The sequence below is a fragment of the Oncorhynchus masou genome, chromosome 9 (genome assembly GCF_036934945.1).
Source record: "Oncorhynchus masou masou isolate Uvic2021 chromosome 9, UVic_Omas_1.1, whole genome shotgun sequence".
NCBI classification, from domain to species: domain Eukaryota; kingdom Metazoa; phylum Chordata; class Actinopteri; order Salmoniformes; family Salmonidae; genus Oncorhynchus; species Oncorhynchus masou.
In genome coordinates, this window is record NC_088220.1 from 63,103,693 (window position 1) to 63,221,970 (window position 118,278).

The 118,278-nt window shown below is 42.5% G+C and overlaps 8 protein-coding genes, 1 long non-coding RNA gene and 1 pseudogene across 13 annotated transcripts in view; 4 read left to right on the forward strand and 6 right to left on the reverse strand.

Annotated features, from left to right (window-relative positions):
- Nucleotides 1–4,832, reverse strand: part of LOC135546436 (14-3-3 protein gamma-2-like) — a 9,730-nt gene extending 4,898 nt beyond the window's left edge. Inside the window, exon 1 of the mRNA XM_064974857.1 lies at nt 4,596–4,832. Within this exon, the coding sequence (XP_064830929.1) occupies nt 4,596–4,682 (87 nt within the window). The 5' untranslated portion in view covers nt 4,683–4,832. The remainder of the gene's footprint in view (nt 1–4,595) is intronic.
- Nucleotides 4,833–7,096: 2,264 nt separating this feature from the next.
- LOC135545286 (uncharacterized) lies at nt 7,097–8,897 on the forward strand. 3 transcript variants are annotated; one of them, XR_010456445.1, is made up of 4 exons: nt 7,097–7,184; nt 7,690–7,855; nt 8,097–8,413; nt 8,515–8,897. It is a non-coding gene; the product is annotated as an uncharacterized LOC135545286 (long non-coding RNA). The 3 variants fall into 3 exon arrangements; XR_010456446.1 differs by having other exon boundaries at nt 7,690–7,820; XR_010456444.1 differs by having other exon boundaries at nt 7,690–8,413.
- A 275-nt stretch (nt 8,898–9,172) lies between these two features.
- LOC135546437 (uncharacterized) lies at nt 9,173–12,246 on the reverse strand. Of its 2 annotated transcripts, none has more exons than XM_064974859.1 (2): nt 12,215–12,246; nt 9,173–11,106 (listed from the first exon to the last, which is right to left on the reverse strand). In XM_064974859.1, the coding sequence occupies exon 2, from the start codon at nt 10,989–10,991 to the stop codon at nt 9,636–9,638; it is 1,356 nt and encodes a 451-aa protein (XP_064830931.1). In that variant the 5' UTR covers nt 10,992–11,106; nt 12,215–12,246; the 3' UTR covers nt 9,173–9,635. The 2 variants fall into 2 exon arrangements, with proteins under 2 accessions (XP_064830931.1, XP_064830930.1); XM_064974858.1 differs by having other exon boundaries at nt 9,173–11,986; nt 12,215–12,238.
- A 2,738-nt stretch (nt 12,247–14,984) lies between these two features.
- On the reverse strand, nt 14,985–25,929 carry LOC135545059 (carbonic anhydrase 4-like). The gene is made up of 8 exons (XM_064972709.1): nt 25,875–25,929; nt 19,833–19,877; nt 19,574–19,738; nt 16,765–16,910; nt 16,067–16,159; nt 15,886–15,952; nt 15,369–15,532; nt 14,985–15,164 (listed from the first exon to the last, which is right to left on the reverse strand). Exons 1-8 carry the CDS (start codon nt 25,927–25,929, stop codon nt 14,985–14,987), a joined length of 915 nt encoding a protein of 304 aa, XP_064828781.1.
- A 49-nt stretch (nt 25,930–25,978) lies between these two features.
- On the forward strand, nt 25,979–36,115 carry LOC135545061 (dehydrogenase/reductase SDR family member 11-like; annotated as a pseudogene).
- Nucleotides 36,116–36,627: 512 nt separating this feature from the next.
- On the forward strand, nt 36,628–67,094 carry LOC135546438 (transcription elongation factor SPT6-like). Its single transcript, XM_064974860.1, has 37 exons — nt 36,628–36,789; nt 37,309–37,375; nt 37,528–37,707; nt 37,934–38,004; nt 38,184–38,373; nt 38,487–38,571; nt 38,838–39,090; nt 39,901–40,002; nt 41,446–41,559; nt 41,655–41,744; nt 41,842–41,984; nt 42,191–42,336; nt 42,425–42,544; nt 42,789–42,918; nt 43,102–43,252; nt 44,122–44,276; nt 44,591–44,786; nt 45,108–45,253; nt 56,247–56,364; nt 56,622–56,698; nt 56,875–57,010; nt 57,258–57,395; nt 58,533–58,700; nt 59,402–59,529; nt 59,731–59,938; nt 60,122–60,269; nt 60,442–60,584; nt 60,758–60,898; nt 60,983–61,178; nt 61,458–61,696; nt 61,891–62,004; nt 62,207–62,331; nt 64,237–64,349; nt 64,471–64,548; nt 65,035–65,213; nt 65,322–65,545; nt 65,791–67,094. Exons 2-37 carry the CDS (start codon nt 37,318–37,320, stop codon nt 65,975–65,977), a joined length of 5,190 nt encoding a protein of 1,729 aa, XP_064830932.1. The 5' UTR covers nt 36,628–36,789; nt 37,309–37,317; the 3' UTR covers nt 65,978–67,094.
- A 461-nt stretch (nt 67,095–67,555) lies between these two features.
- Nucleotides 67,556–72,451, reverse strand: LOC135546439 (uncharacterized). The gene is made up of 4 exons (XM_064974861.1): nt 71,819–72,451; nt 71,554–71,686; nt 71,231–71,365; nt 67,556–70,392 (listed from the first exon to the last, which is right to left on the reverse strand). The coding sequence occupies exons 1-4, from the start codon at nt 72,387–72,389 to the stop codon at nt 68,727–68,729; spliced, it is 2,505 nt and encodes an 834-aa protein (XP_064830933.1). The 5' UTR covers nt 72,390–72,451; the 3' UTR covers nt 67,556–68,726.
- An 8,454-nt stretch (nt 72,452–80,905) lies between these two features.
- zgc:174895 lies at nt 80,906–87,679 on the forward strand. Its single transcript, XM_064972712.1, has 6 exons — nt 80,906–81,034; nt 83,544–83,553; nt 83,760–83,821; nt 86,518–86,692; nt 87,315–87,410; nt 87,585–87,679. Exons 1-6 carry the CDS (start codon nt 80,906–80,908, stop codon nt 87,677–87,679), a joined length of 567 nt encoding a protein of 188 aa, XP_064828784.1.
- Nucleotides 87,680–96,238: 8,559 nt separating this feature from the next.
- LOC135546440 (ras-related protein Rab-34-like) lies at nt 96,239–104,674 on the reverse strand. Of its 2 annotated transcripts, none has more exons than XM_064974863.1 (11): nt 102,311–104,674; nt 101,749–101,852; nt 100,704–100,795; nt 100,494–100,559; nt 100,193–100,294; nt 100,038–100,102; nt 99,852–99,903; nt 99,670–99,751; nt 99,177–99,267; nt 98,908–99,015; nt 96,239–97,098 (listed from the first exon to the last, which is right to left on the reverse strand). In XM_064974863.1, exons 2-11 carry the CDS (start codon nt 101,821–101,823, stop codon nt 97,034–97,036), a joined length of 798 nt encoding a protein of 265 aa, XP_064830935.1. In that variant the 5' UTR covers nt 101,824–101,852; nt 102,311–104,674; the 3' UTR covers nt 96,239–97,033. The 2 variants fall into 2 exon arrangements, with proteins under 2 accessions (XP_064830935.1, XP_064830934.1); XM_064974862.1 differs by having other exon boundaries at nt 100,494–100,562.
- A 1,650-nt stretch (nt 104,675–106,324) lies between these two features.
- On the reverse strand, nt 106,325–111,472 carry LOC135546442 (TLC domain-containing protein 1-like). The gene is made up of 4 exons (XM_064974864.1): nt 110,890–111,472; nt 109,193–109,275; nt 107,852–107,934; nt 106,325–107,130 (listed from the first exon to the last, which is right to left on the reverse strand). Exons 1-4 carry the CDS (start codon nt 111,093–111,095, stop codon nt 106,726–106,728), a joined length of 777 nt encoding a protein of 258 aa, XP_064830936.1. The 5' UTR covers nt 111,096–111,472; the 3' UTR covers nt 106,325–106,725.
- Nucleotides 111,473–118,278: the final 6,806 nt, after the last annotated feature.

Below are 118,278 nucleotides of genomic sequence, written 5' to 3' on the forward strand. Positions count from 1 at the left end.
TAATGAACCCACACACACACAAATGTCACATATACAGTATCTTACCTGGGTCATTCTAACAATTCGGTGCCTTTTGAGATGTGTAACTTGGTGGAAAAAAAAGGTTTGATTTCACCTACTTTTAACATTGTCAAAGATCACATGTTTAACATAATAAAATAAACATGTTTTAAAATCTCAAGAGGCTAAATAAAAAAGTCAAATAAAGTAACAGGGTTGACCGTAACACAGCTGACATCTTAAATCAGCCATAAATTCCCTTTTGACAGGGGGAATGGATGTTTGTGTGCAACAGGAAGGGTCAATTGAATGTAAGGTTAAAAAAGTCAATTAAATTGTTAAACCATTCCTAGTCTGTCTATGGGTAACACTGTTGACGTGTTATGCTCAACCCACTCAGTTTTCCACCACAAAACACCTGAAAAATGGCCAAAAAGAGTAGAACCAGCTCACCTGCTTTTACACTATGATTTGACTATTAGATGTTCAATGTTTATTTTTTACAATCTATTTTACTCTGCATTATTGGAAAAGGACCCTTAACTAGTCTACATATGTTGTCTACGAAGAATGTGACAAACAATATTTTATTTGTTTATTTTGATCACATTTTTTTAAAAGGAATATGGTAGACCTTAAAATGAAGGTCAGGATGTTGTTTTTACCTTAAAAGGAATCAATAATCACATGAAATAAAGAATAATATTCAGAAATTATCTTTTCAAAACAACAAAATAACTAGGGCTTTACAATAACGATGAAATTCTGGGGTTAAGTAGGTTAAAGTCTTCCTGGAAATCACAGACAGTGCACAGAGGGACATGTCACAAGGCTGAATCTTTATTCATGTTAAAAATCTGATTCATTGAATTATTCATGTGGTCTATATTAAAGGGCATTTCATTTAATATAACTTGCTTTTAAAATGCAATATTTGCACAACATTTCTAATTAAAATATCAAAGGGATGCAAAAGACACACGTTATGGAACAACCCCCATATGTGTTGAATCACATTAAGAGCAACTGAAAAGACCGGAGACGATCAATATCACTTCCAATCCACTTCCAGATAACCTTACATTGATAAAACACACGTATTTATAGCCACCTAAATCAATATCTGCTAAAAGAATTAGATTATCTAGATTAGAACTATAGAGAGGGAAGATGCCCGACAGCAAAAGGCTACAGAAGAAATATAGCTTAATGGGTGGCCCATTCTAGCAAAGTGCTCTCTCTCATTGAGAAGCCAACGTTGCTCCGTTCTGGTGAGCTGATGTGACATTCCCCTCCCAGCCTGATAGAGGAGCATAAAGAATGTGGCTGATAGGTGATGTCACAGCCATCGTCTGCATGGATGACAGAATATTTCTAGACAGGCCTATTTCCTTCCCAGCTCGAAATGCAAGAACATACAATTCACAGCTCAAATGCCATGGCATTACTAAGCAAATGTTAAATGACTAATTGTTAGTCCATCTGATTGTAATGGAACCGTAAGAAACCTAATGGACAGAGGGTGCAAAGGACCACAAGTGATGTTGGAAAAGCCCATCATATGCATTTCTTGTCGGTGAATCATTGTACCAAAATGCTGATATCAGTGAATATAACTGAAGAGAGGCAGCCTACCATACTGATCTGAATACCTAATTGCCAAGCTGAACAATTATTGATGGGCTGGGTAAAAATCTGTCACGACTATCCTGAACACATTATGCTACTGTAAATACATGACATAATAAAAATAAAGAAATGTCTTCAATGACATTCAACGCATTCACTGACAAAGCAGCACTGCATATAGTTGCCTCTTACTGCATTGATGCATTAAGGAACCAATGCAAACATGTATGCAGGATAATATTGTACTGTACAAGGTGAGATCTGAACATAAAAGTATACTTCTCATTGCTTTTTCCTGCCATCAAGAGAACCCTGGCTGCAGTGGCAAGGGATTTCCCATTGGAGAGGAGAGCGAGTACACACCACTACACTGCAAAAGGCCCAGTTCTGACTGCATGCACTGACACAGCAGATTGCTTAAAGGGAAAGGAATCCTACAGGCATACATCACTAAAATGCTATCGCTTGCAACAAGAAATCTGCAGGGGAAAGATATCTAAATTATGCAGGCGATGAGACAAAGTATTACTAGAAAGTAATAAATGGTTAAGATTTCATTTCATTACAATGAGAAAAAGTTGTTGAGTACCGTTTTAATACTAAAGCACTAGGCTAGGCTACATAATGATTGGAGGAGACTGGGCATATAGGTTTAGGGCCTAATGACAATGCATTTTCACAGTGTGAGACCTGTATCAATAAACCAAACAATAACCTAAATTTCATTCAAATTGCTTTAAAGAACACACAGCTCAACCATATCCAGACATACAGTATGTCTAGAGGCGACTGCACACGTTGGCATTGACACACAATGTGACATACAGGTGCATTGCAGAATGATAATGTAGCTCAACAACTGAACGCAAAAGGATCAATATCCAATCTGATCATTGACTCACTGCAATATGACAAAATACAGAACATTCTAGAGAGAATTATGCTGCCTCCCACATTTGTTTTGTGTAAAGAGCTGGAAACTGAATACCATGTATGCAGGAATAGATCCTCATCCAGAGAACATCTGTAGCCTATATGAACAGATATACAGTACCAGTCAAGAGTTTGGACACACCTACTTATTCAAGGGGTTTTCTGTATTTTTACTACTTATTGGCTGCTTTTCCTTCACTCCGCAGTCCAACTCATCCCAAGCCATCTCAATTGGGTTGAGGTCAGGTGATTATGGAGGCAAGGTTATCTGATGCAGTACTCCATATCTCTCCTTTCACAGCCTGGAGGTGTGTTTTGGGTCATTGTTCTGTTGAAAAGCAAATGATAGTGGGACTAAGTGCAAACCAGATGGGATGGCGTATCGCTGCAGAATGCAGTGGTAGCCATGCTGGTTAAGTGTGCCTTGAATTCTTAATAAATCACCAGCAAAGCACCCCCACACCTCCATGCTTCACGGTTGGAACCACGCACCCGGAGATCATCCGTTCACCTACTCTGCGTCTCACAAAGACACGACGGTTGGAACCAAAAATCTCAAATTTGGACTCATCAGACCAAAGGACAGATTTCCACTGGTCTAATGTCCACTGCTCATGTTTATTGGCTCAAGCAAGTCTCTTCTTCTTAGTGATCTCCTTTAGTAGTGGTTTCTTTGCAGCAATTGGACCATGAAGGCCTGATTCACACAGTCTCCTCTGAACAGTTGATGTTGAGATGTGTGTTACGTGAACTCTGTGAAGCATTTATTTGGACTGCAATTTCAGAGGCTGGTAACTCTAAGGAACGTATCCTCTGCAGCAGAGGTAACTCTGGGTCTTCCATTCCTGTGGCGGTCCTCATGAGAGCCAGTTTCATCATACCGCTTGATGGTTTTTGCCATAATATGGACTTGGTCTTTTAGCAAATCTTCTGTATGCCACCCCTACCTTGTCACAGCACACAAGATTGGTTCAAACACATTGAGAAGGAAAGAAATTCCACAAATGACCTTTTAACAAGGCACACCTGTTTATTGAAATGTATTCCAAGTGACTACCTCATGAAGCTGGTTGAGAGAATGCCAAGAGTGTGCAAAGCTGTCATCGAGGCAAAGGGTGGATACTTTGAATAATCTCAAATATATGCATTTGTTTAACACTTTTCTGGTTACTACATGATTCCATGTAGAAAATAGTAAAAATAAAGAAAAACCCTGGAATGAGTAGGTGTGTCCAAAATGTTGACTGGTACTGTATGTATGTATTTGAATCAATAGAGGACACATTTAATTTACCAAAATGTATTTAAAATATGACTATTATTACTAGGCTATTATTTAATTAAATCTAGATATTACAGGAAGAATCAATCAATATTTGAGCAACCTCACGTGGCAATATCCTAAAGACCAAATTCTAAACGATCTGAATGTAATAAATTACATAGGGATTTTAAATCCCACTGGGCATACACTGGTTGAATCAAAGTTGTTTCTACGTAATTTCTATGAAATTATGTTAAAACCAACGTGGAATAGATGTTGAATCGACGTCTGTGCCCAGTGGCATAGAACATTTATCAAATGTTGTAATGTGAGGGACACGTTTGACAGAGAAATCAATGTTCTTTGGTGCCTCCGAATACATTTCGTGGTGTTACTCCACTGTATTTATTTTAAAGGCACGAGACAGGCACCGCCCAAGCACTGCCCAAGGAGCATTCGATAGCAAATATTGATTGCCTTTCTTGAATGTTTGAGCTCCAAATTTTGGCTATTTTATTCGTTATAAATAAACAGAGATTGAGCCCTATGAAACAGACGTGATATTCTGAATGGTATTGGCTAGTATTGGTGCATCTCTATACACATTACATCCATGAAAAATCTCCAGGAATGCAATCAAATATCTAAATAGAGAATTCATATTTATTAGAATTACATTGAGAGAATTCAATGTTTCATTGAACACCATATCACATACCTTATTCATACAGTAGTCAATTCACATGCAATGATTTGAGGAGAGACTTACCGATTTCATGGCAGCTGCCATATCATCATACCTTTCAGCCTGTTCAGCCAGCCTGGCTTTCTGCACCAGCTGCTCGCGATCAACCATTTTAATATTTGGTTAGTGTGAACGTTATTCTATAGGTTTTGGGATGAAATTATATGTGTACTACTCGCAATGCTGTGAACCTAGGCTGCAGCTGTTCGGTGCAGTCTGTGCTAGTGCCGACGGGACACCCTTTCTCGTTCCTCACACTTTCCCCGGACTGCGTCATCACTCAGAAAGGTGGGTGTCTTGCTACTGATGAAACAGTCCTTATATGGGAATCCAGAGGTCCTGCATATGTGGGATGAGCGAATCAGATTTCCTGTTTCATTCCCACTAGGCAAGCAATGGCTATGTGGGAAAATGAGTCCAATATGTATCCTTAGTGACTCTAAACCTAACCCTTACCCTAACCCATAACCCTAAGCCTAACCTTAACTTCATGTCCACACCCCAGCTGAACCTTACCTCTACCTGACACCTGTCACTGAACTAACCAATCACAGTTACCAACGCAAAGGGTGACCTCTCCTGGCAAGATAAGAATAATACAACTATTTATCATATGCTAGTTCCACAACTTGATTGTGCTGCCTGTTTCCTCTGATAAAATCAGATTCTATCCTTGCAACCCAACTGGAAGTCTTGCCAAACATTTTTGAAAGGTCAGATATCCTTATTCATATTCAATGGGTATTGGAAGTCCCAAACGGGACCTATTTTCCTATATAGTGGTCAGTTTTGGAAACCAAGTAGTGCACTATATCACACACAATGCCAGTGCATTAAAATCACGTTTATGCAGGGAGATGGAGAAGGGACCTCCTGTTTCCTGTACATTTAGTCCAGTAGCACCAATCCAATGAGTCATTCAGAACCCCCTCTGCTGATACAGCATGGTATTACATCATGACTCAGTGCAAAGGATGGATGAATCATCACAGCCTGTGCAAACTCATTGCATTTGAGAATCCCTAAGGGGTGAATCCTAACTTCCCATTGACATTAATGCATGACTAAGTTGAAATTCAACCTAAGTGGAAGTTTAGTATTCACCCACAAACATGACGTATTTTGACTTTTTTTGACATAGTTTCAGAGCACTGTAGGTGCAGGTAGTATGTGTTTGTCAGTCACACAAGTCTCAATATTAGCTGGAAAGCAGTCCTGCTTTCTTCTTAGTGATAGGAGCATGAAAAAGGTATGAGCATGGATCAGAAAACCAGTCAGTATCTGGTGTGACCACCATATGCCTCCTGCCTCTCCTTCGCATAGATGTAGATCAGGCAGTTGATTGTGGCCTGTGGAATGTTGTCCCACTCCTCTTCAATGGCTGTGAAAAGTTTCTGGGGAGAATGGCGAACATGGATTCTGCAGAATTAGCATAATGAAATAATCCCCGTAAAACATGTCTGTTTAAGATAGACATATCTGTTTATTTGCATGGGCTGTGTATATGACCCCTCTAAAGTATCCCTTTTCCCTTTTCTTTCCCTTCTATGGGCTAATAGCAGTAAAGCTAAATTCAATGTTTCATCAAATCATTTTTGTCTCTATATTTTTTTATACTTAAAGGGATCCTAAAACTCTAAATCAAATACACACAACAAAAACATAAATGCAACATGAAACAATTTAAATGATTTCAGTGAGTTACAGTTCATATAAGGAAATGAGTCAATTGAATGGAATTCATTAGACCCTAATCCATGGATTTCACATGACTGAGAATACAGATATGCATCTGTTGGTTACAGATACCAACTTCTTCAGGAGTTTGTTCCTGTACAGGAACCAAATCAGCGGAAATTCCAGAGCGCCAACTAATTGTACTCGTTAAAACTCAAACTTTCATTAAAGTTCACATGCAGGGTACTCAATTCAAGCCACACTCGTTGTGAATATAGCCAACATGTCAGATTTGTAAAATGCTTTTTGGCGAAAGCATGAGAAGCTATTATCCGATAGCATGCAGCCCCCAGAAACACACAAAGGGGACATAAACAAAGAAATTAGCTAATCTAGCTAAATAGGCTAAGGCTTAAAACACTAACACTTTTTACAGCTTCTAAGACAATAACTAAAGTCTGTAGTGGTGGGGCGTGAGGCAGAGTTGTGTGAAGCAGCTTCAATGGTAAACTTGACTCTGACCTTATACAGTGGGGAGAACAAGTAGAGCTGAGAGGGGGTTGCTCTCACTGAAGTGAAGCGGGAATTCAGCAACTCTTGGAAGAGAGTGGAAGTTAATAAAAATGCTTCTTTAATGTTAAAACTAACACATTCTGGCCCTTAACCTTCATCAGGGTTGCGCTGACTCACATAAGGGCTAATGGAGGGATGCTAGGAGTGGATGTGTTTCTGTACACTGATGGACTGAGAATTGCTACACCAGAGGATATTAGGCAATGGGAGCTGGTGACCACCAACCAGGTGTCAAGTCAAGTGTCTCAGGAACCCCCCGTATGGCTCTTTCTGGATATTTTCCCATACAACCCTGCTGCGATGTCGCCAAACCCTGAGACCACCGCCGAGGAGCTCCCTTTTGTGCCAGGACAGATCCTTAAGGTAATGTACTGAGAATACTGTAGTGTAGAATATCAACCGTTGTGTTATAGCTGTTTATACCAGGTGTCTAAACTGTCTGTAAAACAATTATTGACAGTTTATAGACAACTTATAAACTCCTTTTGTATACCTTATACCTTGTATACCTTATAGAGTTACTGTACTTCCTATTTTAAAGGGGTAGATATGATCAAACCAAGTTTGAACACGGCTGGGTTAATATGAGGTAGGCAGATTATAAGCAGTTATATAGTATATTGGATTTTCTTTTTTATCAGTCCTAGATGCTGGTGTTTCCTGTTTGTTCTCTGTTAATGCGCAGGCCTACTTGATGTGCAAAAGCTGTGGTTTCCTCATTTCCTGTCAACTTTTGCAACTGGTTGATGTTGAACTGATAACTTTCCACTCATGTTCCTTTCTTTTACACATGCACAGTAGAGCTGTATCATTACCAAACAAATCTCAGGAAAACAAAATGGCTGACCCCTGTCTCTGTCACTGCCAGGTGTTTGGAGATGAAGATGATGATGATGGTTTCTACCACTGGGAGTCTGGTGGTCTGTCTGGTGCCATGCCTAGTAACATGGTATCTGTGATCCCAGTGGATGATGACTACCTTAAACATCAGCTCATACAGTAGGGTTTCCTGCCTATCGACCACACCTGTACAGGTCTCTTTCTCTCACTAGCTCTTTCACTCTCTTTCGCACTCTCTAAAAGAATTTACATGAGAAACAATCTGAGATTTCTTAATGATGACAAATGACATTGGTGTGCATCCCAAATGCACCCTTTATACACCAGGGCCCTGGTGATAAGTAGTAGACTATATAGGGAATAGGGTGCCATTTGGGATGCAGTCCTAGACTATGATCTAATCATTCAGCTCTTGACCTCTGTGTTTCCCATCAGATCCAAGTGAAGAGTCAAGCGTGCTAATGACCTGGTCGTCCGCAAGATGGTGGCCATCTTTGAGTATGACCCTTGTGAATGTTCCCCCAACATGGACAGCGACATGAGTGTGGAACCTCCACATGGATGTCTAAATCCACTATAACTTTCTTATTTTGATTTTAGTGAACTCTAATTATCAGGTAATCACAGTTATCAGGTAATCACCTGTGCATATTACAGCTACACCAAATGAACAGTAACTTTTCCCCAAAAACATTTTCTTGTAGGCTGAGTTGTGTGTGTTTGGTGATATGGATGAAGATGGATTATATTATGTGAGTGCTGATTAAGTAGTCTTTGGAGAAATTTAACCTTGTTTGCCTTTGGTTGTATATTTAAATGATGACTGCTTTGCCAATGTCTAATCTCCATCCAGGGGGACCTTCATGGGCTGAGAGGTCTGGTGCCATCCAACTACCTGGAACCACTGCCATGGAAATAGGATTAACAAGGAACATCGATACGTGAAATTATGCCAAGAATTGGAATTAGATACAATGAAAATTAACATTTTGAAAGGATATCTGAAGGGATATTATGTTTTGTGTCAAATATACAGATTGTCATTTTTTTCTTCTGCATAAATACTTGTGACCATATAAATCTCCTCCATAATTTGTAATGATCATGGGATCGTTTTTTTGTTGTTGCCGTTTGCAGGTAATCATGCACAGTAACGTAGTAGAGAGATTTTGCTCTGTCCAAAGAAATCCTATGAACTACAAACCTTTTGTTGGACATTTTAAGGTGCAGTAAGATTGGCCAAAATAATGAAATCATGGTTATCGAATGAAGATATCTACAATATGCAGAATTTAGCAGTACTATTAAACTGTTCATTTTCTGAAAATCTGTTTAATTCCCTTGTTCCTATGTACCTCATGTTAGCGGGTTTAAAATTATACCGGGCAGGAGTTTCATCATAACCGGATGCTGAACACTGAAACAAGTGTAACTGTACAACTACTTTTACTATCAACTGCACTGAGATTGTGTCACGTTCGTCAAAGTGAGGAGACCAAGGCGCAGCATGATATGAATACATCTTTTTTAATAAGATGAAGAACACTTAAACAAACTATACAAAATAACACAAACGTGACGCTATGATGCAAAAGTGCAAACACAGGCAACTAAACAATAACCCACGAAATACCCAAAGAAGATGGCCGCCTAAATCTGGTTCCCAATCAGAGACAACGATAAACAGCTGCCTCTAATTGAGAACCAATCTAGACAACCATAGACTTACAAACACATAGATAGTAAACACCCCCATAAACCTACAAAACCCCTAGACAGTACAAAAAACCCACATACATCACCCATGTCACACCCTGACCTAACCAAAACAATAAAGAAAACAAAGAATACTAAGGTCAGGGTGTGACAGTACCCCCCCCCCCCCCCCCCCAAAGATGTGGACTCCCGGGCTCGCACACCTAAACCTATATGGAAGGGTCTGGGTGGGCATGACTCTGAGGTGGCGGTTCTGGCTCAGGGCATGGACACGCTCCATTTCTGACTCGTCACACTTAATGTCTCTGGAGCGGGAACCCTCACCGCCGACCACGGATTAGAGGACAGCACTGGACTGATGGTCGAGTCTGGAGTGAGTGGCGCCTCTGGACTGGAGGGAGACTCTGGCGGAGCCGGACTGGAGGGAGACTCTGGCGGAGCCGGACTGGAGGGAGACTCTGGCGGAGCCGGACTGGAGGGAGACTCTGGCGGAGCCGGACTGCGGCCCGTCGTGGTAGGTTCCGGACTGCGGCCCGTCGTGGGAGGTTCCGGTCTGTAGACTGTTGCCGGACGCTCTGGACTGGGTGCTGTTGCCGGACGCTCTTGACTGGGTGCTGTTGCCGGACGCTCTGGACTGGGTGCTGTTGCCGGACGCTCTGGACTGGGTGCTGTTGCCGGACGCTCTGGACTGGGTGCTGTTGCCGGACGCTCTGGACTGGCGAGGCGCACTGCAGGCCTGGTGCATGGTGCCGGTACTGGTGGTACTGGGCCGAGGACACGCACCTCAGGGCGATTGCGGGCTGGACTGCCGAGGCGCACTATAGGCCTGGTGCGTGGTGCCGGCACTGGTTGTACCGGGCTGGGGACACGCACCTCAGGGCGAGTGCGAGGAGCAGGAACAGGCAGTACTGGACCCTGGAGGTGCACTGGTGGCCTGGTGCATGGTGCCGGCACTGGTGGTACCGGGCTGGTGACACGCACCACAGGGCGAGTGCGGGGAGGAGGAACAGGATGTACTGGGCTGTGGAGGCGTACTGGAGGTCTGGTGCGTGGTGTTGGCACTGGTGGTACTGGATAGACCGGACCGTGAAGACGCACTGGAGGTCTCAAGCTAATGGCCTGCACAAAACGTCCTAGTTGGATAGTGACTCTAGCCCGGCACATGCGGGGCGCAGGCACAGAACGCACTGGGCTGTGCAGACATACGGGAGACACAGTGCGCAACGCCGGCGCAGGATATCCTGGCCCGAGGAGACACACTGGCTGTCTGGAGAGCAGGGCTGGCACCATCCGCCCTGGCTGGATCCTCAACCTAGCCTGGCAGATGCGGGGAGCTGGGATGTAGCGCACCGGGCTAAGCACGAGTACTGGGGACACCGTGTGCTCCACCGCATAACACAGTGCCTGACCAGTACGACGCCTGCCACGGTAAGCACGAGGAGTTGGCTCAGATCTCCTACCTGACTTAGCAAAACTCCTCGTGTGCCTGCCCCCCAAAAAAATGTATTGGGGCTGCCTCTCGGGCTTCCGTGCTAGCCTTGTACCCAGATATCGTCGCCGTTCCTCCTGTGCTCTCTCCACCTGCTTCCATGGCAGGGTCTTGTCCCCTGCCATTACCTCCTCCCAGGTCCAGGATGTTTTACAGTCCAGTATTTCGTCCCAAATCCTAGACTCCACAAAGCGCTGTTCCTCCTTATCGCGCTGCTTGATCCTTTTATGGTGGGTTATTCTGTCACGTTTGTCGTAAAGAGGAGACCAAAGCGCAGCGTGATATGAATACAACTTCTTTAATAAGACGAAGAACACTTAAACAAACAAACAAACAATACAAAACGAACATGAGGCTATACTATAAATGTGCATACACATGCAACTAGACGTAGACAATAACCCACAAAATACCCAAAGAAGATGGCTGCCTTAATATGGTTCCCAATCAGAGACAACGATAAACAGCTGCCTCTATTTGAGAACCAATCTAGGCAACCATAGACATATTTAAACACCTAGATAGTATACACCCCAATAAACATACAAAACCCCTAGACAGTACAAAAACACATACATCACCCATGTCACACCCTGACCAAACCAAAATAATACAGAAAACAAAGAATACTAAGGTCAGGGCGTGACAGATTGTTATACAAAAATCTACAATTGTTGAATGACCATAAACCATGGAAAGCAAACCATTGAAGAAACACTATTTATTTATTTTCATAAGTACAATATTGCAATCAAATCTACTTTTACTTGAGAAACATGATTGAATACTTAACGGGAAGATTTATTCAGAGGACTGCATTTCTAGTGCATAAATTAAATACAACTTAAACATAGACCAAGGTCTCCAAGCTTTTCAGAATCTTTCATTGATCACTGGAGTCCCTGTAGTCCCTGTAGTGTTTTTCTCCGTAGCCAACAGTACACTCATCCATAAAGTAGGAAACACTACACTGTGCAGAGGAGTTTAGTAGTACTCTCTACTTTATGGATGACTGCACTGTACATCAGTATCTTCTTGTTGCTGTGGCAGTTTCATGTTTGGTGCTGCTCAGAACCCCTCCTCAGTCCAATCAGCAGAGCAAATTCAAGGTAAGAATTAACTAAATCGTCACAAAAACAGTCATGTTTTTTGTAATACATTGCGGATGTGTAACAAAATGATCTAATAATTTATAAAAGTGTACTAAAATCATCTCAACCATTAGAACCAGTAAAATGTAACAATATTTTTGTAATACATTGTCTTTACTGCCACCATACTGTTTTATACACAATTATATTCAATGAATCTATTAAGCTACATCAATCAGTATATCACACGGGCTTACCATCTTTCTCTCCTCTATCCCAGCAGAAACAAGAGTGTCAACTAACAGTGGTGTTCTTATTAAGCCTCGTAGTCACGTGGCGTAAACCACAGGAAGAGGTTCTACAGTCTCTCTACAGCGATACCTCCTTCTGTCTCTGAGATACACCAACCAATCTACGCCCATACGGCCCACATAGACAGACATCTTCACTACTGACAGAGAATGTGTCCCAAATGTCACCCTTTTCCCTTTATATTGCAATACATTTGAACAGATACCATCGTGCTCTGGCCAAAAGTAGTAGACTATATAGGGAATAGGGTACCATTTGGGATACAGGCAGTGGCAGAGGTCCCCCCCTTTCAAGGACATGCAAACAGACGATAACATCAACTATTAAAAATGAGCTACTTAGATATTGTGAAATTGATACATATTTTATTGATCCCTTTTCAAATGGATTTAACGTGCTTACGTGATGTCCGTGTTGACTATAGTCTAGAGGAGAGATCAACAGCTTAGGATGTTTTCGGCTTATAATAGAATATATCCACTATTAAAGGGGTGAAGTATAGGTAAAAGAACAGTCTTATGAGGGTTTCTCAGACATGCTATAACTAATTGATTCATAACCTGTTTTGTGCAGATATCAGCTTCATTGCATTAAAAGATTTGATAGGATAGGTTACACTGTTGCTTGTTCTCTTGTCTTCTAATGCACTTTGCTAACAGACAGGAACCCATACCTCTACCCAGTTTACAGCAACAGAAGAAGTGCCATATGCAATAGGCACAACTGAAACACGTGAGATGACGTTTAAATGAGATATGCCCATTGTGGTCAAGACAACCTAAACCTCAGTGAGAGAGGAGTGAGAGAGGAGGAAGTGGGTGATGGGTGGAAACTGTGTGTGCAACTGTGTGTGCAACTGTGTGTGCAACTGTGCAAGATATTTTTGTGAAACGTTGACAACACACCGCTATACGTTCCAAACCTACACTCTACCTTTTCTTTGTTTAGTTGAAGACAGTTGAAGACCTACCAGTTCTCTCACATTGAATGATTTCAATGGGCATCTTACTAGTATTTCAACCTCCCTACACTGTAATTACACTTTACTTGCCTGTGTAACTACCATGTAATAACATAGATATTACAGACACATGGTAAAGTTATGATCCTTGAGTGGCTCTGGTTCAGGGCGTTGTGTGCGACTTTAGCCTCCTTGAAGGAGTCCTATAGCAATAGCCAAACATGACTTTGCAGCTAGGAGATTATTCCCGTGGCTCAACGCACTGTAGTGCTATTTCTGTGTAACATGGGACTACTTACGGTGAAATGGATAGTGTAGCCTACCTGTACCTAAATGAAATCAGTGGGTATTATCCACAGGTTGTTGACAAAGGATTGATTGAGTTAGGATTAGACAAGTATGAAATTGTTAAGTGTGGGGTATCCTGAGTAACCTGACCTGGATATGGGAAGGATCAAGTCCACAGAGAGGAAATTATATTTTCAGTCAAAACACATGGTTATATGACCACTACCTGCTTTGTGCAGTGTGAAGTTGGTCAAAAGGGACGAAGAAAGGAACGGAGTGTGTGCTGTTCCCCATTACTGACACCTGCTGGATTGTAGAAGAAATGACATAGAAGATTAAATCACATATAGCCTTTGTGCTGCCCTCTGCTTAGTTAGAGTGAATAAAGTGAAGTAAAAATGATATGTTTACAGCTTTAACTGATTGACCTAATATAAAAAGGACATGGATGTGCTTTGTTTCCTGACAAAATAGATCAGAATTCCAGTGCTTTGATACTGATTCTCAACAGTTGTGTTGTTGGTTCTGTGGAAAAGCACAGGTCAAATAATGACACAGACTGTTCAATAACAGGAATTTGATGTGAATTAAATATTTTTTTAAATGATTAGGAGGTCTAATAAGAGTGTAATAACAATGCTTGGCGTAATGCCCTCAACAATTATTTTAATACATACAAAATAAGATAAAAGGAAATCTCTATGAGCATCATTAATGCTGTCTCCTTAATTGTTGAATAAACTGTAACAACTATAATTTGGCAAGTAAAGTGAACTTTATTGAAAACAACTGCATTGCCGTCATACACAAACATATTCTGGGTTGTTTGGGTTGTTGATGCTGGGTTATTTGTTCTGGGTAATTGAGACTGAAGGCATAGTTTAGTAAGAGAGTGGCTTTCAGATAGTTCATTTTAGACACCCGTGAGAGTAAATATTATTCCTATTATCTGCTCTGTTGTATAGTTATCACATGTTAAGGTTGAACACTGACTTAATTGAGGCTTGCATAAGTGTATGAGTTCCTTAAAAGCCTCTGCAAATCCCATTGTTGGGATGGATACCACCTTATTATAATATCTAATAAATAATGAATTCATATTCTAGAAGAATGTGTAACATACAAAAAATTAAGATGAAATGTGCAGTATGTAAACTTAACATGATGAACATGAATGACATTTACTCTCACGGGTGTCCAATAAGATCTATCTGAAAGCCATTCCCTAATAAGCCACGTCTCCTGAAAATAACCTAAGGATTACATTCAAAAAGACCCAGCTGATAGGTCGAACCAGCAAAATAAATCAGCTTGTGTTCTGTCCCATATTTACCCAGTGCTGGGTAACGAAATAACCCGATTTGGATTGTTTTTAACCCAGCATTTTTTAGAGTGTTGCATTTGAGATTATGATAATATTGGGCTCTCTCTAATTCACTGATACACATATCCAAAGATGCTAGTATTTATTTGGGCAGTGGGAGTCCAATGGCTGATATCACAGAGGTGATGAGTAGCAAAGTGCTGACTAAGATAACTTGACTTCCAGAGCGATACACCAGGCGATCATTCAACGGCTGGACTGGGCGATAGGTTCCCACCATAGGCTTTCCATCAGCAAATTGAAGCCGAGAAAATGCATCAAGCTGTAGGACACAAAGATTGTTTTTAAACATGTTAGAAATACAGTAAAAAAAAAAAATACAACTCAATAAAGACATACAAATAACAACTTTATGGGCTTTATTTTGCAATACATGTACATACATTCACTGACAAAAGGTATAGGTATAATGTCAGGTATAAAAGTGACCTAGGAAAGGTGAGGTGTAATGTCAAGCATTATACACCTGTTGCCTGCTGAGAGGAATGGTATTTTTGAACACGGTCCAAACTACAGCTTCTTCACAGGGAGGTGTGGTGAGAGAGCCCTGGTAGCGGAAGTAGCTGGTCATATTACTCTGAGAGGGGATGAACATGTCCAGGGACACATCACTCAGGGTAGTGTTGGAGCCTAGAGGTGGACACAATAAAGACAATGGAACAAATACAGGGTAATACTATCTTAAGTGGCCCCTATGGAACTACACAGTAATAAGTTAAGGTGAAGTGTTGCCCAATACAGTTTATGTTGAGACCTGTAAATGGTCTACAAAATAGACTACTGTTCATATTACTAGTGATTGCTAATAGCTTTATCGAAGACACTGTGGTTAAAAAACAAGGGTTTTATTACTTTGTATCTAAACTATCAGCACACTATCACATAGGCCTATCCCTGTATGATCTGGAACATGCATCATTTAGTACCTGGATCCATGCTATAAAAGATACATAACAATGATTGTTGTCTATAAGCTGACTTACTGGGCATATTGATTGAGTTCAGAGCATTTATGATGGATTCATATTTTTTGTTGGAGCTTCCTGATTGCTGAAAATGTAAGAGATATTATCAGGATTATCAGAGAGTATAATTTATCAAAGGTCATATAAATCCCATTTTGTCATGTTGTAGAACATTTTATAAGATTAAACTGAAAAATACCTCGTAAAAGAATCCTAGAACTCCAACCCCTGCAAGGTCTTTCAGAGCTTCATCCAAAGAGTTGTACTCCTCTTTTATATTTACTATATGCAGCTGTTGACATCAAGAGATATCATTGACAAATATGTCAAAGATTGCAATAAATGTGAATTTGCAAAAGTGTACATTAATGTGATTTATGTATAATTACTGTACACATAATGTAGTTCACAAAAGTTAAATTAGAATGGCTGATCTGAATGCTCAATTAAATTCATCAAGTAAGTAGTACAACATTCACTTGGTTTCCTATTCTACAGGCATAATGCGAATGAACACAAACTTATCATCATCATCAGCATAGCATCTTGCTTCTTCTTTTCTTTCCTATTAGCCATGTGTGGGATAATAATAACCTTAAGGCCCATCATTATAACTCCTTTCCCCCAGCATGGGGGGTTCGATGCCAGCTGCCTAGCATAGGGATATCTGTCATCAGCATATGGCTCTGAGGAACATTCCTCTGAGACAAGGCCTACCCCAAACTATTCAAAATTCCATATTGCATTCTGTCTCTGTTTTCCATTCAGTTAAGCCTGTACTCGATTGAACTGTATCTAAAAGACCTAACAAAATATGTGATAATCATAAATAAATATCAGGAGTTTTAAAATACATGGTGTATTATGGGAATGTTTCCTTTATTTTGGTCATCAAACCTCCATGGGATATCGTTCTCCATCGATGGTGTGTTCGGATCCAGGGCCTCCATCCTTGCCCAAGTGCAGGTGGAGCTGTATTGCTTTGTATGGCACAGCCAGATCTCCACCCTGTACTTTTGCTGTGGCAGGCAGGTCCACTTGAACTGCAGAGAGATGAAAGCTTTAGTCCATGTAAAATGAGATATATAGAGTCCAAGGACCTTTGCATGTACTGTACTATTGTAATGTTAAGCCAATGTTATGGAGCTTTGAGCTTAAATCAGATCTGTGAAATATCAAGGCATTGAGTGAATAAGCCTTGCTATTTGTGTTCAATTTTTTATTTATTTTTTTATTTTTTATTTTACTAGGCAAGTCAGTTAAGAACATATTCTTATTTTCAATGACGGCCTAGGAACAGTTGGTTAACTGCCTGTTCAGGGGCAGAACGACAGATTTGTACCTTGTCGGCTCGGGGATTCGAACTCGCAACCTTTCGGTTACTAGTCCAACACTCTAACCACTAGGTCAACTACAATACACCATGCTGATAATAGTGTATCATTTGCAGGGTGGTTCTGTACTGTAAATGTAAATGTAGCATCTATATCAGGGGCCCATGACCCCATTTTGAAATCTGAAAATTCTCCCCACCCTAACCATGTGAAAATAATTATGTAAATAACAGTCAAGGTTTACTTTTAATTTGGGGCTATGGCAGTCAATTGAAAAACATTGTAACAATATTTCTGATTGTCTTCTCAACTTACCATCACATACTTTTAACGTGAGGCTATGACAGTCAATTGCAAATTAGTCTGACATAATGTTGCTTATCTCACCACCACTAATGAGATGGGTGTGGCTTGATGCATGTCATGGTGGAGCTCCTCAAAGTCAGGAGGCATGGTTGACAGTACGCACCGCATCTCTGCTGTCACATCCAACCTGCATCGATGTTTGGTTTTAATGCAGACGAGAGCAATGAATCTAGCTTCACAAATATGAGCTGGCGAAGGGTACCATGAGTTTTAATGCTCAGAGGGAGGCAACAGGGTATTCCTTTGTAGTGACCCGTGAATGCGTTGTCTGCAGCATTCGGTCACATGACATCTCGATCAGCTGTTCAATTTCAGTTACCGACATGTCAACAGAGACAGGATCACACAGTCAAATGAATTGGGAAGCAGGTCACAAGGTGCTCTTCCAAGCGTTGGAGGTGAGCAGTCATCACTCGTGTGGGTCACCTACTGATGCTGTTGTCTGTTAGAAACCTGCACAGTTGAGGGAAGGGGGCATGGTTTGCTTTTGACTCTGCAATAATAATAATTTCCTCTGAATCCACTGATTCGGTCACTCACTCATCTGTAGAATGTTTTTGTATTTCCCCTGCATGCTTGAATCGTTCAGTTTCCCAAATATGTCTGTTACACAGGCAAGGAGACACATTTTCTTTTCATTAAACAGAAAGTCAACCAAGTCTGTTTTTTTTACATCCATTGTGAATGACAACAGTTCCTATCTCAAAGCAAAAAAATCTTTCCAACACTCCCCATTGGTAACCACTAAGCCTCGTGTGAAATAAAGCATCGTCCTGCTCTGATCCTACATGTCCACATTGTGTTGTGAACAGGCATGTGTGCAATGGATGTGGTTTGATGTAGTTTACAATCGAAGTTACCTGCTGCAGTATATCTCAGAGTTCTGTGCCCAACTTTTTTGCCGCCAGTTGCTCTCGGTGTATCATACAATGTGTCCATATGACAGAGGGAGACACAGAGCACACTGAACATCCCCTGTGCCGTTCCATGCTCGGGAGATATGTCCTTGTGAATAGCATCCCGGGATATGTTTTCCCGAACAAAAGTCAATGCATGGGCATCTCGGCCCTGACAGCTAACATCCATTTGGAGAGCATAAGCCAGGAAGTTTGAGTTGTTCAGTCAGAGTTTCCTGATGATTGCTAGCAATAGCATAAATTCTTTGTTAAACAGCATAATCCGACAAAGGTATTGATGTGAGTTCATGTGCTTCTGCCTCTTCACACAATTGTTTTCACCATATCAATTGCGGCCGGTAATACCGAAGTCTCTGCAGTAGTGTGTGGTTTCATATCATAGCGGGCCTAGCCATTCACTGTGGGAATGATTCAAGCGCGACGGTCAAGTGCGGCCTTTTCCCCTGATCTAAGGGAGCTCTCTGGTTGAATTTTGTCTTTAACATTTGAATGATTCTCATTTAGATATTTAAGGTTAACCACATTACAATGCTTTTGAGATACAAAGATATTATAAAATTGGTTTTTCTTCAGGACTTGGTCAATTCTCCTGCGACCGCATGTTCATATTAGGCTACCCCTTGTTTGGGAACCACTGATTTATATAGAAACTATTATTACAATTGTTTGTTTGTTTACCCCTTTTTCTCTCCAATTGGTAGTTACAGTCTTGTCCCATCGCTGCAACTCCCATACAGACTTGGGAGATGCGAAAGTCGAGAGGCATGCATCCTCCAAAACACAACCAAGCCGAAAGGCTTCTTGACACACTGCTCGATTAATCCGGAAGCTAGGCACACCAACATGTCAGTGGAAACACCATCCAACTGGCAACCATGTTAGCATGCATGCTCCCAGCCCACCACAGGAGTCGCTAGAGCGCAATGGGACAAGGACATCCCGGCTGGCCAAAGCCGGGCCAATTGTGCGTCGCCTCGGTTGCGGCACCCTGCGACTCAGCCCAGGATCGAACCCAGATCTGTAGTGATACCTCAAGCACTGCCCTAGACCGCTGCGCCACTCGGGAGGCCGAATTACATAGAAACTCACCAGTGCGACCATTGTTTGTGATGAGACTGTGGAAGGCCTCTTGGTACCCAGCGAATGTGAATGGTGTAAGGCGTCCATCTGGTAGAGTTCTTCTTGTCACAATGTTAATGGGGGACTGGGCTTTTCCGCCACATGCCCCAGCAACCGTTGTCCAACCATCAGGTCCTTCACATGAGCAACGAGACAGAACATTGGTTATGTTTAAGAACTTTGATCCCAATGGGTATTTTAGCATATGTACTGAATGTATAGGGTTTACCTTTGCAGTTGCCACCACATGTAACCTGGGACTGGTAGCACCAATCTGGAGAAGGGATTTTTTGGACATTAACCATTTTTTCCCATTGAATGCAATGTATTGACAATGTCATATATTGTGAAGATTTCCTTTTTGAAAAAACGTGACAGGATGACGTTTTCCTATGATATCATGTTGGGACATCATGAATCAACCAAAGGCATAAATAAATGTTGCTTGAGTATTTCACTTCCTAAATAAAAAATAAATGACATAAGATGTGTTGTAAAGTCCAATGTTATGGTCACCTTTGTCAATCAGATAGGCAGCTGGAAAGGAACACAATATTAGTGGCTTTTGACAGAGACCATTACTCCAAGGCAAACAACCACAGAGGCAGGCCAAAGTAAAATCAAAAGTTATTGATTATAAATCCAGCTTTTACAACAATGACAATACACAGTATCACTATGGTCCGATTAGAAACGTATAAGGGGCTAGGATTTAGGGCTAACTATGAGAACCGGCGCAAACTAACACAACAGTTGATTCACTCATGGAGCAGTGGCCAATGTTTGTTCGTCCGGTTCTTTCCAAGCAGGGTTCATTCGTTCAACTCTACCCGAACAGGGTTCATTAGTCGATGGCTGGTTTGGTCATGAATGGCAGATTTGGTTGTCGTTGCTGCTTGCTGGACTGTGTCTTGCTGGACTGTGTCTTGCTCTACGACAGGCCTGCTGGGTTGTAGCGTCAGGCGTGTCAGCATGTTCTGGCCAATAATTGGAGTCACGCTTACACGCTGGAAATAAGCTCTTTACTTTAGTAGTGCTATTGATATCGTTGTGATTTGTGTCTTTTCCCTAGAGCAGGTGGATATCGGAGAGGAGCAGCAGCAACGAGGTGGACGTCCGTCAGTCGAGATTCCATATGTGTTATTTCATGGCTTTGATGTATTCACTATTTTTCTATGTAGAAAAGAGTAAAAATAAAGAAAACCCCTTGAATGAGAAGGTGTGTCCAAACTTCTGACTGGTACTGTATATTTTACTCTGTTTGAGAAGATTGCCACATCCCTAACATAGCCGCACGATATCTGGCCACTGCTCCTCCAAAGTGTTCTTGTGAGAAAATCTCAGAATCTGTATGCCGCTTTATCTCTTGATCAGAGTTCAGATTATGACACTGTTAAAGCTGCTATCCTTAGGACTTATGAGTTGGTTCCAGAGGCATATAGACAATAGTTCTGTAAATTGTGAAAGACACAATTACAAAGTCATGTTGAATTCGCAAGGGAACAAACATGTATTTTTGATCGGTGATGTGGTTCACAAGAGGTCAAAGATCTTGAAGATTTAAAGACACATACTCCTCGAACAGTTCAAGAAATGCCTTCACGAAAGGGTTGCTACCTGCATTTATGACCACAAGGATCTCCCTCTTGAGAAAGCTGCAGTCCTTGCATATGAGTTTGGGTTGACACATAAAACTACCTTCACAAACAAAGCACCCAGTAGTTATCCCTACCCAAAAAGCAATCTAGAGGATTCACCTCCTACTGCGAGGTTTCCGTTTTTTCCCCAGTACCAAAGATAAGGATCGTCAGAAAACGGATTCTTTGTATCCTCCAGTGTGTCATTACTGCCGTGAGAAAGGACACATTGCCTCTCAGTGTCCTAAGTTGAAACAGAAAAATGAGAGAAAAAAGCAGTTTCTTCTTGTGGGAGCACTCCAGACCATTAAGGCTCTGGTTGGGACTGGTGAATCTCCTAAACAAGGTTTTGGATCAGATGTGTATGAACCCTTTGTTTCAGACGGGTTAGTGTCTCTGATGAGTGGTGATGCTGTTAAGCAGCCTGTGAAAATACTGCGAGACAGTGGGGCAGCCCAGTCCTTTATTTTTTAGGGTGTTTTGCCTTTGTCTGACACTTCTGCAACTTGTTTCTGTTTTTTGTTGTTGTTGTAGGAGTAAGGCCTAGCCTTCTGGTGAAAAGGGTCTCGTTAATTTTGGGCAACAATTTAGCTGGCAGGAACGTTGTGTCAAATCCTGTCATTTGTAGGGAACCCAGAGTGGAGGAACCTGACGGGTTATCGGAAAAGTACCCTAGAGTGTTCCCAGCATATGCCGTTACATGTGTTATGTCTAAGAAGAAAGCCAAAAGCCAATCTAGTATTGAGGAGGATGAATGTAATTCCACTATGTTCGATCTGTCTAAGACGTTTATGTGTGGTCCTAATTTTGGTAAACCTCCTGAGTTGGCCTCTTCTTTGAAAACCCCAAAGGTGAGCAAATTTGTATCACCTCTGACAGAAGAGAGGGACCCTACAATTGACACCCATGTCTAATAAGCAGCTCATTGCTGAACAGAGTAAAGATGTCTCCCTCGCCTCTCTTTTTATTAAGTTGATATGTCCAGAGGAGGAGTTTGATGAAGTTTGTGTGGGTTACTTTGACAGAGATGTTCTGATGAAGAAATGGCGTTCTTGCACCACTTCTGGGTAAGACGATTGGCCCAGTGTCTCAAAATTGTCAATCCAGTTACACTTTGACAAGAGATACTGAGGTTGGCTGATGATGGTAGTATGGCTGGTCAATAAGACCATATCTTGGGTAACCATGACCATGACCATATCTTGGGTAACTTTTTTTGGCCTGGTCTGAAACAGGATGTTCTGGCTTACTGTTTAATCCTGTAACGTTTGCCAGCGGACAGTTAAAACGTACCAAGCTGTACCGGTTGCACCTTTGCAGCCTATTCCTGATTTGACTAACCTTTCAGCAGTGGACTATGTTGGTCCTTTTCCCAAAGCAAAGAGTGGTAACCAGTTTCTCTTCACTATCATGTATGCTGCCACTTGTTTCCCTGAGACCATTCCAGTGAGGAAAATCACGACTCCCAGTATGGTTAAGACTCTTGTGAAGTAATTTACTGTTTGGACTTTCGTAGGTAGTGCAATCAGACCAAGGTTCAAATTTCATGTCAAAGGTCTTCCAGCAAGTGCTACAGCAGTTGGGTGTTACCCAATGCCCCTCTAGTGCCTACCACCCAGAGTCTCAAGGTGCTCTTGAGAGATTTCATCAGACTTTGAAGTCTGTGTGGAGAGTTTACTGCTGTGAGTTTGAGAAATACTGGGATGAAGGGGACGCTCATGTGTTATTTGCAGCTCAAGAGGTTGTTCAGGAATCTCCCGGTTTCAGTCCGAATGAGCTCGTGTTTATACATCATGTCAGAGGTCGTTTGAGCTTGCTAAGAGAGAGGTTGTTGCAGGACAAACACACAAGAAACTTTCTATACAGATTGCATCGCACCTGTCAGTTTTCCAGTGAGAATTTTGTTCCACAAACCAAAAGGAAAGTTTGGTATGATCAAAAGACCCAAAACCACACTTTCGGTGTGGGTGACCAAGTCCTGGTTTTGTTGCCCGTTCTGGGGTCACCATTACAAGTTCGCTTTTCAGGACATTACATCATCAAGGAAAACCTTGATATATTGTTGCACTTATTTTTAGAATATCAGGGTTTAATTTCAGATGTGCCAACTCAGATAAATGTACTAGAGCATTACATTGACGTTGGGGACTCTGCCAATCAAACAACATGTCTATCGAGTGATTCCTGAAAAGATCTGCAGTGAAGTGGAGTTCATGCTTGAGCACGGCATTGCACAACATGGCAACAGTCCATGGAGTTCACCCTATAAATTAGTAACTAAGGCAGATGGGCCTCTGTAGTTTTGTTCAGATTTTTTGCAAACTCAATGCAATTACTAAGTCAGACTCGTACCCTTTGCCCCGGGCCGACGATTGTGTGGGCCGTGTTGGCACTGCCAAGTACGTTAGTTAGTTCGACCTATTGAAGGGATATTGGCAGGTCCCTCTAACTGAGCGTACCAAAGAGCTGTCTGCTTTTGTCACTCCTGATGGTTAATTTTCCTACCTTCATCTTCCATTTGGTTTGAGAAATGCCGGAGCCATGTTTCAAAGGCTCATGCACATAGTACTACGTGGTCTGGAAAATGCAGAGGCATATTTTGACGATGTGGTTGTATTTAATGTCACCTGGCCAGAACACCTTCAGAACATTGAGTCTGTTCGAATCAATTTTTCCCTGCCAACTTGACAGTGAACCTGTCAGAGTGAAATCGCCTAAGCATCAGAGAAGTATCTTGTAAAGGTGGTCGGGCAAGGGACGGTCCAATCGGTCTTGCAAAAGTGGAGGCCCTTAATAATAACTTTCCAGTGCGCAGATTCTTGGGAATGGCTGGCTACTACCGGGCATTTTGCAAGAACTTGCCCAGCATGTTGCTCCAATTACTGTTTTGACGAATCCGAACGTCGTTTTCCATTGGAGCCCAGACTGTCGGGAGACTTTTAAGAAGACAAAGACTCTTTTGGTCTCTGTACCAGTGCTAGCTGCTCTGGATTTCTATTGTCTATTTGCTTTGAACGCCAAATGCCAGCGATGTAGGAGCAGGTGTGGTGCTTCCACAGAAAGAGTACAACAATATCGAGCACCCTGTGGGGTAATTTTTCAAAGAATTGGGCCTCATATCAGAAACGCTACTTGACTATCAAGAAGGAGACACTCGCTTTGGCACTGGCTCTTCAGCACATTGAGGTTTATGTATTGGTCTCTACCCCTCTTGTGGTCTATACCAATCATAACCCTCTTATTTTCCTGTGAGACACACTCTACGAATCCCCGACTCCTTTTCAAGAGTCTCATATTTCAGGAGTTTCCCCTTGAAATCAGTCATGTCCGTGATAAGGACAACTTGGTTGCTGATTGTATTTCAAGGGTGGGCAGTCAATAAGTTAAGTGTTTTGTGTTTAGCCAGTGTGTAGCTCTGGCACACATTTTGTTTTGGCTGCACGTTTTGGCGTACTGGAGACGTGTTTTGTTTCAGTTGGGCTCATCACAAGGGAATGAGAGTTACAGAAAGTTACAAACATCAAAATGTACCTGTTTTTCAAAATGTCAGATTTTTAGGCAGCTATATAAAAATAAATAAGTGAAAAAAGTTATAGAAAAATGTATAAAAAAGAAGAGATCTGTTTTGTCATGTATGAGAGACCGCCAGTTATCACCATGTTTTTATTGGAGAAAGTGATACATTTAAGTTATTTTATAAAATGGATGTTGTTTTCTGTTGGTAAAAATATGGGATATATTTGCTGTCTTACCTGGAAAGGTGTTATAGGCTTTGGGTCTTGCACAATGTAGTTTTTGATTTCAAGGTTGGTTCTGTTTAGGTGTGGGCTTGCTCTGATTGGTCGTTGGTCAGGATGTGTTGCACCTGTCACCTCGTTAGTCAGTCGTTAGTTTCACTTGTGCTGGTTTGATCCACTTGGGCGGCAGGGTAACCTAGTGGTTAGAGTGTTGGACTAGTAACCGGAAGGTTGCAAGTTCAAACCCCCGTGCTGACAAGGTACAAATCTGTTGTTCTGCTCCTGAACAGGCAGTTAACCCACTTTTCCTAGGCTGTCATTGAAAATAAGAATTTGTTCTTAACTGACTTGCCTAGTTTAATAAAGGTGAAATTTAAACATTTATTTTTTTAGCTCAATACTATATATTGGTGTGTTGTTTTTTTGGGGGCGGGGGGGGATTTAGTGGGCACTTATGGTGGGTTTCTTTTAGGACCCAGACTATTGTTGCTAGTCAATTTTTAGTGGACACCCCCATGAGTGTCTTTGAGAACTCCTCCTAAAACCCCATCTGTTTTATTCTGGTTGCCGTGGCTCATTTGTTAGTTCCATATTTCTGTTGAGCTAAGATATTTTATGTTTTTCGTATTTATTCATGCATTTCCATGGTATTTATTGTGAAGATGCAAAGTACCAAGCGTTTGGTTTGTAGGATATTTAACTAGTTATTTTCCACTCAAGCATAGCTTTGCTGTAGTTTAATTTATTTTAGTAAGGAATAACTTAAGGTTTAACTAACTACATTTTCCCTGAAGCTTCCCAAACATTGTATACCCAATGCCAATTACACAAATACATCAAGTTTCAACCCCTTTTAGGTACTAAGATTGAATAAATCAAACAATAAAAAAAACTCACCTGCCCCTTGAATCTTCACAATGATGGCGAAGAAAAAGGAAATAAGTAAATGCATTGTGATTTATGTTTGCTTCTGTCAAATTCAATCAGTTATTTTCTAAATGATGCCACACGCAGAGCATCTGGTAAATAACTGTTAGGTGGCAAGGTTCTCTAGAAAAGGCAACCCCTCCCACTAGGTTGAAAACCACACCTGTTAATATTAAATATTAGTGAGATCTCCTTGTAGGCTATTTCCTCAGCACTACTCTTAACAGAGAGTTGGCATATCATATGATGATTTGAGATTTGGTGTACTCTCACATGATGAGTAAATAGTAACTATTTCAACTGTGATGAATACAACAAGCTATGATATTTCACCGATTTACTAAAGGATTGATTCATCACCAGACCAAGCTACTCTTTAGAAGTAACATGTCATATGTAGCCTATGGGCCAAAAAAAATAATTATTGACTTTCACCTGCATTCTGTCACAAGGTTTGCATCACAGGATGTTTTACTGCCCTTAGGCCTATTATAACTAACTACAGTCTAATGACTGTAGTTAATGAAACCCATTCTATGCCATTTTTGAAGTTTTCTTTGCAAACTGCTTAATTACTTTTATGATGTGCTCCACATTCCTCACAATAGAATATGATCTTGTAGAAAACATTCTGTCAAATGAAGCACATTTGTCAATTACTCTCAAATGGCTTCACCATGGTGTTTTAACCTATGGAACATTGTGCATGAAGTCCTCTTGCCTCTTGATTTTAGAAACTGGCAGCAGCGTCAGAGCTTCTGGGCACAGGGATGGATGTGTGCATGAACAAAGCTGGCCTGGCCCATCCTCAGTCACTGCAGAATGGCAAAACCGATGGCTGGAGGATGATGATTGATGTAGGTGTTACTGTCCATGTTTATATATGGAAGCCCATTCCCGCCACCCAATACATTTTTCAAATGTTGATACTTTCACATCCCAGATTTTCACATCTCAATTCTTCTTTCATAGCCCAGTAAGGTCCTCACCGTAAAGGTAACTAAAGTGCGAGTATCAAAATCCTAAGACATTTGTAAATCTGTTTTCTTAGGGGGTTGCAATCGCAGATTGAACCTTATGCATCTGAAATGTCAATCTATTTAAATAAGGTTCTATCTGCCACAAAATGTTAATTATTTCAATTTCAATAGAAAAGTGCAGCCATTTAAATATTAAATATAGAGAATACTCTTCCTTCTTTCTAATCACATCATCAAATATATGAATTCATATTCATTACACATTTGTTAAAGTGATAGTTCTCTAAAATGACACTACTGCTATCCTATGGATAACTAGCAACATTGCTAAAGCTTAACTCTGGATGAGTAAACTAATGTTTTTCTGTTCTCTGACACTCAAAGTCAGTAAACTACTTGCTACTTATGAATGAAATGTGGTAAGTTTGTATTTTTAGTGAAATACCCCTTCCATTTAAGTTTTTGTGTGGATATAGAACAAGACAAAAACAGCAATGCCTCTGCTAAGGGCCTTAAACATAATCTAAGGCACTTGTTTTTGTTTCTCTTTACCATAAAAAAGTTTGCTACTTACCATAAAAAAGCTTGCTACTTATCAATGAAATGTGGTAAGTTTGTATTTTTAGTGAAATACCCCTTCCATTGAAGTTTTTGTGTGGATATAGAACAAAACAAAAACAGCAATGCCTCTGCTAAGGGCCTTAAACATAATCTAAGGCACTTGTTTTTATTTCTTTTTACCATAAAAAAAGTTTACGTTATGGCCATTCTTCTGAAAAAGTGTTGAAAAAAATCTAAGTAATTTAAAAAGAGTACCAGAACCTATGATATGAATAGTCAAGGACTTGGGACTAGATGGTTCTATCTGCCAAAGTATAGTTTTGAGAATTTTTCAAGCCCCAGATCTCAGAACTATTTTGTGACGTCTTCAATCATACAATCAATAAAATATTTATAACGCCCTTTTTACTAAGTGCTATACAGAAACCCAGCCTAAAACCCCAAACAGCAAGCAATGCAGATGTTGAAGCATGGTGGCTAGGAAAAACTCCCTAGAAAGGCAGGAACCTTAAGAAAAAACCTAGAGAGGAACCAGGCTCTGAAGGGTTGGCAGTCCTCTTCTGGCTGTGCCGGGTTGAGATTATAACAGTACATGGCCAAGATGTTCAAACGTTCCTAGATGACCAGCAGGGTCAAATAATAATAATAATCACAGTGGTTGTAGAAGGTGCAACAGGTCAGCACCTCAGGAGTAACTGTCAGTTAACTTTTCATAGCCAAGCATGAAGAGACAACAGGTGTGGTAGAGCGAGAAAGAGTCAAAAACAGCAGGTCCAAGACAAGGTAGCACATCCAGTGAACAGGTCAGGGTTCCATAGCCACAGGCAGAACGGTTGAAACTGGAGCAGCAGCACGACCAGGTGGACTGGGGACAGCAAGGAGTTATCAGGCCAGGTAGTCCTGAGACAAGGTCCTAGGGCTCAGGTCCACTGGGAGGGGAGGGAGAGGGAGAATTAGAGGAAGCATTCTTAAATTCACACAGGACACCAGATAAGACATATGAGAAATACTCCAGATATAACAGACTGATCCTAGTCCCCCGACACATAACCTATTGCAGCATAAATACTGGAGGCTGAGACAGGAGGGGTCGGGAGACACTGTGACCCCTGTCCGACGATACCCCCGGACAGGGCCAACCAGGCAGGCTATAACCCCACCCACTTTACAGCCCCCACACCACTAGAGGGATATCTTCAAACCACCAACTTACTACCCTGAGACAAGGATGAGTATACTGTAGCCCACGAAGATCTCACCCACGGCACATGTCCGAGGGGGGCGCCAACCCGGACAGGAAGATCACGTCAGTGACTCAACCCACTCAAGTGACGCACCCCTCCTAGGGACGGCATGGAAGAGCACCAGTAAGCCAGTGACTCAGCCCCCGTAATATGGTTAGAGGCGGAGAGAAGGGAACCAACCAGGCAGAAACAGCAAGGGCAGTTTGTTGCTCCAGTGCCTTTCCGTTCACCTTCACACCCCTGGGCCAGACAACACTCAATCATAGGACCTACTGAAGAGATGAGCCTTCAATAAAGACTTAAAGGTCAAGACCGAGTCTGCGTCTCTGACATGGGTAGGCAGACCATTCCATAAAAATGGAGCTCTATAGGCTAAAGCCCTGCCTCCAGCTGTTTGCTTAGAAATTCTAGGGACAATAAGGAGGCCTTTATCTTGTGACCGTAGCATACATGTAGGTATGTACGGCAGGACCAAATCGGAGACATATGTATGAGCAAGCCCATGTAATGCTTTGTAGGTTAGCAGTAAAACCTTGAAATCATCCCCAGATTTAACAGGAAGCCAGTATAGAGAGGCTTGCACTGGAGTAATATGATCAAATTTGGGGGTTCTAGTCAAGATTCTAGCAGCCATGTTTAGCACTAACTGAAGTTTATTTAGTGATTTAACCGAGTAGCCTGAAAGTAGAGCATTGCAGTAGTCTAATCTAGAAGTGACAAAAGCATGGATTAACTTTTCTGCATAATTTTTGGACAGAACGTTTCAGATTATTTGCAACGCTATGTAGATGGCTGTCCTTGAAATAGTCTTGATATGTTTGTCAAAAGAGAGATCAGGGTCCAGAGTAACACCAATGTCCTTCACAGTTTTATTTGAGACAACTGTACAACCATCAAGATTAATTGTCAGATCCAACAGAAGATCTCTTTGTTTCTTGGGACCTAGAACTAGAACTAGCATCTCTGTTTTGTTCGAGTTTAAAGGTGAAACATTTGCTTCCTTATGTCTGAAACACAGGCTTCCAGGAGGGCAATATTGAGTATTCACCGTGTTTCATCGAAATGTACAGCTGTGTATCATCCGCATAGCAGTGAAAGTTAACATTATGTTTTCTGAACGACATCACAAAGAGGTAAAATGTATAGTGAAAACAATAGTGGTCCTAAAACAGGAAACACCGAAATTTACAGTTGATTTGGACAAACCATCAACATTTACCATCTTCACGATTGCAGTCTCAGTGCTATGATGGGTTCTGAAATCAGACTGAAGCGTGTCGTATACATTGTTTGTCTTTAGGAAGGCAGTGAGATGCAACAGCTTTTTCAAAAATGTTTGAGTGGAATGGGTCAACGTTTTTCTTTTTCAAGAGAGGCTTTATTACTGCCACTTTTAGTGAGTTGGGTACACATCTGGTGGATAGGGAGCCATTTATTATGTTCTACATAGGAGGGCCAAGCACAGGAAGCAACCCTTTCAGTAGTTTAGTTGGAATAGGGTCCAGTATGCAGCTTGAAGGTTTAGAGGCCATGACTATTTTCATGAATGTGTCAAGAGATATAGGATTAAGTGCCTCCCTTGATCCTAGGTCCTGGCAGTGTTGTGCAGACTCAGGACAACTGCATTTTGGAGAAACACGCAGATTTAAAGAGAATTTGCTTTCTAATGATCATGATCTTTTCGTCAAAGAAGTTCATGAATTTATCATTGCTGAAGTGAAAGCCATCCTCTCTTGAGGAATGCTTCTTTTTAGTTAGCTATGTGACAGTATACATTTTTTTTTGGGGGGGGGGTTGTTCTTATTCTCCTCAATTAAGTTGGAAAAATAGGAGGATGAAGCAGCAGTGATGGAGTGCCTTTTTCATGAATCAATAAGTACAGTAAATCACCTTACATTCAATAATTTTTTATTGACAACCCAGGATTGTGTGATTGGATTGCAGATAGAACCTGATACCACCAAGTTAATTGGTGTTTACGCAGAGAGAACATTCTGAGTTTTACTTTCCTTAAAAACAATGACACATCTCACATGTAAATGACCAACTAAAGAAAAACTGGGCTATCTAGCTGTCTCGCTGGACGGACCTAGCTGGCTGGACAGACCTAGCTATCTTGCCGGCCGACCGGACCTAACTATCCTGCCGGCCGGACCTAGCTATCTGGCTGGTCGGTCAGCCGGACCTAGCTATCTGGCTGGGCAGTCGGCCGGACCTAGCTATCTGGCTGGGCGGTCGGCCGGACCTAGCTATCTGGCTGGTCGGTCGGCCGGACCTAGCTATCTGGCTGGTCGGTCGGCCGGACCTAGCTATCTTGCCAGCTGGACCTAGCTATCTGGCTGGTCGGTCGGCCGGACCTAGCTATCTGGCTGGTCGGTCGGCCGGACCTAGCTATCTGGCTGGGCGGTCGGCCGGACCTAGCTATCTGGCTGGTCGGTCGGCTGGACCTAGCTATCTGGCTGGTCGGTCGGCCGGACCTAGCTATCTGGCCAGCTGGACCTAGCTATCTGGCTGGTCGGTCGGCCGGACCTAGCTATCTTGCCAGCTGGACCTAGCTACCTGGTTGGCCTTTCCTATGTACGCCTTTCCTACGCACTTCTCCTTAGTTGGCATTCAGACACCTTTTGCAGGTCCATAACGGACTTTGCAGGTGTGGTTCACTCACGTGCCCTGAATTGATTTAATTAAACTGCTGAAAACCCTCCCACTTGCTGGCCAATATTTTCGTGTGAAGTTTTCATTCAATAGGGTTTTCAGTACATTTATCAAAAGCCATCCCTTTAAATGTGGTGTACCTTTAATTTAAATTTTCTCAACAGACCCACTATAATATATTGAGAGAACGGTTCAGAATATTAAGGATCAAATAAAAAAAGCCATGTAAATAAATACACACATATTAGTCTCCTTTTCAGCACCAATAGATTTGTATGTTATTTAGGGTTAGGAAAGTATTCATGAATAATAATACAAAAATAGGTTTTGAGAGCCTTTACACACAAAATATATTGGTGAAACAAAAATACAGTGGTTTTATTCATCCTGAAAGTTGTCATATTCAATTGTTCAATTAGAAAGTTAGAAAAGTCAATAGGGGTTGAACAGTAGTCCTATAAATCTACCCTAACAATCCTCACTCATTTGGTCTGCGTTCCATAATGATTCAAATAGGCTACATATTCCAAATTATTGCACAAGTTGTAATACTATGATCCACTAATGCTACTGTAGTGATCCTCAGGAATAACCAGATCAACGTGACAAAGGAAAGAAAGGTAAACTGACAATGTAATGAGGCAAAATACAACTAAAGGGACAGTTATAAATGTGTGTGGGTATAACTGACAGTGGCTACCGATACTGGCTAATATGTAACATCAATACCATTTTTTTTAAATACAGTGAAAAGTCTGGGAATTTAATTAAAACATTATAGAAAACATAAGTGCACTCGGTTTGTAGGTTTGGACACTATACTGTCATTTGTGCATGGCTACAGAAGCCTATAGCTTTTGTCTCCAAATTTCATTCCTGCAAGTTTTAAGGCCAGCATTTCATAAACTTTACAGAGGTATGCTTAATGTTGATAGGCTTCAGTTTGTTGCTATATGACTGGTTTCACAGTTGTCTCCAATGATCATAAAGTACAATTTATTGAAAACAATTGTAATTTAGATTTACAATCCGTTTATCCAAATGGCTTACTCTTTTACCTAGATCTTATCAATAGCTCCTATCAAGTTGTAAATTACAGTGCACTGAGAATGGTGTTATTTCTATACCGACAGGTTGCTCGACTTTATTCATTGTTTCATGGCGCGGTAATGTCTTGGATTTATGAGGGAATTAAGTCAAGGTCAGAATACAACATATCTGTAGACACACATCATCCACACAAAAGTGCATTAAAGGGAATTAAGTTCCATTTATGCGCGTATAACTTTGGTCTGAATCGGCCCCTATGTGAATGACTTATTTTTGAGGAAAAAGTCAGATAGAAACGTATAGTCCCAAGGTCAAGAGGTGTCAATGTCATTAGACTGTAGTAAGCTATAATATGCCTAAGAGCAGTAAAACGCTGTGTGATGCAAACCTTGTGACAGAATTCAGGTGACCTTGTAAATTATTAATTTTGGGGCCCATAGGCTACATACAGTGCCTTGCGAAAGTATTCGGCCCCTTGAACTTTGCGAACTTTTGCCACATTTCAGGCTTCAAACATAAAGATATAAAACTGTATTTTTTTGTGAAGAATCAACAACAAGTGGGACACAATCATGAAGTGGAACGACATTTATTGGATATTTCAAACTTTTTTAACAAATCAAAAACTGAAAAATTGGGCGTGCAAAATTATTCAGCCCCCTTAAGTTAATACTTTGTAGCGCCACCTTTTGCTGCGATTACAGCTGTAAGTCGCTTGGGGTATGTCTCTATCAGTTTTGCACATCGAGAGACTGAAATATTTCCCCATTCCTCCTTGCAAAACAGCTGAGCTCAGTGAGGTTGGATGGAGAGCATTTGTGAACAGCAGTTTTCAGTTCTTTCCACAGATTCTCGATTGAATTCAGGTCTGGACTTTGACTTGGCCATTCTAACACCTGGATATGTTTATTTTTGAACCATTCCATTGTAGATTTTGCTTTATGTTTTGGATCATTGTCTTGTTGGAAAACAAATCTCCATCCCAGTCTCAGGTCTTTTGCAGACTCCATCAGGTTTTCTTCCAGAATGGTCCTGTATTTGGCTCCATCCATCTTCCCATCAATTTTAACCATCTTCCCTGTCCCTGCTGAAGAAAAGCAGGCCCAAACCATGATGCTGCCACCACCATGTTTGACAGTGGGTATGGTGTGTTCAGGGTGATGAGCTGTGTTGCTTTTACGCCAAACATAACGCCATCCTCCAAAAGTCTTCGCCTCACTGTGCGTGCAGATGTACTCACACCTGCCTGCTGCCATTCCTGAGCAAGCTCTGTACTGGTGGTGCCCCAATCCCGCAGCTGAATCAACTTTAGGAGACGGTCCTGTCGCTTGCTGGACTTTCTTGGGCGCCCTGAAGCCTTCTTCACAACAATTGAACCACTCTCCTTGAAGTTCTTGATGATTTGATAAATGGTTGATTTAGGTCCAATCTAACTGGCGGCAATATCCTTGCCTGTGAAGCCCTTTTTGTGCAAAGCAATGATGACGGCACATGTTTCCTTGCAGGTACCATGGTTGACAGAGGAAGAACAATGATTCCAAGCACCACCCTCCTTTTGAAGCTTTCACTCTGTTATTCGAACTCAATCAGCTTGAAAGAGTGATCTCAGGCCTTGTCCTCGTCAACACTTACACCTGTGTTAACGAGAGAATCACTGACATGATGTCAGCTGGTCCTTTTGTGTGCAGGGCTGAAATGCATTGGAAATGTTTTGGGGGGATTCCGTTCATTTGCATGGCAAAGAGGGACTTTGCAATTCATCTGATCACACTTCATAACATTCTGGAGTATATGCAAATTGCCATCATACAAACTGAGGCCGCAGACTTTGTGAAAATACATTTTTGTGTCATTCTCAAAACTTTTGGCCACGACTGTACATACCTACGGTCACAAGACACAGGCCTCCTTACTGTCCCTAGAATTTCTAAGCAAACAGCTGGAGGCAGGGCTTTCTCCAATAGAGCTCAATTTTTATGGAATGGTCTGCCTATCTGTGTGAGAGACGCAGACTCGGTCTCAACCTTTAAGTCTTAATTGAAGACTCATCTCTTCAGCAGGTCCTATGAGTGAGTGTAGTCTGGCCCAGGAATGTGAAAAATAACAGAAAGGCCCTGGAGCAACGAACCGCCCTTGCTGTCTCTGCCTGGCCGGTTCCCCTCTCTCCACTGGGGTTCTCTGGCTCAAAACCTATTTCAGGGGCTGAGTCCCTGACTTACTGATGCTCTGCCATGCCGTCCCTGGGAGGGGTGCGCCACTTGAGTGGGTTGAGTCATTGACATTATCTTCCTGTCCGTGATGGCTCCCCCCCTTGGATTCGTGCCATGGAGGAGATCTTTGTGGGTTATACTCAGCCTTGTCTCAGAATAGTAAGTTGGTGGTTGAAGATATCCCTCTTGTGGTGTGGGGGCTGTGCTTTGGCAAAGTAGGTGGGTTATATCCTGCCTGTTTGGCCCTGTCCGGGGGTATCATCGGTCGGGGCCACAGTGTCTTCCGACCTCTCCTGTCTCAGCCCCCAGTACTTATGCTGTAATAGTTTATGTGTCGGGGGGCTAGGGTCAGTCTGTTACATCTGTAGTATTTCTCCTGTCTTATCTGGTGTCCTGTATGAATTTAAGTATGCTCTCTCTAATTTTCTCTTTTTTCTCTCTCTCTCTCTTGGCCATGTTCTTCCTAGGTTACGGCCTTTCTAGGGAGTTTTTCCTAGCCACCGTGCTTCTACACCTGCATTGCTTGCTGTTTGGGGGTTTAGGCTGGGTTTCTGTACAGCACTTTGTGACATCGGCTGATGTAAGAAGGGCTATATAAATACATTTGATTTATTTATTTGATTGATTACATTGTCTATCTGCACACGAGAGGCATACCAGTCTATGAGGGAGAGGAAGGTGGATGATGGACACATCATCAACATAAACAGCTGTGACTGCCCTGACAGAGGGGCAGAGGCAAGAGCTGCGAGGGGCTAAAACCCACATTCAAGCCACGGTAAGTTATTGATTCCTAGTGTTCTTATTAGAAATATATAATTCTATTGTAAATGAGATGATCAATCGTTCATAACCACCCAGCACTGAATTGTGCTGATTTATCATACTGTGAGTACAATGCACCAACGGTACTCTACTGAATACAATGGTGTTCTATTATTGGCAACATTCCACAATAGCAGGTCGTTGTGTCCTCATGACAGACCACATTGATGTTTAAAATCAACATATTTATCTAGCTATGTCACAATGTAATCGTTAGAGCCATCGAACACTAACCCAGTGTTTCTGTTTTCCTTTGGACAGTGTATATCTCCTGGAATGGTGGAAACAGAATATGTTTTCCGGCTTCACAGCCTCCATTCAGAGAAGGCTGCTGTTACCTACGACAGTATGAAGGTGAATAATAACAATAATAATGATATCTGTGCATATGATTGTTTTTGAATGTGTACGTTATAATTCTACTGCCTTCCTACAGTTTTTGGAAGCAGTGGACATTGCCAGTGCTGTAACTGATGTCTTAGGCACATCCCGCCACATGTTCACGTAAGTAGGACACTTGTCTAACTTATGTCTGTCTCAGTATTCTCTGCACATCACTTCCATCAATGTTTGAATGAAAGTGAGAAAAGTTTACCATAATTTAACAAATGATAACTACTGTTCTCCCGTCTTTGTATATCTTGATTGTAGATGTTCAAATGCGACCTGTGGAGCAAGTGTCATAAAGCAGTCCTGCAGGAGGAATCTGATGCACCTTGATCATCTCAAAGAGGATTGAAAGTTGTCTTAAAGCTGTAGCATTGTGGAGGTTTTGAATTGTGATTTGGGGTCTGATCTGAAAATAAATATTTGCCATGAAAATTATTGTAGGCTACACTGCAGCCCCTTTACAATCTGATACTTGAGATTATGAGTTTAAATAAAGTACATTTTCTGTGACATTGTGGAACAACACTATTACAATTTTCCATCAGTAAGTAGATATTTTTTTTAATGAATGTGTTAAAAAAAAGAAAGAAGGTTATATTTGAAGTGAATTTTGGATTCGGAAGTTAATTATATAATACAGTAAACACAAGGTCCAATTAAACTGAATAACATGTTCTAGGAAAGTAATGAAAAACAAAATGTCTTATGTTGCATACCATAACACTAGAAAAAGAATACACGAAGTATAATGCAAGGATTGCACTTTTACAATCCAAGGAGAGCTATGTAAATCTGTGACGTACCTCGCTTTCGTAGAGTTTTGAGGGATTTTTCTGTTCCAGTCTTGTAAATGTACTTGCGCCTTGCTAGCTAACACATTCTGGTCGTTGTGAAATGAATCTATTTTCCATATCCCGCTTTGCTAATCCGTCAACATAAAAAGGAGCCAGTCCTGACTCCCATCACATAGGTATGTACCGTTATGGGCAATGGGAGTCAGCCAGCTGCTTCTGACAATACAGCTGTATGATAGCAACAATAGATGTGGCTAGCTCGGTAGCCATCTCCTTCCATTGTTGTTATTCTAGCTAGCTATCTTGTTCTAGCTAAGAAGATTGATACCTGCATCTCCAGCCTGATATCCGTTGGATAGCTAAGGCTATCTTTCATTATTTTCAAAGTCATATGCATTTTTATCTTCGCTAGCTAGCTAAACCTTTGATGTCGAGCAATGTCGTCGCCCCCTGGCTATAGTAATGTTCTGCATCTTTCCCAGTCAGCCATAGCAGACAGAAGCGTTTTATCATCATAGTTTATTGTAGACTAATATTTAATTGTTTACAATAAGATTTTCTTATGACATAGCCATACCTTAAACATGTACAATTCTGGAATAATTTTGTCCTATGTCATGTCCCATAACATTATTTCCAAAGACTGTTCTTTGACACAAAACCAGCTAATGAAAATCCTGTTATCGCTTCAACAGCCCCTAAACATGGATTTCATCGAGAGCGAAGCAGAGGAGTCTGAGGAGGAATTTGGGAGTACAGCATGTGAATAATTTAGATTTTTATTTCAAAGATTTCCCTTGACAGAGTTTATCCTCACAACTACTCAAAATAAGAATCATGGTAACAATGTGCAGGCTGCACACAATGTCATGTGTAATCTTACTTGATGTACAACTTCTTGATTTGTGACTTAGATGAGGAGGAGGAACAGGAGAATACCGAGGACCAAGATGAGGATGGAAACCTCAGTGGTCTGATTGATGATGGTGTGGATGAAGGGGAAGGAGAGGAAGAGGAGGAGAAGGAAGGGAAGAAAGATAAGGAAGGAGATAGTGACTCTGGGGAGGACATTGGACACCATAAGAGGAAGAGAAGCAAGTGGTCATTCATAAATTGTTTCAAAATTTATTCCTGTCTGGGCTGCACTGTGATTGCTTCCTAGCCACGTTGTAGGCTGTTTCTTCGGTCTTTGAATAAACTATAATGGTGTAAACTCTTTGATTCTATGTTGATTTGTGACACCTAACAGTGTGCAGCAGAACCATGCATACAACAATAATCACCTTTGGTGTTTGAGTATCTTGTGTTTTCTGTCTGCAGGCTTTGACGACCGCTTGGATGATGATGATATTGATCTCATTGAGGAGAATTTGGGAGTGAAAGTGAAAAGGGTAAGTATTTTGATGCCATTATGACAAGCAAAATGCATTGGCATCATGGACATTGTATAGCACGCAGCTGAGGTCTCATGTCATGTCCCATAGTCCCACTCTCTAAAAATAGTATGTAAAAGGAGATAGACTAAAATGTTTTCCTGATACCTCTGCTCCTTCCTTATCCCCATAAACAGCAAAAGTTCCGTCGTTTGCGAGACATGTCGGACGATGAGGATGAGGAGGGAGATGATGACGTCAGGGAGGCCCATGAGAAGGACATGATAGCAGATGAGATCTTCATGGGGACGGGAGCGGATGAGGGCGAGGCATTGGATGTGCCTTTGCATCCCGGGGAGGATGAGCAGGAGGACGATGAAGAGTCTGGTATGAAACATTTGAGTTGCTTCATCTATAAACAGTGGAATTGGTTTGAGTTAGCAGATTTTTAAAAGCCATTTCAAAATTTTTGAGTCATAGGTATTTTATTTTTTTCTCAGATATCGATGACTTTATTGTGGATGATGACGGACAGCCCTTGAAGAAACCCAAGTGGAGGAAGAAGCTGCCAGGATATACAGATGCGTAAGTGATTCTGACATTTAATTGAATCACTTAGATCTCAATTTGCAGTAGCCTCTTCACCTGGAAGCTCAACCGATAGTATGAAGTCCTATCTGTGCAATAGAATTTGATATGTTAATTGTGTCCCAAATGGCATCCTATTCCCCTATTGGCCCTGGTCAAAAGTAGTGCACTATAAAGGGAATAGGATGCCATTTGGGATGCAGTAATGTTTACCTTTACTCACCTGCATTATTTAGTATTGAGCACCACTCCTTTTTTTACAGAGCACTTCAGGAGGCCCAGGAGATATTCGGAGGGGACTTTGACTTTGCCGAGTTTGACACTGAAGCCTATGAAGATGCAGAGGAGGAGGAGGATGCAGATGAAGAGTCATGGGACCGGCCCAAGAAGCAGACCAAGAAGAGGGTGGGCCGACGCAGTATCTTTGAGATCTATGAGCCCAGTGAGCTGGAGAGCAGTCACATGACGGACCAGGACAATGAGATCCGTTCCACTGACATGCCAGAGAGGTTCCAGGTGTGTATACTTCTATAGGATGCGTCCCAAATGGCATCTAGACCCATAGAGCTCTGGTCAAATGTAGGGCACTATATAGGGAATAGGGTGCCCTTTGGAACACTAGCCATAGTCATAGGGACATGTGAGCACCTGAAATTCACCTATAATTGTTATGGGCTTGACTCTGTAGCCCATTGGTATTCAAATTATTTCTTCAGTCAGTATTTCTGGGGACCACATTCTTTTCACAATAATTTTGTGACCCCACACCACCCCAAATATAATGACACAACCTTAAAATCGGCACACTTTGATGTTCACATCAACAAATAACCTTAAATTCATTTTAAAAAAATCTATTATCAAAATAAATGTAAAAAATATATATATATATATATATATATAAGTACCAGTAAAAAGTTTGGACACTTACTCATTCAAGGGTTTATTTAAATGTTTACTAAGAGTGTGCAAAGCTGTAATCAAGGCAAAGGGTGGCTACTTTGAAGAATCAACTATACAGGATATTTTGATTTGTTTAACACTTTTATGTTTACTACATGATTCCATTTGCGTTATGTCAGAGTTTAGATGTCTTCACTGTTATTCTACAATGTAGAAAATAGTAAAAATAAAGAAAAACCCTTGACTAAGTAGGTGTGTCCAAACTTTTGACTGGTGCTGTACTTATTTCATTTTTTGGGTCGACCTCACTCGAGTTCCCCCATGACCCCGACTTTGAATATCACTAACTTTGAATAACATTGACTTTGAATACCACTGCTGTAGCCCATACCCTTTTCTATGTGTGTGGTCTTGTTGTTTTAGTTGCGCTCCACTTGTGTGAAGCCTGCAGAGGATGATGAGTTGGAACAGGAGGCTGAGTGGATCTATAGGAATGCCTTCTCTACTCTCACCATCTCCATGCAGGTACTGGAGTGAGGATATTTTAGCTGGGTCTCATAAGACAATTAGTTCAAGCTGATGCTACAGTCTACAGTGCATTCGGAAAGTATTCAGACCCCTTAACTTTTTTCACATTTTTGTTACTTTTACAGGCCTTTTTCTAAAATTGATTAAATTTGTTTAAATTGGTACTCAGTACTTTGTTGAGTCACCTTTGGCATTGATTGCAGGCTCGACTCTTCTTGGGTATGACGCCACAAGCTTGGCACACCTGTATTTGGGGAGTTTCTCCCATTCTTCTCTGCAGATCCTCTCAATCTCTGTCAGGCTGGATGTGGAGCGTTGCTGCACAGCTATTTTCAGGTCTCTCCAGAGATGTTAGATCAGGTTCAAGTCCGGGCTCTGGCTGGACCACTCAAGGACATTCAGAGACTTGTCCTGAAGCCACTACTGCATTGTCCTGTTGGAAAGTGCATCTTAACCCCAGTCTGAGGTCCTGAGCACTCTGGAGCAGGTTTTCATCAAGGATGTCCCTGTACTTTGCTCCATTCATCTTACTCTCGATCCTGACTAGTCTCCCAGTCCCCTGCCACTGAAAAACATCCCCATAGCATGATGATGCCACCACCATGCTTCACTGTGAGGATGGTATTGGACAGGTGTGAGCAATGCCTGGTTTCCTCCAGATTGGACGCTTTGAATGAAGGCCAAAGAGTTCAATCTTGGTTTCATCAGACCAGAGAATCTTGTTTTTCATGGTCTGAGTCCTTTAGATGCCTTTTGGCAAACTCCAAACGGGCTGTCATGTGCCTTTTACTAAGGAGTGGCTTCCGTCTGGACATTCTACGATAAAGGCCTGATTAGTGGAGTGCTGCAGAGATGGTTAACCTTCTGTCAGGTTCTCCCATCTCCACAGAGGAACTAGAGCTCTGTCAGAGCTCGGGGCTCTTTTCCCCCGATTGCTGAGTTTGGCCGGGCAACCAGCTTTAGGAAAAGTCTTGGATGTTTCAAACGTCTTCCATTTAAGAATGATGGAGGCCACTGTTTTCTTGATGACCTTCAATGCTGCAGGAATGCTCTGGTACCCCTCCCCAGATCTGTGCCTAGGCACAATCCTGTCTCAGAGCTCTATGGATAATTCCTAAGACCTCTTGTCTTGGTTTTGCTCTAACATGCACTGTCAACTGTGGGACCATATACAGACAGGTGTGTGCCTATCCAAATCATGTCCAATCTATTGAATTGTAGAAACATTTCAAGGATGATCATTGGAAACAGGATGTACCTGAGCCAAATGTAAATAAGATATTTCAGATTTTTCTAAAAACCTGTTTTTGCTTTGTCATTATGGGGCATTGTGTGTAAATAGATGAGGAAAAACATGTATTTATTCAATTTTAGAATAAGGCTGTAGGTCTGTTTTTAAAATGCTTGTGTTTTTTAAATAAAATATTCTGTTTTTTTCAGGAGAACGCAGACTATTTGGACAGAGGTCCAGCCACTACATTCAGCAGAAAAGGCCCCAGCACCATCCAGAAGATTAAAGAGGCTTTGAATTTCATGAGAAACCAACACTTTGAGGTATTACACAGTTCCTCTATCACAGTAGGTAATGTTGAGTTCTTCCATATAATTTTAGTTAGTTAATACAACTGTATTTGTTGTTTCACCTCAAGGTTCCGTTCATAGCGTTCTACAGGAAAGAGTATGTGGAACCTGAACTCAATATCAATGATCTGTGGAAAGTTTGGCAGTGGGATGAGAAGGTAATATACTGTAGCATTGGATTTTTGTTAACTTCCTCCCTTAATTTATTATCTCTGTTTAATTACTGTTTAATCTGGGACTGTCTTTCCTCCTCAGTGGACCCAGCTGAAAACCCGCAAACAGAACCTGAGACGCCTGTTCCAGAAGATGCAGGGATACCAGTTTGAACAGATCTCAGCAGACCCCGATAAGCCACTGGCTGATGGCATTCGACCATTAGACACTTCAGATTTAGAGCGGTAAGGCTTGTCATGTCCAACATGTTTGTAAATACGCCTTGTCTGAGCCAGAATGGCCCATAGGGCAGGAGCCTATCTCCTGTTTCTGTAGTGTGAGGCACCTTGATGTACAAGTACACCCCCTGGACAGGACCCTAGTCATGTTATGACACCTTTATTATCTTTGTTGTATCAGAGTGCTGACCTGATTATGTTTGTCTGACAAGGTTGAAGGATGTCCAGTCTAGTGATGAACTGGGCGACGTCTACAACCATTTCCTGCTGTACTATGGCCGGGATATCCCAAAGATGCAGAATGCAGCCAGGTCCAGCAAGAAAAAGCTGAAGAAGATCAAAGAAGTAGATGAAGATGGTACGATTTAGATTATATATTGTAAGATTGTGAAAGCACAGTGGATCTTTGCCCTCATCAGAATAATTATCATGTATTCTGTTTGCAGGTAATGAGCAGGAAGTAGTAGAGGAGGAGGAAGAGGAAGAAGAGGAGCACCCGAAGGGGCCGGACCTGAAGCTTGCATCTCGCAGGGATATGTACAGCATCTGCCAGGGTGCAGGACTGGGTGAGTTCTTTATCATGTGTGTCCAGTAGGTGTCACTATCAGCACCTTTTACAAACAGATGTGTGTGCCATACATCTTCAGGTCTGTACAGTAAGCTCGTGATAATACAAAACTTGCTAAGTAATGTGACTAGTGACTAGTGTACTTAAACAGAGTTTTCCAATCGAAGTGCTCTTGCTGTATCATGAGCCGACTATATTTGCAACAGTTTTTGAGTCCACCATTTAAAGGGTTCTCTCATCAGATGGCCTAGCCAAGAAGTTTGGTCTGACTCCAGAGCAGTTTGGAGAGAACCTACGTGACAGTTACCAGCGTCACGAGACGGAGCAGTTTCCTGCTGAGCCAATGGAGCTGGCTAAGGACTACATCTGCAGGTTAACCAGCAACACATTATTGCACTGTATACAGAATACATTTTCATATAAAGATAACCCAACCATTTTAGCAGTAACAGGGGTGGTGTTGAGAGGTGAATATGCAAACTTATGGCACCATTTGAGATGCAAACCTATACCTTCCACAATACTACTAATAGTATGTTCTCTCTGCCTGTGCAGCCAGTTCAGCACAGCGGAGGCAGTACTGGAGGGGACTCGCTACATGGTCGCCATGCAGATCGCTCGGGAGCCTCTAGTCAGACATGTGCTCCGACAGACATTCCAGGAGAGAGCCAAGATCAACATCAAACCCACCAAGAAGGGAAAGAAGGTATACACCATCTATTTGCAATAGGGTTAAAAAAATCACGGTAACTTTCTAAGAATTCCCAGGTTTTCCAGAAATCTTGGTTGGAAGAGTCCTGCAATCAGGAGTGAATAAGCAAGAAGTCCTTTATCTTTCTACCAGCAATTCCTGGAAAACCTGGGAATTTGGGAAAAACTACTGCAATTCTGCAACCCTATTCAGCAATTACCGCCACTTCTTTGTTGGTTGTATTAGTGGTTTATTTAGGTCTTTCATGGGATATACAGTACTTTCAGAGGCGACAGGTAGCTTAGCGGTTCAAACTTTGGACTGTAACTGCAAGGTTGTTTGTTCGAATTCCTGATCTGGCAAGGTGGAAAAATCTGCCGGTCTGCCCTTGAGCAAGGCCGTTAACCCCAACACAACTGCTCCTCTGATTCAGAGGGGTTGGGTTAAATGTGGAAGACACATTTTGGTTGAATGTATTCAGTTGTGCAACTGACTAGGTATCCCTTTTCCCCATTCATACCCCTTGACTTATTCCACATTTAGTTGTTACATTCTGAATTCAAAATTGACAACACAACGCTCGAATGGCTTCAGAACAGGAATGTGAAAGTCCTTGAGTGGCTCAGCCAAAGCCCAGTCTAGAAACAAAATCAATTGAATCAATTTTGAATTCAGGCTGTAACACATCCAAATGTGGAATAAGTCAAGGGGTATGAATACTTTCTGAAGAGATTAGTTTATATTGTATAGAAAAAACACATTTAACAAGTTATGTCTTTTCATTGACTCATATTTTTACATTTGAGTTATTTAGGAGATTAGAGTGTCATTATCTAGATTAGAATACTCTACCATACATGTATGTGGTGTAATCTCTCCTGTAGGATGTGGATGAGGCCCATTATGGCTTCTCCTTTAAATACCTGAAAAACAAGCCTGTAAAGGAGCTGAATGGAGACCAGTTCCTCAAGATGTTGCAGGCAGAGGAAGAGGGCCTGCTCACCATTAACGTCTGTATTGACCTGATTGGAGTGAAGGGGTGAGGTCTTGTTATTATAACATTGTGTAATAACATATTAATATCATTAAAGTCTGCATCCCAAATGGCAGCATATTCACTAAATAGTGCACTACGCTCTGGTCGAATGTAGTCCATTATGTAGGGTATATGGTGCCATTTGTGACGATGCCGTTGAGTTTTGTGTAATAACATATTAATGATGTGTAATAACATTAATAACATGTAATAACATATTAATAACACGTAATAACATGTTCCAAAATGTGCTCTGTTTACATGTATACTGTCCTGAGTCAGTCAAGTACCATGCTATCACTATGTTTGTTGAGCAGGTACGGAGGTGACCAGGCATACTATGAAGAGATAAAGCAGTTTTACTACAGAGATGAGTTCAGCCACCAGGTTCAGGAGTGGAACAGACAGCGCACTCTGGCCATTGAACGATCCCTCAAACAGTTCCTTTACCCGCAGATGGCGAAAGAGCTGAAGAACAAACTTATTGCAGAAGCAAAGGAGAACATCATCAAGGTATCCCACCCCCCCTCCACACACACACACACACACACACACACACACACACACACACACACACACACACACACACACACACACACACACACACACACACACACACCCAAAGAGGAGGATAAATCTTCTGCAGCAACTCCCATTATTATCTCAACATTTCATTAGATCTTCTTTTCATTACGTTGATGTGACGTCGTTGCTACTGTGGTATTGATTACTTATTTTCTTATTCCGGTATTGACTTTCCAAAGCAGGTGGCACAGAGCACTGATGTATGTTGAGCCTGCTACAGTGTTGTGATAGTGGTTGCCTGCCCCTCAGGCCTGCAGCAGGAAGCTGTATAACTGGCTGAAGGTGGCGCCCTATCGGCCCGACCAACAAGTGGAGGAGGAGGAGGACGAGGAGCTCATGTCTGAGGCCCAGGGCAAAGGGATCCGCGTGCTGGGAGTGGCCTTCTCATCCAGCAGGTAGACTACTGCACACTGTCTCTGACTTCACTTTGAGTGTGTCCCAAATGGCACCCTATTCCCTATGTAGTGCACTACTTTTGACTAGACTCTTTGGGCTCTTGGCAAAAATAGTTCACCATATTGGGAATAAAGGGTTTAACTTCAGTAAATTGTCTTTACCACTTTCACAGTCAGCTAAATTTAATGACCTATTTATTTAATGTGTTTGTGACCATAGAATTGGATCTAATTATGGTGGGATAAAGGTCAGCCATTTCTGGTTAGGGAGTTGTTCAACCATGGTTTGCCAGTGCTGTGATAAAATATGTATGTTTGTTAGCAAGCTCGCCAGCAAGTTTTAGAGGAATGATTCCATACATTTTTCAAATGAACTGCCAATATACCAACATTGCATTCAATCAATAGATGTGGTAAAGAGGTCAATGGAACACAGACCGTGGTGGATCGAAGGACAACGGATTGGCACACATTCAACAAATCTGATCAAACAAAGGACATATTTGTAAAATCCAGCCCACAATTCCTCCTCCGCCAAACTTTAGTTGGCACTATGCATTTGGGCAGGTAGCGTTCTCCTAGCATTCGCCAAACCCAGATTAGTCCATTGGACTGCCAGATGGTGAAGCGTGATTCATCACTCCAGGGAACGCGTTTCCACTGCTCCAGAGTCTAATGGCGGCGAGCTTTACACCACTCCAGCCAACGCTTGGCATTGCTCATGGTGATCGTAGGCTTATGTGCAGTTGCTTGGCCATGAAAACCCATTTCATGACTCTCCCGACGAACAGTTATTGTGCTAACGTTGCTTCCAGAGGCAGTTTGGAACTCGGTAGTGAGTGTTGCAACCGAGGACAGACGATTTTTACTCACTTCAGCACTCGGCGGTCCCGTTCTGTGAGCTACCACTTTGTGGCTGAGCTATTGTTGCTATTGTTGCCACTTCACAATAACAGTGCCCTCAAAGCTCATCACTAAGCTAAAGATCCTGGGACTAAACACCTCCCTCTGCAACTGGATCCTGGACTTCCTGACGAGCCGCCCCCAGGTGGTAAGGGTAGGTAACAACACATCCGCCACGCTGATCCTCAACACAGGGGCCCCTCGGGTGCGTGCTCAGTCCCCTCCTGTACTCCCTGTTCACTCATGACTGCATGGCCAGGCATGACTCCAACACCATCATTAAGTTTGCCGATGACACAACAGTGGTAGGCCTGAACACCAACAACGACGAGACAGTCTATAGAGAGTAGGTCAGAGACCTGACCGTGTGGTGCCAGGGCAACAACCTCTCCCTCAACGTGATCAAGACAAAGGAGATGATTGTGGACAAAACCTATTTCCCCTCAGGAGACTGAAAATATTTGGCATGGGTCCTCAGATCCTCAAAAGGTTCTATTGCTGCCCATTGAGAGCATCCTTACTGGTTGCATCACTGCCTGGTATGACAACTGCTCGACCTCCGACCACAAGGCACTACAAAGGGTAGTGCGTACGGACCAGTACATCACTGGGGCCAAGCTTCCTGCCATCCAGGACCTCTATCTATGTCAAAGACACCAGCGGTTGTCAAAGGTGGTTTTCAAAGACTTTTGCCACCTTAGTTACCCTAAACATAGACTGTTCTCTCTGCTACCGCATGGCAAGCTGTACCAGAAAGCCAAGTCCAGGTCCAAGAGGCTTCTAAACAGCTTCTACTCCCAAGCCATAAGACTCCTGAACATCTAATCAAATGGCCACCCAGACTATTTGCATTGCCTGCACGCCCCCCCCCCTTTAATTCTGCTACTACTCTCTGTTTATTATCTATACATAGTCACTTTAATAACTCTACCTACATGTACATATTATCTCAATTACCCCGACTAACCGGTGCCCTCGCACATTGACTCTGTACCGGTACCCCCTGTTTATAACCTCGCAATTGCTATTTTACTGCTGCACTTTAATTATTTGTTACTTTTATTTCTTATTTTTTAAAGTATTTTTCTTAAAACTGCATTGTTGGTTAAGGGCATGTTAGTAAGCATTTCATGATAAGGTTTGTTATATTTGGAGCATGCGACAAATAACAACTGATTTGATTTGACTTACAGTTGACCCGGGCAGCTCTAGCAGGGCTGAAATTTTACAAACTGACTTGTTGGAAGGGTGGCATCCTATGATGGTGCCACATTGAAAGTCACAGAGCTGTTCAATATAGGGAAATCTACTTCCAATGTTTGTCTATGGAGGTTGCATGGCTGTGTGCTCGATTTTATACACCTGTCATCAAAGAGTGTGGCTGAAATAGCCAAATCTACTAAAGGGATGTCCACATGCTTTTGTATACAGTATATAGTGCATTAACATTTAGAAGCGGTTCCTTCTCAGGTTTATAAGAGTTGAGTGACTGCTATGCTAACTCCCGTTACCCCCAAAGCATTTTTCACCCTACGTGTTTCCATGGCATTTTCATTATTTTGGTAGTTACAATAACCTCTTTACCACATGTATGCAGTCAATCCACAGCCATACACTGGCTGAAATCATTTGATGATAGGACTTTTAAATGCAGCAAGTATCATATAATATCACTCAAACTTTTCCAAAGTCAATACTTTGTAGAGACACTTTTTGCAGCAATTACAGCTGCAAGTCTCTTGGGTTATGTTTTTATAAGCTTGGCACATCTAGCCAATGGGATTTTTGCCCATTCTTCAAGGCAAAACTGCTCCAGCTCCTTCAAGTTGGATGGGTTCTGCTGGAGTACAGCAATCTTTATCTTTATTTTTATATACCACAGATTCTCAATTGGATTGAGGTCTGGGCTTTGACTAGGCCATTCCAATACATTTAAATGTTTCCATTTAACCACTCGAGTGCTGCTTTAGAAGTATACTTAGGGTAATTTTCCTGCAGGAAGGTGAACCTCCGTCCCAGTCTCACATCTCTGGAAGACTGAAACAGGTTTCCCCTCAAGAATTTCCCTGTATTTAGCACCATCCATCATTCCTTCATCATTCCTTCCATTTTCCCCGTCCCTGCCGATTAAAAACATCCCCACAGCATGATGCTGCTACCACCATGCTTCACTGTGATGATGGTGTTCTCTGGGTGATGAGAGGTGCGTTTTCCTTGATGGCCAAAAAGCTCAATTTTAGTCTCATCTGACCAGAGTACCTTCTTCCATATGTGGGGGGCGTCTCCCACATGCCTATTAGCTAACGCCAAACTTGTTTTCTTATTTTTTTCTTTAAGCAATAGCTTTTTTTCTGGCCACTCTTCCCTAAAACCCAGCTCTGTGAGGTGTACGGCTTAAAGTAGTCATTGTGGACAGATGCTCCAATCTCCGCTGTGGAGCTTTGCAACTCCTTCAGGATTATCTTTGGTCTCTTTGTTGCCTCTCTGATTAATTCCCTCCTTGCCTGGTCCGTGAGTTTTGGCATGTTTGTTGTGGTGCCATATTCTTTCCATTTTTAATAGTGGATTTAATGGTGCTCTGTGGGATGTTCAAAGTTTCTGATATTTTCTTATAACTCAACCCTGATCTGTACTTCTCCACAACTTTGTCCCTCCTTGGTCTTCATGGTGCTGCTTACTTGGTGGTGCCCCTTGCTTAGTGGTGTTGCAGACTCTGGGGCCTTTCAGAACAGGTGTATATATACTGCGATCATGTGACAGAGCATGTGACACTTAGATTGCACACGGGTGACTTCTGAAGGTAATTGGTTGCACCAGATCTTATTTAGGTGCTGAGGGGGTGAATACATATGCACGCACCACATTTACGTTTTCAATTTTGGGGAATTTTTAGAAAAAAGTTATTTTTTCCATTTCACTTCACCAATTTGGACTATTTTGTGTATGTCCATTGCATGAAATCCAAATAGAAATCCATTTCAATTGCAGTTTTTTTTAGTTTAGTTTAGTTTATTAATTTGACCATTTAAAAAAAACAAGCACACATAAAACTTAAAAGCCATACATGCACATAATAAAATCATCGATGATAACACACAATAAAGTCTGGGACTTATTTCCATTGTGGTCCTCTTGAGACAAGATAGCTATACAAGATCGAACACAGTGTAGCAGTGAAATAATAAAACAAAAACATAAAAGAAGAACATCTATCTCATCATTCCAGTTACATCATAGGGGTTATTCATTTACATTTACATTTACATTTAAGTCATTTAGCAGACGCTCTTATCCAGAGCGACTTACAAATTGGTGAATTCACCTTCTGACATCCAGTGGAACAGCCACTTTACAATAGTGCATCTAAATCAGTAAGGGGGGGGGGGATGGGCACAGAAGACATCAAACATAATTTTACTTTATTTTTACAGCTGTTCAGAGAGGACGTTGTTTTTATAGGCAGAGGCAACTCTGCAGTACACAAGACAGTACCTTTCCCAGCATTACTCCTGAACCTGTATAAGCACACATCAGCAACACCTGATCTGGTGCTGTGATTGTGTGCATCCCTAACACGAGGAAAGTAATCACTTATCTGCGCGCAGGACCATAAATACTCCTGTAAACCAAACCTAGTCTAATCTGGGACACCCTAGCCTCAACATGCAGCCAGTTTGGTTCCTGAAAGCAGCTCCTGCCTATGTGAGTACGTGGACTCACCTTCAATACTACCCTGATCAACTTATTCTGGGCTATCTGGAGTAGAGGTCGACCGATTATGATTTTTCAACACCGATACCGATTATTGGAGGACCCCCCAAAAAAAGCCGATACGATTAATCGGACGATTTTTTTCATTTATTTATTTGTAATAATGACAATTACAACAATACTGAATGAACACTTATTTTAACTTAATATAATATATCAATAAAAATCAATTTAGCCTCAAATAAATAATGAAACATGTTCAATTTGGTTTAAATAATACAAAAACAAAGTGTTGGAGAAGTAAAAGTGCATTATGTGCCATGTAAAAGAGCTAACTTTTGAGTTCCTTGCCCAGAACATGAGAACATACAGTGCCTTGCGAAAGTATTCGGCCCCCTTGAACTTTGCGACCTTTTGCCACATTTCAGGCTTCAAACATAAAGATATAAAACTGTATTTTTTTGTGAAGAATCAACAACAAATGGGACACAATCATGAAGTGGAACGACATTTATTGGATATTTCAAACTTTTTTAACAAATCAAAAACTGAAAAATTGGGCGTGCAAAATTATTCAGCCCCTTTAATTTCAGTGCAGCAAACTCTCTCCAGAAGTTCAGTGAGGATCTCTGAATGATCCAATGTTAACCTAAATGACTAATGATGATAAATACAATCCACCTGTGTGTAATCAAGTCTCCGTATAAATGCACCTGCACTGTGATAGTCTCAGAGGTCCGTTAAAAGCGCAGAGAGCATCATGAAGAACAAGGAACACACCAGGCAGGTCCGAGATACTGTTGTGAAGAAGTTTAAAGTTCAAGGGGGCCGAATACTTTCGCAAAGCACTGTATGAAAGTTGGTGGTTCCTTTTAACATGAGACTTCAATGTTCTAAGGTAGGAGGTTTTAGGTTGTAGTTAATATAGTATTTATAGGATTATTTCTCTCTATACCATTTGTATTTCACTATTGGATGTTCTTATAGGCACTATAGTATTGCCAGTGTAACAGTATAGCTTCTGTCCCTCTCCTCGCCCCTGCCTGGGCTCGAACCAGGAACACATCGACAACAGCTACACTCGAAGCAACGATACCCATCGCTCCACAAAAGCCGCGGCCCTTGCAGAGCAAGGGGAACAACTACTCCTAGTCTCATAGCGAGTGACGTTTGAAACGCTATTAGCGCACACCCAGCTAACTAGCTAGCCATTTCACATCGACTACACCAGCCATTAGGCTGATAGGCTTGAAGTCATAAACAGCGCTGTGCTGAGAAGAGCTGCTGGCAAAACACACTAAAGTACTGTTTGAATGAATGCTTACGAGCCTGCTGCTGCCTATCACCGCTCAGTCAGACTGCTCTATCAAATCATAGACTTAATTTTAACATAACACACAGAAATACGAGCCTTTGGTAATTAATATGGTCGAATCCGGAAACTATCATTTCGAAAACAAATGTTTATTATTTCAGTGAAATACGGAACCATTCTGTATTTTATCTAACGGGTGGCATCCCTAAGTCTAAATATTCTTGTTACATTGCACAACCTTCAATGTTATGTCATAATTATGTAAAATTCTGGCAAATTAGTTCGCAATGAGCCAGGCTGCCCAAACTGCTGCATATACCCTGACTCTGCTTGGAATGAACGCAAGACAAGTGACACAATTTCACCTGGTCAATATTGCCTGCTAACCTGGATTTCTTTTAGTTAAATATGCAGGTTTAAAAATATATACTTCTGTGTATTGGTTTTAAGAAAGGCATTGGTGTTTATGGTTCGGTACAGTCGTCCAACGATTGTGCATTTTTCGCAAATGCGCTTTTGTTAAATCATCCCCCAGCATTGCATCGATTATATGCAACACAGGACACACTAGATAAACTAGTAATATCATCAGCCATGTGTAGTTATAACTAGTGATTATGATTGATTGATGGTTTTTTATAAGATAAGTTTAATGCTAGCTAGCAACTTACCTTGGCTTCTACTGCTTTGCGTAACAGGCAGGCTCCTTGTGGAGTGCAATGAGAGGCAGGTGGTTAGAGCGACTTGTTAACTATAAGGTTGCAAGATTGGATCCCCCGAGCTGACAAGGTGAAAACCTGTCGTTCTGCCCCTGAACAAGGCAGTTAACCCACCGTTCCTAGGCCATCATTGAAAATAAGAATGTGTTCTTAACTGACTTGCCTAGTTAAATAAAGGTAAAAAAATATAAAAAATATTTTTCAAAATCGGTACCCAAAAATACCGATTTTCGATTGTTATGAAAACTTGAAATCGGCCCTAATTAATCGTCCATTCCGATTAATCTGTCAACCTCTAATCTGGAGCTTCCCCTTCATAAATTTAGATAAGCCACCAAACCAGGAAGTACTAGCATAGTCAAAATGGCATTGAATGAGGGCAGTAGCTAGCACTTTCATGGAGTCCTTATCAAGCAGCTTGGACTTTCTAGCCAAAAACTTAGTCCTGGTATTAACCTTCCCTAGCACGTTATTGGCCATGCTCACACCTCCAAAGCTTCCATCAAGGATACATCCCAAGTAGCTAACATAGGTTTTAGTATTCAGCACCTCACCCCCTAACTCCACTCTGATTTCAGACAACCTACACAATTTAGGTCTGGATCCAAAAATAATTGCTTCAGTTTTCCCTAAGTGCAGAGATAGCTTATTATCTCCAAGCCATTTGCTAATGTTAGTAAGCTCTGTGCTAAGTATGCTCTCCAACATAGTTTTACTTTTATGAGACACCAGAAGTGCAGAGTCATCCGCATAAAGAAAAAGACCGCAAGAACAAGCATCTTTCATATCATTAATATACAATAAGGCCCAAGCACGCTCCCCTGCGGAATGCCACAACTCATTGGTTTTGCCTGAGACAGTGAACCATTAACCTCTACTACTTCCTGATAAATAGGACTTTACCCAGCCTAGAGGGATACTGCTTAACCCAGTGCCTCCAGTTTGGAGATTAGGAGACAGTGGTTAACTGTATCAAAGGCCTTCTGTTGGTCAAGCAGTACCATTCCACACAGATTTCCCTCATCAATCTCTTTCCTGATGAAGTCAGTCAAGTAAAGTAGACATGAATCAGTGGAGTATGCTTTTCTAAAACTCGACTGAAAATCATACATTAGACCCTGTTTGTTAACATATTCATACGTTTGCTCATGACAATTCTGTCCAGGATCTTTGATGTTACACAGGATAGATACAGGCCTATAATTACCAGGGTCAGACTTTATCCCCTTCTTATACAGAGGTATAACTTTAGGTGCCTTGTTCAAGAGAGAGATTAACAATATGCGTAATACAAGGGCCATTTTGCTCAGCAGAATCGATTAGAAACCTTGCAGGAATATTATCCAGGCCTGTGGCTTTGGAGCATTTAAGCTCTGCCAGCATACTGACCTTTTTGGCTGTTGCTACCTTTGCAAAAGAAAAAGAGTTTGGCTGAACCCCTAACTCTACATAATACTTCTTGACTTGGTTGCTTCCATACAAACCAGAACTGGTGGGCAGCTTGCTAACCAGCTTGCTGGCAACAGAAGTAAAAAAAATAGTTGAATTCATTGGCAACCCCTGCTTTTCATATACCATCTCCCCTTTGATGTTCAGTCCAATACTGTTTAGTTTGTTTTTGGTAGTACTACTACAGCCGAGTTCCTTAAATTATTTCCAAAGCTTTTTAGGGTCATTTTTGTTTTCAATTGTTTTATCAGCAAAGTAACCCCTCTTAGCTTCATCCATCCTGCTCTGTGCTTCATCCATCCTTCTCTGTGCTTAATTTCTGTGACGTTTATATAGGACAAAATCATGCTGCTCTTGAGAGTTCTTACATTTCTTAAATGCCTTAGTCCTGGCTTGGATAGATTCTAGAATCTCATGATTAAACCAAGGGCTAGATCTCTGCTTTACCCTGACCCGTCTAATGGGAGCCATCACATTCACCACATCAAGGAATCTACATTTAAAGGCTTCCCAGGCACTGTCTACCGCTACACTATCTAGCACAGGTGACCAGTCAATTTTACCCACTTCCTCCCTAAACTTTTCTACACAGTATTTTTTGAGTCCTCTGATTCTAACGGTTTTGTGACACTTAAATATATCTTTAAAAATCCTCCTTTTCAAAAAATGTATTAAAATGATCACTGATTCCATAGACTATTACTTCACTCTGCGATATTTTTGATTTATCAGACACCAATATTAAGTAAATTGTACTTTGCACTGTTTCACTGGTTGTAATGCAACAAAATAGAAAAACGCCAAGGGGGATGAATACTTTTGCAAGACACTGTACATATATTTTAGAGGCTATTTAGACAGACAATTGGTATTAAACTGTATTAATAATTACAGTGGGGCAAAAAAGTATTTAGTCAGCCACCAATTGTGCAAGTTCTCCCACTTAAAAAGATGAGAGAGGCCTGTCATTTTCATCATAGGTACACTTCAACTATGATAGACAAAGTGAGGGAAAAAATCCAGAAAATCACATTGTAGGATTTTTTTATGAATTTATTTGCAAATGATGGTGGAAAATAAGTATTTGGTCATTAACAAAAGTTTATCTCAATACTTTGTTATATACCCTTTGTTGGCAATGACAGAGGTCAAACGTTTTCTGTAAGTCTTCACAAGGTTTTCACACACTGTTGCTGGTATTTTGGCCCATTCCTCCATGCAGATCTCCTCTAGAGCAGTGATGTTTTGGGGCTGTTGCTGGGCAACACGGACTTTCAACTCCCTCCAAAGATTTTCTATGGGGTTGAGATCTGGAGACTGGCTAGGCCACTCTAGGACCTTGAAATGCTTCTTACGAAGCCACTCCTTCGTTGCCCGGGCGGTGTGTTTGAGATCATTGTCATGCTGAAAGACCCAGCCATGTTTCATCGTCAATGCCCTTGCTGATGGAAGGAGGTTTTCACTCAAAATCTCATGATACATGGTTCCATTCATTCTTTCCTTTACACGGATCCGTCGTCTTGGTCCCTTTGTAGAAAAATAGCCCCAAAGCATGATGTTTGAATGCAACTCAGCATTCTTTGTCCTCCAAACACGACGAGTTGAGTTTTTACCAAAAAGTTATATTTTGGTTTCATCTGAACATATGACATTCTCCCAATCTTCTTCTGGATCATCCAAATGCTCTCGAGCAAACTTCAGACGGGCCTGGACATGTACTGGTGTAACGGATGTGAAACGGTTAGCTTAGTTAGCGGTGCGCGCTAAATAGCGTTTCAATCGGTGACATCACTTGCTCTGAGACCTTGAAGTAGTAGTTCCCCTTGCTCTGCAAGGGCTGCGGCTTTTGTGGAGCGATGGGTAATGATGCTTTGTGGGTGTCAGTTGTTGATGTGTGCAGAGGGTCCCTGGTTTGCGCCCGGGTATGGGCGAGGGGACGGTCTAAAGTTATAATGTTGCATTGATGCTGTTGACCCGGATCACTGGTTGCTGTGGAAAAGGAGGAGGTCAAAAGGGGGGTGAGTGTAACGGATGTGAAACGACTAGCTTAGTTAGCGGTGCACGCTAAATAGCGTTTCAATCGGTGACGTCACTTGCTCTGAGACCTTGAAGTAGTAGTTCAATTTGCTCTGCAAGGGCCGCGGCTTTTGTGGAGCGATGGGTAACGATGCTTCGTGGGTGTCATTTGTTGATGTGTGCAGAGGGTCCCTGGTTCGCGCCTGGGTATGGGCAGTGGTTAAGGGCGTTGCACTGCAGCGGTAGCTGTGCCACCAGAGACTCTGGGTTCGCGCCCAGGCTCTGTCGTAACCGGCCGCGACCGGGAGGTCCGTGGGGCGATGCACAATTGGCATAGCGTTGCCCGGGTTAGGGAGGGCTTGGCCGGTAAGGGATATCCTTGCCTCATCGCGCACCAGCGACACCTGTGGCAGGTCTGGCGCAGTGCACGCTAACCAAAGTTGCCTTGTGCACAGTGTTTCCTTCAACACATTGGTGCGGCTGGCTTCCGGGTTGGATGCGTGCTGTGTTAAGAAGCAGTGCGGCTTGGTTGGGTTGTGTATCAGAGGACGCATGACTTTCAACCTTCGTCTCTCCCGAGCCCATACGGGAGTAGTAGCGATGAGACAAGATAGTAGCTACTAACAAGTGGATACCATGAAATTGGGAAGGACATTTTTTTACATTTAATTTTTTAATAAAAAAAAAAGTATACTCATGATTATGCCTCTACTGCCATTCATTTGAATTAGACTGGTTTGTATTTCTCCCTGGCCAATATGTCTGTAATTAGCACCCCATTCTGGAACTGAAGGTTTATGACATGGCCCCTCTAGTAATTTAATACGATTTCTGTGTTTATGACTTAGTTATTATTCACTGCAAACCTCTTTGTCCACAGAGACACCCCAGTGTTCTGCGCCCTGGTGAATGGTGACGGAGAAGTGGGGGATTTCCTCAGGCTTCCTTACTTCCTGAAGAGGAGGAACGCATGGAGGGAGGATGAAAGGGAGAAAAAGGTATTTATGAAACCAAACCAAGGGCACGTCCTAAATGGCACCCTGTTTACATTTACATTTTAGTAATTTAGCAAACGCTCTTATCCAGAGCGACTTCCAGTAGTGAGTGCATACTGGTAAAATGTTGTGCGTTATGTAGGGAATAGTGTACATTTGGGACACAGGGCAAGAGTTTTGACGAAGCTCAGATAACCATACCATCCAATGTTGACTAATATTTGTCCATGTTTTAATATTTGTCCTACCATACCTTTTAGATCCACGATATTGAAACCCTGAAGAAGTTTCTGAACAGCAAGAAGCCTCACATCATCGCTATAGCTGGGGAGAACAGGTTTGCAACACTCTCCTGCTTGCTTTCACTTGTGGCCTTCTTAGACTGCTGTTTGAAGAAGGTTACTAACATGACTGAGGATGTATTCCAAACTGCATCCTATTCCCTATATAGTGTACTACTTTTAAGACCTATCCTGAATATTTGTAACGTTCCTTCCTCCACTCCTTGTGCAGGGATGCCCAGATGGTGATTGAGGACATAAAACGCACTGCCAGTGAGCTGGAGCAGGAGTCCTCTTTCCCCACCATTGGGGTGGAGCTGGTTGACAATGAGCTGGCCATGCTCTACATGAACAGCAAGAAGTCAGAGGTCAAGACCTGCCCTCTTTTCCCTAAACATGTATTTTTTATTCTCACAAGACAAACATTTCCTCATCTCAATTTGTTCTATATTGGATGTGTTCTACATACTGTATCTCCCATAACTCTCTGAGTGGTCCACAATGCGGTTAAAATCTGTAATATGTAATGCCAATGACTGTAATATTGTGGAGTGAGTGACACTTAAATTGATTTTCTCTTAACTCTATTTTTTTTTCTATTTCTCCAATCCACAGGCAGATTTCCGGGACTACCCCCCTCTCCTGAGACAGGCTGTGTCCGTGGCCAGGAAGATCCAGGACCCCCTGGTGGAGTATGCTCAGGTGTGCAGCAGTGACGATGACATCCTCTGCCTCAAGTTGCACCCTTTGCAGGTACTAATGACATCATCCAGAATCAGTTCCTAATAGGACTCTGATCAAAAGTAGCGCACTATATAGTGACTAGGGTGCCATTCAGGACGCAACCCTGTCTCCATTTGGCCAGGCATGGTTGGGAGATCATCATCACCGAGCAGCGGCTCTGATGAAAACACACAGGTGGTTTACAGAGATCCTTTAGAAACCCCTTTCTTGAACTGCATTGTTGGTTGAGGGCTTGTAAGTAAGCATTTCACGGTAAGGTCTACTACACCTGTTGTATTCGGCACATGGGACAAATACAATTTGATTTGATTTGTAACAAACAATTTTTTATCAAATCATGAAAGTGGCCATTTTAGGCCCTTTTTAAACCTACTGTATCCGTGAACCATACATGATACAGACAACATCTTGGTGTCGTTATACTCATAACATTGTGCTCTAAAATATGGAGTATTGCTACATTCTGAAATACAATTTTACATGTGAATTTATTAAACATAACTATTCATATTTATGCCTCAAAAGTACCCTGTTTGATTTGATTGTTTTAAACAATATACTCTACAAGTGCATCACATTTCCAGAGTGAGTTACAATTATGATACATTTTATGAGCACCGCCAACACAGTGAATGAGAAAATGGATTAAAAGGGAACTTCCTCTGCTGGTGACTTGCTGAATGTGCAATCCTACAGGATGGCTGTGATTGGTTAATGACCTAGAATGTCAATGTATAAAATGGATAATTTCTTCAAAAGTAGAAGAGAGCCCACTTTAAAATGTTATGTGTTTGACGAGTATATTGTTCCAAACACCAAGATGTTGTCTGTAACATGTATGGTTCACTGATCATAGGGTCTTACAGGAGGCAGGTATAGCTCTTAAAATGGTTCTAAACAAATATTTGTGATACAAATGTAAAACGTTTGTTAAACATATTTCCACCAATTAAGTTTTTATGTGAGAATTCAGCCAAAAATCTGTGATAAAATAAATATTTTCGGGCAATGCTGGCGTGGAATCTCCCAAATGCAGAAGTGTAGTTGACGGTACATGATAATCATAGTCTGGTTTGAATCAAAATCTGTGAATCAATGTGTCTGTAAAGAGTGAGTCTGACTGCTCTCTGTTCGCTTCCCACACAGGAGCATGTAGTGAAGGAGGACCTGCTGAATGCTCTGTACTGTGAGTTCATCAACCGGGTGAATGAAGTGGGTGTGGATGTGAACCGGGCCATGGCCCACCCCTACACCCAGAGCCTGTTGCAGTACGTCTGTGGCCTGGGGCCCAGGAAGGGATCCCACCTGCTCAGGGTAAGACATAGATCACTTGAGACATCTAGATTGCCAAAATGTTAATACAATGTAATTACAGTGTTACTACACATATATAAGAGAAACAATATACCAAGTGTTACCAGATAGAATTTATCGATGTACAGTAGCAGTATGTACCTATATGTTTTTATTATTACAGTATCTTAGAATAATTCAGTACTCTACTGCAAACTTTTTCACTCAGGCCCCCTTCCAGCATTGTGGAACATCCCGTGCCCCCCCTCTGCACACACGCGCGCACCACGTCTATTTCTATGGGTGCAAGCACTGTTCATGACACAAACAGTTCACACCCCTCTTGTTGGCGGAGAGAACATTTCAGGTTTAAAGCTCATTTTCATGCAAATCTATACATTTTGCCATGCCTAATGTGTATTCATGTGATATCTGAGTGACTCAAACATTACAACAAAGTCTATGAGCTAAAGAAATTTGCTAAAAACGTTAGCTGACATGGGCTAGTTGATCAACTGGACATTTCTGACAAGTTATAAATAGCTCTCTAAGGTATGCAATGACAGACATGACAAGAGAAAAACTGATGATGCACTTCCCAATTTTTAAATTGCACCTTGTGCTTCTACTATTACAACCCTATAGTTTGGGAACCACTGCTCTACTGTACTGACTTCTGAACAGATACCTTTGCATGTACATTTATCCCTCTCTGTTTCCAGATCCTGAAGCAAAATAACACTCGTCTGGAGAACCGCACTCAGCTGGTCACCATGTGTCACATGGGCCCCAAGGTCTTCATCAACTGTGCTGGTTTCATAAAGATTGACACAGCTTCTCTGGGAGATAGGTAAGTCTCAGAACATTGGGCATGGTCATTCATCCAATAGTGCAAAAAATACCTGAGACTAAAAAACATATTTCTATTCGAAATTCAACTCATAATAGTAACAGTGAATAACTTGACAAAAGTACTTTTGTTGACATCATCACACAGCCAATTCACTAAATAACTGAATCATTGACATCAAGTGTCTCTCCCTACCTGCAGTACTGACTCCTATATTGAGGTTCTGGACGGGTCACGGGTGCACCCAGAGACCTATGAGTGGGCCAGGAAGATGGCCGTGGACGCTCTGGAGTATGATGAGTCAGCGGAGGACGCCAACCCGGCTGGAGCACTGGAGGAGATCCTGGAAAACCCAGAGCGGCTCAAAGACCTGGACTTGGATGCCTTCGCTGAGGAGCTGGAAAGACAGGTCAGTGTGGGAGATGTAGGATGCGTCTCTGAAGTAGTGCACTATATAAGGAATAGAGTGCCATTTTGAACACACCCGTTGTCCTACTCTGGTTTGGTTATGAAGAGCTTGCATACTCTTGCATACTCCTCCTGATCTGAGGACATTGTAGTGCTCACTGTTTGAGACTCTCTGTGTCCACAGGGTTATGGTAACAAGGGCATCACCCTGTATGACATCCGTGCTGAGCTGAGCTGCAGGTACAAAGACCTGAGGTCCACCTACAGAGGACCTAACACAGAGGAGATCTTCAACCTGCTCACCAAGGAGACACCAGAGACCTTCTACATCGGTCCGTACTGTTCCTTCTCAACCAGGGCATTATTGATATCTCTTTCAAAGTGATGTGTTAATACGCACACTGCCGCACACTGCCAGCCCCAAAGTTGACATAGTAGAAAACATGAATAAATCCTTTACTGGAATCCCAACACTGTCTGTCCTGTCCTGTCCTGCCTCTTTAGGTAAACTTATTACCAGTGTGGTGACAGGAATTGCTCACCGGCGCCCCCAGGGGGAGAGTTATGACCAGGCCATAAGGAATGATGAGACAGGTCTGTGGCAGTGTCCTTTCTGTCAGCAGGACAACTTTCCTGAGCTCAGTGAGGTGAGAATCATATATGCTCCATATTCTGCTGCAATCTATACTGACAGTTAATTTGAAGAGTGGTGTGTTATGGGTTTTAAATTCCTAGATTATTATTTGTGGCTATATTTATATTGGCCACAGCTGTCTTTTTGATCAACAAAGTCTGACATAGCCTCTGGTCTCTCTGGCAGGTGTGGAATCATTTTGACAGTGGCTCCTGCCCTGGCCAAGCTATTGGGGTCCGCTGTCGCATGGACAACGGAGTCACCGGCTTTATCCCAACCAAGTTCCTCAGTGACAAAGTGGTCAAGCACCCTGAAGAAAGGGTTAAGGTATCACGGTAGTTTCCCCCAAAATATCTTTCAATATCAGTATAACTAACAGTCATATAACACTTTAACTTGAACCTGCTGTAGGTGGGCATGACAGTGCACTGCAGGATCATGAAGATTGACATTGAGAAGCTCAGTGTGGATCTAACCTGTCGGACGTCAGATTTGTCGGATAAGAACAACGACTGGAAGCTTCCCAAGGACACCTACTACGACTTTGACACTGAGACAGAGGATGTGAAGCAGGAAGAGGAGGCCAAGAAGAAACAGCAGAGAACAAGTGTGTACCTGTCTGAGATCTCTAGATGGAGAACATAGCTGGAGTTGATAAATGGCATTTTGGATTCATCTTTTATTATTGGTTGATTGTGGTAATGGTAGTAAGAGTAGTTGTTGGGCTGGTTTCCAGGACACAGATTAAGCCTTGTCCTAGAATAAGATGCATGTTCTTTGGAGATTCTCCATTTAAAGTGTTTTTTAGTCCAAGGCTATGTGTCTGGGAAACCAACCCTAATAATATAATATCAAACTCTAAAATACAGATTTCAACTCCCTATAGCCTACATTAAGAGGGTGATAGCCCACCCATCGTTCCATAACATCAACTTCAAGCAGGCAGAGAAGATGATGGAGTCCATGGACCAGGGAGATGTGATCATCAGGCCCAGTAGTAAGGGAGAGAACCACCTGACTGTTACTTGGAAGGTTGCTGATAGCATCTACCAGCACATTGACGTACGAGAGGAGGGCAAGGAGAATGCCTTCAGCCTGGGACATACCCTGTGGATCAACACTGAGGTCAGCTCCATTCACAGGCTTCTTCATTATGAAGCAGTATATGCCTGTATGAATAAAAAAATATGTGCATCCAAAATGGCACCCTTTCCCTGTATAATCCACAGAAGTAGTGCACGATGTAGGGAATAGGGCGCCATTTGGCACGATACCAATGTGTTTCACGTATTTAGTAGGTTGTGTGACCTTTTTCTCAGGAATTTGAAGATCTGGATGAAATCACAGCCAGATACGTTCAACCAATGGCTGCGTTTGCTCGCGATCTGCTCGGTCACAAGTATTTTCAAGAATGCAATGGTGGAGACCGAAAGGTAGGAACAAGGATATACTTTCTTTCAATTCACAGTATCATTGTGTATGGATATGTTTTTATGTGTGCATCAGTCTATCTGCCAGTTTGTGTGTGTCTGAGAGAGTGGGGGAATAAGAGATACAAAGAGACAGATGGGATAGAAACCTTTTCAATTTTCTTCAATTGATCATCAGCTGCCGTCCCTGTTTTTTGAATTGCAGAAAATGGAGGAGGTCTTGGTGAAAAGCAAGAAGGAGAAGCCTACATTCATCCCCTACTATGTGTCTGCCTGTAGAGAGCTGCCAGGGAAGTTTCTGCTCGGTTACCAGCCCCGCGCAAAGCCAAGGTTACCTCAGGACTGCCAACCACACCTCCAACTGCTTTTGTCATTTAAATCAACACCCATTCATAGGATGCATGAATTTGCATAGAAATACAAATGCTGGAGATGCGCTTGGCTTCATTTTTTTCCATGTGCAATTGACACCCTAAATAGAAAAGCTCTTGTGTTTGAAATGGAACTGCCCCACCCAAACCCAAACACAGAATGTGTGCCAGGACAGTTGGGGAAGCATGAAGCGCCTGTTTGTCTCTGCCACTGTTGCCTGCCAAGAGCAAAAGTGATTATTGGTGCTTGCTTAGAGACATGAAAGAACATGAACATAAACATTAACTCTTACTTACCTCTCTCTCACTCGCTCAGGAGGGTTTGTCACATTATCCACAGTAATCATCACTGTTCAGTGAACCTTCATAAATACAGTAATGTGGTGTTGTAATGTCACATAATGTACAGTTCAATAGGAAAGTATTCAGACCCCTTGACTTCCCACATTTCCACATTTTGTTACATTACAGCCATATTCTAAAATGGATAAAATATATTTTTCCTTCATCAATCTACACACAATACCCCATAATGACAAAGTGAAAACAGAAATACCTTATTGACATAAGTATTCAGACCCTTTGCTATGAGACTCAAAATTGAGCTCAGGTGCAGCCTGTTTCCATTGATCATCCTTGAGATGTTTCTTCAACTTGATTGGAGTATATAAGGTCCCACAGTTGACAGTGCATGTCAGATCAAAAACCAAGCCATGAGGTGGAAGGAATTATCCATAGAGCTCAGAGACAGGATTGTGTCGAGGCACAGATCTGGGGAAGGGTACCAAAAAATGTCTGCAGCACTGAAGGTCCCCAAGAAAACAGTGGCCTCCATCATTCTTAAATGGAAGAAGTTTGGACCACCAAGAGTGTAGAGCCGACCGCCCAGTCAAACTGAACAATAGGGGGAGAAGGGCCTTGGTCAGGGAGGTGACCAAGAACCCGATGGTCACTCTGATAGAGCTCCTCTGTGGAGATGGGAGAACTTTCCAGATGGACAACCATCTCTGCAACACTCCACCAATCAGGCCTTTATGGTATAGTGGCCAGACGTAGCCACTCCTCAGTAAAAGGCACATGATAGCCCGCTTGGAGTTTGCCAAAAGGCACCTAAAGGGCTCTCAGACCATGAAAAATGAGATTCTCTGGCCTGATGAAAACAAGATTGAACTTGTAACGTCTGGAGGAAACCTGGCACCATCCCTACGGTGAAACATGGTGGTGGCAGCATCATGCTGTGGGGTTGTTTTTCAGCGGCAGGGACTGGGAGAATAGTCAGGATCGATGGAAAGATGAACGGAGCAAAGTACAGAGAGATCCTTGATTAAAAGGACCTCAGACTGGGGCAAAGGTTCACCTTCAAACAGGACAATGACCCTAAACACACATCCAAGACAACGCAGGAGTGGCTTCGGGTCTCTAAATGTCCTTGAGTGGCCAGAGCCCGGACTTGAACCCAATGGAACATCTCTGGAGAGACCTGAAAATAGCTGTGCAGCAACGCAACCTGACAGAGCTGGAGAGGATCTGCATGAAGAATGGGAGAAACTCCCCAAATACAGGTGTGCCAAGCTTGTAGCGTCATACCCAAGAAGACTCAAGGCTGTAATCACTGCCAAAGGTGCTTCAACAAAGTATGGAGTAAAGGAGGGGGATTTCTAAATTTGCAAGAATTTTTTATTATGGGGTATTATGTGAAGATTGATGAGGGGGAGGGAAAAAACAATTTAATCCATTTTAGAATAAGGCTGTAATGGAACAAAATGTGGAAAAGGTCAAGGGTTCTTAATACTTTCTGAATGCACTGTAGTGTTATTGTTAGAATGTCGTAATCAGAATGTCATGACTTTTCTCTGGCATGTAGGGTTGAGTTTGTGACTGTCACACCTGAGGGGTTCAGATACAGAGGACAGATTTTTCCCACAGTCAATGGACTTTTCCGATGGTTCAAAGACCATTTCCAGGATCCAGTGGCAGGTCAGAGCATATACAGAATGCTGCCTTTGAAATGCCTCACAATTAAACATACAGTCCAGGGTAATCGTGCTCTAATGTCAGATTCACTTCTGTTATCTGATTTCTGGTATTTCTCCTACAGGGATTACTCCCAGCAGCAGCAGTAGAACACGAACCCCAGCCTCTGTCAATGCCACGCCAGCCAATATTAACATTGCAGGTCAGTTTAGAGCCGGGATGATACTAGTATCTCCATATTTTTTCCATGGCAAAAATGAAAACACAAAGCAGATCTTACTCTTTGGTCCTTTAAAAACCTGTTGTAAGTAAAATATTGTGTGATATAGCTAGAAAAATAAATACATGTGACTCTGGACTGCAACATGATGTTTGTTTCTAACATCAGGGCTGTTTTCCTAAAGAACTTCTATCCGCTTTGTGTTTTGTTTCTTGCCATGATACTAACGAGTATCGTGATAGTGGTATTGTCCAGGCCCTAGGTCAGTTACTGTGTATACTTACTCACCAGGATCTCTATGGCTATAATATACTATATGTTACCTCAATTGGTTTTTATCATTTCATGCATCCTAAGGTTGGAATCATCAACATTTTAAGACCTTTTAAGAAGCAGTTTCTCTATTTAATCTTCTCATTATGTATAAAGTTGGATGTATTATGTATGCCCTATGTCTCTGTCACTCAGATCTGACTCGTGCAGTGAACGCCCTCCCTCAGAACATGACCTCTCAGATGTTCAGTGCCATTGCCGCTGTAACGGGCCAGGGCCAGAACCCCAACACCACACCTGCCGGTTGGGCATCCAGCCAGTATGGCTACACTGGGGACAGCAGCGGTGGGGGGGGCAGCAGCAGCGCCTATCACGTACGTTTGGAATACACAGACGCTTACTGTATATCTGAATGTCATCACAAATCTCTATCAGTTTTTCATGTTTCTGTTCAACATGAGCCCTTCTTTTTTCTGTCCCAGGTGTTTGCCACACCAGCTCAGCAGCCCATTGCTACTCCCCTTCTGACGCCAAGCTATTCGTACACCACCCCCACCCCTAGCCAGCAGCAGACTATCACCACACCCCAATACCCCAGCAGCACTCCCCAGTCCTCACACGGGTCACAAGGACATGGACACCGCCCTTCCTCCTCCACACCAACATCATCATCCTCTTCCCGCCATCACAGGACACCAACACCAAAGTAAGTCACTTCTCAAAACTAACTCTTAGACAGAATTATCCAAATAGAGAAACTATTTCAATTTGGGTAATTCAAATGGAGAGACTATGGTTCATGTATGTAGCTGGGCACTTAGAGAGGATTTCTTACGGAAGTTTCCAACCGCAGATAACTTAGCTCTAATTATTCAGGAAGCATACAACTGCTAGATTGCGAGTGAGTAAGTAAATAGTGAGTTATCTTCTCTCCGTGCTCCCAACCCTCAGGGCAACTTCCCACACAGCAGTGGACTGGGGCAAGATGGCCGAGCAGTGGCTCCAGGAGAAAGAGGCAGAGCGCAAGAAGACGAGGCCCAGAATGACCCCACGACCTTCTCCCAGCCCCATGATCGAGAGCACGCCCATGTCCCTCGCTGGAGACGCCACACCGCTGCTGGATGAGATGGATCGCTAGGTCCAGAGGAGATTTTCCTTCTCCCGATCCCACTGTTACTCACCCCTACTGTACTGTATATGAACTGGACTCATTATACTGTATAATACTGCATACACTTCACTGCTTCAGTTGTTCACATTGAAGGATAAGATGATGGTGACCAACATGGATGACTGAATTGCACGTGGATAATGTATTTGATAACAGTGGTTTGTTTCAAATTCACCTAAAGAAGATGGTTGTAAATGTTGACTATCACTTCTTTGGTAGCACTGTTCCTCACTTGCAATTTTTGTGGAATGTACTGGGAACAATGACAACTGCATGCCTTCTTTAAACCAGGTTTTAAGTGTATTAACTTCAAATGCATGTGATGCAACAAAAACCAATGAAAACTATGTATTTCTGAATCACACCCGAGGTTACTGTAACATGCTATATGAATATTAACCATCTCTCAGTAGGGGTTTTAAAAGGCAATTTCTAGTACTATGTATATTATATCTACTGTATACTATTTTATCTTTGTCACATGGGTCTTAGGCCATTTTAATAGCTATCTTGTTAGTTTCTGGATTCATATGAAGTTGCTGCTTAGTGTATTGCATGAGAGCTCGACTGGTTATAGGTTTTAGCCTACAGTAGCTATACAAGCTTCATGTCTAGTCTGTGTAACACAATGAAGAACATTGACAGTATTTACTTGGATGTGTTGAACAAAATAGGTATAGGACCTCAAGCACTTTTACTAATTGTATTATTTTTTTTACTTTGAATGTTTTTAGTATTTTTAAATGCATTGCCGACTGTGGTCTGTGCTTACTGTGCTACATCAGCATATTCACATTACAGCTACTGTCCTGTAATATACAGTACACTTAAACGTTATCCTCTATCAACATTTAATCCATATGAATGTATTTTAAACCTATCAAATTCACTCCCTGTAGTTGAATTAAAGTCATGTAAGAAGTGTCAGTCAGTTTCAGTATTCATCATGTTCTCATAAAATCCATTAACAAAATGAGGCCATAACAAAGAAGAGATCGATCAGTGCCAGCCTGCAGTACGAATTAAAGCTGTATGTTAGCATTGTTGAATGCCTTTCCTTCATAAAAAAATGTTTAATACAGAAGACCCTCTTGTTTCTTTGCCAACTGAGAACAATTGTTACTCACAAGTGGTCAGACCATACAAAATACAGTATGATTCCATTCAAAAGACCATTGAAAAAAACAGACAAAGCAGATGATTTAATATTATGTGATATGAGGTGAGAAAGTATTATACTGTCTCAGATCCAACTAGCCTACTACGTTGCCAGTACTGCTTAAGCATTCTGCCCCCCCCCCCCCCCCCCAAACCAAGCTGGTCTGAATGCTTGGGTCTAGTCCCAGTCTGGAACACCATCAGTAGCATCAAAGTCCCCTTTGTTATTAAGCTTTGAATACCAGTCACTGCTTCCTGAAGTCTCCAACAGTTTTACTATTACCCTAGCTGGTGTTTTCAGTCTGTAACATATCCTGGCAATTTATTGTAAATTAGCTCAATTAAATCAAGAAACAACAGACAAGAAACAAACAACAGAAACAGAAATTGCATGTTTGAAAGCCTAAAGCTGTTTATGTTCATTTTCTTTAAGTGGGAAATACCAAAAAATGATGTGCACCTTCCATAAACTGCTGGACATAATTACAGAACTTATTCTAAACATATGTGTCTGTACTCTCTAAAGTAAGCTACAGTATAATATGTCAATCTCATTCTGTAGAACTCCTCAGAGTAGCATGTGAGACTCAGCTGAGGGATTTGAGCCTCAGTGTTACAGGCTCTTTACAACCCTAATTTAGGTGGGGAGAATAGAGTTCACAGTGAGCACGTAATCCTTTTTGAAGAATGTGACCCCTTTCATCAAAATGCCTTATATCGCATTGGAAGAGACTAGAGGTCCAAAGTCCCACACAGAACAAAGGAAAAAGTATTTAAACCTGGAAGAAGGCTCAGCTTTCTTGGCTTGGAGCCTGTCTGTGTATACAGTATGGCAAGCATTGTTTGCAGAAAAGTACAAGTAAGCAGTTTACGGGTAAGCAGATGAAATGGCAAACTCCCTGAACTTGGAATTCTTTAATTTCTTCCTTATTAAATATTCACTGCTGTCTTGGGAGTACAGTACAGTATATGCAGTATACAGTATACATGTACAAAAGGGAATGGGTTATTAATGAAATCATCACTTTTAGAATTCATTGCACTCAATATATGCTTCTTTCCACTATTTTTATTAATCATTGGTGTTTAAATGCATATATATATTATTACAAAACATTATCCTGATCCTTCATGCACTTGTTACAATTCCTGTTGAATAGTGGCACAAATGTTGATTTGACAAAACACACAAGATGACGACTAACACATAATACACCCACGTCTGAGTCTGCATAGCAGGTTTTTCTGATAGTCACGAGCTTGGCTAGTCTTCTAGGACATCATTGCATTTTTTTAATCTATACTAGAAATATTGTTAGTATGAGTCTCATTGTGGTGGTTTTCTCCTTTTCTTTCTACCTAGTCTCTCTCCTATTTTCTGGACAGTGGAATTTATTGGACTTACAGTGGGTGTGCTGGTCTGCACAGGGAAGAGGGCCTGTTCTCTGTAGTTCTCAGATTCCTGTAGATTGAACTCTCCTACTTCATCAACTTTGGATGAAATTGCTGACGCTGAGGGTGTCAGACTTATACTTGTCATTATTTCTTCAAGTTTAGTTTAATTCTCATTATGGATAAGAACTTCATCTTTGACAACAGTGGTTATGGCCTCTTTTTTACTTTTCTTTCTACCCTCCCTCTCTTTTGAGCGTTGTCTTCTCCCAGTCACAACGGGGACGCTGGCTGTTGTGGTGAGAAGTCCCTTTTCACTGTGACTCCCTATGCTCTGTGGCGCTAGTGTCTCTGCCTGCTCTGCAGCGACTACAGTGGTGGTTGTGGGGATGTTCAGTACACCAGTGCTGTCAGTAGTGACTGTACGAAGGGCATCTTCAGTGGGATTCTGCAGAGATGTTCCCGCAGCCAAAAGAGGTGGTATGATTTTTCCCCTCATCTTTCTTCCCTCTCTCTCTTTCGGCCTGTGCCTTTTGGTCTCACTCAAAGTCGAGCTTACAGTCGTAGTGGTATTGGACCTCTTCTCATTGTGACTTTCTGGTCTGTGTGACACTGGCTGCCCTGCAGTGCTAACAGTAGTGATGGTGGTGACGGCTGGAGCACTTGTGCTCTCAGTAGTGATCACTGCAAAATCCTCTTCAGTGAGGTTTCTGAGAGTAACAGCCACCATGGGAGGAGTGGAAGTGATTTTCCTCCTTTTATTTCTTTCCTTTCTCTCCTTCGACCTGTGCCTTTTGCTTTTGATAAAAGTCACAATGGGGGTGCCGGCAGTAGTGGTAACAGGGCCCTTTTCACTGTGGTTCTCTAACCTTTGTTGCACAGACTGATCTGCAGAGATTATGGCAGTGCTGGTACTGTTGGTCGGGGTGCCAGAGCTCTCTGTTGTGGAAGTTGGGAGGACCTGTTTAATGGCGGTATGGTGTGCAACTCCTTTAGGGGTGACAGTTGGCGTTAAGTTGCTCTGTTTTTTCCTCCCTTCCCCCTTTCTTGACCTCTTCCTTTTGGTTTTCTGTGTGGTCACAATGGGTGTGCCAGTGGTTGCAGAGAGAGACGCTGCTTCTCTGGGATCCATCAGATCCGGGATTTCCAGCATTGTCTGCTCCTTCTTGACAGCAGTGACTGAGGTGACAGATGCATCTGCAGCACTTTCTTCATCTACATGTGGTTCATCTCTCATGACATCATTAGAAAGCTCCTCTTTCCCTCCACGATCTACTTCACCATCACTGAAACGGTTGACATTTCTGTTCAACTGGTCAACATTCTCAGGCCCATTCACAAAGTTACTCTTGTCGACAGCTTCCGCTGCTTTGGTAGGACTAACCATTGTCCCTTCCTCTGCTCCTTTTGAGACTGAGTTGATTTTCTGCTTCCTCTTTCTCCCTTTTCCTTTCCCTTTCCTCTTCTTGTTATTTTTCTTATTTTTCCCTGCAGTGTTCTTCCTCTTCTTCTTCTCTGAGGTCTGTGTCTCTCCTTTGGTGGTGTCTGTAGCCGAGCCCTGAGAGGTGGAGACGGTGGCCAGAAATTTGATGAAGTCTTCAGCTGCGGTGACCATGTTGCTGAGAGAGGGCTCCTCGGGGCCAGTGGTCTGGGAGCCGGACACAGTGGACTGTGTTGTGCTTTCAGTATTGTCCTGCTCTATGCCTGTTTTCTTTGTCTCTTTCTGTACCAGAGGAGCCACAGTCAGCACATCAATAACGTCAATGCCTCCGAAATCATACAGGATGGACTCTCTGGGTACTGCAACCAGGAGCTTGTCATACTTTTTACACCTGTGTGGATAACAGAGATGGAGAGAGGTTTAAGATGTGCTCCCTGTAGTGTACTTCAAAGCCACTTAAAAATGCTTTGGATTGTTATTTCTTGTTTGATTTTGTTATTATTTGAATTGTATTTGCAAGACATTCTAGTTCACTGTTACACGGAACCCAAACTGGCTGCGCGCGTGTGCGGTCGTGCGCTATCGTGCATAAATGTATTCTGCCCCCCCACACCAAACGCGATCATGACAGGCAGGTTAAAATATCAAAACAAACTCTGAACCAATGACATTAATTTGGGAACAGGTCGAAAAGCATTAAACATGTATGGCAATTTAGCTTGTTAGCTTACACTTGCTAGCTAACGTTAATTAGCTAGCCGAATCATTTCTAGTCATCGCTCTTCCTTCCAAGCTTTTTTATCTTTGAATTTATATGGTGATTGACATCTAACTTACCCTTTTACCACGACTACCGGCAAAACATTTCTACTTTCAATCACCCACGTGGGTATAACCAATGAGTAGATGGCACGTGGGTACCTGCTTCTATAAACCAATGAGGAGATGGGAGAGGCAGGACTTTCAGAAATAGAAATAGAAAGGAGTTCTATTTTAGCCCGTGGCATCGCAGAGCAGTGTGGGTGCAATAATTAAATAATATGGATTTCTAAATTTATTTTGCGACGCTCGCGCACGCAACGTGTCCGGTCTGGTCAGCATGTTAGCGCTAGTAACATACGCATTTCACTGCACCTGCCATAACACCGGCAAATCTGTGTATCTGACCAATAAACTTTTATTTGATTTGTAAGCGCATTATTGGAATCTACAGTAAATACTGTACTTACACGCCATACCAGTGGCGCTCCACACATTGCTCTTCATATATGAACTGGAAACAGGGCACCTCAATGACATTGAAGAAAGCCTGACCAACCACCCTGGAGGAGGTGTCATTGACTTTCCTCAGACACTCCTTCAACCTGCATAGACAGTGTGACAAAGAGAAAATGTGCCACTCCAGCTTACTGTAACCTGTTTGGATGGTTTGACAGTCAGTGGTTTGACAGTCATATAATTGGTTTCAGCCATTAACTGTCTAACATAATTACTCAAGTGTATGAAGCTCATAAACAAAAAAGGCGTTCCAACTATAGTGGAGGCAACTCACGCATTATCGCAGTCACAGTGACTAAGGGGATGCCACTTGAAATTGGTATAGCCGTACTTTGAGGAAAACGCATGGATGACGTAGGGGCAGTAGTCATGAACGCGGCAACAACTGTCAGTCGCTGTGAACTCTCCTACAAATAGAGAGTGTATATTAAAAAACACAACAAACCAACATCAGAGAAACAGTTGAATGGCTAAATGAGTTCAGAATAGTTAATCATGCATCTAGAATACAGAATAATATCAAACTTCACGCAACCTACCCAAGTGATCGTAATTATCAGCCATGTTGCCAGCTCCACACCACAGGGTTCCAGGATAAGTGAATCCTCGCTTGGATCTCCGTATCACCTGCTTGCCATCCTCCTGGACATAATTCTCTCTCGTCTCCTTCGGTGTATGTGCTGTTGGCGCGGCTATCCTCTCCGTGGTGACCGTCGTGCGCTTTGATGTCCTTTGGAACGCTTGACAGTTGTATTTGGCTTCTGCCATGTCTGTAAAACTAAACTCCATATCTCCTGGGTTATTTCTCTGGTGCTTCAGTCCTAATCTGCACACATGCATGAACGACTTCACCTGCATCTGGTTGATGGTTACTGAGCAATCCACCAGATTACCTGCGGGGTCACGCACGGAGCGCACCTCCTCAATTCCGTCTGACACTTGGTAAAAGCAATTTCCCCCCATGCCTGACATTTTGGCACAGAATGTGCTGTTGAGCATGAAAAACACATCTTTACTCTGTTTCTCTGCATCTAGGGAATAATTGGGGAATTGTCCTTTGACAAAGTTTCTGTCCAGATAAGACAGAAAGAAAAAAAATACCGACCACATTACTTCAGATGGCACTTTCAGCACCACGCGCACTGAGAGAGCACCACTACTGTTCCCAGGCTCTCGCCAAACCCGGCTTTATAATGACACTTCTAGTGGCGCGATTATTAATACGATGACTGACAATAATGGGAGGGGTCTGACACACAAAATGTACCCCTTGAGTGGACGATTAAACACTTTCCATTATTTCAACAGAATTCATTGAGACTGTGTGGTCGGTCTAATTTCAGAATCTGCGTAGATTGATGTTTAGTAATTTAAACATAAAAACAAGGCTAATCTACAATTACTAGAAGTTCAACACGAAAATGATCAGTCTATTTGTGCCTGAATTTTGTTACATCCAAATCAGACAATAACTACAGGAAAGTATATTAACAAGGCACATTTTTGCTTGCGTCTTTGTCTCTTATACGCATTCAATTTATTTATAGGCGAATAATCAAAGAAAGAAGAACCTATAGGGTTAATAGGATGGGGTGAACTACTGCTGCCAGCCTAGGCTACTCTGCGGTGCGCTGACCGCAAGTTACCTTCCCGTGCACCTTTTCATTAAAAAAATAATCGAGATTTAATTTTGGTGACGCTGCAAGCAAGGGGGAGGTTATTCTCGCGCTTTCCATGGTAAAAAGGATGGCGGATTTGACATCTTTTAGTTTCCACAAAAGGCATTGGTGGTGACCTAAATTAGAATGTCGAAACAAACGTCTTTCTTTTTCTAGAATGGAAAGGTTTGCAAATCGTGCACGCAATCCGCGCTCTCTCAGCAGCATGTATGAGCAAGCTGGGTTTAATTAATGTTCTTTCGGGGGTTGAAACCTACTAACGATGGAGGATGGAGAGCTGAGGTTGAGGTCATGTCAGAGGGTGCACTACTGTATCCGGGCCAAGCGTAAATGTTGCCCTAGTGTCGAATGGGGTCATTTATTTGGACTGGCACTGCATGGTGGTACGGGCAGGTAATTCATCTATTAAAGTAGCTAACTATGTAATGGAACTCTTTTGACAAAAACGGACTATGCATTTTAAATATTGCAACATATACTTCTTTGGCAACATTTTATTAGGTTTTATGAACTATTAAATATTTCACCCAATTATCTGGGTCTGCATGTGCAGTCAGTAGTCAAGACAAAAATCCGCGGTGAGTTCTAATCAGCCCACTGTTATGTCACAAGGCAGAATTTACCATGAGCTTCCAGGAGAGTCGTGGGCCTTTTGTATTCTCCGCAAATGCACTGGAATCGGATTGTTATTAGAAGGTGGAGAGAAATGATGCAAAATCACCTGAGGCAACATTCGACTAAACCTTGGAAAAGCCATTGGGTTAATTGAATGCTCATTACTGTAAAGATTAAGTGGGTGGAAAACAATAATTCTTCTGTGCTCCAGATATTATAAATCAAATACCTTGTTTCCATTGGTATTACATTTTGACATTGATAAAAGTCTGCCTATATGCTGGTAATCCGTTTGGATAGCCTTGGGACCTTTCCATTGACTATATAACAAAGCCTTTATAATCCATTTTTAATAGGCAAATAGTTACAGTTGGTATTATCAGAATAAGAGTTTTAATAGAAAGTGACAATAATAAATGATTGATAAAACGAAATTATTCACACTAATACGCACACGTTGTATTACAAAACGTTCACACTGTTACGCACAAACAAATGAGACACGGTAATACAATCTGCCTACAACACACATTTATTTATCTTTCTATTAAATTGAATTGTATTAAATGGAAGGTTCTGTCGATTTCTCCATTCTTACTATGGCGTCACAGAGTAGGCAAACAACTGAGTAGGCCTAGAGACACTCACCCTTTGGCTGTGTATACTCACCTAGACACGCATAGCACAGGTGCAGCCTGCCTACCTAAACCCCCTTATGAATGAGTTAATGAATTCCAGCTTCTTCTCATACTTTGATAGTCTAATGGGATGTGTACCTTCAGGACACTCTTTGACTGTGAGCAGAGAGGAGGAGTTGAGATTGATAAGGGACTGTCCATGGAGATGCAAAAGGATATTTTCTCAGGTGAGGGAACATTATTGACCAGATGGCATTCGGCATAGAATTAGGAATTACTAAAATACTAGAATGGACATTAACCTTATGATGGCATAAAGGCCAGCCATTTTGGTCAGGGAGTTAGTCAACCATGGTTTGCTTGTGCTGTGATATTGTTTAAAATAATTAATTTAAAGAATGTATCTGCACTGTACGTTTGTTAGCTAGCTAGCCAGTCAGTTTTAGAGGGAAGATTCCATAAATCTTTCAAATTAACTGCCAATATGCCAACATTCCATTTACAAAAATGCAGTCAACCCCCAGTCATACACTGGCTGGAATCAGTTGATGATAGGACTTAGACAAGTTGTAAATACACCACATGACCAAAAGTATGTGGACCATCTCATTCCAAAATCATGGGTATTAATATGGAGTTGGTCCCACCTTTGCTGCTATAACAGTTTCCACTCTTCTGATAAGGCTTTCCACTAGATGTTGGAACATAACTGCTGGGACTTGCTTCCATTCAGCCACAAGAGCATTAGTGAGGTCGGTCAATGATGTTGGGAGATTAGGCCTAGCTCGCAGTCTGTGTTCCAATTCATCCCAAAGGTGTTCGATGGGGTTGAGGTCAGGGCTCTGTGCAGGCCAGTCAAGTTCTTCCACACCGATCTCAACAAACCATTTCTGTATGGACCTCGCTTTGTGCACGGGAGCATTGTCATGCTGAAACAGGAAAGGGCCTTCCCCAAGCTCTTGCCACAAAGTTGGAAGCACAGAATCATCTAGAACGTCATTGTATGCTGTTGCGTTAAGATTTCCCATCAATGGAACTAATGGGTCTACCCCAAACCATGAAAAACAGCTCCAGACCATTATTCCTCCTCCACCAAACTTTACAATTGGCACTATCGATTGGGGCAGATAGCGTTCTCCTGGCATGTGCCAAAATCAGATTCGTCCATCGGACTGCCAGATGGTGAAGCGTGATTCATCCCTCCAGAGAATGCGTTTCCACTGCTCCAGGGTCCAATGGCGGCGAGCTTTACATCACTCCAGACGATGTTTGGCATTGCGCATGGTGATCTTAGGCTTGTGTGAGGCTGCTCGGCCATGGAAACCCATTTCATGAAGCTCCTGACGAACAGTTATTGTGCTGACGTTGCTTCCAGAGGCAGTTTGGAACTCCGTAGTAAGTGTTGCAACCGAGGACAAACGATTTTTACACACGACGAGCTTCAGCACTCGTCCTGTTCTGTGAGCTTGTGTGTCCTACTTGTGTTGCTCCTAGACGTTTCGACTTCACAATAACAGCACTTAAAGTTGACTGGGGCAGCTCTAGCAGGGCAGACATTTTACGAACTAACTTGTTGGAAAGTGGCATCCTATGACAGTGCCAAGTTGAAAGTCACTGAGCTCTCAGCAACGGCTTAAATAGCTTAATCCACTAATTTGAAGGCGTGTCCACATACTTTTGTAAATATAATGTATAGTAGCACTCAAAGTGTTTATGGCCTGTTTACGTATATTAGAAAGGCTATTTATACAGAACATTGGTATAAAACCTGTATGAACTGTATGTATAATTATATGACAATATTTTAGGGTGTCAATAATTATATGACATACTTTCTGGCACGCCTTACTTGTTTCCTCCCTGCATTAGTAAAATCTGGATTATGCCTCCACTGCCATTCATTCCAATTAGACTGGTTTGGATATCTCCCTGACCAATACGGCTGCCAGTTTCACTCCATTCTAGAACTTTGAGGGTGTATGACAAAGCCCCTCTAGTAGATTAATAGGATCTCTATGGCATTACAATTTTCATTAATTCATATTTTCACATTTCTACCAATGGTTTTGAACTACAGTATATTTACACATGGTATTGCAGGTACCAAAAGTCCAGACTATTCCTGAGCATCCAGATGAAGACATGATGTGTCAAGGAGGAGTCAGATGCGCCTCCTCATCAAAGCTCAGAGACATCACTAATACAACCCTGCTTGACACAACGGAGAGAAGATGAGTGTTGCTTGACAGTTAATGCATTTTTTTATACATTTCTTTGAAATGTTACTTCTGTCAGTATATGTTTGACCTTATTGCCTCACAGTTTATATGATTGCTCTTTCCCCCATCCATAATCAATTTATGATGTGTGTGATAGAGTTAAAGGGGTTACTGTTATATAAAAAAATGCAAGAGGGTTGGTTCACTCACCAAAAGTGGTTTTGCAGTCTTAATAACTTTCGAGTTAATGAAAATGAAACATTCTTAAACCAAAGTATAAGTAAGAGAATTTAGGCTGAGACCCAAATTACCCCCTTCTCCTTCCTCGGGCACTTCGAGCCTCCATTTGCTTGTTCACATGCCCCCACCATTTGCACAAATGTCCCAAAGCAGAGGGAGTGAAAATGATTGCATGTGTATGGGCTAATTAGGCCCTTTGATAGCCTCTGACCAAGCCAGCAAGGCTGCAGGCTCCAGAGCAAAATTCTATCCCAACGGCAGGGATAGTGGTTAGTGGTTAGTAGTGGTTAGAGTGTTGGACTTATAACTGAAAGGTTGCAAGATCGAATCCCCAAGTTGACAAGAAAAAAATCTGTTGTTCTGCCTCTGAACAAGGCAGTTAACCCACTGGTCCTAGGCTGTCATTGAAAATAAGAATTTGTCCTTAACTGACTTTCCTAGCTAAATAAAAAACACAGAAATGCACCCCATCAATTGGTGGATTTGGCTAGTTCAGCCACATCTGTTGCTGACAGGTATATAAAATCCAGCACACAGACATGCAATCTCCATAGACAAACATTGGAATTATAATGGCCTTATTGAAGAACTCAGTGACTTTTAATGTGGCACCATCATAGGATGCCAACTTTCCAACAAGTCAGTTTGTCACATTTCTGCCCTGCTAGAGCTGCCCTAGTCAATTGTAAGTGCTGTTATTGTGAAGTGGAAACATCTAGGAGCAACAATGACTCAGCCGCAAAGTGGTAGGCCACACAAGCTCACAGAACTGGACCACCCGAGCGCTGAAGCGCGTAGTGCGTAAAAATTATCTGTCCTCTGTTGCAACACTCACTACAGAGTTCCTAGCTGCCTCTTGAAGCAAGGTTAGCTCAGTAACTGTTGGTCAGGAGCTTCATTAAATGGATTTCTATGGCCGAGCAGCCAAACACAAGCCTAAGATGTTAAACTGTTACTGAGATTTATATATTGTAAGGTTTCCCTCCAAAGACATACTAAACTTTGGGAATATCGGAAAAAAAATCTCACTCTAGTGTAGTATAACTGTTTTATACAGCATTGCAACCAATCATTTATACCAGCATTTCTTTAGAAAGTTTACACCAATACTGGCATGTTCAAATCTATTGTGTAGAGTACAGGCATACGCCTATTAACTATATTTCAAAGACAATATCATTTTCATGTTATATTGTGATGATTATCTATCAAGGTCAGCAAAGGTATTTTATGTACAGTTTAAAATGCATTACATGAGTCTGTTATATTCGTAAAGCTTAAAACCTTAACTTCTATGAATAAAGACATTTCCCGTCTGATAACTAATGTAAAACATAGTCTTGTATGCCATTGTGACAAAGCGTATTCACATTGACTGCTTTAGAAAACAAGCACACATAAACACCACAATTACTACCATCTGACTGTTTCCTAAAATGGGGGCATTGATGAGATAATTCATAGTATAGTGTCACATCCACCACAACAACCCCCATGCATTGCCAGATGCTGTAATGACAGGTATTTCTGAAATGGAAGTTATTTATCCTCAAATTCTCTTTCGTACTGGCTTATTATTCAGTGCCCCATGAAATAACACCATATATAGATTATACAAACCCTACTGAGTACATCCAATCCCACTTTTACATGGGCACAAATCATGTTTTTTTTCTCACTATAAGCCAATATATATTTTATATGCAGTGATTTGCGTTGTGTCCTATGGAATGGGTCTAGATAAAGGCCAGCAACACACCGTATTATTCAGTGCCCCATGAAATGACACAATATAAAGATTCTAGAGACCCTACTGTGTACTCCCAACCCCACTTTTATATGGGCACAAATAAAACATGTTTTTCACTATTAAGCCCAATATTGTCAACATACCAGTCTGAACATTGTATTTCTCAAGTGGTCTTAAAATTCCTTAAATTCTCCATAAATACCTTTTTGCATTTGCTATTAAGCACAAAAATCTAAATTGATTATAATGTAATATCGTTTTTAATGCGTTATCCACCCTGCAATGTTTTGAAATGCTGGCTCTCATTTTGAAGGTTTCCTCATTACCATAGAAAAGTGACGCTAGCAGAATAGTAAAGGCTTGTTGATCTCCCTCGCCAGTCTCTGGAAGTCAAGCTTCGATCAGACCGACAGCATAATTACATCAATGCTGCCTAATAAATTCTGAAGTCAAACTTTTTTCATTATGAAATTCAAAATTGTTATTGGATATGTGTGCAACAGAAGTTCAACATTCACCTTTTGCTACTATTTCTGTTAACTCTACGCTTACAATTTGATGCATACTTTGGATAGATCCTTATGATCCACAGAACACAGAATGCACTGAAACTGCCTCTGCAACTCAATGCTGAAAGGCAGAGAGGAAGAGGCGAAGCAAGAGCGATAACAGGACCCAAAATTCGTCAGGTGGCATTTTTTAAATTTTTTAAGCACACAAATGGAGGAGTTTTTGTAATCAAATCAAAGTTTATTGGTCATGTACACATATTTGCATATATTATCGTAGATGCAGCGAACCCGAGCCACAGCCTATTCGCCGAGCTACCACTGGTATACCACACACCCCTGCATGGGCTCTGGGGGCCCCCAACCCCCCTGCCTCGCAGGGGCTGCGGGGTTGTAGCTGTAGTGTGATGAACAGGCCGTGGCTCGGGTGGCTGAGGTCCTTGATGATCTTCTTGGCCTTCCTGTGACACCGGGTGCTGTAGATGTCCTGGAGGGAAGGCAGTGCGCCCCCGGTGATTCGTTAGGCTGACCGCATCACCCTCTGGAGAGCCCTGCGATTGCGGACGGTGCAATTGCACAAAGTCATCATAAGCGTCAGGGGACTCAATGTTGTTTTCCTTGTTGGTCAATGAGAATGTTGAATTTGGTTAATAAACATGTAATGGTTTATTTGCTTGGTGTGACTTATTCGATCGATTATAAGTCTCCTAATGCTTAGGTTGTTACGAGTGTACTGAAATAACTAGGATGCGTGACACCCTGGCAACTTTGAGAAAAAACACTTTATATCAGAGTTGTGTCTGTCGTTCACATGCATATCAGCCATCTCATTTGCTAGAATGGACCCACCTGATTTGGCCCACTCTCGAATGCCTTACATTTTGAAAGAAATGTATTTCCATTGTTAGAGCGTACACATGAGTATCTGGTCAATATAACAGACAATCTGTGTGCAAGATAAACACAGCATTCCATTGGAAATAATTGTACTTCAGGTGTACCAAAACACAATGACGTTGTCGGTCTGATCGAGGCGTCACCCTCTGAGTTTTGACAGCAACACATGACACGTAGGACCCTCCAAACGAGTTGGTAAGGGAGAGGGGCTGGTTTGGGATAGAGATAGATAGAGGACTCATCTTTATATCTGTGCTATTATAGCATCTGTGACAGCATGGGCAGAGCCACAACCCATAGGAATCCCCACCCAGTTGACTACTTTGATTACTTTAAAATGGTGGAAGTATGGTGGAAGCCAATGGCGCTTCCCGTGCCAAAACTGCCTTTTGGCCACTAAAGGCTTCTAATCATTATCTATGTTTGGGATTCACCAAAGTTATTTGTACGCACAGTATCTTCACATATCCACCACAAGACAGCGTTGTAAGTCTATTTAAATATTCATGATTAAAGCTGTTTGATACATTTGTTAACTTTTAACAACATTATAGCATTAGAACTATTGCGTAATTTTTCTAAAAAATGTTTTATTTTTTTGTTTGTTTTATCATTACAAAAAAGCAAACTTTCAAATATCTTAGCCATATTTTAGAGTAATCTTCTGTTCTAATTGAGCGGAATACATCATATTATTGCAATAAAGATTATATTTTCATTTTAACCAATCTTGTTAACTTTTGCTCCAATTGTGTATTTAATTTAACTAAGGAGACTACATGTGAATTTTGATTCTGCAATCTAAAATGTGTCTTGACATTGATTTAAACTGGATTATGACTTTTCATTCAGGTTGCATTACTTAAAAAAAATAATATTAGAAATGTTGCAATAACAATATCAGGGTCTAGTGCTAATGATAATGAGTAGAGCTCTGTAAGGCCTCCATGTTAGTATGTACTCTGTGGCATGGTCTACACATTGGCACACTCCCTGGAACCTGATATGGGTGGCCAGGTCAGCAGACAGATTCACAGCCCAGGCTCCTCTGCCTCTAACTGTGTGGACTGTTACTACAAATGGACGCTTTGGCTGTTCCAACAGACAGGGGGAAAGGCTGGTACCTTTTCCTAATGGCACCAAACACCAAAGGACCAACTTTTGCCTGGTTGGACCAATCAAGACTCTACTGTAATTCCCAGGTACTAGTGATATACCTTTAATTTCCTGGTCCATTTGTCCAAAGAAGGTGAGAGTGAGTGTTGAGTGGCTTTTAGCAGTTGTATTTCACATTTCTGGGTCAACAAATTCTTGGGATGTATTCCCAGGAGAGTACTTTTGCCTTTCAAGAGGTATTAAAAGATGTGTTAACTGAACAGTACAGTGGGTATCCTAAGTATTCCCCCTCTTTGGATTTCTTTACATTTCATTGTGTTACAAAGTGGGATTTAAGATGGATTTGTCCATTTTTTTGTCAACGATCTAGCCAAAACATTCTGTCATATCAAAGTGGAAGAAATATTTGAACATTTTATAAAGATTAATGAAAAATATAATACTAATACTGTATACCTTGATTAGATAAGTATTAACCCCCCTGAGTCAATACATGCTAGAAACCCCGTTGGTAGTGATTACAGATGCAAGTCTTCTTTGCACACCTGGATTGTGCAACTCATTATTATTTTTAAAATTCTAGCTCTGTCAAGGTGTTGCGGATCATGGCTTGACAGCAATTGTCAAATCCTGCCATAGATTTTCAATTCGATTTAAATCACAACTGTAACTTGGACACTCAGAAACACTGTCTTCTTGGTAAGCAACTCCATTGTTGATTTGGCCTTGTGTTGTAATTTATTGTCCTGCTGGAAGGTAAATTCCTCTCCCAGAGTCTGGTATAAAGCAGACTGAAGCAGGTTTTCCTCTAGGATTTTGCCTGTGCTTGGCTCCATCCTGTTTCTTTTTACCCTGAACAACTAGCCAGTCCTTGCTGATGTCAAGCATACCCATATCATGATGCAGCCACCGCCATGCTTTAACATAAGGAGGCAGTTACTCAGTGATGTGTTGCGTTTACCACAAACAGAAGGCTTTACATTTAGGCCAAAAAGTTTATTCTTTTTCCGTGTTTTTTGAAGTATTACTTTAGTGCCTTGTTGCATATGCACAGGATTGTTGAATATTTTTATTCTGTAGATTTGTATTCTTATTTTTAACTCTGTAATTTAGGTCATTATTGTGGAGTCACTACAATGTTGTTGTTGATCTATCTTCAGTTTTCTCCCATCACAACCATTGAACTCTATAACTGTTTTAAAATGATCAATGACCTCATAGTGCCATCCCTGAGCATTTTTCTTTCCTGTCCTGCAGCTTAGTTCAGAATGACGACTGTATTTTTGATGTCTGGGTGGTTTAATACATAAATCAACAGCATAATTATTAACTTGACCACGCTTAAAGATATATTCAATGTATGATTTGTTATTGTTAACCATCCACCAAGCACCACCCTTCTTTATGAGGCTTTAGAAAAGCTCCCTGGTCTTTGTAGTTGAATCTGTGCTTGAAATGCAATACTTCACTGAGGAACCTTACAGATTAAATGTAATGGGGGGCATAGGAAGGGGTAGCCATTCATAAATCATGTCAACCCCTATTATTTTGCATGCCGAGTAGCGCAGCGGTCTAAGGCACCGTGCTTGAGGCATCACTACAGACCCGGGTTTGATCCCAGGCTGTGTCATAGCCGACCATGACCGGGAGACCCATGAGGCGGCGCATAATTGGCCCAGCATCATCCGGGTTAGGGGAGTGTTTTGCCGGCTGAGATTTTCCTTGTCCCATCCCACTCTAGCGACTCCTTGTGGCGGGCCGGGAGCCTGCAAGCTGATTTCGGTCACCAGTTGGAAGGTGTTTCCTCGGAGACATTGGTCCGGCTAGTGTCTGGGTTAAGCAAGCATTGTGTCAAGAGGCAGTGTGGCTTGGTACTGTAGGGTCATGTTTCAGAGGACACATGGCCCTCGACCTTCGCCTCCATAGTGGTGTTGCAGCGATGGGACAAGATGGTAACAACCAATTGGATATCATAAAATTGAGGAGCAAAAGGGGTAAAAGTTTAAAAAAAAAATGTTTTGTTATATATATGTATATATTATTTCACACAGTGAGTCCCTGTAACTTATTATGTGATTTGTCAAGCCAAATGTTACTCCTGAACTAATTTAGACTTGCCTAAACAAAGGGGTGAAAACTTATGCAACAACTATACACTCATCAGCCAGTTTATTAGGGACACCCATATAGAATCAAATCAAATCAAATTTTATTTGTCACATACACATGGTTAGCAGGGTAGCCTAGTGGTTAGAGCGTTAGTAACCAGAAGGTTGCAAGTTCAAACCCCCGAGCTGACAAGGTACAAATCTGTCGTTCTGCCCCTGAACAGGCAGTTCACCCACTGTTCCTAGGCCGTCATTGAAAATAAGAATTTGTTCTTAACTGATTTGCTTAGTTAAATAAAGGTAAAATATAAAATAAAAATGTTAATGTGAGTGTAGCGAAATGCTTGTGCTTTTAGTTCCGACAATGCAGTAATAACCAACGAGTAATCTAACCTAACAATTCCACAACTACTACTTTATACACACAAGTGTAAAGGGATAAAGAATATGTACATAAAGATATATGAATGCGTGATGGTACAGAACGGCATAGGCCAGATGCAGTAGATGGTATCGAGTACAGTATTTTCATATGAGATGAGTAATGTAGGGTATGTAAACAAAGTGGCATAGTTTAAAGTGGCTAGTGATACATGTATTACATAAAGATGCAGTAGATGATATAGAGTACAGTATATGCATATACATATGAGATGAGTAATGTAGGGTATGTAAACATTATATTATGTGGCATTGTTTAAGTGGCTAGTGATACATTTTTTACATCAATTTCCATCAATTTCCATTATTAAAGTGGCTGGAGTTGAGTCAGTATGTTGGCAGCAGCCACTCAATGTTAGAGGTGTCTGTTTAACAGTCTGATGGCCTTGAGATAGAAGCTGTTTTTCAGTCTCTATGTACCTGCTGTGATGCACCTGTACTGACCTCGCCTTCTGAATGATAGCGGGGTAAACAGGCAGTGGCTCGGGTGGTTGTTGTCCTTGATGATCTTTATGGCCTTCCTGTGACATCGGGTGGTGTAAGTGTCCTGGAGGGCAGGTAGTTTGCCCTCTGTGATGTGTTGTGCAGACCTCACTACCCTCTGGAGAGCCTTACGGTTGTGTTGCCGGAGCAGTTGCCGTACCAGGCGGTGATACAGCCCGACAGGACGCTCTCGATTGTGCATCTGTAGAAGTTTGTGAGTGCTTTTGGTGACAAGCCACGCAGTCGTGTGTGAATAGGGAGTACAGGAGAGGGCTCAGAAAGCACCCTTGTGGGGCCCCAGCATTGAGGATCAGCGGGGTGGAGATGTTGTTACCTACCCTCACCACCTGGGGGCGGCCCGTCAGGAAATCCAGTATCCAGTTGTACAGGGCGAGGTCGAGACCCAGGGCCTCGAGCTTGATGATGAGTTTGGAGGGTACTATGGTGTTAAATGCTGAGCTGTAGTCGATGAACAGCATTCTCACATAGGTATTCCTCTGGTCCAGATGGGTTAGGGCAGTGTGGTTGCGATTGCGTCGTCTGTGGACCTATTGGGGCGGTAAGCAAGTTGGAGTGGCTCTAGGGTGTCAGGTAGGGTGGAGGTGATATGGTCCTTGACTAGTCTCTCAAAGCACTTCATGATGACGGAAGTGAGTGCTACGGGGCGGTAGTCGTTTAGCTCAGTTACCTTAGCTTTCTTGGGAACAGGATTAATGGTGGCCCTCTTGAAGCATGTAGGAACAGCAGACTGAGATAAGGATTGATTGAATATGTCCGTAAACACACCAGCCAGCTGGTCTGTGCATACTCTGAGGACGCGGCTGGTGATGTCGTCTGGGCCTGCAGCCTTGCAAGGGTTAACACGTTTAAACGTTTTACTCATGTCGGCTGCAGTGAAGGAGAGTCCGCAGGTTTTGGTAGCGGCTGTGTCAGTGGCACTGTATTGTCCTCAAAGCGAGCAAAAAAGTTATTTAGTCTGTCTGGGAGCAAGACATCCTGGTCCGCGACGGGGCTGGTTTTCTTTTTGTAATCCGTGATTGACTCTAGACCCTGCCACATACTTCTTGTGTCTGAGCCGTTGAATTGCAACTCTACTTGGTCTCCATACTGACGCTTAACTTGTTTGATTGCCTTGCGGAGGGAAAAGCTACACTGTTTGTATTCGGTCATGTTTCCGGTCGCCTTGCCCTGGTTAAAAGCAGTGGTTCGCGCTTTCAGTTTTTCGCGAATGCTGCCATCAATCCACGGTTTCTGGTTTGGGAATATTTTAATTGTTGCTGTGGGTATAACATCGTCAATGCACTTTCTAATGAACTCGCTCACCGAATCAGCGTATTCGTCAATGTTGTCGTTGGAAGCAATGCGGAACATATCCCAATCCAAGTGATCAAAGCTGTCTTGAAGCGTGGAATCAGATTGGTTGGACCAGCGTTGAACAGACCGGAGCGCGGGAGCTTCTTGTTTTAGTCTCTGTCTGTAGGCTGGAAGCAACAAAATGGAGTCGTGGTCAGCTTTTCCAAAAGGAGGGCAGGGGAGGGCCTCATATGCGTTGCGGAAGTTAGAATAACAATGATCCAGGGTTTTACCAGCCCTGGTTGCGCAATCGATATGCTGATCGAATTTAGGGAGTCTTGTTTTCAGATTAGCCTTGTTAAAATCCCCAGCTACAATGAATGCAGCCTTAGGATATGTGGTTTCCAGTTTTCATAGAGTCAAATAAAGTTAGTTCAGGGCCATCGATGTGTCTGCTTGGGGGGAATATATACGGCTGTGATTATAATTGAAGAGAATTCACTTGGTAGATAATGTGGTCGACATTTGATTGTGAGGAATTCTAAGTCAGGTGAACAGAAGGACTTGAGTTCCTGTATGTTTTTTATGATCACACCACGTCTAGTTAATCATAAGGCATACCCCCCCCCCGCCCCTCTTCTTACCAGAAAGATGCTTGTTTCTGTCTGCGCGATGCGTGAAGAAACCAGCTGGCTGGAACGACTCCGATAGAGTCTCTCGAGTGAGCTATATTTCTGTGAAGCAAAGAACGTTACAGTCTCTGATGTCTCTCTGGAAGGCTACCCTTGCTCGGATTTCATCAACCTTGTTGTCAAGAGACTGGACGTTGGCTTCGTTTGCCCCTTTTACGACGTCGTTGTTTTGGGTCGCCGGCTGGGATCCGATCCATTGTCCTGGGTGGAAGGCAGAACACAGGATCCGCTTCGGAAAAGTCATATTCCTGGTCGTAATGATGGTGAGTTGACGTTGCACTTATATTCAGTAGATCCTCCAAACTGTATGTAATGAAACCTAAGATTACCTGGGGTACAAATGTAAGATATAACACGTAAAAAGAAAAATACTGCATAGTTTCCTAGGAATGCGAAGCGAGGCGGCCATCTCTGTCGGCGCCGGAAGTATCATATTGTATCATACAGTACCGCTGCTGTCACTTCAATCACTTCAATTTCTTCTGAGAGAAAATTGATTGGTGAAATTAACTCACAATCTCATCAATACAATAACAGTGTATCTGTGCTGTTTCTAAGATGTCATTTTTATCTTGGTTTTTTTCAGGATCGGCTGTGGCCACCACCCTTGGAAAGGGCTTTCTGGCTATCTGCAAAGCAGGACACCTGAGCATACAAACCCAGAGCCAAGAGTACAGTGACTACTCAGACAGAGAGAAGATGGTGGAGGTTCGCCTGGATGTGTTAAGGCCAGGTGAGTCACCATCACCATCTGTCAGGATAGCTTTCCTTGGTGAATAAGTCACAATTTTGAGTCTATGGCCAATAAACGGACACCACTCGTCTAAGGTTTCAAGAGTCCTGCCTTGTTTGTAGAATCTTGAGGTGAAGGATAAAGAGACATACTCATTAACATGAATGTAGCAATGGACAACATACAGTGTGATAGACAAGCTCAATGAACCCACAAGCAAAGAGGCAGTACGGCCTGTTTTGGCTCTGACTTTGTATTTGTTTCAATGAATGCAACCATGGCCTCATTCCCTCCAGACATAACCACTCTTATTTCCTGTGACATAATGCCCTCTAGTGTTGGTGCAGGAACCAAGGGCCCTACTCTGTATAGCAAATATTTAAGGAAACATTTGCCCTTCAAGGTGATTATCTGAATGGGTTTTGTACTGTATCTCAGTAGGACTGGCAGTGTGCATACTGTGAGTTAGGAGTTTGAATAGAAATGCGGTGTAGATCCCAAATGGCACCCGATTTCCCTTATTTTGACCAGTGCCCATAGAGCTAGTAATGCACTATGTAGGGAATAGGGTGCCATTTGGGACACAACCACAACCACTAGTTGGTCTGTCTCTGTGCTTCAGGGCTACAGGTGCTGATATTGGACCAGTGGATAGAGACCAGAGGAACCACGAAGGCTGCTATCAAACTGGTGGAGCGGCAGGGAGCGACTGTTGTAGGTCAGTGTGTAATCACAGTGCCAGACAATGTGTCTCATTGTAGGTAGGCTAGACTTAATTTAACTTGTTTTATCACTGAGAAGTGCAAAAAATATATACTTTAATCACAACGGTATATTTTAAAGTTTTCTTCTACCTTAATTATTATCAAGTAAAAGTAATGCATATTTGCAGGTGTTGCTGCTGTGGCCATTGAGAAGAGCGAGGAAGTGACCAGTCCCATGACTGCCACGGTAAGCACGGGGAGTTGGCTCAGGTCTCCAACCTGACTCTACCACACCAAATTTTTCGGGGGGCGGCTGCCCCTCGGGCTTCCTTGCCAGCCGTGTTCCCTTGTATCGCCGGTTCCCTTTTCCTGCTGCCTCCGCTCTCCTGGCTGTTCCCATGGGGGGCGATCCCTTCCAGCCTGGATCTCCTCCCATGTGTATGATCCCTTGCCGTCTAGAATGTCCTCCCATGTCCAGTCCTCTTTTCCACGCTGCTTGGTCCTTTGGTGGTGGGTAGTTCTGTAACGGCCGTTGGTGGAAGAAGGTGAGGACCAAGGTGCAGCGTGGTACGTGTTCATCTTTTATTAGTTGAACTGAACACTGAATAGCAAAACAACAAAGAGAACAACCGAAACAGTTCTGTCTGGTGCAGACACAAAAACAGAAAGCAACTACCCACAAAAACCAAGTGGGAAAAAGCTACCTAACTATGGTTCTCAATCAGAGACAACGATAGACAGCTGCCTCTGATTGAGAACCACACCCGGCCAAACACACAGAAATAGAAACATATAGTAAAAGAACATAGAATTCCCACCCCAACTCACGCCCTGACCAAACCAAAATAGAGACATAAAAAGGATCTCTAAGGTCAGGGCGTGATAGTTTGTTTGGATTTTTTTTTTAAATGTAATGTAAGCATAGCCCATTACATTACCTCAGTCTTCTAAAAACCTAACCCTGGGATTAAAAAAATTACCCAAAATGTAATGCCAAATATGTACAGAATGGCCTTCCAGGAGGTGTTGACTGTTTCTAAATAGTCCAGTCTCAGTCCTGACTTAAATCTGTTTAAAGAAAAACAAGACAATATTTGAATATTGCTGTCCATCAATGATTCCCAACCAAATTTACTGAGCTTGAGCACTTTTGACAAAAACAATGGATATACAGTATGTTTGTCATGTCTTATTATGTCTGTTCCTGTCCTTTCTCTTCACTCTGTCTCTCTCTGCTGGTCTTATTAGGTTACCTTCTCTGTCTCTCCTTCTTCAGCTGTTCCACATCTCCCCTAACTAGCTCATTCACCCTTTCCCACCTGTTCTCTCTTTCCCCTCTGATTAGGTCTCTATTTCTCTCTCTGTTCCTGCTACTTTCGGTGTCAGATTCTTGTTTGTGTTTTTCATGCCAGAAGCAAGCTATCGTCTCGTTTGCTTCCACCTTGTCCTATCCTGTCGGAGTCTGCCTGGCAGGTGCATCCTGCACTCTACTAACGCTCTTTTGTTCTATTTGACAACGTCGGAAGAGGATCTATGCCGTTCCTGTTTTTTCATTAAAAGAACTGTTTTCTGTTAAAACCGCTTTTGGGTCTTCACTCAAGTACATAACAGAAGAATCTGACCAAGAATGGACCCAGCGGCTCCGGACCCTTTTCACTCCGCCGTCGAGATCCAGGGAGCGATGCTAGGCAGACACGAGGAGGAATTGTCTGCTGCTCGACATGCCGTTGAGACCCTGGCCGTCCAAGTCTCCGACCTCACAAGACAGGTTCACCAACTCCACCTCGATCCACCGCCCACTTCCAGGGTTTCCGAGTCTCCGGAGCCCAGGATCAACAACCCGCCGTGTTACTCTGGGGAGCCCACTGAGTGCCGCTCATTCCTCACTCAGTGTGATGTGGTGTTCTCTCTCCAGCCCAACACTTACTCCAGGAGCACAACCCGCATCGCCTACGTCATTTCTCTCCTTACCGGACGGGCGCGTGAGTGGGGCACGGCAATCTGGGAGGCGAGGGCTGAGTGTATTAACCAGTATCAGGACTTTAAGGAGGAGATGATACGGGTTTTTGACCGTTCTGTTTTTGGGGAGGAGGCTTCCAGGGCCCTGTCTTCCCTATGTCAGGGGAATCGATCCATAACGGATTATTCTATTGAGTTTCGCACTCTCGCTGCCTCTAGTGACTGGAACGAGCCGGCTTTGCTCGCTCGTTTTCTGGAGGGTCTCCTCGCCGAGGTTAAGGATGAGATCCTCTCCCGGGAGGTTCCTTCCAGTCTGGACTCCTTAATAGCTCTCGCTATTCGCATAGAGCGACGGTTTGATCTTCGTCGCCGAGCTCGTGGAAAGGAGTTCGCGTTCTCCGTTGCTCCCCTCTCCACATCACTGCCACCTGCCGCATCACTGCCACCCTCCTCCGCCGGCTCGGATGCTGAGCCTATGCAGCTGGGGGTATCCGCATCTCGGCCAAGGAGAAGGAACGGAGAATCACCAACCGCCTCTGTCTCTACTGCGGCTCCGCTGGTCATTTTGTCACCTCATGCCCAGTAAAAGCCAGAGCTCATCAGTAAGAGGAGGGCTACTGGTGAGCGCAACTACTCAGGTCTCTCCTTCAAGATCCTGCACTACCTTTCCGGTCCATCTCCGCTGGCCCGGTTCATCTGCTTCCTGCAGTGCCTTGATAGACTCTGGGGCGGAGGGCTGTTTTATGGACGAGACCTGGGCTCGGGAACATGACATTCCTCTCAGACAGTTAGGGAGCCCACGGCCTTGTTCGCTTTAGATGGTAGTTCTCTCCCCAAGATTCAGCGTGAGACGCTGCCTTTAACCCTCACTGTCTCTGGTAATCATAGCGAAACCATTTCTTTTTTAATTTTTCGTTCACCTTTTACACCTGTTGTTTTGGGTCATCCCTGGCTAGTGCGCCATAACCCTTCTATTAATTGGTCTAGTAATACTATCCTATCCTGGAATGTTTCTTGTCATGTGACCTGTTTAATGTCTGCTATCCCTCCTGTTTCCTCTGTCTCTTCTTCACAGGAGGAGCCTGGTGATTTGACAGGGGTGCCGGAGGAGTATCACGATCTGCGCACGGTGTTCAGTCGTTCCAAGGCCACTTCTCTCCCTCCACACCGGTCGTATGACTGTAGTATTGATCTCCTTCCGGGAACTACTCCCCCGGGGTAGATTATACTCTCTGTCGGCTCCCGAACGTAAGGCTCTCGAGGATTATTTGTCTGTATCGCTCGACGCCGGTACCATAGTCTCCTCCTCCTCTCCCGCCGGAGCGGGGTTTTTTTTTGTTCAGAAGAAGGACGGGTCCCTGCGCCCATGCGTGGATTATCGAGGGCTGAATGACATAACAGTTAAGAATCGTTATCCGCTTCTTCTTATGTCTTCAGCCTTCGAGATCCTGCAGGGAGCCAGGTTTTTCACCAAATTGGACCTTCGTAACGCCTACCATCTCGTGCGCATCAGGGAGGGGGACGAGTGGAAGACGGCGTTTAACACTCCGTTAGGGCACTTTGAATACTGGGTTCTTCCTTTCGGCCTCGTTAACGCTCCAGCTGTCTTTCAGGCACTAGTTAACGACGTCCTGAGAGACATGCTGAACATTTTTGTTTTCGTTTACATGGACGATATCCTGATTTTTTCACCGTCTCTCCCGATTCATGTTCAGCACGTGCGACGCGTCCTCCAGCGCCTTTTGGAGAACTGTCTTTATGTGAAGGTTGAGAAGTGCACTTTTCATGCCGCCTCTGTCCCTTTTCTCGGTTCCGTTATTTCCGCTGAGGGCATTAAGATGGATCCCGCTAAGGTCCAGGCTGTCATTGATTGGCCCGTGCCTAAGTCACGCGTCGAGCTGCAGCGCTTTCTTGGCTTCGCGAATTTCTATCGTCGTTTCATCCGTAATTTCGGTCAGGTGGCAGCTCCCCTCACAGCCCTTACTTCTGTTAAGACGTGCTTTAAGTGGTCCGTTTCCGCCCAGGGAGCTTTTGATCTTCTTAAGAATCGTTTTACATCCGCACCTATTCTTGTTACACCTGACATCTCTAGACAGTTTGTTGTTGAGGTTGACGCGTCAGAGGTGGGCGTGGGAGCCATTCTTTCTCAGCGCTCCTCTCTGACGGCAAGGTCCATCCTTGCGCGTTTTTCTCTCATCGCTTATCGCCGTCAGAACGTAATTATGATGTTGGTAATCGCGAACTGCTCGCCATCCGCTTAGCCCTAGGCGAATGGCGACAGTGGTTGGAGGGGGCGACCGTTCCTTTTGTCGTTTGGACTGACCATAGGAACCTTGAGTACATCCGTTCAGCCAAACGACTTAATGCGCGTCAGGCTCGTTGGGCTCTGTTTTTCGCTCGTTTCGAGTTTGTTATTTCTTATCGTCCGGGCTCAAAGAACACCAAACCTGATGCTTTATCTCGTCTCTTCAGTTCTTCTGAGGTCTCCACCGACCCCGAGGGGATTCTCCCTGAGGGGCGTGTTGTCGGGTTGACTGTCTGGGGAATTGAGAGGCAGGTAAAGCAAGCACTCGCTCACACTCCGTCGCCGCGAGCTTGTCCTAGGAACCTTCTGTTCGTTCCCGTTCCTACTCGTCCGGCCGTTCTTCAGTGGGCCCACTCTGCCAAGTTAGCCGGCCACCCCGGCGTTCGGGGTACGCTCGCTTCCATTCGCCAGCGTTTCTGGTGGCCCACTCGGGAACGTGACGCGCGTCGATTTGTCGCTGCTTGTTCGGTCTGCGCGCAGACTAAATCTGGGAACTCTCCTCCTGCCGGCCGTCTCAGACCGCTTCCCATTCCCTCTCGACCGTGGTCTCACATCGCTTTAGATTTTATCACCGGACTGCCTTCATCAGCGGGGAAGACAGTTATTCTTACGGTTGTCGATAGATTCTCTAAGGCGGCTCATTTCATTCCTCTCGCTAAGCTCCCTTCTGCTAAGGAGACGGTTCAGATCATTATCGAGAATGTTTTCCGTATTCATGGCCTTCCGTCAGACGTCGTTTCAGACAGAGGCCCGCAGTTCACGTCTCAATTTTGGAGGGAGTTTTGCCGTTTGATTGGGGCTTCCGTCAGTCTCTCGTCCGGCTTTCATCCCCAGTCTAACGGTCAAGCCGAACGGGCCAATCAGACTGTTGGTCGCATTTTACGCAGTCTTTCTTTTCGTAACCCTGCGTCTTGGTCAGAACAGCTCCCCTGGGCAGAGTACGCCCACAACTCGCTTCCTTCGTCTGCTACCGGTCTATCTCCTTTTCAGAGTAGCCTCGGGTACCAGCCTCCGCTGTTCTCATCTCAGCTCGCCGAGTCCTGCGTCCCCTCCGCTCAGGCTTTTGTCCAGCGTTGCGAGCGCACCTGGAAGGGGGTCAGGTCGGCACTTTGCCGTAATAGGGCGCAGACTGTGAGGGCCGCTAATAGCGTAGGACCAAGAGTCCTAGATATTGTTGCGGTCAGAGAGTATGGCTCTCCACTCAGAACCTTCCCCTTAAGACAGCTTCTCGCAAGTTGGCCCCGCGGTTCATTGGTCCGTTCCATATTTCTCAAGTCATTAATCCTGTCGCAGTGCGACTTCTTCTCCCGCGCTATCTTCGTCGCGTTCACCCGGTCTTCCATGTCTCCTGTGTTAAGCCCGTTCTTCGCGCCCCCGCTCGTCCTTCCCCCCCCCCATCCTTGTCGAGGGCGCACCTATCTACAGGGTTCGTAAGATTTTGGACATGCGCCCTCGGGGCCGTGGTCATCAGTACCTAGTGGATTGGGAGGGGTACGGTCCTGAGGAGAGGAGTTGGGTTCCCTCTCGGGACGTGCTGGACCGTTCGCTGATCGATGATTTCCTCCGTTGCCGCCAGGTTTCCTCCTCGAGTGCGCCAGGAGGCGCTCGGTGAGTGGGGGGGGTACTGTCATGTCTTATTATGTCTGTTCCTGTCCTTTCTCTTCACTCTGTCTCTCTCTGCTGGTCTTATTAGGTTACCTTCTCTGTCTCTCCTTCTTCAGCTGTTCCACATCTCCCCTAACTAGCTCATTCACCCTTTCCCACCTGTTCTCTCTTTCCCCTCTGATTAGGTCTCTATTTCTCTCTCTGTTCCTGCTACTTTCGGTGTCAGATTCTTGTTTGTGTTTTTCATGCCAGAAGCAAGCTATCGTCTCGTTTGCTTCCACCTTGTCCTATCCTGTCGGAGTCTGCCTGGCAGGTGCATCCTGCACTCTACTAACGTTCTTTTGTTCTATTTGACAACGTCGGAAGAGGATCTATGCCGTTCCTGTTTTTTCATTAAAAGAACTGTTTTCTGTTAAAACCGCTTTTGGGTCTTCACTCAAGTACATAACAATGTTACCCTAAGAGTTGTGTAAGGTTGGTAGAATCTTATTAAAAATGATTTACATCTGTAATAGCTGCCAAAGGTGCTTCCATCAAGTACACTCAGCAACAACAAAAAAATGTCCCTTTTCATGAGCATGTCTTTCGTAAAAATCCAAATAACTTCACAGATCTTCATTGTAAACGGTTTAAAAACTGTTTCCCATGTTCAATGAACTCATAAACAATTAATGAACATGCACCTGTGGAACTGTCGCGAAGACTGAGGGCTTGTAGGCCTGTTGTAAGGCAGGTCCTCACCAGATATCACCGGCAACAACGTCACCTATGGGCACGAACCCACCATCGCTGGACCAGACAGGACTGGCAAAAAGTGCTCTTCACTGATGAGTCACGGTTTTGTCTTACCAGGGGTGATGGTCGGATTCACATTTATCGTCGAAGGAATGAGCGTTACACCGAGGCCTGTACTCTGGAGCGGGATCGATTTGGAGGTGGAGGGTCCGTCATGGTCTGGGGCAGTGTGTCACAGCATCATTGGACTGAGCTTGTTGTTAGCATGACAATGCCATCAGCCATACTGCTCATTCTGCGTGTCATTTCCTGTAAGACAGGAATGTCAGTGTTCTGCTATGGCCAGCAAAGAGCCCAGATCTCAATCTCAATGAGCACGTCTGGGATCTGTTGGATCGGAGGGTGAGGGCTAGGGCCCTTCCCCCAAGAAATGTCCAGGAACTTGCAGGTGCCTTGGTAGAAGAGTAGGGTAACATCTCACATCAAGAACTGGCAAATCTGGTGCAGTCCATTAGGAGGAAATGCACTGCAGTACTTAATGCAGCTGGTGGCCACACCAGATACTGACTGTTACTTTGAGTTTGACCCCCCCTTTTTTCAGGGACACATTATTCAATTTCTGTTAGTCACATGTCTGTGGGACTTGTTCAGTTTATGTCTCAGTTGTTGAATCTTATGTTCAAACAAATATTTACACATGTTACGTTTGCTGAAAATAAACGCAGTTGACAGTGAGAGGACGTTTCCTTTTTTGCTGAGTTTATTAACATACAGTATGCAATCAATGCAGATTTGACACCAATGCTCCTTATAGGACACATCACTGCACTCTAAACTCCTGTAAACTGGTCATCTCTGTATACCCGTCGCAAGACCACTGGTTGATGCTTATTTATAAAAACCCTCTTAGGCCTCACTCCCCCCTATCTGTGACATCTACTGCAGCCCTCTTCCTCCACATACAACACCCATTCTGTCAGTCACATTCTGTTACAGGTGTAATGAGTATGATGGGAGACAGAGTGCTGGTTTCAAGCGCAGGGCACAGCAGGTGTTTGTTTAATAAAGGACAACAGGAGAAGGCAGGTACCATGATCCAGGGAAGGTCAAACACAGGGAATCCAAAAAGGTAACAGTACAGGCAGGGGGAAAGGCTAATAACATAGTCCGGGATATCAGGCAAGAGGTTGATGACAGGAAATCTGATAGGCAAAAGTATAGGCAGGGAATAGGCAAAAACATTGTTAGTGAGGACAGCCAAAAACTACGACACACGGGAGGACTAATATGGCCATAAACAGCGCTCCGACTAGACTGTGGACAAAATCAAACAATATCTCACAATGATGGGGTACAATGAACTAAACTAAATAGTGTGTGTAAATGACATACAGGTGTGTGAACAGGTGATCGGGATCTGCGTTCAGGGGATCCATGTGTTTTGAGAGTGTGAGCTGAAAAGTGAGCTGTGTTCATAGGATCTACGTGTTTGAGAGTGTGAGATGGAAGCAGACATTGTCCTATATATACTGTATACCTATTTTTTTCACCTTTATTTAACTAGGCAAGTCGGGTAAGAACAAATTCTTATTTGCAATGACAACCTAGGAACAGTGGATTAACTGCCTGTTCAGGGGCAGAACGACAGATTTGTGATTTGTACCTTGTCAGCTCAGGGATTTGAACTTGCAACCTTCCGGTTACTAGTCCACCGCTCTAACCACTAGGCTACCCTGCCGTTCCTGACTAGCCTGGTTAAATAAAGGTTAAATACAACAACAATCCTAATGTTGTATTTCTTAGTCATTTAGAAACAGCAACAAAAATAACTTTGAAAAAATGGAGTAGGTCGTGTAGATTGACAGGAAAAAATATTTAATTGAATAAATGTTTTGTATTTGTATTTTAAGGCAGCAAAATGTGAAGATTGTGCAAAGGGTGTGTAGACTTTCACTAGCGACCTTATGTATTATTGTTTCATATTAAGAGGCCCTGGCTAATATGACAAACAGTTATAAAACATAATTGAATAACAGATTAGTGACTCATCCTATATAGGACTTTTAATAATAACTTTGAATTAGTCTAATTAAAGGTAAACAGCAGTTTGATTTGATACAAAGCAGTGATTTTAAAGCTTTAAATCTATATTTTGAGCCAAGTGTAGTAGTTTCTGATACACAGTATATCTTTATAGAGTCAAAACTTACATCTGCAATTAAACATATTAGAAGAAAAAAACGTAAATAATCTTTATTGTCTAAAAGGACAACTAGACATATGTATGTACATTTCACTCTGATTATGATATTCAACTAGAGGGATAATATAAGAACAGTCATTCAAATATTGCATATAATTCAAAATGAATCATTCTCAGTTATATTATTGTCTCTAACGTAGATGAGGTACATCTGACTAATACACATCTCTCATACTGTATGAACGCCTCTGTGCTGCTAAAAATAGGACTATCCAAACAATGAAATCATACTCCTGAGCTAGCATAATATAACCTCCCAGGATGGAGTCATGAGTTTCCATCTAAGCTATAGTTACAAATTGTGCAAAAAACATATAGCATGCAAACAACACTAGACAAAACACTGTAAAAACTCTAATAGTCCTAATGGTGGTGTCTTAAAAATATCCATATTAGGTATTTGTAGACATCCATGATTGTCCATACTCCATAGCCATTTAAGCAGTGACGCGATAATCTGTCAACACTCAAAAACTGGAATTGTACAGTATGGAGTGCAATGACATAGAGGAAATTATATTCCGAAACTATAGATAGGCAAAAATAAGCCAAACACCACAGGAATCCACATCCAACCAAGGAGCTGTTCTTTCCGGGCCAGCAGAAATGAAAATCAAATGTCTGTGGAAGCAAACGTCTCTGTCCAGTCTGCTAGCTCTCACTGCAAATTCCATGAGTCTGGGAGTGGTCCGTGGTTCTCAGTTTCTCTTCTGAGTAAATTATGTCTTTTGCTTTGGTACCTTTTAACTGTAGTAGTCACGTGTTTGTCTTCATTGACAACAGTTTGACTGTTTCTTCTTTGATGTTGCATACACGTTTGAATTACTGTTAATTTCTGAAACAAACAAATAAACTTGCATGAAAAAAGGCTCTTATGTGTTTCTTATGTTACTCATACAAGGGCCTGTCTGTAACCTAGTCAGGGTTAACATGGCGAGAGAAGTGATGTTATTAATGTTACATACAGTGGCTTGCGAAAGTATTCACCCCCTTGGCATTTTTCCTATTTTGTTGCTTTACTACCTGGAATCACAATTTTTTGTGGGGATTGTGTCATTTGATTTACACAACATTCTTACCACTTTGAAGATGCAAAATATTTTTTATTGTGACACAAACAACAGAAAAAAACAGAAAACTTGAGCGTGCATAACTATTCACCTCAGCAAAGTCAATACTTGGTAGAACCACCTTTTGCAGCAATTACAGCTGCAAGTCTCTTGGGTATGTCTCTACAAGCTTGGCACCACTACCCACTGGGATTTTTACCCATTCTTCAAGGTAAAACTGCTCCTGCACCTTCAAGTTGGATGGGTTTCGCTGGTGTACAGCAATCTTTAAGTCATACCACAGATTCTCAATTGGATTGAGGTCTGGGCTTTGACGAGGCCATTCCAATACATTTAAATGTTTTCCCTTAAACCACTTGAGTGTTGCTTTCGCAGTATGCTTAGGCTCATTGTCCTGCTGGAAGGTGAACCTCCGTCCCAGTCTCAAATCTCTGGATGACTGAAACAGGTTTCCCTCAAGAATTTTCCAGTATTTAAGCGCCCTCCATCATTCCTTTAATTCTGACCAGTTTCCCAGTTCCTGCCAATGAAAAACATCCCCCACAGCATGATGCTGCCACCACAATGCTTCACTGTGGGAATGATGTTCTCGGGTGATAAGAGGTGTTGGGTTTGAGCCAGACATAGCGTTTTCCTTGACGGCCAAAAAGCTCAATTTTAGTCTCACCTGACCAGAGTACCTTTTCCCATATGATTGGGGAGTCTCCCACATGCCTTTTGGCGAACATCAAACGTGTTTGCTTATTTTTTTTCTTTAAGCAATGGCTTTTTTCTGGCCACTCTTTAGTAAAGCCCAGCTCTGTGGAGTGTACGGCTTAAAGTGATCCTATGGACAGATGCTCCAATCTCCGCTGTGGAGCTTTGCAGCTCCTTCAGGGTTATCTTTGGTCTCAGGGTTATCTTTGGTCTCTTTGTTGTCTCTGATTAATATCCTCCTTGCCATGAGTTTTGGTCTGTGAGTTTTGGTGGGTGGCTCTCTCTTGGCAGGTTTGTTGTGGTGTCATATTCTTTCCATTTTTAAATAATGGATTTAATGGTGCTCCATGGGATGTTCAAAGTTTCTGATATTTTTTTATTACCCAACCCTGATCTGTATGTACTTCTCTACAACTTCGTCCCTGACCTGTTTGGAGAGCTCCATGGTCTTCATAGTGCCGCTTTCTTGGTGGTGCCCCTTGCTTAGTGGTGTTGCAGACTCTTTGGCCTTTCAGAACAGGTGTATATATACTGAGATCATGTGACACTTAGATTGCACACGGGTGGGCTTTATTTAACTAATTATGTGACTTCTGAAGGTAATTGGTTGCACCAGATCTTATTTAGAGGCTTCATAGCAAAGGGTGTGAATACATATGCTAGCACCACATTTCCGTTTCTTATTTTAAGTATTTTTATTTCACTTCAACAATTTTGACTGTTTTGTGTATGTCCATTACATGAAATCCAAATAAAAATGTATTTAAATTACAGGTTGTAATGCAACAAAATAGGATAAACACCAAGGGGATGAATACTTTTGCAAGACACTGTAATGCTTGTTTCCATATTTTAACAGTGTACAGTTGTATACTCACTGATAACGTCCCCAATGTGCCTTGATCCACTCTTCTCTAGCTCTGCCAGAACGTTGGCCTCAAATGCCAATGATGCAATACGGAAGAAAAACTCCCTCACATTTTCCCCTACAACAAAAACAGAAGAAAAACATGAAGTCACATTTGTTCCTCAGATGTTTAAACAATTAGTTTATGATAATTGATAATACCGCCTTACAAACAAGTAGGCTGCATCCTATCATATTGCTACCAATCTCAACATTGATTTGATGTATTAGCCCACCCACCAGTCAATGATGACAAGACCCAATATTCTGCTTTGATTTCTTCAGCCAGTTCGATGGCATCCTGTTCAATCTGAGAGTACTGAGCAGGAGACTGAGGAAATAGCATAGAGAAGAGGAAAATACAAACCCAATAGAAAGAAACATACTGTATAATAATAATATACAGTATTCCATGCATTTTATACAGAATCTTTTTCAATATCTTAGTATCCAGTATATAGTCTGAACTTTGACTTCTGGAAAAATGCATTCCTGTGGTATGGTGTTTAATAAGACATGGATACTTGATGCCGTTGGCCTTTATCCCAAAAAAATCCAGATTTGACCTTCCCCTAAAGCAACAACATACCACTGGAACAGAGGTGAATACTGGAACAGTGGTTAAGAAGTGGCTAAGTTGTGTCCTCATCAAGAAGTATGATCTTGAAATGGAGAGACTAAAACGGATCAATTGTGCCTCTGAAGAATGTATATCAAAAGAGTAAACACATACACTTAGGTCTTTCTTTGTGCCCACCAGGAAAAGCTGGACATTGGTAGGATCATTCTCCTTCAAGGCATCTTCAAGCCACTGCCTGTGGATAAGCACAGTGACATTCAAAGAGAGTTTACAGAGCACACGTGCAGCTGAAATGCACATCCATAGTCATGTCAGGTGATTCTAATGTATTTTACCTTGCATGGCCCAAAGATGCCACATCATTTACATCGAACACAATAACAATAGCTGGAAAACAAAATTAACTTCATTAGTAAACTCAAACCTCATCACATCTGTCCCTAAGAACATGGCAAATTGTTATAGGTCTTAATGAATGATGTGGAGACATAAAAACTGTTCAAAAGAGAAACTCCCCTTACTCTGAGCTCCCCTGTAGTAAGTGGAAGCAATACACTTGAACCTCTCCTGCCCTGCAGTGTCCCACCTGTAGAGGAGAAAGATATTGGTGAGTGAAGGGACACAGGTTAGCTCTGGGGATTAATACTGTAGAACACACCATTAGAAAGAGACTCACAACTGTAAGCTGAAAGGCACCCCCAACACTTCAAACCGCTCCATCTCAAAGTCAACACCAATGGTCGCCTTGTAGTTCTTGTCAAATGCATCCTTGCAAAACCTAATGATAAAAGCGTGAAATATTAGGAAAATTGTCTGACAATCTGTACTTACAAACAACCTAGAAAAAAATACAACCTGCAGTATTCAAGTTTGCTGTACGCTGTGCATTCCATCTGGTTATTGATTCACCAAAACTGCCCAGTTGACTCATACTGCAATCAAGTACTACGCATCAGCAGTATCCAAGCTTTGCTTACCTATTAATCAGACATGTTTTTCCCACAGCCAGGTCACCAACCACTATGACCTTAGCAATTTTAAACCTACTGGAGGAGAAGGAGACTTTTACAGAGAGACAATCAAAGATCCCAATGAGACACAACATACCACCCTCATCCCCATAATGCCATAAGGTATATATCTAACCTGTATATCTTGAACATGAAAAGGTTTTGTGGCCTACCCACCCTACTGTGCCAGTGCGTTGCTCCTGGCAGGCAGTCTTCACTTTGGAGTTGAACTCATCTTTAGTGTGCACAGCAGCCTTTTTACTGTAAAACTAGATTAGAACATAATCAACACAGCTTTATGAGATTGGTGGCTTGGTAACACTTTACTTGACACCCAGTGTCATAGCACATTATGGCATGGCCATAACTATGTCATAATGTGTCATAACAGCTAACATAACCTGTCATAACACTGTCATGACCCATATATTTACACCTGTTGTGACATATGTTGCATTATTTTATGGCTGGTTATGACACCTACATAATAGTGTCAAAACTCACATTTATTCGAATTAGTTTTTGCCATGCCAAGACATTTCCTTTCGTTTGAAAGTTTGTTTCTTAAATCCTTAGTTTCGTTGATGTTGTAATGAATTCTTCAGTCATGTTTTTTTCATAATATTTTGAATAACTTGCAGAAAATGCACTTTATGACACTGTCAAGAAGCATTATGACCATCATAACCATATAAGCCAGATAGGCCTATCACGTACTGTACATGCCCTTATGTCAGTTATTAGTCTCAAAGTGGGTGTCGGGTCTTGCTCCTGAAATCACCTCCTGCATTCATCCCACTCATCAGCAACAGAACATTGGGGTAGGTGAATGTCTGACATCAACGTGTGCACAATTACAATGATCATTTAATATGGTCAATTGCAAAAAAAACATAACATAAACATACTGTTGACACATAGGCTATGGTGTAATAGAATGTTTGCCTTGTGTGGTAGGTTTTGACACTCTTATGTAAGTGTCATAACCAGCCCTAAAATAACACAATATGTCACAACAGGTCTAAATATTGTCATGATAGTGTTATGACCATATTATTACAGGTTATGACAAGTTATGTCAGCCCTTATGACATGGTTATGACCATGTCATAACGTGTTATGACGCTGAGTGTCAAGTAAAGTGTTACAGGTGGCTTTGCAAGCTCAGACAAGGTTAACACATTCAAATGATTGTTTTACTGATAGCATGTAAGATGCTTACCTGAGGAAGCTGAGCAATGATGCGGTCCCTTCGAACAGGAGGCAGCACACTCATGGATGGCACCCGGACAGACATTAGGCCAAGATAACAGTGATCAGAGAGACCTACAGGGTAAAAAGAAAAAACAAATAAGGGGGAGAGAGAGATTTAGGTTTTATTAACATGAAAATTTTGAGCAAGAGTAGCCTATGCCACGTGGTATGACAAGCCACTACATGATTAGCCTATGAGTCAGTCAGTAGCCAGTAACTCCTACATTCTGGAGATGATCCACTAATCTCTATTTTAATCCTATTGTTCTGTGCACAAAGACAAATATTTACTGGAAGCTGTTTACAACAATATAGCTAATTCATATTGAATCGAGAATAGATTGTAAAAAATAGTCTTGCTGCTTTTTTATAATTGTAATCATGCTCTCCAAGAACCAAAACACGTGGACAAATTGAAACATGACCTCCCAAGATGGTTAAACAAAACCGAAGTTTTGTCTACAAAGGCTAAATAAAAAAGCTGCTAACTGGAACAGAGTCCAAGCGGGGATGTCACTGGACTTACATACCTTGTAACGGGTCGGGATGGAGTTCTTTCGTCACGGAGCAGTAACAGTTTTTCAGTCAATAAAAACAATGCTTTGACTTTTAGTTTGGTTTCTAGATTTGAGGATTTCACATAAATTAACCCCAATCTTTCCAAAACACGCACCGTATTTGCTTACACCAAATAGACTCGATCTACGGAAGTGAGTGGGGAAAAACGTAGTCTGCAAATGATTTCGTTTTTTAGGCGGACCACTGACTCTGACTCACCTCCAGGTTCTAGTTAGAATTTGGGAAGTATGTTCAGCGCGGGTCGAGTCCCCCTGGCGGCAGATATCATTGGACACAGTGTAGCACAAACAGGCATTTTTTTTGCAACATTGTTTATTATACAGAATCATGTAGGCTACAATCCAACATTATAGTCATTGGCACCCTACTCCGATGACAGAACGCTGGGTTTTCTGACCTTTGATAATTACTATAGACCTACGTTGCTTTGCCACTTTTTCTATATTCTATGGTCATCGACACTTCCTGTCTCGTGGATACAGGGAGGTGACTGTTGTTTTACCAGTAGTAGCCAATGGAAAATTACAATTAGGCAGGATTTTAACGCAAAATCTTGCAAATTACAGTACATTTGGTTTTGAAGATTAATTTCTGGAGGTGGTCTATTCGTCTTGCATTTGCAACAGCATTCATAAACTATTTAGTTCAGCCTTTCTTAAAGTGGGTCGCGGACCTGTTAATGGTGGGTCGCGACGAATGAGAGTAAATGAATAATTATTTCATTAATTATTGGAATTGATTTAGCCAAGCGCATCTGCGCTCTCTGTTCGGTGCGCTCTCTGCTTAATCTTAAACAGGAGGTCTTTGTTCAGTTTGGCAGCTGCGCGAGTGTGCTTCGCGATTTACCGGATCTTTTTTTCTGCCGTATTCTTGAAGATCACTCCGCGACACATACGATGCAGCGCTGTGGTTCAGCAGCAGATGATGCGCTGTCTGCCATCGACTTGTCATTCCCACACGCCATCACTCGCCGCTGTCATCAAATGGACGCATGCTAGCTACAAGTTCTGACTTACTGAGCTCAATTGTCATGAAACGCATATACAGCGATGAATTTCTTTCTCTTTCATACAAACGTATATATAACGAAGAGCGCCCACAATGTGTTTTGTGTGTGGAAAGGCTTAGTAATGAGTTTCTTAACGAACAAAATAATAAAATGACACGTATTGACCATACATTCACAGCATGATGGTAAACTCTGGGGGTTATTTCAAAATGGCATAACGTAAATTCACGTAAGCCTTGGTCCGTACAATTGCCCTTATTTTAGCGCCCCAAAAACGTAATAATTCCAGATCAACTGTAATGTTAATACTATTGTAAAGCACAATTTCTCCCCTTTCCAACAGAATCAATGACATGACCTAAACGCTGCCCGTTTCTGCATAATTCAAGCAGTCAATGAGCCCTTCCAGTCTTTTTTTAAATGGCGGGTGGGGAAGCGAAACTAATGCGTGATAGTGAGAAGGAGAGATGTTGTGTGGGAAAATTGCTTTTTTTCACTGATCTGTCCAACTTATCGCCTCTAAAATGTAAATATAACACTATAAAGAGTTTATATAATGTGTCATTACATACCTATTTGAATGTGTCAAATTTGAATCAGGTTTTTAGGGCGGTGCTAAAGTGATCTTCGAAGTAAACAGTGGCTTTGAGAATGATGATCGCATGCAATGATGACGAAAAAAATGACTAGGTATCCCCCCCTTACCCCCTTCACTGTCCATTTCTTGTTTTTAAAGGATGATAGAAGTGCTACACCTGGTGGAGAGAGGCTGTAAGACAGAATTAGTTGCCTTATGCATGCTGTACGTTACGACATGAGACGTCAAGATGTAACGGAGGGTTACCATTTCAACGCTTGAATGGAAACCTAGTTCACACCCCCGATTTTGACATCAACACAGTCGCTACAGTCCCATTGGTTTTCTTTGTAGCCTCATTTGAATGTTGCGGTTGCACACATTTGTACTGAATGGGGTGAGTTTACATTAATGCTTCAGGAAACAGTGCTTCGACAGTGGAAAAGTAAGTTAGCTAGTAAGCTATTGCTGTCATTTTATAACAGGTGGTGGATGATAAGCAGAAATAAGGGAGTACGAACTAACTCTCATAGTAGTAGATGTTAGTTTCTCTTTCAAACAATCCGCTGGCCTTGTACACAGCTAATAGCCAACATTCGCCAAAGCAAGCTAGCTACTGATAGTGTAACCCTAGTAACGGTACAGATGAAGATGAAAGATGATAAGGCCAGTACATCTTACTGTAGAAATTATTGTTGAAAACTACTCTAGGTTGGAACTGTTGCTGTTAAAATACAAAACAAGAACACGGGGTGGCAGCATCATGTTGTGGGGGTGCTTTGCTGCAGGAGGGACTGGTACACTTCACAAAATAGATGGCATCACGAGAAAGATAAATTATGTGAATATATTGAAGCAACATCAAGACATCAGTCAGAAAGTTAAAGCTTGGTCGCAAATGGGTCTTCCAAATGGACAATGACCCCAAGCATACTTCCAAAGTTGTGGGAAAATGCCTTAAGGACAACAAAGTCAAGGTTTTGAAGTGGCCATCTCAAAGCCCTGACCACAATCCTATAGACAATTTGTGGGCAGAACTGAAAAAGTGTGTGTGAGCAAGGAGGCCTACAAACCCGACTCAGTTACACCAGCTCTGTCAGGAGGAATTGGTCAAAATTCACCCAACTTATTGTGTGAAGCTTGTGGAAAGCTACCCGAAACGATTGACCCTAGTTAAACAATTTAAAGGTAATGCTACCAAATACTAATTGAGTGTATGTAAACTTCTGACCCACTGGGGATGTGATGAAAGAAATAAAAGCTGAAATAAATCATTATCTTTACTATTATTCTGACATTTCACATTCTTAAAATAAAGTGGTGATCCTAACTGACCTAAGACAGGGAATTTTTACTACGATTAAATGTCGGAAATGGTGAAAAAACTAGTTTAAATGTATTTGGCTAAGGTGTAAAATTCCGACTTCTACTGGAACTATACACTACTTTTATTTGCAAAAATATAAGATTGCCTACTTCACCAATCATTTTATTTCTTTTTCAGCATCAGACCTGCCTCATTCACACTTGAAACATTGTTGCGTTTAATATGTTAAATTACTCTTTGTTACCATATGACCCCAAAGTGATAATCTGTTCTTGCAATTTGTAGAGTCTATGGCATTTCAAATTTACATAACTTAATCTAAACTACTTAATGAAAAATGTACTACTTTTTCAAAGTAACTTTAGTTACATAAACTATATTTTTCTTAAGGGTAGCTTTAGTCCACCTTCAGTTCTTCTACTGTGAAGTAATTGGTATCTTCTCCAACATTGCATCTATAAACATACAGTACGGGCTATCTAGGGAAGGTTGTTGAGAAGGAACTGTGGTATAGGTACTACTATAACTTACCAAAACCCATTGCTAACCCATCCTCTGGACCTGTCTGTTTTGGTTTGGTTCACTTTGATAAATAATTCAAAGATAAATATAAGTGATTCTTGTAACCTCAAGAAAATGTAGACCTGGCCGTACATTCAGCTACTTTCAACGGGATACATGCATTTCACTATGTTAGATTTATGGAATGAATGGTCGCTGTTGTAAGAATGCTGGTCAACCACGTATTGGTGTTGACCTGTTAAGACCAAGCAGGGAAGATTGAAAGTTTGTTACAATGTCAAAAATATTGACTGTACTATAGTTATGAATAGTATATACTGTATATATAACAAAATCCTATTAGTGGAAATTTCAATAAAACTATGTTGCTAAGCTACAGCTGACAGAGTTTGTGGGGTGGGATGTACAACACCAAGGTGATGCCTGATATATCTTTGGCAGTTTGTTTCTCTACTGTATATATTCACAAAATTATGTTAAATGTATAAGTATTTTTTCTGTTAAAGAGCATTCCACATGAATCACATACATTCTTATATTTTAAATAAATGTATTAGCCATGATCAGAAGCAAAAGTGGCACAGTATCCTGGAGGTAAGTTAGTAGGATTCTCCCAGCCAGTGTGAATGGACCAGTCTCTAACTCTATGCTGCACTGTTTGGGTGTCCGTGAGAGATCTTCAGCCACAGTGGGCATAATCATCAGTAGAGAAGCATCACTATAGGGAATGTACCACTGTCCCCATCCTTTCCTGGCTGCCTCTCACTACAACACGAGCTGTTGAGAGACAGAGCTCTGTTATGGTTGTTGTTGTGAAGACAGAGCTTGACAATGCAACCAGATGAGACGTCTTGATGAGGAATGATATCAGTAAGCGAACAAAACAAAAGGCAAACACAACCGCCAGTTTACAGCCATGTCGCTCTCGGTGTCATTCAGTGAGGAACTTTTTGATGTTGTTGTTATGGGTGCCATTTAGCACCATGCTAGGCCTGCTCCGGGGGAAGAAGTCGGCACGGAGAAGACGATAAAAGTAGATCAGGATCATGGTGTTCATGAGGATCATGGTAATGAGGAAGTAGCCTCCTTTGTCCATCCAGGAGTAGTTCTGGACGATGTAATACGTGAGGTAGAACTGTGCGCTGAGGCGGAAGACGACATATGTGAAGACGTTGAGGAACTTGTTGATTTGGTACAGAGGGGACGACTGCTGTGATGCTAGCTTCAGCATTAGCCTCAAATGCAGGGTGACACTGTTAACCTCCACAAAGAGAGCCACCACAGCACCGGCCACGTAGAGGTGCGAGTACAGAGAATACAGGAAGCACCAGAGCACCTGAGGAAGGGAAGGACAGAGAGAAAGGGGTTAATAATATATACCAATGGCACTCTGCCACCTTACAGCAGTAAGGCTATTGGGATACCGTAATCTTTGCAATAGTAAAACTGGGGGGGAAACTTTATATTGAATTTATTGAATATATTGTATGATTAATGGATCACCAGAAAACACTATCAACCAACTAGTGGTCTTTAGGTGTTCCAGTATGTGCCATGTTAGAGAAGTTGGGACATACATGCCCACTGACTGATCAGAGACACAGGGAAGTGCAGCTCAGTGTGTGCCTCTGATCAGAGGCAAGATGCACTGTGTTCAACACAACACAGATCCCCCCCCACACAATGGTGGGTGTTGTTCCCTTGCAGGGGACAGACACACTGGAGCATTCATTTAGAATAGGCCCTCACTGTGGCACCTTTAAAATTCCACTACTGACATATTAAAATCCCCCAAGGAGGAGTGCGATATCTCTTAGCACCATTAAAATTCCTTCACAGCTCACATTGTTTCACTTCCATAGGAGTGAATTGTGAGTGTGAGCGCAGCGATCAGTCTGGTTTCACAAGGCCATAAAACAACATTTAAATACGGTGTATCTAACCTTCAGACACAATCTACCTGTAGCTGCTATAACAATTTACCTATGGTCTCGTTTTTAAATTATCTTACCAGGTAGTAGGTACAAACTGAAACAATAAAAAGTCAATTATCTTACCAGGACATGATGAATTAAGAACTCCCAGGATCCTCTTGCGTGTCCAGTTAGGATGATGTCACCTGCATCCTGAACAAAGTATCCTGTCAAAGGAGAGTAAAAATCAATGCTTCAGTCTCTCTAAGCCTTTTGGAGTGCCCTAAATCTAATTTTATTCATCACATAAACAGGTGTAGACTAACAATGAAATGCTTCATTATGGACCCTTCAAAGAAATTCAGAGAAAGAAAATGGAGAAACAATAGAAAAGTAAAACGTGTAATAATAAATACACAATGAGTAACAATAACTTGGCTATATAATGTACATGGAGTATCAGTACCAAGTCAACGTGCAGATATATTAGATAGCTCTTAGATACAGTATCTAATCTTAGGCCACGTTCCAATGTGCATACCAGCATACCCATTTGAGTGCATGCCCAATACATTGCTTCAATCCAAATTCTATGCAGTGTAGATATTGGAACAGAGCCTGAGATTCTATTTCTATGGATTACTTATCAAGGTCCAAACAACGGATGAAGGCCATCGAAATGGTTGATAACAGTGGTACCAGAAAGAAATGGTCAGGACTTCCCTGTCCTATGTACATCAGTGTAGAGAAATATATTGAACTGTACTGGCATAGTCCATCCTAGTTATCATATGTATTACACTTGATAGGCAAACACAGAGAAACCGCTTTAGACTGGATTTCAAAATGAGTGTTGTGTGAACCTCTATACATGCCAAACTGTCTCAATGGAACGGAAGGTTTGTGGTTGTCAGGCTGGCTCTCCTTAGACCTGCATGCATGAGAGACACACGGAATAATAACACCCAACACTAGTCACATCTTGTCATCACATCTTTCAGCAGTGCTATTGACTGCTGGGTCTTTAGGGGATTAGTTTTGGTGCCCATAGCGATCTGAGGGTGTGGCCCATCCCCTATTTGAGCCCGGTGAGATGGGCGGATCTGCATTGTTCATTCTCTCAACCTGGTTGCCACTTAAATGTGGGAGAGTATCTAGTTTCCCAGGATATACCAGCTTTTACTAGAAAAAGGGGGTGAGGGGGATAGTATAGTGTGTTCTGTGTGAGCAAGTGCTCCGAATTCATTCCATGCCTTTTAACTTTTTTTTATTTATTTGATCAAGCCAGACTGAAGCCTTTATTATAAAGTTCAACATTGGAGTGAGAGTCTCAAAATAGCATGTTTACAGATTCTCCACGATGAACCCTACTCTCCCATGCCAGTGGTAGTCAATGTTCATAGTTCAATAAAGGTGAACTGGGAATGAATTAACTATTTCACATACAGCTCTTTTAGCAGCCATCTTAAAGGGGTAGTGACTGACCTGATGAGATGCAGATGAGTATGTAGGCTGGGGCCGTGTAGAAGGAGTGAATGTTGGTTGCCATCTCAGGCCAGATGAAAACACTGGAGAGGACAGGGATACATGGTTATGGACAGTTAGGTCTGAGATCTTCTCATTCAGACGCACATGGCTCACTCCTGTAGCACATGGTTTCCCAAACTCAGTCCTGGGGCCTCCCCTGAGTGTAAAAACCAAAACGTGCATCCAGGGGAGGCCCCAGGACCAAGTTTGGGAACCCCTCCCGACTAAGCACACACTTAGTATCACTATCTGGTAACATATTCTCCTGCTTCTTTATGAGATGATACATGCCTTAACAAGGTCTAAAGCAAAGTCTATGGTAAGACATAACATTCCCTTGTTATTGAGTAACCTGGTGCTTTCTAGCAGGTCAGGGTAAACATGTGTATGGCAATAATCAGTGAACTGCATGAACAGCTTGTCCAAGCAGCTTGTTGAATATAGCTGCTTTCAATTTCTTATGAAACAAGTGTTGATACATCTATTAGTACACAGCCTGCCAATGTATGTATGTGTTGTAGTCAGCGAACTATACAAGTAGCATAGCTATATGTAAAAAAAAAAAAAATGTTTTAAATAATGTATACTTGTACTACAAAAACAATGTGTGTAACAATTAAATAACAGCTTTTACGACAGTCTAGCCAGCAGGTTTTTCCAGTTCACCTACTTGCTCTCTTTGAAATAGGCTACTTCACAAGCTTATGACTGAATCGTAAAAAATAAAAATGTCTATGGCGTGACACTAAGGTAGGCTAATTGACTTGAGTGGATTCTCAAGAATTAGGCTATTTTTCTAATGTCAAAACAGATGTGCTTTCTAAACTGCCACAATCTGAATCTGATTAAGGCGCCATTGTTGCTGACTCAATATTTGGCTCACCTCTGACACATATTGATAGTTATTAACTACAAAGGGGAACATTTACTGCCCTAATCAGCTACTCTAAACTACAAGCATGACATTAACACATCACCATGCTCATCTAGACCACAGCCTGTCGTTTTCAAATGAGAACAAATTAGTGATAGTGGGCAGAATAACCAAGGAGGTGGGCAGAGCCAAGCACGAGCTAGCGAGATCCTACTGGTGTGTTCTAGCCTACATTTGCATATTTCCATTAGGGAATGCTTTCTCTGTGAAGTGAGTGTGTGCAATAATTCAATTAGCCTTTGCACTCATAACTCGCACAATTTCTAAAACCTTTGGTAAAGTCTACAAAACTCAGTCCACACTGTTCGTAACAGATTCTAGTTTTGTGAACAGAAAACTGTAGAGATCAAATGTTTCGTCAATGAGAAAATTTGCACAATGTCGGACAAAATCCATCTCATTCCATATTTGGTAGTGAGTGAAAACGCCAAGCGGATGCTTCACATTTATACATTTGGTGAAATATCTGTCTCATTGTTCTATCTGTGGTATTGCAGAGCTCAACAAGTATTTATTTCCCGAGGATGCCATTTTGTAAACTGTACTGTGGTATTTAACTCCCCACTTGAGAATGCCTTAGTCTCCCCACTCCTTCCCCTGTCTCCCCCATCTCCCCCGCCAGTCAGTGTTACTGCTCTGCACCACACACCCTTAAATAACACAACATCATGTGGATCCACTATGAATTAACAATGGTGTCCCAGTGCAGAGAGTGACTCACCAGGTCACAGCCCAAGTCCCTGTCAGGAGGGAGTGGACCATAGAGACCGAGAGGTTCCTCCACTTCCAGGAGCGGAAGTCATCCACCGCCACCGCTTTGGGAACAGGCAGGTTCTGTAGTAGTCGGTGGGCCACCCGGAACATCAGAGCGCACACCAACACAGACAGTCCAGGGTGCCGCTGCAACACAGGAAGCAAGGCCTCCATTTTCTTCTCCTATCCCTCTCTCTCTTTTTACTCTCTTTTTCCTTGTTCTTCGCCTGTTTCACGTCAGCTGCTTATCGCCACGGCTCTTCTCACACCTCCACGGTCCGTTGGCGAGTACGTGTGAGGGGAGAGATCTCAGGACAGTCACAGCTCCAGGTGTTTGAAGGGAGTCAATGTTCTAGATATTGTATTTCCCACTTGTGCTTTCAGAACTACTCACAGAGAATAGGTGCAGCTTGTCTCACGTTTCACACTTCCTAGGCTCAGAGGGAGGCAAGCTAGGGCTCATTCCAATTCCACAGATTTGTTCCCCCTCTCGTAGTGTGTTGCCACTCAACCAGTCTGTTCGTGTCTGACTGTGACTCGAGAGAAGGGGGAGTGGTGTGGGTGGTGGCCTACTTCCAGAAAACCAGAGAATCAAGGGAGGGGCCACTCATCTTACTTCACAAAACACAAACAAGAAGATTGAACTATATGACAGGGCTAAAAACATTATCAGGGTATATATTGTTAACTTACTATGAAACAATGTTTTTTGTTTCTATGGAAAACTATCACCATCACAGGTCAGGCTGTATAAAATGTGAATTTATGAGGTTTGATACAAAGAAGGAATTTCTCAACTTCAATTGAATTTGTTAGCCAATGAGAGCACATATCTGAAACAAAATTATTTCTCACTAAAATGAAAATACAAATCCAGCAACTAGTTTGTTTAGACTAACAGCTAACTTTGGAAAGACTGAAACTCGATTAGTGAGAAACTGTGCTGCTCCATAAACCATTGTTCTCCCATCACTTTTTCTATAAACAGAGCACACACTCCCCACAGCTGGCCTCTCTGGCCCCTGTGGGGGAAGGGGAAATGGAAGTGAGGAGGAGGGTGGAACAGTGGCAACATCCCAGGGCATGCACACTCAAATCAAATCAAACGTTATTTGTCACATGCATCGAATTCAACAAGTGTAGACCTTCCCGTGAAATGCTTACAAGCCCTTAACCAACAGTGAGGTTCAAGAAAGAGTTTAGAAAATATTTACCAAATAAACTAAAGTTAAAGATAATAAAATGTAACAATAAAATACCAATAACGAGGCTATATACTGGGGTTACCGGTACAGAGTCCATGTGCAGGGGTACAGGCTAGTCGAGGTAATTTGTACATGTAGGTAGGGGTGAAGTGACTATACATAGATAATAAACAGCGAGTAGCAGCAGTGTACAAGACAAAGGAGGGGGGTCAATGTAAATAGTCCAGTGGCACATTAATTGTTCAGCAATTGTATGGCTTCGGGGTAGAAGCTGTTAATGAGCCTTTTGGTCCTAGACTTGTATCTCCAGTAACGCTTGCGGTGCGGTAGCAGATAAATAAAGTCTATGACTTGGGTGTCTGGAGTCTCCAACAATTTTTTGGGCTTTCATCTGACACCAACAAGTATTTAGGTCCTGGATGGCAGGAAGCTTGGCCCCAGTGATGTACTGGGCTGCACGCACTACCCTCTATAGCGACTTATGGTCAGATGCCGAGCAGTTGCCATACCAGGCAGTGATGCTGACTAGAACCAAAAAAGAAATCCTGACGAGAACCAACATTTTTTTTGATCATATTACTTATGCTAGCCTCCCTACACTGGCTTCCTGTCAAGGCAAGGGCTGATTTCAAGGTTTTACTGCTAACCTACAAAGCATTACATGGGCTTGCTCCTACCTATCTCTCTGATTTGGTCCTGCTGTACATACCTACACGTACACTACGATCACAAGACGCAGGCCTCCTAATTGTACCTAGAATTTCTAAGCAAACAGCTGGAGGCGGGGCTTTCTCCTATAGAGCTCCATTTTTATGGAACGGTCTGCCTACCCATGTAAGAGACGCAAACTCTGTCTCAACATTTAATTCTTTACTGAAGACTCATCTCTTCAGTGGGTCATATGATTGAGTGTAGTCTGGCCCAGGAGTGGGAAGGTGAACGGAAAGGCTCTGGAGCAACGAACCGCCCTTGCGGTCTCTGCCTGGCCGGTTCCCCTCTTTCCACTGGGATTCTCTGCCTCTAACCCTATTACAGGGGCTGAGTCACTGGCTTACTGGGGCTCTGTCATACTGTCCCTGGGAGGGGTGTGTCACTTGAGTGGGTTGAGTCACTGATGTGATCTTCCTGTCTGGGCTGGCGCCCCCCCTTGGGTTGTGCCGTGGCGGAGATCTTTGTGGGCTATACTCGGCCTTGTCTCAGGATGGTAAGTTGGTGGTTGAAGATATCCCTCTAGTGGTGTGGGGGCTGTGCTTTGGCAAAGTGGGTGGGGTTATATCCTTCCTGTTTGGCCCTGTCCGGGGGTGTCCTCGGATGGGGCCACAGTGTCTCCTGACCCCTCCTCTCTCAGCCTCCAGTATTTATGCTGCAGTAGTTTATCGGGGGGCTAGGGTCAGTTTGTTATATCTGGAGTACTTCTCCTGTCCTATTCAGTGTCCTGTGTGAATTTAAGTGTGCTCTCTCTAATTCTCTCGTTCTCTCTTTCTTTCTCACTCTCGGAGGACCTGAGCCCTAGGACCATGCCTCAGGACTACCTGACATGATGACTCCTTGCTGTCCCCAGTCCACCTGGCCATGCTGCTGCTCCAGTTTCAACTGTTCTGCCTTATTATTATTGGACCATGCTGGTCATTTACGAACATTTGAACATCTTGGCCATGTTCTGTTATAATCTCCCCTCGGCACTGCCAGAAGATGACTGGCCACCCCGCATAGCCTGGTTCCTCTCTAGGTTTCTTCCTAGGTTTTGGCCTTTCTAGGGAGTTTTTCCTAGCCACCGTGCTTCTACACCTATATTGCTTGATGTTTGGGGTTTTAGGCTGGGTTTCTGTACAGCACTTTGAGATATCAGCTGATGTACGAAGGGCTATATAAATACATTTGATTTGATTTGATGCAACTGGTCAGGATGCTCTCGGTGGTGTAGCTGTATAACCTTTTGAGCTCTCTTCACAACTGTCTTGGTGTGCTTGGACCATGATAGTTCATTGGTGATGTGGACACCAAGGAACTTGAAACTCTCGACCCGATCCACTACAGCCCGTCGGTGTTAATAGAGGCCTGTTAGGCCCAGCTTTTCCTGTAGTCCATGATCAGTTCCTTTGTCTTGTTCATATCGAGGGAGAGGTTGTTGTCCTGGCACCACACTGCCAGGTCTCTGACCTCCTCCCTATAGGTGGCCTTATCATTGTCTGTGATCAGGCCTACCACTGTTGTGGCATCAGCAAACTTCATGATGGTGTTGGAGCCATGTTTGGACACGTAGTCATGGATGAACAGGGATTACAGAAGGGGACTAAGTACACACCCCTGAGGGACCCCAGTGTTGAGGATCAGCGTGACAGACATGTTGTTGCCTACCCTTACCACCTGGGGGTGGCCCGTCAGGAAGTCCAGGAACCAGTTGCAGAGGGTTTAGTCCCAGGGTCCTTAGCTTAGTAATGACCTTTCGTGTGCACTATGGTGTTGAACGCTGAGCTGTAGTCAATGAACAGCATTCTCCCTTAGGTGTTCCTTTTGTCCAGGTGGGAAAGGGCAGTGTGGAGTGCGTTTGAGATTGCGTCATCTGTGGATCAGTTAGGGCAGTATGCGAATTGTAGTGGGTTTAAGGTATCCGGGAGGATGTTGTTGATGTGAGCCATGACCAGCCTTTCAAAGCACTTCCTTGCTACCGACGTGAGTGCTACGGGGCGGTAATCATTTAGGCAGGTTGTCTTCGCTTCCTTGGGCTCAGGGACTATGGTGTTCTGCTTGAAACATGTAGGTATTACAGACTCAGTCAGGGAGAAGTTGAAAATATCAGTGAAGACACTTGACAGTTGGTCCGCGCATGCTTTGAGTACACGTCCTGGTAATTCGTCTGGCACTGCGGCTTTGTGAATTTTACATTTACATTTAAGTCATTTAGCAGACGCTCTTATCCAGAGCGACTTACAAGTTAATTTTTACCTTTATTTAACCAGGCAAGTCAGTTAAGAACACATTCTTATTTTCAATGACGGCCTGGGAACAGTGGGTTAACTGCCTGTTCAGGGGCAGAACGACAGATTTGTACCTTGTCGGCTCGGGGGTTTGAACTCACAACCTTCCGGTTACTAGTCCAACGCTCTAACCACTAGGCTACCCTGCCGCCCCGTGAATGTTGGACTATTTAAAGTCCTTGCTCACATCGGCAACTGAGAGCGTTATCACGTAGTCGTCCAGAACAGCTGGTGCTCTCATGCATGCTTCAGTGTTCAAATCAAACTCAAATTTTATTTGTCACAAACACATGTTTAGCAGATGTTAATGCGAGTGGAGCAAAATGCTTGTGCATCTAGTTCCGACAATGCAGTAATAACCAACGAGCAATCTAACCTAACAATTCCACAACTACTACCTTATACACACAAGTGTAAAGGGATAAAGAATATGTACGTAAAGATAGTTGAAGTGTACCTATGATGAAAATTACAGGCCTCTCTCATCTTTTTAAGTGGGAGAACTTGCACAATTGGTGGCTGACTAAATACTTTTTTGCCCCACTGTACATATGAGATGAGTAATGTAGGGTATGTAAACATAAAAGTGGCATAGTTTAAAGTGGCTAGTGATACATTTTTTACATCAATTTCCATCCATTTCCATTATTAAAGTGGCTGGAGTTGAGTCAGTATGTTGGCAGCAGCCACTCAATGTTAGTGGTGTCTGTTTAACAGTCTGATAACTTTGAGATAGAAGCTGTTTTTCAGTCTCTCGGTCCCTGCTTTGATGCACCTGTACTAACCTCGCCTTCTGGATGATAGCGGGGTGAACAGGCAGTGGCTCGGGAGGTTGTTGTCCTTGATGATCTTTATGGCCTTCCTGTGACATCGGGTAGTGTAGGTGTCCTTGAGGGCAGGTAGTTTGCCCCCGATGATCCGTTGTGCAGACCTCACTACCCTCTGGAGAGCCTTACGGTTGTGGGCGGAGCAGTTGCCGTATCAGGCGGTGATACAGTCCGACAGGATGCTCTCGATTGTGCATCTTTAGACGTTTGTGAGTGCTTTTGTTGACAAGCCAAATTTCTTCAGCCTCCTGAGGTTGAAGAGGTGCTGCTGCGCCTTCTTCACAACGCTGTCTGTGTGGGTGGACCAATTCAGTTTGTCCGTGATGTGTACGCCGAGGAACTTAAAACTTACTACCCTTTCAACTACTGTTCCTTGGAGTGGGTCTAGGGTGTCAGGTAGGTGATATGTTCCTTGACTAGTCTCTCAAAGCACTTCATGATGACGGAAGTGATTGCTGCGGGCGGTAGTCGTTTAGCTCAGTTACCTTAGCTTTCTTGGGAACAGAAACCATGGTGGCCCTCTTGAAGCATGTGGGAACAGCAGACTGGGATAAGGATTGATTGAATATGTCCGTGAACACACCAGCCAGCTGGTCTGCACATGCTCTGAGGTCGCAGCTGGGGATGCCGTCTGGGCCTGCAGCCTTGCGAGGGTTAACACGTTTAAATGTTTACTCACGTCGGCTGCAGTGAAGGAGTGTTGCTAGCCTCGAAGTGAGCATAAAAGACATTTATCTCATCTGGTAGGCTCGCGTCACTGGGCAGCTCGCATCTGGTTTTCCCTTTGTAATCCGTAATAGTTTTCAAGCCCTGCCACATCCGGCAGCGTCAGAGCCGATGTAGTAGGATTCCATCTTAATCCTTTATTAACGCTTTGCTTGTTTGATGGTTTGTTTGAGGGCATAGCAGGATTTCTTATAAGCGTCTGGATTAGTGTCCCGCTCCTTGAAAGTGTCAGCTCTAGTCTTTAGCTCGATGCGGATGTTGCCTGTAATCCATGGCTTCTGGTTGGGATATGTACATAAGGTCACTGTGGTTACGACGTCGATGCACTTATTGATGAAGCCGAATACTGAAGTGATATACTCCTCATGACCATTGGATGAATGCCGGAACATATTCCAGTCTGTGCTAGCAAAACAGCCCTGTTGTGTAGCATCCGCATCATCTGACCACTTCCGTATCAAGCAATTCGCTGGTACATCCTGCTTTAGTTTTTGCTTGTAAGCAGGAATCAGGAGGATATAATTATGGTCAGATTTGCCAAATGGTGGGCGGGGGAGAACTTTGTATGCATCTCTGTGTGTGGAGTAAAGGTGGTCGAGAGTATTTATTCCTTTGGTTGCACATGTGGCATGCTGGTAGAAATGAGGTAAAACTGATTTATTTTGCCTGCATTAAAGTCCCCGGCCACTAGGAGCGCCGCTTCTGGATGAGCAAATCCTGATCCATAGAATTTGGACTAAATTACACTGCCCCCACTCTCATCCTCCTTTCACAGAATAACCTTCACAAGGTGAGGGCCTCCTGAATGGCCAAGATTGTGTGCACAAGGTAGGCCTACTTAGAGGCCCCACCCTTAATTACAATTGCACACACCTGCTGCAACAGACAGGGCAACAGATGTGCATTCATAACAGATTTTATTAGGGCAAATCAAATAAAACCCATAGAATAAAAAGGAAAGTTGTACATCTTCCTAAGTCTGAGGGTGTTTTTAACCTTCCAGACATGGAATTGTATCAACTCCCTACCCAAGGCTTTTATTTGCGACATTTAGTTAAATGCACTAAAGAGGAGCAATGGGTACATATTGAAGATGCTCATGCTCATCCCCAGAATCTTTTCAAGTGTCTATTTTCAAAGGATAAAGCTCAGAACATTAACAACTTAAGAACAGTGTAAATAATATGGATGAAAATTAAATGTATTCTACAAGAACCAATATCACTCCCTAAAAACACAACCCTATGGAACAATCCTTGGATAGCTTTTCAGAATTCACAGATAAATTGGTCTGCATGGAAAACTAAAGGCATAGAAACCATAAATGACTTGGTAATATGAAATACATTTATTTCCATGACAGAATTAAAAAGCATTTTTTATTTTACCTTTATTTTATCTAACTAGGACTGACCAGTGTAGATATTTCAAAATACATGCAACCTAAAAAAGTTTCATATCAAGACATCAGAACAATCTGAGGTATTATTTGAGTCAGATAAGGATAATCATATGATAGGTCAGATACACTGTATATACAAAACCTTTCAGAGAGCCTATCCAACAGACAATCTCTTAGAAAAAAAACTATTGTAACCAAGACTTAAAAATAACTGATATT

Bases quoted from the DNA above. Each gene is read 5' to 3' on its own strand.
- LOC135546437 (XM_064974859.1), bottom strand. From the start codon at position 10,991: ATGGCAGGGGACAAGACCCTGCCATGGAAGCAGGTGGAGAGAGCACAG.
- LOC135545059 (XM_064972709.1), bottom strand. From the start codon at position 25,929: ATGCATTTACTTATTTCCTTTTTCTTCGCCATCATTGTGAAGATTCAA. The intron at 19,878-25,874 runs GTGAGTTTTTTT...TCCCTTCTCCAG, and splicing joins TGTGAAGATTCAAGGGGCAG to ATTGGTGCTACCAGTCCCAG. The intron at 19,739-19,832 runs GTAAACCCTATA...GCTCATGTGAAG, and splicing joins ATGTGGTGGCAACTGCAAAG to GACCTGATGGTTGGACAACG.
- LOC135546438 (XM_064974860.1), top strand. From the start codon at position 37,318: ATGGATTTCATCGAGAGCGAAGCAGAGGAGTCTGAGGAGGAATTTGGG. The intron at 44,277-44,590 runs GTGAGGTCTTGT...TTTGTTGAGCAG, and splicing joins GACCTGATTGGAGTGAAGGG to GTACGGAGGTGACCAGGCAT. The intron at 60,270-60,441 runs GTCCGTACTGTT...CTGCCTCTTTAG, and splicing joins ACCAGAGACCTTCTACATCG to GTAAACTTATTACCAGTGTG.
- LOC135546439 (XM_064974861.1), bottom strand. From the start codon at position 72,389: ATGTGGTCGGTATTTTTTTTCTTTCTGTCTTATCTGGACAGAAACTTT. The intron at 71,687-71,818 runs GTAGGTTGCGTG...CTCTATTTGTAG, and splicing joins TGATAATTACGATCACTTGG to GAGAGTTCACAGCGACTGAC. The intron at 71,366-71,553 runs GTGAGTTGCCTC...CTGTCTATGCAG, and splicing joins CACTGTGACTGCGATAATGC to GTTGAAGGAGTGTCTGAGGA.
- zgc:174895 (XM_064972712.1), top strand. From the start codon at position 80,906: ATGGACGCTTTGGCTGTTCCAACAGACAGGGGGAAAGGCTGGTACCTT. The intron at 86,693-87,314 runs GTGAGTCACCAT...TCTGTGCTTCAG, and splicing joins CCTGGATGTGTTAAGGCCAG to GGCTACAGGTGCTGATATTG. The intron at 87,411-87,584 runs GTCAGTGTGTAA...GCATATTTGCAG, and splicing joins GCAGGGAGCGACTGTTGTAG to GTGTTGCTGCTGTGGCCATT.
- LOC135546440 (XM_064974862.1), bottom strand. From the start codon at position 101,823: ATGTCTGTCCGGGTGCCATCCATGAGTGTGCTGCCTCCTGTTCGAAGG. The intron at 99,268-99,669 runs GTATGTGTTTAC...CTATTTCCTCAG, and splicing joins GCACAAAGAAAGACCTAAGT to TCTCCTGCTCAGTACTCTCA. The intron at 99,016-99,176 runs GTGGGTGGGCTA...TTTTTGTTGTAG, and splicing joins GGTCTTGTCATCATTGACTG to GGGAAAATGTGAGGGAGTTT.
- LOC135546442 (XM_064974864.1), bottom strand. From the start codon at position 111,095: ATGGAGGCCTTGCTTCCTGTGTTGCAGCGGCACCCTGGACTGTCTGTG. The intron at 109,276-110,889 runs GTGAGTCACTCT...TGTCCTCTCCAG, and splicing joins GGGACTTGGGCTGTGACCTG to TGTTTTCATCTGGCCTGAGA. The intron at 107,131-107,851 runs GTAAGATAATTG...TCCCTTCCTCAG, and splicing joins TCTTAATTCATCATGTCCTG to GTGCTCTGGTGCTTCCTGTA.